The sequence below is a fragment of the Mercenaria mercenaria genome, chromosome 7 (assembly GCF_021730395.1).
Source record: "Mercenaria mercenaria strain notata chromosome 7, MADL_Memer_1, whole genome shotgun sequence".
Lineage (NCBI taxonomy): Eukaryota > Metazoa > Mollusca > Bivalvia > Venerida > Veneridae > Mercenaria > Mercenaria mercenaria.
The window spans coordinates 9,756,433-9,891,924 of NC_069367.1; the positions used below are offsets into that span (position 1 = coordinate 9,756,433).

At 35.8% G+C, this 135,492-nt stretch overlaps 5 protein-coding genes across 6 annotated transcripts; 3 read left to right on the forward strand and 2 right to left on the reverse strand.

Moving 5' to 3' along the window:
• The first annotated feature begins 10,229 nt into the window (after positions 1-10,229).
• On the forward strand, positions 10,230-44,250 carry LOC123555045 (histone deacetylase complex subunit SAP130-like). 2 transcript variants are annotated; one of them, XM_045345578.2, is made up of 20 exons: positions 10,230-10,385; positions 17,098-17,259; positions 17,610-17,718; positions 19,944-20,147; positions 20,649-20,859; positions 21,454-21,686; positions 22,008-22,118; positions 23,273-23,567; positions 24,258-24,379; positions 27,037-27,234; positions 27,835-28,084; positions 28,767-28,886; positions 30,163-30,213; positions 35,481-35,584; positions 37,121-37,175; positions 37,973-38,151; positions 38,559-38,693; positions 39,553-39,656; positions 40,339-40,461; positions 41,792-44,250. In XM_045345578.2, the coding sequence occupies exons 2-20, from the start codon at positions 17,098-17,100 to the stop codon at positions 41,939-41,941; spliced, it is 2,916 nt and encodes a 971-aa protein (XP_045201513.2). In that variant the 5' UTR covers positions 10,230-10,385; the 3' UTR covers positions 41,942-44,250. The 2 variants fall into 2 exon arrangements, with proteins under 2 accessions (XP_045201513.2, XP_045201514.2); XM_045345579.2 differs by lacking the exon at positions 30,163-30,213.
• A 10,291-nt stretch (positions 44,251-54,541) lies between these two features.
• On the forward strand, positions 54,542-76,334 carry LOC123555046 (coiled-coil domain-containing protein 39-like). The gene is made up of 20 exons (XM_045345580.2): positions 54,542-54,719; positions 57,018-57,137; positions 58,003-58,149; positions 58,494-58,745; positions 59,174-59,302; positions 60,167-60,358; positions 60,989-61,092; positions 61,727-61,964; positions 63,237-63,326; positions 64,436-64,600; positions 65,555-65,809; positions 66,214-66,353; positions 67,047-67,122; positions 68,913-69,072; positions 69,705-69,883; positions 70,559-70,627; positions 70,818-70,880; positions 71,686-71,802; positions 72,579-72,720; positions 74,371-76,334. Exons 1-20 carry the CDS (start codon positions 54,612-54,614, stop codon positions 74,463-74,465), a joined length of 2,841 nt encoding a protein of 946 aa, XP_045201515.1. The 5' UTR covers positions 54,542-54,611; the 3' UTR covers positions 74,466-76,334.
• A 3,562-nt stretch (positions 76,335-79,896) lies between these two features.
• On the forward strand, positions 79,897-91,177 carry LOC123555047 (tubulin beta chain-like). The gene is made up of 5 exons (XM_053547031.1): positions 79,897-79,933; positions 88,116-88,156; positions 88,738-89,190; positions 89,610-89,912; positions 90,884-91,177. The coding sequence occupies exons 1-5, from the start codon at positions 79,897-79,899 to the stop codon at positions 90,944-90,946; spliced, it is 897 nt and encodes a 298-aa protein (XP_053403006.1). The 3' UTR covers positions 90,947-91,177.
• Positions 91,178-106,619: 15,442 nt separating this feature from the next.
• On the reverse strand, positions 106,620-108,408 carry LOC123555050 (uncharacterized). The gene is made up of 2 exons (XM_045345583.2): positions 107,877-108,408; positions 106,620-107,171 (listed from the first exon to the last, which is right to left on the reverse strand). The coding sequence occupies exons 1-2, from the start codon at positions 108,355-108,357 to the stop codon at positions 106,663-106,665; spliced, it is 990 nt and encodes a 329-aa protein (XP_045201518.2). The 5' UTR covers positions 108,358-108,408; the 3' UTR covers positions 106,620-106,662.
• A 3,550-nt stretch (positions 108,409-111,958) lies between these two features.
• Positions 111,959-117,948, reverse strand: LOC123555049 (tubulin beta chain-like). The gene is made up of 4 exons (XM_045345582.2): positions 117,789-117,948; positions 114,559-114,667; positions 113,856-114,211; positions 111,959-113,120 (listed from the first exon to the last, which is right to left on the reverse strand). The coding sequence occupies exons 1-4, from the start codon at positions 117,843-117,845 to the stop codon at positions 112,302-112,304; spliced, it is 1,341 nt and encodes a 446-aa protein (XP_045201517.1). The 5' UTR covers positions 117,846-117,948; the 3' UTR covers positions 111,959-112,301.
• Positions 117,949-135,492: the final 17,544 nt, after the last annotated feature.

Below are 135,492 nucleotides of genomic sequence, written 5' to 3' on the forward strand. Positions count from 1 at the left end.
GTTGATAGCTCTACAACAGTCCGGCTTAAAAAAAATAATGTCTCATTTGTTGTTACCTTTTATATAACAGGTATGATGAGGGACCACTTTGAATCGTACTCTCCGGGAATGCTGCTGATATCAACAATGATTATGACTGGTGGACTGTGGATACTCGCGTTACCCTTGGCAGAGAAATATGAACGACGCAAGAACAGACAAAATATACTGGAGAAAGATATAGAAGAACCATAGCTCGTAAACAAGAATTAAACAAAGAATTATTAAACGGAATTATCTTGTCCTGGGATACATGATGTATAGTCAATTGTCGAAAACATATTTCAGAATTGCATTTGTAAAACATGGAATAAAAGTGAAACATAGAGTATCGAGTTGATATTCCGACTGGAAATGTATTGTATGTGTTCTTCGTTTTGTTTATATTTTGGAATTATATGAAGTAAACAAGATAATAGGTAATGGTAGATTTCCAGGAAGCACAGAGCACCCCAAACACAGCCACAGAGCCATGCATCGCAAAGTATGCCCACAAAAAAGAGAAGCCGTAACGGAAAAAATATTGTAGACGGGTTGCTTCTAAAACCCTGAACATTATTTAAGGGGACGCATATTGCTACATTCACAGTTCATACAGCAATGCGGAAGGGGTGCATATTCAAGAAATCGATGGTGGGAAAATAAAAAACATATTCCTAAACTGATATAATACTGATGGACACCTGTAATATTCAGTATTTTGTGGATAAGGATGTGGTACTATGAATGTAATAGGAAAACAGAGGTGTTTGTGAAAGTACATTCAACACAAAATATTAAGCTTTTGTATAAGGAAAAAACAGGTTTTTTACATAACAGTGTTCCAAATAATGTTGAAGGGATGAGATTTTCTTTCTAACACACCAGTGTGCTTAAACGTGTAAAAATTTAACGCCACGTCAGTTCATCTCGGATGGACGCCATATTTCTCATTGATAAAAAATGTAAACAAAAAAATCAGATGGGATTAGCATTGCAAGGCATAACACGACATTCTACACAATGAATACCTTAGAACAGATATCTAAGATGCTACACAGGTCAGGCAGGTTAAATGCATTATGTCGATCACTTGAAATTCATCTTGAAAAGGTGGTTAATTTTAGTTTGTTTACATGGTTTTTAATTTTCCACGACTTCTCGGCGATTCAATGCAAATGTATTACTGCGCCGGACGAAAGGTAACTCTAATAAACAACGGGAGACAACTTAGGTGTCAGCACGTGTATGATTTTTAAAAAAAACATGTCGATGATTATAATTTCTTATCAAATAATAATCCTATTCAGAAATTCGTCTTTAATATTAGAAAATTATTAATTTCTGTGGACATTTGTCAAAAATATTACTTACAGTGGACTACTTTGCGCATCAAACTGGTTTCCGCTTCAGTTGTGGGCACTTCCGTTATACTTTTGACAACAATAACAAAACACAAAATGAATCAAATAAGTCACTTATAAACCGACTGCTACTTAAATCAGTGTAAGTAAAGTTGTTGTTACAACATTATACATGTTCGTTACGTTATGAGATAAAGTTTATCTTGAACTGCATAATCCATTAACTACGTTTACATGATATTGCATTTACAATTTATTTGACCCCATTTTTTTACGTGAATGACAGCATTCTCGTGCAACTCGTGCAAACAGAGTTATGAAAAGTATGGTGGAGAATTCAAGGCCAAATTATAAATGACATTAAAGTGAGGATAACTGTATATTCGTCCAGTTTTGATTATTGACATTCCTGCTGTGTATTAGTAACTTTTGTGAACAAGATTAGAATGTTGCTTTTGCACAAATACACATTGATTGGACCTCTCAACCAAATTTCATAACTTATTTTAGGGATTTTTTAAGACAGTACATTTTCAAAAGTTTGTTGAATGTGTTTTGATATTTAAGTGCATTGCAGTTCATGAATACCAAGTTAAAATTAATAATGGCAACATTTCTAGGCCTTTATTGTAAGCCACTAGACTTCTGTAATGATAAATGTTTAATGTATTAAGGGGAATATACTCTTTTAGTTTTGTAATGTGGCATTCCTTGACCACCGTATCTTTTCTTATGCACTACTTTGTAAACAAACTAAATAATGTGTTTTAGCTCACATATGCCAAATGAAAAACAAGACAGTGAACTTATTTCACATTCTTTCTTTAAATTAGAATCTGTAGGACATTGATAAATGTTTGGACAAAGTGAAGCACTATTATTTTCGCACCAAAAAGTCATAATTGTTGACTTTGAATGTACACAAGAAGTCTTATGTAATTCAACAATTACTTTCTTGTTTCAGTTTTTCTCATTTTTATTTTAGTGAGCAATCCTTTGTGTACTTATAACAGTTGAAACAGTATTCATTTCAGTTACCAAAACCTTGTACTTTTTTGCAGGTAAATTTTATAATACCCCACCCACTTTTTTCTAATTTCAAAGTATGCGTCCCCTTAAACAGAATACTAGTAATCGTATTTTGAAGCATACCTTGGAATCAACTATAGAAATTAAAAGCTAAAATATTTAAGAATTAAAATGTTATTGAATAAATGTTAATTATATCCAACATCACTGTGCATCGTGTTGAATATCAGTGTTGAAATGTTTTGTATCTGTTCTTGGGTTCGGGGTCTGTCAGACATTTTATTATTCATTGCTGTGAATTTCTTTACACTCGCAGTTAGGCTTGCAAAATTTTTATGATGCAACTGGTATGACATGGATGCAAGGACTTTTAGCATGCTTACAATGAATTGAATAAAAACTTTGGGACCATGGAAGGTGACGCAAATTTTGCCTCCTCCATCAAGTCTATAAAATCATATTGCATTCCATTAGTAAAAACTGATTCAAATCCGAATTGACAAAAAATAAGCAAATTATCAGTGGTTTATGATTATTTGAATCCGTTTTGCAACTGGCCTTGTAAAAAGTTATTGCGTTCTCATGGTTCTACTGACATTTATATCTGCAATGAAGAGAAATGTAAAAAGAAATTTTGAAGAAATAAGTATGAAATTTCGCAGTTTGGGGATAGTCGTCCAACATTGAAGATAAAAAGCATAAACAGTTCAATCAATAGTTTGTGGTGCACAGGAGAAAGTATGATGTGCTCATGAGATATGGAAAGCATTTGCACAAGGCGCCTAACATGTCATATCTTATTGTCAGTGAGCACTCAGCCAAAAATATATTTGAACCGGGTAATTGAAGATACCTAGGCTTAATGTTATCTCTTTTCATAGGAACACCTGTTTACTGACATTAAAAGTTGATGCAGTTTCATAAGGCGAAAAGTATGGTCCATTTATTATGAGAGATTGTGTGTTTGTGTTTGAAGAGGATTATCCTCATCGTTTGTAAACCATATTGGCGGGCACGCTAGTTTATTTTATGAGAGTATTTGCTACTAGATGACCAACTCAGGATTAAAAAACAGGGACAGCCATTTTCCAGGAAGTAAGTCGAAAGTCAACATAATTTAACATGCAGCAGAATATTTCGGCCTGCTAACTTCCAATTTCTTTAGATTAGATGCGTACTTGTCCCCGACTATGAGACTTTTCACAGCAGTATCAGTGGTTCCCATCCTATACCCATAGCAAAATGCGCCTGTAACGTTAAATGCATATTTTAACGACATGTAGATAAGATCAATAATAAAGTCCTTTGGAAGCATATAGAACGCAACCACACAAAATAACAGCGAACTTGGTTTGGCGGAGTCTGTTTAAGTATGAGGTAATGAAATGTGCAACACACTGTAGCACCGGCTAAATGGACTCGAGCCAGAAAATACACTTATTGCGACTTCTAACGCCCCTTCATAGTATTAGCAATATCTCTCAAAATACTACAATAAATTTATGAAATTTCTCAGACATTTAGACAAATATCTTGATAAGAACATACAAAAATTTCAACAAAATCAAATACATGTAGTGCAAAGATAACACTTTGTTTATTTTAGGACATCTACATTTATTAAAAAGTCGCAGATAAAGATGAATGTTTTGTTTTCATCATCAGTCAACGAGCAAATATATTTTATAACGATACAGGGGTGTAGATATTGAATTTTCACTGATATATGTTCAAATATCCAACTAAATTTAGATTTGTTTCCTATATATGACATAAAAAATAAGTTATTGTGGTTTTATCATGATTTTCCTGCCTTATAATGAAATTCGCTCGTTTGTAAATCCCAGACATAAAAAAATATCGAGAGGACGTAAGAAATAGAAAAAGTGGAAAACCACAGGACATCCAACACGACATAAACGAAAATGTTGCAGGCTCGGTTTGGCTGAGTCTCTACTGTTCACGCCCTCTAGCCCCGGGTTGAACAGAACTCAACATTTACACATATTATAAATACATGTACCAGAATATAATTTAGAGACACCGGCAGATGTATTCATACGATGGTGCACATGGTACACAAAGGTTTCGGTAACAACACCGAGTCCAGATACAGAGAGACTCTACGGCCGCCACACCTTAAAGTCTGCTGTTGTGAGAACAATAAAATCTATAAGATCCTTTGGAAGCCTAGAACTCAACAAGTAAAATATTGGCAGATTCAGTTTGATCGCGTCTTTTCATGACAGGTAACGTTCCTGGCACAGGCTTATGCGGACTTATATATTCTATAAACACCCGTGGCAAAGTTGCTATGGTGACTTCGAATCACTAAGTAAGTAAGTAAGTAAGTAAGTAAGTTTATTTAGGTAACAAGTGACATAGCATGGCAATAACAAAATGCATAAATGTCAGCAAAAGTAATAGCTTATTATTATACACATGTTATAGACCATGACATGCACACCAATACCAAGGATAACACAAAAAAAAGTGAAAAGTGATTTTCAATTATTTCCATTGCGGTCCTTGTTATTGGTGGCAGTTCCATGGGAAAATCATGTATTAATTATAATAAATATATCATTCTACATAGAGGAATGTACTTAACACAGAGTGCATGTTATAATAAATTATTTGCATAGAGGAATGTAATTATCACAGAGAGCTTAGATTATTAATTCTAATATATGTAATACTGATAAAATTTGAGCATTATGCATGATTATATTTGGAAGAGAATCAGAGTTATTGCACAAACTTACACATTATAAAAAATTATTATTGATAAGAGTGAGGTTCTTACATACTCCTTGAGCACTGATAAAAGTATATAGAAAAGTAATAAAATTAAATAAACATGTTTTATGTACTTATCTATTGATAAAAATTTAATAAATAATTAATAGATTAAATAAACCAGCACTGTACTTAATAAAAATACAATGTAAATAGAAAAATAATAAATTAAATAAAAATTTTAAATACTTATCTATTGATAAAAGTTTAATAAATAATTATTAAATTAAATAAACCAGCACTGTACTTAGTAAAAATGAAAAGTAATTAGAATAGAAATGTTCCAATCAGTTAAAAATAAATCTGAAAGGACAACAAATGCTTCTTGACAGCAGCCTTGAATCTACTTTGGACAGGGATATCTCTAATAGACTGGGAGAGGTTGTTCCACAACTGAACTCCTTTTGAAGCAAAAGACCTTTCCCCAAAACCACGAACTCTAGGTTTGGAAAATCGCCCAGTATCCCTGAAAAGATAACTACCATCACAATCAACAAAGTAGGATTGTGCAACTACGCTTGACCTGGTATTGCGAGTATGCACAGTGCTTAATGGGACAAAATTTTCCCCAAGGTAGTCTGGAGCAGAACCATACCTGATTTTGTGAACATGACACAATATGATCTGATCAACCCTCTTAGAAACTGGTAACCAATCCAAGTAGACAAATTGTTCTGGCCTAATATGAGACCTGTTATCCAAGTTTAAAACAAACCTAAAAAGCTTGTCCATCATCGCTGTTAGTTCGGCAAATCGCTTGGGGTGTAGAATTCTTTCAGGTGAGGAAGCCAACCAACTGTTTTGTGGAAGGTCAGTGGTTTATCTCCGTGCCCACCTGTGCTTTAAATAATGGCTTCAAGCTTCTGCACCATGGAAAGGGGAAAAGTCGTCAGTTGTGTCAGTGCGACTTAAAATCACAGAAAACAAATATGAGTACTTTAAACGGCGCTTAAAAAATATAATCTGTGCAAAGATTCCTTGGAAGCACATATAGCGCAACAAAGCAACTTAATAGCAGGCTTGGTTTGATTTCGTCATGAGAGGAAATGAAATATGCATCCACGCCCCCTAGCAATTAACGGCTTAATTATGCCCCTCTCCCCTTCGAAGAAGGAGGGGTATATTGTTTTGCAGATGTCGGTCGGTCGGTATGTAAACCAATCCGTTTCCAGATGATAACTCAAGAACGCTTGGGCCTAGGATCATGAAAGTTGAAAGGAGGTTGGTCATCACCAGCAGATGACCCCTGGTGATTTTGAGATTTGTATGTCAAAGGTCACAGTGACCCTGAACAGTTAAACGGTTTCCGGATGATAACTCAAGAACGCTTGGGTCTAGGATCTTGAAAGTTGATAGGGAGGTTGGTCATGACCACCAGATGACCCCTATTAATTTTGAGGTCAGTATGTCAAAGTTCAAGGTCACAGTGACCTGGAACAGTTAAACGGTTTCCGGATGATAACTCAAAACTGCCTAGGATCGTGGAAGTTGATAGGGAGGTTGGTCATGACCAGCAAATGACCCCTATTGATTTTGAGATCAGTAGGTAAAAGGTCAAGGTCACAGTGACCAGGAACAGTAAAATGGTTTCCGGGCGATAACTCAAGAACGCTTGGGCCTAGGATCAGAAAAATTTATAGGGAGATTGATCATGACCAGTAGATGTCCCCTATAGACTTTGAGGTCATTTGGTCAAAGTTCAAGGTCAGATTGGGCAGGAACATTTAAACGGTTTCTGGATGATAACTTGAGAACGCTTGGGCCAAGGATCATGAAAGATGATAAAGAGGTTTATCATGACCAGCAGATGACCCCTGATCTTGATTTTAAGGTCAGTAGGTCAAAGGTCAAGGTTACAGTGACCCAGAACATTTAAACTGTTTCCAGACAATAACTTGAGAACGCTTGGGCCTAGGATCATGAAACTTGATAGAGAGGTTTGTCATGACCTGTAGATGACCCCTATAGATTTTGAGGTCTGTAGGCTAAAGGTTAAGGTTACATTGACCCGTAACAGTTAAACCCTTTCCTGACGATACCTTGAGAACGCTTGGGCCTAGGATCACTAAACATAATAGGGAGGTTGATCATGACCAGCAGATGACCCCTGTTGATTTTGATGTTAATATGTCAAAGGTCAATGTCACATGAATGAACCAGAACAGTATAACTTTTGTTTACAGTGAGCAAATAATTTCTGTAATGGGATTCTCTTGCATTAAAATTAAATGCACTCATAATCCCAAAGAACCAGAAAGTGTAATACCTCTGTGTCCAAGCATGGTCTTTCAATGTTTGCTCTCAAACAAGTTTCTGGTACCTTAACATGTCTATCCAAGAATCTGTCATTGTCCTCCGTCTCTTTCTAACCCATATCAAAGACCTTACAGAATGCATTCTCCACGTACCAGACTCCCGTCTCCTGCCAATTTTGAACTGTGGCTCGGAAGTAGACAGGTCCGTGAAATTCGGTGTAAGGTCTTGGCGATACCTCGAAAAATAAACATTATAATAAATGTCCCGTAAATTCTATAGTGTACTGAATTGAAATGCACCGATGCCGCTAAGTATTCTGAGGTGATGATGTCTGAAGATGTAAACAAATCACCCTGTATTATAAAACTTAACATCAAAGGCAAATTATTAGTCTCTGCTTCATACAAACAATATTTAAAGACTTATATCACCAACACTAATCTATATCCGTCTCCTACTAGAATATTGTTTAACTGTTTGGCATCTCTGGCAATGGAGTTTACCACAGACTTCAATGAAGTAATTGTATTTACCTAGTAAAATTGCAGTGGGCTGACACCTATGTCTATACAAGCAGTGTTTCTAACTCTAGACACATGCAGTTTCAATTCACTATCTGCATTAGTTTTAGAGATAGTAGCTAGCATTGCGCGGGTGCAGACGCTGATTTTTTGTTTCTGTACAATAGAAAATTTAATAAGGTCCTACCCATGTGTTTTATGCTATTTTTCTAAGTCCAAAAGGGGTCATAGTTCTTGCAAAAAGCAGGACGGAGTTATGTTTCTTGCTGCACATAGTCCAGCGCCGGTCACATGCATGGCCCGCGGGTATTGGACATGGGATGGAAAATTTGTGACCAGGCATATGAAAACACGCGTTTTCATTACAAATCAAGCCAAATCGATTTTTTTATTGAAATGAGAGCCTTTTTCAAATGACATGTAACTGGTTATGAAAAAATAGTGAAATGTGTGCCGTTGTCAAATGATATATAGATCTATACAGCTTCCCTTCCAAAGAGCATATGATTCTAAGCTTATATATATATATATGATATACCATATATCACTATGTATTTACATTTTAATTTGATTTGGGAAGTAAACTGTGTGTTCTAGACTTGCAAAGGATCTTCTTACAGATTTTATTTATATGACTTAAGGATGAACGAGCGGTTGCTTTTTATTCGGAATATCCGCAATTTTGAAAAATGTTTCTTCGAAATAGAACTAACAAAAGTTTTGCCAAAAATTAATGCTAAATAATAAAAATATGGCTAATAATGCACCATTTAACCAAATCAGGTTTGGTTTTGATATTTTCCTGACTGATACATATAATAATAAGCTAATAGGCCAATACCTCTCCTAGTATGCCAATATCGCCTTAAGGCACACCAGCCCAGTATGATAACCTCTAAATAATGACGTGGAACGCTTTCATATCGGACGTGGAATGTTTTCTTAACGTAATATAACTTAATTATTTGATAGTGGGTATGTAATAAAAAGGTTGTTAACTTTGTATGTGGATATATGCACTCGTTCTTTCCCGGATAATATTGCGCTCCTAATTAAGTCGCGCATTACCGCTGCAGAACTCTTGCATACTAGTATATCCAAATTCAAAATTACCAACCTATAAATATTATCTAGAAAATATAAATTAAAACTAAAAGAGCATGTTAAAAAAGCTGTTAAAAACTAGTGAATTTCAATATTTTTTGCAAAAAAATATCGAAATTCACCAGTTTTTAACAGCTTTTTCTTAATAAATCTCTTAGATGCACGGTGACCCCAGCTTGTTTTGCTTTCCATTATGAAGCATTTTTGTGTGTCATTAAAGCTGCAAAATATTTTGAAAATCTTAACGTTAGAATTTTTTTGTAGATCTAAATATTATAAGTTTTTTCCATTGAAAATAAAGTGGGTGGGGTAATAATGTCAACATGCAAAAATTAAAGAGATTTGTTAGTGACATTTATGCTTATATAATATTGACGTCACCTTGTATTCATATTAATCTGTAAGACCAGAAATCCCTTTAAAATTAAATGGTATATTACATGTTTTATAAAGTACCACCATTTTTTCAATTTTACAAAAAATTCAGAAATGTTTAAACAGTGGGTGAAGAAAATGCCCTATAAAATCAAAACGAGTTCGGTAACCTATGCTTTTTCTTCTCGCAGAAACTAATGTTCTCCAAGCTCACAGGGTGTGAAAAAAATCTGAACGTTGGAAAAAAAATAATTCGTTCTTAACACAATTTAAATTTCCCTGGTACCCGTTCCAGGACTTTCGCCCCAGCTTTAGTCATAAAATAGCACAGTGTATATAGACATTTCCATTTTGTTCACTGTTTACACTGCATCTTATAATTATATCAATCTTACTTTTAAGGGGCCCAACCAACAGCCTCTCCAGTTTATATTATAATCATTACTTATTGTTAGGCAGTACATATATCGATATGCGCTAGAAGTAGGAGGGGCATACGCGTGCTCCGCGGTCCGTTAGAAAAGGTCGGAGGTTAGCGAAGCAACGACTCAGTGTTTAAGATATTTTACTCCGCCAATCTTTATTTTTGTCAAATATGATAATAACATTTTGTACTGGATTAAGTTAATTCAATATTAGAGCTATTTCCCCCCAACATTATTTGCATTTTAGCTTGTTTACTGCACCTGACCTAATTAAGCCGAAACAGGTGCTGCGTGAAATTTTGAACTTGGCTGTTAACAAATATTTCACTACGAAGCGGAGAACCAGAAAACGGAAACAAGAAACCCATGTGACATAAGTTGTCCAATCAAAAAACATAATACATGACGTCGTATACCGAGAGCCAAATATCAATTTATCGGGGAATGCGAAAGGAAATGCATTTTTCTCATTAATAACCGCAAAAAAACAAGTAGTAAGTATGATATTATGTTAAAGGTCTTTATTACGTATCAAATGGCCATGATACGGAATACAAACATTATAAATGTTTGTAGCTGTCACATCAAAACAGCCGAAATTCTTACCAGACAAATTACTAAGGTGGTGGGGAAGAACCGTAAAGTGCTAAAATTCTCAAATGATGTTTTCATACAGTTGAAGGTCTAGTGTGGACGTATTTTTATGCTGCACCCCAAAATATTCAGATACTGAGAAACACATAATTGCCGCCATGTACTCGTTTTATTCGACAATTTCGTGTCACTCGATTTTGTATGGGGTCTGGCCCATATGCCCTTTTCTCGTTATTCCGAGCCCCTAAGCCGGTTTTTCAGTGCTGGTCAGTAGAAGATTTAAGTTTCAAAAGAGTTTTTGCTATAGTTTGGTACTCCAACATCTAAACTTATAAAATCCCCATGAAGAAAAATTCAAAGGATTTTTGTAAATGAATAATCTAGGCTTTCACATGATGACCCTAACCCTCTGAAACAGCCAAATTCTTTCTCGTTAAAACCGAGACTTGCAATCATTTGTACTAGCTCTGAAAAATTAAGGCTTTTTTTTGAAAAAGTTCTTTGTTAAAATTAAGAACAGATATATTATTGTGTTAGCGGACAAAAAAGTTTTAAAATAAGTGCTTTCTGTTTTCTGTAAGAAGGTTATATATTACCCCAATGATTTTAGATAAGCAAATTTTGTGCCAAAATTTTCTGTTGTGTATATTTCTATTTTAATGCAAGTAATTCTATTTTCTTTTTACTTTTGTTTATCTGTCATATGATTTTTTACAACATACATAAAATTTAGAAACAGGAAATAGCTGCAAGTGCAAATTTTCCAAAGGCTCGGATCAATGAGAAGGCTCGGAATTACGAGAAAGAGGCATAATTACAGAAATTGGGCTAATCCACAAATCTGGATTATTTTTACTCGTAAAGTATTGAAGTTAGGTTGATAAAACTTCGTATATGAATAGAGGGCTATTAGGGAATATCTAGAGTGGAATAGTAGGGCGCAGCTTCCTGCCTTTTTTCAGTGGCACACTTCTGCCTAGTCCTGGCTTCCAAAACTCTAAATGCCGCTTTTTTATATTTTGTTTTTTCATAGTTGCGGCTTTAGAGTTTTGGACCAGGCCTACTATGAAACCATACCAAAATAAAAGTTGTCCAATTTTTCATCGCAAAGGTAGTCAGCTGAAATTCTGAACGAAGACGTATGGGTATCTTGATAAAGTAATCACTTCTACATCAGTAAACACCATTTATCAAATTCTGCAAGCAAATCTTACAATAAAATCGCCGATTTTTACAAGTCACTGTTAGATCAGCATCATTTCGGCAGCCATTGTTGAATAGCTACAAAGAGATTCTCACATGACATAACCGCGCGAACCGCTTAAAATATACATGTAGAGCACCTTGTAAACAAAAGAAATAATTTATACATACAAGTTTTCTTAAGGATTTATCTATGAAAGTAATAATTCAAATCAATTTCAATAAAAAATAACCATTTTCCCAAGTTATTTTGCCACCGGGATGCTGATGCAACTTCAAATGCGAAGCGTCACATGTAAGTGCTCTCTTAGCGGTTCGCCCAGGTGAAAGGTCAGTCTCGTATTTCAAAGGAGCAAGATGGCGGTGTAGAGTAAACGTTTCAGACCAGTTCCAAATTGTCGGGTAGTTCTGCCTTCATTTGTGGGTTTTAAAGCGTAATATTTGGCACAATGGTAGATTTTACTATATATTAACTGATTAGAACGTGCTGCTGCCGATTTCTTTTAAAATGTACAAAAGCGAGCGTGTCAGATTTCTGGCACGATTATTGGTATGATTTCCCTACGGAGTACACTTCAGCGCTCCCGTCCAAATCCAGTATATAAACCGAGAGCGCTGAAGTATCTAAAGCTAACTTCTGCCCTAATCGCTACCCTTTTGTCTTCCCTCACAGCCGTTTTCCCTATTCAGCACTGCCCTTTTTGACTCTTCAGCAGTTAGGCAAAAAAAAAAGTCGGTTTCTGGTCTCCTTACCTACTCTCTTTTTTACCCCCTACATTTTACTTTTTATTGCCTTTCGATTTTTTAAAAAATATTGCATTTTATGGTTTTAACGTTTTAACGTTGTTTCGCTGAAATACATGATTCTGATTGGTTGGCAGTTATATGAAAGATGGCAGCGTCCATGTTGCTGGCTTCATCAGTTTTGTGGCTTTGCTTTTAAGCTTTTTTTACATTATAAAACGGCCAAAAACTTACTTACAATTGTTGCAGATCACAAGTTAGTTGATGACATCTTTCACCAGTTAATAATGATTTACCTGACAGCTCTACATCATCTGAGAATTTCAAGGCCTCAAAAAAAAAGATTCCTACCTACCTACCCTCTTTTTTTTTTTTTTTTTTTGACAGGGGACCGGAAAAAGACCTTGTTTTTTGGCCTTAATTAAATCTAACTAAACTGCCAATCACATGTGAAAAAAATAGATGTTCCAAATATCTTTCAGTCGATAAGCAGATATGACACTCGCCGACTAAACACTGTCAATAGTGTTTTTCCCAGGCCTTTCGAGCGCGGCGTAATAAAAGTGACAAAAAATCCCAAATAAATATGATAAATGACTCGGTTGTTTTTTTAATCAGTCGAAAGTGAGTTCTCAAAAGTGTTCATGACAGACTCTATAATTTGTTCGTTTTAGTCCACCATTTGAATCGCGATTTTTTTCTGACTTTGCAAATCATATTTTATATAAATGATTTATGGTATATTTCATTTCAAGGTCAGTAGAATTGGTACTATGAGCTTTTTAATGCAAAAATATTATCAATAACGATAGAATGATAATTGGTCAAAATTGTATTTTCCTTGTGCATGAAAAAAGTTCTTTTCAAAAATGTTGGTTTTTTTTACCAATGAAAGTTACTTCAGAGCTAACTACGAGCCTGCTAAGACATTCTGAAAGTTTAAATGATAATCAACAAAGCCAAATTTAAAATTTCGAAATATTTTTGGTGTCCAAAATGGATGAAATGTACACTGCAAAATGCTCTATCAAAAACTCAAACCATATCTCACAAGATACAAGGTCCTATTACCACTCTTGAGTTCTTTAGAAGGATGTAAAAAAATGAATGGTATTGTCGTATATTTAACCCTTATCATGCTGGACACGATTGATTCTGCCTTTGTTGCCAGTGCAGATTATGATCATCCATGCAGTCTGATCATGATCTGCACTGTTCGCCATTCAGTCAGTATCTTTTTGGTATGCTATCCTTTTAACAGTTAATGGTACTGTCCAAATTGAAAGATGGACAAGTTCATTATAGAAATTTAGCATGGTAAGTGCTGAAGAGTTATCAAGGAAATGTTACAGGAAAGGGATTCATCATTGCCAGGTCTTATATATTAGGACGGAGTGATTTAAGTGAGTGCCTGATTGTCAGATTCAACATCTGAGTGCTAAACAGTTGAAATTAGACTAAATTCTAATTGCTTTTAATTGATTAATAATTGTTACTGATAATTTAGTAAATGAAGTAACAAACATTTGACTGTTATGAAAGCTGAAATGATTGCGCTTTTCTATCGCAACAGCCTGCTGAAACGTGCCCCTTTTAGGTTCTGGAAAAAACACTAGTCAGTCTCACTAGGTCAAGTCTCATAAATCTGACATGTATTTTAGCCAAATTATGCCCGATTTTTGGACTTACAAAATCCTTGTTGAAAAAAATGACTGTCATCACTTGATTGGCATCAAGCATTAGCATTGCCCGAGTAACTTGTGTTTATTTAGGTCAGCTTTCTCCTAAACTACCAAAGTTATTGGTTTAAAACTTGCAACACTTGTTCACCATCATTAGCTGACCCAGCACAGCAAGAAACATAACACCAACCTGCTTTTTGCAAGAGTTATGGCCTCTTTTGAACTTACAAAATATCAGAATTCTTGATTAAGTTTTGCGTTTAGGTCATCTTTTCTCCTTGACGGTCAAAGCTATTGCTTTAAAACTTTTAGCAGTTATTCACCATTAAAAGTTGGCTCTGCACGGCAAGTACCGTAACTCTACATTGCTTTTTGCAAATTATGGCCTCTTTTGGACTTAGAAAATCAAATTTCTTGGTTAAGTTTTGTATTTAGGTCAGCTTTTCTTCTAAACTATCAAAGCTATTGCTTTAAAACTTGCAACACTTGTTCACCATCATTAGCTGACTCTGTACAGCAAGAAACATACCTCCATCATGCTTTTTGCAAGAACTATATCGCCTTTATTGCTTTAAAACTTTCAGCAGTTATTCCTCATAAAAAGCTGACTGCACAGCAAGTACCGTAACTCTATATTGCTTTTTGCAAGAATTATGGCCCCTTTTAGGCTTAGAAAATCAGATTTCTTGGTTAAGTTTTGTGTTTAGGTCAGCTTTTCTTCTAAACTAACAATAATCCAGTTCAAGTTTTATATGCAAGTTACTTACACAATCACAAACTATTAAATGCAGATATTTAATTAAGTTTCACATGTGTCTTTGGGGTTATGGTAGTATCAAGTCCCATAACTCTAACATGCATTTTGCCCAAATTATGCCTCCTTTAAAACTTAAAAAATCCTGGCCAAAGTTTTGCATGCAAGTTCATATACATGTAGCTGTTATTTAAAGGCATAAAAGCTTAGAAACATACTGTCTTCTTTTTCTAGGTCAACCTCACATGGTCAGGTCCCATAACTCATTCATGTATTTTGTGCAAATTATGCCCCCTTTTGGACTTAAAAAGTCCTGGTTAAAGTTTGACATGAAAGTTACTGTCACCAAAATTAATGCAGATATAGATTTGTGTCTTCGAGATTATGAAAGAAGGTCATAGCATCAAGTCCGATAACTCTGACATGCATTTTGCAAAACATTGTTACATTACAAGAGCAGTTCCTGGCACTAGATTTGCTTTTAGAGAGGTGGAAAAACTTGCTCCAGAAAAATTGTGTCGGTGTGACGATTACTTCAGCAACAACAAAAAAAGCATGGTCACAATCCATCCATTGATTCTGGTTTTAGTAGTGTCAATGCTTGTTTAAATGTAACTTGATGTGATGTTTATATATATCAAATGCTACACAGTAGATAAATTGGTTGCACATTTTAGCTCACCTGTCACATAGTGACAAGGTGAGCTTTTGTGATCACGCAGCGTCCGTCGTCTGTGCGTCCGTCCATAAACTTTTGCTTGTGGCCACTCTAGAGGTCACATTTTTTGTGGGAACTTTATGAAAGTTGGTCAGAATGTTCATCTTGATGATATCTAGGTCAAGTTCAAAACTGGTTCATGTGCCATCAAAAACTAGGTCAGTAGGTCTAAAAATAGAAAAACCTTGTGACCTCTCTAGAGGCTATATATTTCACAAGATCTTCATGAAAATTGGTCAGACTGTTCACCTTGATGATATCTAGGTCAAGTTCGAAACTGGGTCACGTGCTGTCAAAAACTAGGTCAGTAGGTCTAAAAATAGAAAAACCTTGTGGCCTCTCTAGAGGCCATATATTTCACAAGATCTTCATGAAAATTGGTCAGAACTTTCACCTTGATGATATCTAGGTCAAGTTCGAAACTGGGTCACGTGCCATCAAAAACTAGGTCAGTAGGTCAAATAATAGAAAAACCTTGTGACCTCTCAAGGCCATATTTGTCATGGGATCTGTATGAAAGTTGGTCTGAATGTTCATCTTGATGATATCTAGGTCAAGTTCGAAACTGGGTCACGTGCGGTCAAAAACTAGGTCAGTTGGTCTAAAAATAGAAAAACCTTGTGACCTCTCTAGAGGCCATGTATTTCATGAGATCTTCATGAAAATTGGTCAGAATGTTCACCTTGATGATAGCTAGGTCAAGTTCGAAAGTGGGTCACGTGCCGACAAAAACTAGGTCAGTAGGTCAAATAATAGAAAAACCTTGTGACCTCTCTAGAGGCTATATTTTTCATGGGATCTGTATGAAAGTTGGTCTGAATGTTCATCTTGATGATATCTAGGTCAAGTTCGAAAGTGGGTCTTGTGCCGTCAAAAACTAGGTCAGTAGGTCAAATAATAGAAAAACCTTGTGACCTCTCTAAAGGCCATATTTTTCATGGGATCTGTATGAAAGTTGGTCTGAATGTTCATCTTGATGATATCTAGATCAAGTTCGAAACAAGGTCATGTACGGTCAAAAACTAGGTCAGTAGGTCTAAAAATAGAAAAACCTTGTGACATCTCTAGAGGCCATATTTGTGAATGGATCTTCATGAAACTTGGTCAAAATGTTCATCTTGATGATATCTAGGTCAAGGTTGAAAGTGGGTCACGTGCCTTCAAAAAGTAGGTCAGTAGGTCAAATAATGAAAAAACGTTGTGACCTCTCTAGAGGCCATATTTTTCATGGGATGTGTATGAAAGTTGGTCTGAATGTTTTTCAGCTGGGTCATGTGGGAAGAGGTGAGCGATTCAGGACCATCATGGTCCTCTTGTTGCATATGGAGGCTAGTGTTTTATTCTTTCTTGCCTCACAGAACTGAATTTTTAGACTTTGTTTTGAACCTGAAATTGAATAAAATATGGTCCTTGATATGTTGAAACTTTCGCTGAGCAAAAGAAGGTTTTTTTTGCAATTATCTTATTTAAATTGCATTTTTATAAATTTCTGAAATTATTATTTTTTTTAGATGAGTGTTAACAATCCCAACTTTTCTGTGGGACAAGGGGACCGGCGAGTGGATGAAGCACAGAAACAGGAGCTGTTGGGACGAATCCAAAAAGCCCATATTGGGTCAACCGCTGCAAGCCCTCTGTCTTTGAATATGAGCCATGCAGTGTCTACATACCAGGTAAGGGTTGTTCAAAGTCATTCGTAAAATTATGTCGTATTTTAAAGCTACTCGCCCACAGTTTGGGTGCAGTTTTTCAGCATGTTCATTTCCAGCAAGTTTGGGATAGAATGTGGGATAGTGGGAAGAGGCTCTTAGATTTGTGTTCATTATCCTTCCAGATGAGACAAACTAAACTTTGGACTTGAAAAGCAAGTTTCTGCAGTAAATTTTAATGTAGCTCTTATATGAAAGATGTTGCCTGAATAACAGATTCAGTTTTGTTTTTGCCTGCATAACAGATTAAAGGTGATGAACCTTACTTGTCAATAATTAAAGGGTTTCACTAACGTTTAATTTTTGTTAAATAGGTAACAAAGACCTTGACACGCCAGATTGCCCCTGTTCCTGGGAACACCGTACTCGGCGGAATTGCAAAACATTCGATAACAAGCTTAAACCCTGCTATTCACAAAAAAGGTTTGTACCTTTCTATGTAAAAAGAATTTTAATGTATATATACATATACATGTAAATATTGTTACAAGAGTGTTCTTGCCCATCAAGGTCTTCTGGCTAAATCCCCACGACCCAGGTAATGATTTCTGATGTTTGTCTACCAGACTTTTTAGCTCACATGTCACAAAGTGACAAGGTGAGCTTTTGTGATCGTGCTGTGTCCGTCGTCGGTCCGTCCGTAAACTTTTGCTTGTGACCACTCTAGAGGTCACATTTTTCATGGGATCTTTATGAAAGTTGGTCAGAATGTTCATCTTGTTGATATCTAGGTCAAGTTCGAAACTAGGTCACGTGCCGTCAAAAACTAGGTCAGTAGGTCTAAAAATAGAAAAACCTTGTGACCTCTCTAGAGGCCATATATTTCACAAGATCTTCATGAAAATTGGTCAGAATGTTCACCTTGATGATATCTAGGTCAAGTTCGAAACTGGGTCACTTTCCATCAAAAACTAGGTCAGTAGGTCTAAAAATAGAAAAACCTTGTGACCTCTCTAGAGGCCATATATTTCACAAGATCTTCATGAAAATTGGTCAGAATGTTCACCTTGATGATATCTAGCTCAAGTTCGAAACTGGGTCACATGCCGTCAAAAACTAGGTCAGTAGGTCAAATAATAGAAAAACCTTGTGACCTCTCTAAAGGCCATATTTTCATGGGATCTGTATGAAAGTTGGTCTGAATGTTCATCTTGATGATATCTAGGTCAAGTTCGAAACTGGATCACGTGCGGTCAAAAACTAGGTCAGTAGGGCTAAAAATAGAAAAACGTTGTGACCTCTCTAGAGGCCATATTTTTCATGGGATCTGTATGAAAGTTGGTCAGAATGTTCATCTTGATGATATCTAGATCAAGTTCGAAACAGGGTCGTGTGCGTTCAAAAACTAGGTCAGTAGGTCTAAAAATAGAAAAACCTTGTGACCTCTCTAGAGGCCATACTTGTGAATGGATCTCCATGAAAATTGGTCAGAATGTTCACCTTGATGATATCTAGGTCAAGTTTGAAACTGGGTCATGTGCCCTTAAAACTAGGTCAGTAGGTCAAATAATAAAAAAACCTTGTGACCTCTCTAGAGGCCATACTTTTCATGGGATGTGTATGAAAGTTGGTCTGAATGTTCATCTTGATGATATCTAGGTCAAGTTTGAAACTGGGTCAACTGCTGTCAAAAACTAGGTCAGTAGGTCTAAAATTATTAAAATCTTTTGACCTCTCTAGAGGCCATATTTTTCAATGGATCATCATGAAAAATGGTCTGAATGTTCACCTTGATTGTATCTAGGTCAGTTTCAAAACTGGGTCACGTGCGGTCAAAAACTAGGCCAGTAGATATAAAAATAGAAAAACCTTGTGACCTCTCTAGAGGCCGTATTTTTCATGAGATCTTCATGAAAATTAGTGAGAATGTTCACCTTGATGATATCTATGTAAAGTTCAAAACAGGGTCACGTACCTTCGAAAACTAGGTCAATAGGTCAAATAATAGAAAAACCTTGTGACCTCTCTAGAGACCATATTTTTCAATGGATCTTCATGAAAATTGGTCAGAATTTTTATCTTGATAATATCTAGGTGAAGTTCAAAACTGGGTCACATGAGCTCAGAAACTAGGTCACTATGTCAAATAATAGAAAAAACGACGTCATACTCAAAACTGGGTCATGTGGGAAGAGGTGAGCGATTCAGGATCATCATGGTCCTCTTGTTTCATGTAACATGAACATGTATTGATCAGACTGAATGCTGACTACTGGGGTATCTTTTGTTTGGAAACATAAGTGTATTGTATTGTTCCTATATATATTGCTTTTATATATCTTTACTGTAGACATATGAAAAATGAAATTTTCAGGTGTTTGCATTTCGCAGTGAAACACTGCTAGTTCCAGCATGGACGCTTGACCACTACGGCTAACTCAATGTATGTGGTGCCAGGTCATTTTCCTTATATTTTATTAATTGGATTGCTCTAAACCACAGACATTTTGCTTATCCCCTATGGATTGCGTGTGATCAGCATATTATTGTAGCTTAAATTCAAATCATCTTTAAAAGATTACATTATTTTCTTACCAATGTACAATTTAGGCAAAGAAAGAAGTATGTATATGCTATGAGCGTAAGTTGTACTGTGATTGTGTTTGAGGTGTATTTTAGTTTCATTCTTGTATTTGATTGTGTTGCAGAGATTCAGAAAGCCCCATTGTCGCTGACTTCTACTGCTGCTATCACCACCATTGCTGGTACTGGTATCATACCTGTGCAGATCAGTGGGCCGAGCACCACCACAGCCACAAGCAGCACCTTGCATGTGCCAAATGTGAGCTCCATCGTGCGGGGATCTGTCCCAACATTACATCATCCAACGCAGTTTTCACATCTACCGAGAGGTTAGAAAGTTGACACATTTCTGTTTTGTGTTATGTTAAAGATTCAATGCTGAAAAAACACCTGATATTTAATATCTTTGAAATATTGAACAATCAAAGTACAGAAACATCATAAATAGAAGAAACCGCTTTAAAAAAGATGTTTATATATGTTCTGAGAACAAGGAGAGGTTAAAGTGTTCAAGTAGAAATTTCTCTGTTGATAAAGTCAGTATACAATTTCATGATTGTCATATTACTGTAAAAGCAGAAATTTACGCGAGGGTTTAAATTTCGTTATATTCGCGAGGCCCTACATATCGCTAAAATTATTCCTCGCGTCAATATTCACCATTAGTATAATTCAAATAGGATACCATATTTACGATGTCATGAATATTTAACCTTGGGAACGTACACAGAATCTCAACTTTTCGAAATTTTGACCCAAGCGAAAATGTTTGCTTTTACAGTATTTCTGTGCATTTGAAATTGTTAAATTTAACATTGTTAATATTGCAGGTGTTGTGGCTTCAGCGCAGGTGAGATCAGGCTCTGCAGTGAATATACAGAGACAGACCCTTCCTACATCAATGCAGGCCACAGCTTTAAGTTTACAGGGACAAATACGAAATGTCATTCCACATATGATTCGGCCAGGTACGCCACCTACTAACAGGTCGGCCTCACCAGCAATCAGTATAGGGTCAGCACAGACTTCAGATGCTCATAGGTATTTATCAGTGTTTCAAACTCTTGATGTTTTTGTTACAAAAAATCTGACATAGGTAAAATGTAGATCAGATACTAAACTTGTTTATTTTGATAAGTTCAGTGGAGTAAAGTGTACAAGACATTTCAGTACCTTTATGCCTGTCAATACTCATCAATGATTTTACTAGAGCACTCTAAAGGTCACAAAATTGCCCAATCTTGATGATAGTATGTCAGAATCTTTGCTTAACCCTTACCCTGCTAAATTTCTATATTGGACTGGTCTATCATTCAATTTGGGCAATACCATTTATTATTAGAAGGGGTGTTCACTTAAAATTTACTGACTGAATAGCGAACAGTGCAGACTATAATTAGCCTGCACAGATGTGCAGGCTAATCTTGGTCTGCACTGGTCGCAAAAGCAGAATAATTCGACCCCAGCAGGCTAAATGTTAAACTAACTTTTGGACAGTTTGAAACTTTGGCTTAACACTCATTTACAAAGTAATTTGACATTAGTATTAAAGCTTGACATTAAAATTGTTCCTTTGACATGGCAAAGAAAACGTTATTTATTTTCAAAAATAATTCATGTTATTTAATTTTTCAGAGCAAGTATATCCCTCCATAATGTAACAACAGTTGGCAACACGCCAAGTATTCAGATAACGTTACAAGCTTCTCGTACCCAGGCAGACTTGGCGGGTAAACCTGTCGGCAGTCTCCAGCCTGCTAAGATTAGTAATCAAGCACTGAACATGTCGTCGCAACCCAAGGTCGTGATGACTCCTCCATTGACACAGGTCTTGCAACACCCGACATTGGCTGCTAAAGGAAATAGAGGTAGGGAAACTGGTTTGCAGAATTGTGATAAAGTGTCAAGATTTCAAATGTCTTTCGATACAGATCTTGACATTGTCTTCAGAGGTTGGGAATTGAGTTTAGACATGTCAAGAATAAAATGCCATTTAGAAGATGTAAACAAATGGTTGATGACTATACAAATACCTGTATAAGATTTTTGAAATAGCTTAAGTAGTATTTTTCAAAAATATTCTTCTAAAACAGATCATTGAATTTTCTCACATAATAAAATAAAATGGGCATAATAAAACCAAAATTTGTTGTGTGTAGTTTTATAAACAAATTAATGCTTTTTTCCAGGTCAGCCAGTTGGAACAGCTCCATTGTCAACGGTAACAGTAGCTTTATCGACAACGACTGTTACCATACCAATCATCAGTTCTGGGCCTACGTCAACTACAATTCCTATAGGTAAGTAATCTTATTCTTGTTTTGAACAAGCCAGGTCTGTAACAAGAATTCTGAAATACCAAACCATCAGTTTCTGACAAGCCACCTTATGGAATTTTTAGGCATGGTTGGACTAAATAAGTAAGCTGAGTCGCAGGGCACTAGACAACTTTTTGGGGACAGGTACCCATACCCACAGGGAGGGGAATTTTTCGTCATTCTAAGATAAAAAGGGGAAGTTTTTGGCCATATATATGTTACTTCTTTTCACACTTAGTAATACTGTTTTCAATAATTCCATACTAACTATATTGCAGCAGTAACCTTCCATAGAGGCACTATAATATAACTTGAAATAGAGTTCATATCTAGTTGTTAGTGAGGAGAATTTTCTTCTGAGAAAGGGGGAAAAACACATTATTTTATGAGGGGAATGGGGACCATAGTGGGACCCAAAAATGTCCATACGAGTGCCCTGAGTCGCCATATGACCTTTATTTTTGTTTGTATGACTGTAAACCAAGCAAAAAAAAAAATGGTGGACAAGCTGAGCTTCTGATGTCTGAGGACACAATTGGGTCTCTGCTCAGTGTCGTAGGATTGTACCAAGGCAGGTTTTCCATGGAAGCAGAGGTGAAAATGTGAAATATAAGTCTAAAGCCTACAGTAGTTGGAGGTGAATTGATATAAATGATATAAACCTAGGTGAATGGACCACTAATAATAATCGGAAATTTTTGTTCTTCTACATATCATAGTATGTGCATTTTGGCATCTTTGGGCCATGGTAGAAACTTTTTTATAACAACCAGATGCTGAAATTATATGAGTCACGCCATGAGAAAACCAACATAGTGGTTTTGCGACCAGCATGGATCCAGACCAGCCTGCGCCTCAGCGCAGTCTGGTCAGGATCCATGCTGGTCGCTTTCAAAGCCTATTGGAATTAGAGAAACTGTTAGTGAACAGCATGGATCCTGTCCAGACTGCACGGATGCGCAGGCTGGTCTGGATCCATGCTGGTTGCAAAGCCACTATGTTGGTTTTCTCATGGCGCGGCTCATATATGGTGCGTAGGTAAACGATAGGAAATTCCTGTTGTCATTATGGATCCGCTACCTTCAGTTTATGCTTAACAAAAGTACAATGCGAACTCCTTTGTGTATTTTCTTCAGCAAAAGTTCCTCCCCAGAGACAGCATATCACTCAACAGCCTCCACAGAGCCATGCTGTACCTACCACAATAGCCGTCTCCAGTCTCGCAGAACATCGCTCAGAGTCCTCCAGCTTTCCACAACCCCAGCCAGCTCACGCCCACACTGCCCCAGCCACACAGAGTCACACAGCACAAGTTCACAGTACCCAGTCTCAACTGCCCGCACACAGCCAGGCTGCCAGTAGTCTGTTTATGTACAGGAGTTCACCTATAGTTACAACGTCGAATACACCACATACCGAGTCTAGAGAATCGTAAGTGTTAATTTTGCGTCCGATAAATTTATTAGGCCAAAATGTCTTTTTACCCTTTTAAAAGATTTTAGATTTATTTAGCACAAATATTTGCTACATTGAGACCACCTACAGGTCACAACTTACAGTCATGTCTGGTCAAGATTTTACACGTAGAACTTGAAATTTTGTATAGAACTCAAGATGGTATATAGAGCTGAAAGTTCAGATAGACATTATTTCATGTATGTTCAGTGTATTCTAAACCCCGTGAAGGATTTTCAGATAACTTGAATCAAATACTTGTCATTGTGAGACGACTTTCAGAATGCAATTTCCATTCATCCAGCCGTTTAAATGAAGCATTATGGAAGGATGTACCTTATTTGTTAAAAAGCAATTTTTAGTTAAAGCATGACTGATTTGTGTAAATACTAAGAGGACCCGTACAAGATTCATCTCACTAACATTGAGAACAGTGAGATCAGATTGTCTGAAGTATTGTGAAATCATTTATATTCGTGGGGGACTAATTTTCGTGGATTTCATGGTTGAGTCAATCCACGAAATTTAATCCCAACGAACAAGTAAAATTCCCATTTATTTTATGTTCAAAAGTTGAAATCCACGAATTCATATTCCCACGAAATTGCCGTTTTAACCAAAACCACGAAATTAAATGATTTTACAATATTGCATGTATATTTTCAGGTCCATACCTACTATGCCATTTTTCCCACCATACATGTTGTCTCCAGATAATCCCTACTATCAGCAGTTAATGAGATGTCAGGTAGCCGCAGTGGCACAGGCTCAAGCCCGACCTGGCTTATGTAAGTTTACTCCCATTATTCTTGTTCTTAAACTCTTTAATAAAAAATTACTTTGTCTTGTAATTAAAGGTATTCAATTTTCAGTAATATTCATAGTTTTCCACTGTTTTACAGCAGTCTTGTGTCAACTTTTCTCAATTTTTAGCTCACCTGTCACAAAGTGACAAGGTGAGCTTTTGTGATCGCGCGATGTCCGTCGTTCGTGCGTCCGTGCATGCGTCCGTAAACTTTTGCTTGTGACCACTCTAGAGGTCACATTTTTCATGGGATCTTTATGAAAGTTGGTCAGAATGTTCACCTTGATGATATCTAGGTCAAGTTCGAAACTGGGTCATGTGCCTTCAAAAACTAGGTCAGTAGGTCTAAAAATAGAAAAACCTTGTGACCTCTTTAGAGGCCATAATTTTCAATGGATCTTCATGAAAATTGGTCAAAATTTTCACCTTGATGATATCTAGGTCAAGTTCGAAACTGGGTCACGTGCCTTCAAAAACTAGGTCAGTAGGTCTAAAAATAGAAAAACCTTGTGACCTCTTTAGAGGCCATATATTTCACAAGATCTTCATGAAAGTTGGTCAGAACGTTCACCTTGATGATATCTAGGTCAAGTTTCAAACTGGGTCACGTACTGTCAAAAACTAGGTCAGTAGGTCAAATAATAGAAAAACCTTGTGACCTCTCTAAAGGCCATATTTTTCATGGGATCTGCATGAAAGTTGGTCTGAATGTTCATCTTGATGATATCTAGGTCAAGTTCGAAACTGGGTCACGTGCGGTCAAAAACTAGGTCAGTAGGTCTAAAAATAGAAAAACCTTGTGACCTTTCTAGAGGCTATATATTTCACAAGATCTTCATGAAAATTGGTCAGAACATTCACCTTGATGAAATTTAGGTCAAGTTCGAAACTGGGTCACGTGCCATTAAAAACTATGTCAGTAGGTCAGATAATAGAAAAACCTTGTGACCTCTCTAAAGGCCATATTTTTCATGGGATCTGTATGAAAATTGGTCTGAATGTTCATCTTGATGATATCTAGGTCAAGTTAGAAACTGGGTCACGTGTGGTCAAAAACTAGGTCAGTAGGTCTAAAAATAGAAAAACCTTGTGACCTCTCTAGAGGCCATATATTTCATGAAATCTTCATGAAAATTGGTCAGAATGTTCACCTTGATGATATCTAAGTCAAGTTCGAAAGTGGGTCACGTGCCATCAAAAACTACGTCAGTAGGTCAAATAATAGAAAAACCTGTTGACCTCTCTAGAGGCCATATTTTCCATGGGATCTGTATGAAAGTTGGTCTGAATGTTCATCATGATGATATCTAGACCAAGTTCGAAAGTGGGTCACGTGCCATCAAAAACTAGGTCAGTAGGTCAAATAATAGAAAAACCTTGTGACCTCTCTAAAGGCCATATTTTTCAATGGATCTTCATGAAAGTTGTTCTGAATGTTTATCTAGGCCATGTTCGAAAGTGGGTCACGTGCCATCAAAAAGTTGGTCAGTAGGTCAAATAATGAAAAAACGTTATGACCTCTCTAGAGGCCATATTTTTCATGGGATCTGTATGAAAGTTGGTCTGAATGTTTATCTTGATGATATCTAGGTCAAGTTTGAAACTGGGTCAACTGCGCTTAAAAACTAGGTCAGTAGGTCTTAAAATAGAAAAACCTTGTGACCTCTCTAGAGGCCATACCCTTGAATGGATCTTCATGAAAATTGGTCAGAATGTTCACCTTGATGATATCTAGGTCAAGTTTGAAACTGGGTCACGTGCCTTAATAAACTAGGTCAATAGGTCAAATAATAGAAAAACGTTGTGACCTCTCTAGAGACCATATTTTTCAATGGATCTTCATGAAAATTGGTCAGAATTTTTATCTTGATAATATCTAGGTGAAGTTCAAAACTGGGTCACATGAGCTCAAAAACTAGGTCAATAGGTCAAATAATAGAAAAAACGACGTCATACTCAAAACTGGATCATGTGGGAAGAGGTGAGCGATTCAGGACCATCATGGTCCTCTTGTTATCTGATTGCAGTCATAAGATAATATGTATTTTGAGTCTGCAAGACATACTTCATATAAGCACTGAAGAGCTTTTTAACTGACTGTATAGCAACTGGCTGGTACCAAGTAAAAAGGCTACAAATAAGAATGCATAAAATCTATGAGAAGCATGCTAATCTTGAGTAAAACTGCATAAAGGAAGAGACAGAAGAATTTCTCAAGTCTAATAAAACCAAGTGCTTACAAACTTTTAATTTCATTCAGTAGTATTGTGAGTATGAAGTGCTATTTATGGCTGTAAAATTACTTGATCAGCATTAACACATAATTTTTTCAGTCAAAAGTATATTTGAGCCACGCCATGAGAAAACCAACATAGTGGCTTTGCGACCAGCATGGATCCGGACCAGCCTGCACATCCGCGCAGTCTAGTCAGGATCCATGCTGTTCGCTTTCAAAGCCTATTGCAATTAGAGAAACCGTCAGCGAACAGCATCGATCCTGACCAGACTGCATGGATGCGCAGGCTGGTCTGGATCCATGCTGGTCGCAAAGCCACTATGTTGGTTTTCTTGTGGCGCAGCTCATTTGGTACAGTGGCCATGTCTTTCCGAATGATTGATATTTGTCATTACTTTATACAGTGCCCTCACAGACAACTGCTAACCTAGCAGCGTCATTGCAAGCAGTGAGTCAGGGGGTATCACAGGCAGCTACCGGTACAAACGTGCGCTTCAATCACCCGTTGATGGTGATGCAGGATTCATTACGGCAAGCTACGCCGCATACTGCCGCTCAAACAGCTGCTGCCGGGACACAGATACATCCTATTGCTACAGATGGTGAGTTTACGGTTAAAAGAAGAAATATTCCTAAGGGATTAATTTTTGCCTATATATGAAAAAGCCATACAGCTGACTTACTGAAAATAAGTGGTTCTACCTTAGAGACTGTCCATGATGAAATAATGCCCAGAGGGGCACCTGCAGTCTTCCTCTACCATCAAATCCTGGAAAGTCACCATATGAGCTATAATTGTGTCTGTGATATTAATCCGAACAAAAAAGCCCCCATTTTTTGCTTATTTAGCATTTTGTTATTTCTCGAGGTATTCTTCCTGAAAACTAAAGATATTAGTTACTGAATCACTATTTATGCCAAGACTTTTGATGGAACGAAGAAAACAGACTTCACATTGAGTTTCATGAATATTATTGTGTCATTTGGCGTCATGCTAGAAACATTACGTTTGATTATTTGGAAAAAATAAAATTAGTTGTCTGGTTTATGGGAAATAAGTTTTCGATGTTCCTGGAAAGCTTTTTAGAATTAATAATAGAACAACGCACTCATATCCATTCCTGTTATTTTTTCTTTCATCCATATGAATCATTTAATGTTTATAGAAAATTGAGAAAAGTTCAAATTTCTGCTTTACACAGGTGCATCAAAAGTTTCCACAGCGTTATCTAACAGCATGGTTACCATGGCAGCAGAGAAAACACCTCACCAGGCTGGAATGTCGGTCAGCGCCGTGGCGGCAGTCGCTAGCAGTCTGTTTACAGCAGCTACACAGAACTTACACGTTCCACAGATAGGGCAACCGGCGCCCAACGCAGCCAGTAACACACCCGTCAGCAACCCAAATGCTTCTCCACGTCCTAGCATACTCAGAAAGAGAACAAATGAAGGGTAAGTGACTAGCATTCAATGGAATATGCATATTATTAATGTAGAAAATGACTCAATATTTCATGTAACTGTAAATGCATAGTCCGGTCTTTTTACCTTGGCAATAAATGTTAAGTTTATAACCTTGGCTTTTGGCTGTGTTATCTAATCCATTTAGATGTCTGAGTAAATTGTTGAAAAATTTGGCAATTCAAAATAGCTTTATCGCAATTCATGTCATAGGAGTGATAAAAAGACCGGTATAACACTAGTGTTACAAAGCTTCGACTTTGGCATCGTTTTTAATATAGGAGACGTTGGATGAATTGACTTGATCTAAAATAGTTAAACGAAAGAGGAAATTTTTATATTTCAACAGGAAAAACTAACGTGATAAAAAGAACTTTACGTTTGTGTCTTTCATAAAATTGATAAAATGTCCTTGACTTAGTTAAAATACACATGAAGAGCATAAAAGTTTCTGTTGCAGTTATCTTAAAAGATATTTCATCTACAATCATGAAACCATGTACGGTGATAGGAAAGGGGAGCACCAGTGTAGTATGGACACATATTTAGTATAATTTTATTCAACTTGATAATAACATCAACTCATGTAATATCCTCTGTAATGTTTATTTTGACTTTTTCCAGTGATTTCATTGACATAAAGATGTAATGAAGAATATTTATTTGTATCCAGTGTATCAGCAGTAAAGAAACAGTTGGCAATGACTACAGAAGTTCACAGTCCAAGACCGGAGGCGCGGCCAGACAGTACTCCACAGTCCAATATGAGCTCACCAAAAACACCAGCCTCTGGGTAGGTTTTTGAACTGAATATCCCAAACAAAATGAGCTAAACGTATACACTTGGTTCAAATTTCCTAAAGGGTTCTAGTGTCAGATATCTTAAGTTTTCCCGTTTTGCTTCACGTTTTATCATATTTAACGGATACAGGGTTCACACAGACCTTGAAAAGTCCTTGGATTTGATGTTAGTCTTTGAAAACTCCTTGAAAATGACCTTTACTTAAACAATTCTTAAAATAACTTGTCTTGCAAAAAAAAAAAAAAAAAAAAAAAAAAACTACGAAGTTCATCAAAAACTCCTTGAAAAATGGTTTTATCAACAATTTGCCTTCTGGAAAGAATAAAGAAATTGAAAAAAACAACATATAAGAAAAATTTGAAGGAAGATGTATTTTGTCACTTGTTGAGCCAGGTATACATTGATAGCAGTCCATAACTTCATTTTTAGCTCGACTTTTCAAAGAAAAAATAGAGCTATTGCATTCACACCGGATTCGATGTTGGGTCAATTTTTGATAAAGTCAAATATCTCTGTTACTATCAAAGCTATTGACTTGAAACTAAAAATAGTTATTTACTATCGAAGTCTACACCAGGAGAAACAATCCCCTTAACTTTGATTGAATTTTGACAGAGTTATGCCCCTTTTTAACTTAGGATTTTTTGGTTCAAGTTTTATAAAGTTTTTACTGGCAAAGCTCTAATTCAGAGTCAAGCACTGAGAAAAGTCGAGCATATTTAGATTAGCTACATTAGGTTTTAGTGAATAAGTTACAAAATTACATGATGGTTTGGAAAAACACGAGTTTGTATGGTCACTGAAGAATAAATGGGAGACATTTGAATACTACAAACCTTGGCTAATGCTAACATAAACAAGTGGGGACTGTTTGTCATTTGATAAAGTTGTAAAAATATATTATCAGTGGGAGAAAGGTGTGCTGAAAAGCCATAGCTTAAGCAGAATCCTGCAATACTTGGTTGTTTGTACGCACTGCTCTGATAAACCTTTGAGTTATATCATTTGATAATAGTTTATAAAAGATTACATGATATTGTTTGCAAAAAAAAATAGTCCTTCAAAAGTACTTGAATTTTGTCTCGGCAAAATATATACAATCAAGAATTATAAATTCTGAAATTTTAATTGTAATAGAACCTGCAAAAAGATCAGGCCTTCAGGAAGATTCAGGCTTAATTTAACTGTTTGAATACCGGTAGTTTAAAATTTTATATGCTTAGAGGGTACTTTGAACTGCATTTTAAAATGAAAAACCTTGTTGTAGGTTGATCAAAACTGAACCACAAAGTTTAGGTCCGAGAGAATCTCCATTTTCGTAAGTAGTCCCTGTTAACCTGCAGTCTGTATTTCCCCACTACTTTATTTCAAAAGTAAGAAGTGCAGCCATTTGCTTTATAAAGCACTGACAAAAATTATTCCAATACCTGTTTGCTTTCTCCTTTATTAGCTTGCTTGTGATGTGTTTTTAGCTCACCTGTCACAAAGTGACAAGGTGAGCTTTTGTGATCGCGTGGCGTCCGTCGTCCGTCTGTGCGTGCGTGCGTATACTTTTGCTTGTGACCACTCTAGAGGTCACATTTTTCATGGGATCTTTATGAAAGTTGGTCAGAATGTTCATCTTGATGATATCTAGGTCAAGTTCGAAACTGGGTCACGTGCGGTAAAAAACTAGGTCAGTAGGTCTAAAAATAGAAAACTTTGTGACCTCTCTAGAGGCCATATTTCTCAATGGATCTTTATGAAAATTGGTCAGAATGTTCAACTTGATGATATCCAGGTCAAGTTCGAAACTGGGTCACGTGCGGTCAAAAACTAGGTCAGTAGGTCTAAAAATAGAAAAACCTTGTGACCTCTCTAGAGGCCATATTTCTCAAAGGATCTTCATGAAAATTAGTCAGAATGTTCATCTTGATGATATCTAGGTCAAGTTCGAAACTGGGTCACATGCGGTCAAAAACTAGGTCAGTAGGTCTGAAAATAGAAAAACTTTGTGACCTCTCTAGAGGCCATATTTTTCATGGGATCTTTATGAAAATTAGTCAGAATGTTCACCTTGATGATATCTAGATCAAGTTCGAAACTGGGTCACATGCGGTCAATAACTACGTCAGTAGACCTAAAAATAGAAAAACCTTGTGACCTCTCTAGAGGCCATATTTTTCAAGAGATTGTCATGAAAATTGATCGAAATGTTCATTTTGATGATATCTAGGTCAAGTTCGAAACTGGGACATGTGCGGTCAAAAACTAGGTCAGTAGATCTAAAAATAGAAAAACCTTGTGACGTCTCTAGAGGCCATATTTCTCAATGGATCTTCATGAAAATTGATGAGAGTGTTCAGCTTGATGATATCTAGGTCAATTTTGAAACTGGGTCACGTGCGGTCAAAAACTAGGTCAGTAGGTCTAAAAATAGAAAAGCCTTGTGACCTCTCTAGAGGCCATATTTTTCACGAGATCTTCATAAAAATTGGTCAGAATGTTTACCTTGATGATATCTAGGTCAAGTTCGAAACTGGTTCACGTGGGATCAAAAACTAGGTCAGTAAGTCTTAAAATAGAAAAACCTTGTGACCTCTCTAGAGGCCATATTTCTCAATGGATCTTCATGAAAATTGGTCAGAGTGTTCATCTTGATGATATCTAGGTCAAGTTCGAAAGTGGGTCACGTGGGGTCAAAAACTAGGTCAGTAGGTCTAAAAATAGAAAAGCCTTGTGACGTCTCTGGAGGCCATATTTCTCAATGGATCTTCATGAAAATTGGTGAGAGTGTTCAGCTTGATGATATCTAGGTCAGGTTCATAACTGGTTCATGTGCGGTCAAAAACTAGGTCAGTAGGTCGAAAAATAGAAAAACCTTGTGACCTCTCTAGAGGCCATATTTTTCATGAGATCTTCACGAAAATTGGTGAGAATGTTCACCTTGATGATATCTAGGTCAAATTCAAAAGTGGGTCACGTGCCTTCAGAAACTAGGTCATTAGGTCAAATAATAGAAAAACCTTGTGACCTCTCTATAGGTAATATTTTTCAATGGATCTTCATGAAAATTGGTCAGAATTTTTTATCTTGATGATATCTAGGTCACATGTGCTCAGAAACTAGGTCACTATGTCAAATAATAGAAATAACGACGTCATACTCAGTTCAACACTGGGTCATTTGGGGATAGGTGAGCGATTCAGGACCATCATGGTCCTCTTGTTAGTACTTGTGCACTTTCATTTTTAGCTCACCTGTCGTGTAGTGACAATGGGAGCTTTTGTGATCGTCTTTCGTACGTCATCTGTCATCCGTCCGTCCACAATTTCTTGTGAACAAGATAGAGACCACATTTTGCAATCGATTTTTATCATACTTGCACACAACTTGTATTGGCATAATATCTAAGTTTCTTTTTGAAAACTGGCCAGATCCTATCATGGGTTTCAGAGTTATGGCTCCTTAAAGGGCCAAAATTTGCTATTTTGCTTTTTGCAGCCATATAGAGACTTCTTATATGATTTCATTTGATACAGTCTTGCAAAATATCTTTAACAACAGTAGATCTTGGATTCCATGATGAAACCGTCAGATCAAATCATAGGTTCCGGAGTTACGGCCCCTTATTGAACCCTTAAAGAGCCAAAATTTGTTAATTTTTACCATGTGAACATGATAGAAGTGACATTTTACATTCAATTTTAACCACATTTACACATACCGTAAGTCACAATAACATCTCGGTTCCTTTCAAAAACCAGCTAGATTCCGTCATGGGTTCTAGAGATACTGCTCCTGAAAGGGACAAAATTTTCTATTTTGGCCCCTCAGCGATATAGAGGTTTCATTTATGCTTTGATTTGATACAATTTTGCACAGAATGTTTATCTTGATATGATATGATCTCTGTGCCAAGTTTGAAACTTGTGGGATCAAAAACTAGGTCACCAGGTCAATTCAAAGGAAAAGCTTGTAACCCTAGCGTGCACAGTTACGTCCCTATCTTCATGAAACTTGGTATGTTTTTCTTGATGATTCCTAGACCAATCTTGAATGTGGGTCATTTGGGGTCAAAAACTAGGTCACTCAGTCAAATTAAAGGAAAAGCTTGTAAACACTCTAAAGGCACCATTTATCACCCTATCTTCATGAAACTTGGCCAGAATGTTTATCTTGATGATTCCAAGGCTAAATTCGAAACTGGGTCATGTGGGGTCAAAAACAAGGTCACCAAGTCAAATTAAAGTACAAGCTTATAAACACTCAAGGCCACATTTATGACCCTATCTTCATGAAACTTGATCAGCATGTTTGTCTTGATAATTCCAAGACTAAGTTTAACAGGTGAGCTATATAGGGTCATCATAACCCTCTTGTATGTTAAGCTACCGTATTTATTCCTCTATATGACAAGCTTTTTTCCAAAAGATTAGACGTAATATGTTGCCTTGTCTAATTAGTGAGTATGTCCAAAGCGCTATAAAAATAAATAGATTGGCAACTTGAAAGGCACATAGAGCAAATCTCGCCAACCTCCCGTGACAAAAAAACGAGATCTCGTTTACCGAAAGTGGCGCTTTCTCCACGCGTCATTTTGTATGTGAAAGCAATTATTCATCGGTTAAATAATTATCACCGTATGACCACGCTTCTTTCGATGGCATAAAAACGTGTACTTCGTGTCTTAAGACCGTTTCAAATTAAACTAATTTTGTTTTAGAAGCTAACATGTATTTTAAATGTAGTTTTTAAGGTACAAATTGTAACTCCATGCTCGCCGATGTTTGTTTTTTTAGTAAGATAATGCCGAATCACGCTCTGACACGAGCTCACGCGAGATTACAGCCAGTTGCCATTCTGTGTATTTTATACTTCTTTGGTATGTCATTGACCTCAAGTATTTATATAAGAGTCTCAGTCTGTAATACTGCCAGTTTTTAACTAAATTTAAAGAACCCGTCTTTTAGAAGGATTGTCTTGTACATGGGAAAATATGGTAGTATAAGTAAATTATTATTGAGTTTTTATGTCTGGTCAGTCAGTGGCAGTATTAACGAAACATTGACCTTAAGATTACACAGATTAAAAAAGAATACTGTAAGATCAGGATTATTTGTAGGTGACTAATTTTCATGGATTTCATGATTGTGTTAGTACACAAAATAAAATCAAAGAAAAAATAACTTTTCCATTGATTTCATTTTTAGCTCATCTGATTTTTTGAAAAAAAATGATGAGTTATTGTCATCACTTGAGCGGTTGTCGGCGTCGGCGTCGGCGTCTGCGTCGGCGTTGCCTGGTTAAGTTTTATGTTTAGGTCAGCTTTTCTCCTAAACTATCAAAGCTATTGCTTTGAAACTTGGAATACTTGTTCACCATCATAAGCTGACCCTGTATAGCAAGAAACATAACTCCATCTTGCTTTTTGCAAGATTTATGGCCCCTTTTGTACTTAGAAAATATCAGATTTCTTGGTTAAGTTTTATGTTTAGGTCAACTTTTCTCCTAAACTATCAAAGCTATTGCTTTGAAACTTGGAATACTTGTTCACCATCATAAGCTGACCCAGTACATCAAGAAACATAACTCCATCTTGCTTTTTGCAGGATTTATTCCCCTTTTGGACTTAGAAAATCAGTTTTCTTGGTTAAGTTTTATGTTTAGGTCAGCTTTTATCCTAAACTATCAAAGCTATTGCTTTAAAACTTGCAACACTTGTTCACCATCATAAGTTGACCCTGTACAGCAAGAAACATAACTCCGTCCTGCTTTTTGCAAGATTTATGGCCCCTTTTGGACTTAGAAAATATCAGATTTCTTGGTTAAGTTTTATGTTTAGGTCAACTTTTTCTCTTAAACTATCAAAGCTATTGCTTTGAAACTTGCAACACTTGTTCACCATCATAAGCTGACCCTGTACAGCAAGCAACATAACTCCATCTTGCTTTTTGCAATAATTATTGCCCCTTTTGGACTTAGAAAATCATTTTCTTGGTTGAGTATTATGTTTAAGTCAACTTTTCTCATAAACTATCAAAGCTATTGCTTTAAAACTTGCAACAGTTTTTCACCATCATAAGTGGACACTGTACATCAAGAAACATAACTCTATCCTGCTTTTTGCAAGAATGATGGCCCTTTTTAGACTTAGAAAATCATGGGTAGGACAATATTTCTATTACACAAAAAAAAATCAGATGAGCGTCAGCACCCGCAAGGCGGTGCTCTTGTTAAAATTTGAAGTCCACAAATTCATGTCAAAACAAGAAAGGTGTCGGGGGGGGTGGGGGGGCAAAAAAAAAAAAACACAAACTTTTAAGAAAGGTATTTGTCCTCTTGTTTAACAATGACTTATCAAAGGGCTTTGCTCGGTGTTCGATGTAAAATGCTTTTGAAAGTGTTTATCATGAAAAGGGTGCTATATAAATCTTATATGATGTATGTAGGCAATTAGCTTCTCCATGGTGATTCTGAATTATGTTCCTTTTAATGCAATTTTATCTTTATTTTCAAGACTTATGCTATAAAAGTAAAAACACGTTCATTGCAACAAATAAAACCCGCACAGACTTGAAATAAAATGTCATTTTTGTGTTTCAGTGAGAGTCAATCATCGACAGACACTGCTCTCTCGAGCGAGGCGACCACACCGACACAACCTCATGATAAAGTTAAACAGGAAATACATGATCCACATGAAAATGGTAATTTCAGATTATTATTTTGTCATAAGAATTATTATGTCTCCCACCACACAGTGGTGTGGGAGACATATTGATTTACTCCAGTCTGTCTGTGTGTCCGTGTGTCTGTGTGTGTGTCTGTCACAAAGCTTGTCCGCACTCTAAGTCGAACATTTCTCATCCGATTTTCACCAAACTTGAACAAAATGTGTTTGACCATAAGACCTCGGCCAAGTTCGTTAACTAGCCAAATCTGTCCAGGCTTCTTGGAGTTATGGCCCTTGAATTACCAAAAATCGGTCTTTTTACTCTTGTCCGCACTCTAATTCGAATAATTCTCATCCAATCTTCACCAAACTTAAACAAAATGTGTTTGACCATGAGACCTCGGCCAGTTTAGATAACTAGCCAAATCGGTCTAGGCATTTTGGAGTTACGGCCCTTGAATTATCGAAAAATTGGCCTTTTTACTCATGTCCGCACTCTTAATCAATCATTTCTCATCCGATCTTCACCAAACTTGAACAAAATGTGTTTGACCATGAGACCTCGGCCAAGGTAGATAACTAGCCAAATCAGTCCAGGCATTTTGGAGTTATGGCCCTTGAATTATCGAAAAATTGGCCTATTTACTCATGTCCGCACTCTTAATCAAACATTTCTCATCCGATCTTCACCAAACTTGAACAAAATGTGTTTGACCATGAGACCTCGGCCAAGTTCGATAAGTAGCCAAATCGGTCCAGGCATTTTGGAGTTATGGCCCTTGAATTATCGAAAAATCGGCCTTTTTACTCTTGTCCGCACTCTAAGTCGAACATTTCTCATCCGATCTTCACCAAACTTGAACAAAATGTGTTTGACTATGAGACCTCGGCCAAGTTCGATAACTAGCCAAATCGGTCAAGGCATTTTAGAGTTACGGCCCTTGAATTACCAAAAAAATCCGTCTGTTTACTCTTGTCCGCTCTCTAAGTCGAACATTTCTCATCCGATCTTCACCAAACTTGAACAAAATGTGTTTGGCCATAAGACCTTACCCAAATTCGATAACTAGCCAAATCCGCCCAGGCACTTTTGATTTATGGCCCTTGAATTACTGATTGGATCCACTCATCCAGACCAACATTTTTCATAGGGGCAGTTGTGGGAGACATGCGCTTTTCTCAAAAGCATCTCTAGTTATTAATATGTTGAGGTACTATATTAGAAATATTTGTTTTACAGTCTTTGGTAGTGGAGAAAGACTCCAAGGTCCACCGCACCCACAACTTCATGGCATGATTTTGGGCATTGGTATGCACCTTGGTAGTACCACCAATAGTGGCCCCCATTTTCATCAAATATTTAAATGCTCGTAACTTCCTTATTTTAAAGCCAATTTTGAAAATTCTTTCACTTCTTTTAAAGTGATTCAAAAACAGACGGAATTAACGTTAGAACAACATTGTTTTTTCCCTTTAGCCATGAAGGCCCCGCTTTAAAAAAGCATTAAGATATTAATACTTGATGATACTGAATGATAATTTAGGGGATTATTTTTTTCTTAATTTTTAGGTTATGCCAACAATACACCCGAAGCATCACCAAGGAAAAGACGGAAACAGCTTTTGTAAGTTTACATATACTACACTTTAAAAGATCATGACAAAATAATAGCATGTAAAAAAAAAAATATGTTGGGGAATGTCAAGAAAAAAAAAAACCTAATTTGAAATTTGCTTTCAATTATTTGGCATAGAGGCTTTTATTGAAAGTGAAGTGGCAACAAAGTGTGGTTTAAAGTAGTTTACAGAGTCTTGTTTTTTCAGTATTTCTTGTTAATGGCCTGTAGGCTAGCCTATCTCTTGAAGAGATTCTTGATTTAAAAATCTATATTGGTTGGTTTTGAATGTATATATAAATGTGGCATAATAATTATTCTTAGCCTGCCCGCTTAGATCAATAGGGAGAGCGCAGATCTACGGATCTCGGTGTCGTGAGTGATCCCCGGGTGGGGCGTATGATCTCCATGACGATTTGATAAACGACATTGTGTCTGATATCATTTGTCCTCCGCCTCTGATTCAAGTGGGGAAGTTGGCAGTTACTTGCGGAGAACAGGTTTGTACTGTTACAGAATCCAGGAACACTGGTTAGGTTAACTGCCCGCTGTTACATAACTGAAATACTGTTGAAAAATGGCGTTAAACCCAAAATAATTACTCTGAATTATTACAGGTATATTTACAGGTACATTCATATTATCAGTATTCTGGTGTCTGAAAGCCATAGTAATGATTGAAAATATGGCAGAAAGACTTCAGGATTCACCATTTTTTTGAGATGGTAAATTGTTTTGTAAACCACTATCAAGAGTACTGGAAATTTTCAGATTTCCAAACTGAATCCTTAATTTGAAACTTTCAGACAAGCGACAGAAGAAATTAAAGACACACCAGTGAGTGTGTTTGACAAATTGGTGGAGGCATGTGTGAAGGAAGACCTGGAATGTAACAATTACAACATGGAAGACGAGGAAGAAGACTTGTTCGATGAAGATGATGATGATTTATTATCAGACGACAATAGAGGAGAAATTAGAGACGGTAAAAATTAGATTTCACTTTTTTCTGAATTGACAAGTTTTACAAACAGTAACTGAAATGTTCTCTCTCCGCAAGTAACTCTTCAGATGATTCAAAGGTGAACAAAGACTGACATTAGACATGGTATCCTCTGTCAAATCATCATATGCTGCAACTGGGGATCAAACTCGTAACCTCTTGATTACTTCGGACTACCTTGCTAAGGTTGTCGAAACCACAAATGATCAGCTTACTCAACAATAGAACAGTCTCTTGATCCTTATCATTCAGAAATTGTCACTAATGGGCAGTGGTTAAGTCGAGGACTGCAGTTCTGTTTGAAATAGCACTTAATCAAAAGGGGAAACAGAGAGTAGTTTACCTGTCTGTATGATTGTATAAAATTTAAAATGTTCTTTTTTTTACAGAATATGTAGATGAAGAAGGAATAAGATGGACGTTGGAGAAATGTCGACCAGGCGTAGCATTATTAAATTATTACAATATTTCATGGAAACCCAGAAATAATCATTTTAACAGATATACAGATGTTAAAGCTAAAGGTATGTTATTCAAGATACTCCTGTTTATTGTTATGTTATCTACTAGTGGTAGCCTTTTTATCAAGCTTGAAGAATACCACTGTTTGCTTGTCTGGGCATTATTTATTAGTATATATTTATTTAAGCTTGATCGTGGTAAAGGCTTGAATCTTTTTTTGATGCAGCTGGAAAAACTGGTAATGGTGTCATGAGAAGGCATGGTCTTCACCCGGTGGGGGTTGAACTATAACCCCATAGTTGAGCGGTCAAGACATTAAGCACTAGACCACCACTCCCAGGACATTATTTCAGGCTCTGTGTTTATTTTATAAGTGATGGTATTTGGAAACAGAGCATTGTTCCTGTTGAGATGTTTGGAAAAATAACAGATTGCTGGAATTGTATTTTCCATTGGGGGAGAGATATTGTTTTTGCCCTGTCTGTTTGTGCAACCCACCATTTCCGATCAGTAACTGGAGGACCATTTCACCTAGAACCTTCAAACTTCATAGGGTGATAGGACTTACGGAGTAGATGACCCCTATTGTTTTTGGGGGTCACTCCATTTAAGGTCAAGGTCACAGGGGCCTGAACATGGAAAATTGTTTCAAATCCATAACCTGAGAACCACTTGACCCAGAACATTGAAACTTCATGGGATGATTGGACATGCCGAGTAGGTGATCCCTATTGCATTTCAGTCACTAAGCCAACAGTCAGTGTCCCTTTGACTTTCGCACATGTCCCCCTATTGGCTTCTTGCCTATTACTACTATGCTTTGGGGGAGATGTGCTTTTCTACAAAACCATCTAGTTCGAAGCTAGAAATGTGACTATAAATGTGTTGACTTTATGAGTGAGATGTTGATTTATATTTTAGACGAGCGTCGTCCTACAGTGAATGAGCTTTCTAATCAAAAAGGGGTAATACAGAAAGCATCAGGTTGGAAGTTGTATCATATGGCAGCACAAATAGAAGATCTGGTAAGTTTGATTTATATACATGTACTTCTAAATGGATCTATAGATTAGGTTTTTCGAAGATAGCTTGATTTAATTTGAAAAAGGAAAAACAGAATGTATTCAAGAAATATAAATAATATATAATTTAAAAGTAAGGACAATATTGAATGTTGTACTGAACCTTGTAAAAAATCAAATGGCTTCTTACTTAACAAAGAGTTGAAGGAGCATGCACTTGTCAGTTGGGGAAAAACTGCTCGGCATTTGGGCCATGGCGAAAGTTGATTTAAGTCTATTTAGGGGAAAACTGCATTATTTGAGAGAAATTTCTTGATGAGAAGACGCCAGTTAATGGCCGCTGCTATAAAGAAAAAAATATTCCAGAGATCATATGATTGTAACCAGTGATGTTTAACATTGCAAGCCAGTTCTTTCTGTTTGCAAAGATGCACCAACTCTGATTATTTTCTTCAACAGCTTATTTGACTCTTTTTTTTTTGGCCTTTAAATGTTTGTCTGGAGTTAAATTGATGGATTTGAGTTTGAAAGACAAAGACATATTGAAATGGACTACTTCGACTTTTAGGAACAGTTTCTGATGAACATACTTCTTTCATTAAATAAATCATTTAATCTATATAATGAAATACTTGTTTCTATAGAAACATATGGAACTTCATAAAGCTATTTGACTGTGTTACAGTTTGAGTTAGAGAAAGAATTGAATAACCAGTTAACCAGTCTACAGGCAGCTATAGGACCAGAACCTCCACTGAAAACCAGTCTGCTGGAAGATGAGTCAGGAATGATACACGAACTCACTCAGGTATACAATTCATCTAGTTTTATTAATTATTCATTATTAATAATATATTGATTCTGCCTTAGCTACCACTGTAGATCAAGATCAGCCAGTACGGACGCAGAATAATAAGTGTACCTTTGAATAATAAGTGGTACTGCCCAAATTGAATGATGGACCAGTCCATTTTAGAAAAATAGCAAGGTAAAGGTTAATGATACATAAATAATAACTACATGTGATATGTTTGTTGCTTATCAAAGTTTTCTGCTGTGCTTTTTTCTCAAACTTCAATTGCATGATAAAATCGGCCGTAACATTTTAGCTGGTCTATTTGAAGATTAAAGAGGGCTGTTGTACTCAACTAGGCAGTGGTGTTGGTGTCAGCTTGACATTCAGTCTAACCCTTATCACGCTGGACACAATTGATTCTGCCTTTGTGACCAGTGTAGATCATGAACAGCCTGTACATCCATGCAGTCTGATCATGATCTGCACTGTTTGCCATTCAGTCAGTATCTTTTTGGTAAGCACCCCTTTTAACAGTTAATGGTACTGTCCAAATTGAAAGATGGACAAGTTTATTACAGAAATTTAGCAAGGTAAGGGCTAAGGTTGAATGGCAAGCTTCTCAGCTTTACTGTATGCCCAAGTTGTTATGAAATGTCATGTATGGATTGATCTTTGTAAGGGGCAGACTTCTTGCCCTTGAGTATTGATTTGCCCAAAAGGTAAAAGTCACTTAGATCATGTATGTCTTCTACTGCCCTGTTTAATTGTAAATTCTTGTATAAGGACTGGTCTTGTTAATATGCAGTTTTCAGATTAATTTGGTAGAAATATGTCTCGGATGACTCTACCATGATAATTGTTTTATGTTTCAGCTGTAAATCACTGCGGAGACAGATCTTGGGCCATTGTAACAAGGGGTTTTATTAATTATCCTGCGGGTCCTCCTAGTTTAACCTTTAGCCTGCTGGCGGCAAGTGATTCTGCCTTTGCGACCAGTGTAGACCAAGATCAGCCTGCACATCCGTGCAGGCTGATCATGGTCTGCACTGTTCGCTATTCAGTCAGTAAATTTTAAATGAACACACCTTTGAATAATAAGTGGTATGGCTCAAATTGAATGATGGAACAGTCCATTTTAGAAATTTAGCTGGCTCAGGGTTAAACTTCATTTTTTACAGGAAAAGAAGCTTAGGCTTCAGACCACTATAGCCGTGGGAAATCCCTGGCCCTTAATGAAACTCCTGCATGATCCTCTTGTGTTTAATTGGTAACACGATAGACTTCCTAAAATTCAGCCATTTTCTATTTATTTAATAAAACTGTGTTTACTCTTGATTTTCAGGGTAACATTCAGAGATGCAAGTTAATATCAGATCAGTTGAACGATGCAAAAGCTCAAATGTTGAAAGTGCTAGACCACAAACCTAAAATCTCAGAAATCATCACAAAGCATATAAGCAAAAGACCGATCAAAAAGAAAGAGAGGACGTGATACAGACAACATTTTTAATTCCATCTCATCGTGTAAATTATCCATCCAACATACCATTTCCATCAACGTGACAAGAAATCAAGACGTCTCCGTGTTTTGTGTGGTTATTTTTTTTTGTTCACAGAATGATTGGCCATAAGCGATGTGTGATAGTAAATTAAGTACAAAGAATTTACATTAATTAATAAGTCTATAAACTGGTTTATTTAGGAGATAAGTTAGTACCTGACTGGTGTCAAATATTGTATTTCTAGTAATAACACCAAATATTTTACCAGTTGCATTTAAAAAATTGCTTTTTTTTTTTTTTACTTTTCAAGGGAAGTTGCTCTTACTTCATTGTAAAAAAAAAAAAAATCCAAAAATTTTCTTTCCTACCTACCCTATTTTTTGGGGGCATGTTACAGGAAACAAACTTTTTATACCCCCACCAAACATGTTTGAGGGGGGTATATAGGAGTCAGTTTTGTCGCGTCCCGTCCCGTCCCGAAATCAATTATCTCAGTTATTACCAAATGGATTTGATTCAAACTTAAAATACATGTTCCACCTTATCACCCACATCATGTGACACAAGGTGCATAACTCTGACACCAAGTTTTCATGAATTATGTCCCCTTTTACTTAGAATTTAAGGTTAATTTTGTTGTATTTTCACTATATCTCAGTTATTACTAAATGGATTTGATTCAAACTTAAAAAAGATGTTCCACCTCATCACCCACATCATGGGACACAAGGTGCATAACTCTGACACCAATTTTTTATGAATTATGCCCCTTTTTACTTAGAATTTAAGGTTGATTTTGATGTATTTTCACTATATCTCAGCTACTACTGAATGGATTTGATTCAAACTTAAAATAGATGTTCCACCTCATCACCCACATCATGTGCCTACATCATGTGACACAAGGTGCATAACTCAGACACCAAGTTTTCATGAATTATGTCCCCTTTTACTTAGAATTTAAGTTTAATTTTGTTGTATTTTCACTATATCTCAGTTATTACTAAATGGATTTGATTCAGACTTAAAATAGTTGTTCCACCTCATCACCCAGATCATGTGACATAAGGTGCTTAACTCTGACTTAAATTTTTTATGAATTATGTCCCCTTTTACTTTAAATTTAAGGTTGATTTTGATGTATTTTCACTATATCTCAGTTATTACAAAATGTATTTGATTCAAACTTAGAATAGATGTTCCACCTCATCACCCACATCATGTGACACAAGGTGCGTAACTCTGACACCAATTTTTCATGAATTATGCCCCTTTTTACTTAGAATTTAAGGTTAATTTTGATGTATTTTCACTATATCTCAGTTACTACTGAATGGATTTGATTCAGACTTAAAATAGGTGTTCCACCTCATCATGTGACACAAGATGCATAACTCTGACACCAATTTTTCTTGAATTGTGTCCCCTTTTACCTAGAATTTAAGGTTAATTTTGATGTATTTCACTACCGGTATATCTCATTATGATTGGCTTAGAGCCAAAGGGAAGTAACCTTTTTTGAACTTTTGTACTGAGTTTCTTCCCTTTAAATTCCAGGAATTAGTCTATTTTTAGAAATCCTATATTTAGATTTTCAATATTTTAGGTATTTTTCTAACTTTTTTATTATAAGTCCTATGTAAAAAGTAAATACATTTTTCTGCGGTAGCATGGTCGGTAAGACACTTTTTTGTATTCACTTTTAGTGTATCTCTAATATTAGAGATTTTTTATATTTACTAGTATTACTTATATGTGGAAGCCCAGGATGAAGTACTCCAAAGACTAAGTATTTTTAAGATTTCTTATGGTTGCCATTCTTCTGTGACAAGACCTTATGGTGGGGGTATGAGTCACTCCTGTGACAGTTCTAGTTTTTTTAGGACTTATCGGTAATTATAATAGAATACTCTCATCAGATTCTAACCACCAGGATTGAAACTAAGTTAAGTGGTAGAAATTTCAGAAGAAAAACATCAAATACACTTTCAACAAGTTTGTTGACTGGTTATATTGAAAGTTATTGATATATTTAATTGCGGAAAAATATAGTATTTGAAATACAGTACCAGCTGTATTATTGCCACACGTTTGAACCAGTCGGGGATTCTTTGCCAAAATTATATGTATTTTATTCCATAAAGGAGAAATGATTTCTGTATTTTTCAGTGAAGCTTTAAGAATACTGGTTAAGTTTATTATTTGTGTTTGAAAGATATGTATATTTGTCTATAAATCTTAATTATTATGAATAAACTATGTAATATTTAAATGATAAAATGTTTTTAGATGATGAAAATTGTTTTTGTGTTCGAATGTTTTCTAGTATGACAGATAAGACTTTTGTCTGTACACCAGAGGTTGGTGGTTCTACATAGGGGCCCTACCTTGCTTAAAAAAATGCCCAGAGGGCATATGGGGTGTTGCTCCACTATCAAAAGGTAGAAAGTCGCCATATGACCTAAATTGTGTTGATGTGTCGAAGTCCAACAGAAAAAAACTGTTAATATGCATTCAGCATGTACATGTACAACTGTCCAGTAATCTACATATGGTATGCCAGTGCTGTGGGCCTAATCATGTATACTGACACAGTTCGCCCAAATATTATAGACCTTGTGTCAGCCAGGATAGCCATAACATTTACAGTTAGCTGTGCAAAAAAGTTCTACATAGTTGCACTAGATTATTTAGAGATGTGTGTTCAATGTGAGACATGTTTCAAATCACTCTGCATCCGGCCGTCCTTCTGTCCATTAACAATTTCTCGTTATCGCATCTCCTCAGAAACTACCAGGGGGATTTTGACCAAACTTTGTCAGAATGATATATTGATACCCTAGTTGTGTCCCCCCTGAAAATCAGAGTGGTTCAACAATTTTTGAGCGAGTTATGACCCTTTGTTTATTTTTATAATTTACATAGATTTATATAGGGAAAAACTTTAAAACTCTTCTTGTTCAAAACAACAGGACCTAGGGCTTTGATATTTGGTATGAAGCATCATCTAGTGGTCCTCTACCAAGATTGTTCAGATTATTTCCCTGGGGTCAAGTATGGCCCCGCACCAGGGGTCACATGGTTTATATAGACTTGTATAGGGAAAAACATTGAAAAACCTCTTGTCCAAAACCACAGGGCCTAGGGCTTTGATATTTTGTATGTGACATCATCTAGTGGTCTGCTAGGATTGTGCAATTTATCCCCCTAGGGTCAAATATGGCCCCGCCCCGGGGGTCACATGGTTTACATAGACTTATATAGGGGAAAACTTTGAAAATCTTCTTGTCCAAACCACAAAGCCTAGGGCTTTGATATTTGTAATGTAGCATCATCTAGTGGTTCTCTACCAAGTTTGTTCAAATTATCCCCCTAGGGTCAAATATGGCCCTGCCCTGGGGGTCACATTGTTCATATAGGCTTATATAGGGTAAAACCTTTTAAAATCTTCTTGTCAATAACCTACAACATTCAAATTTGAACCATATGTATGGTTTTGAGTGGCAAGATGAACCTTGACATGAGTTGACCTTGTGACCTACTTTCACATTTCTGTAGCTACAGCTTTCAAATTTGGACCACAGGCATAGTTCTGTGCACCGAAAAAAACTTTGACCTTGACATTGACCTAGTGACCTACTTTCACATTTTTGAAGGTACAGGCTTCAAATTAGGACCACATGCATAGTTTCGTGTTCCGAAATGAAATTTGACCTTGATTTTGACCTAGTGACCTTTCACATTTCTCAAGCTACAGCCTTCAAATTTGGACCACTTGCATAGTTTTGTGTACCGAAACAAACTTTGACATTGACCTAGTGACCTACTTTCACATTTTTGAAGGTACAGGCTTCAAATTTGGACCACATGCATAGTTCTGTGTTCCAAAATAAAATTTGACCTTGATTTTGACCTAGTGACCTACCTTCACATTTCTCAAGCTACAGCCTTCAAATTTGGACCACTTGCACAGTTTTGTGTACCGAAATGAACTTTGACCTTAAGATTGACCTAGTGACCTACTTTCACATTTCTGTAGCTACAGGCTTCAAATTTAAACCACATGCATAGGATTTGTGTACCGAAACAAACTTTGACCTTGACATTGACCTAGTGACCTACTTTCACGTTTTTGAAGGTACAGGCTTCAAATTTGGACCACATGCATAGATTAGTGTTCTGAAATTAAATTTGACCTTGATTTTGACCAAGTGACCTACTTTCACATTTCTCAAGCTACAGCCTTCAAATTTGGACCACTTGCATAGTTTTGTGTACCGAAATAAACTTTGACCTTAAGATTGACCTAGTGACCTACTTTCAAATTTCTCAAACTACAGCCTTCAAACTTGATGCACATGCATAGTTTTGTGTACAAAGAACTTTGTCTTTGAAATTGATCTAGTGATCTACTTTCACATTTCTCCAGCTACAGCTTTCAAATTTGGACCACGTGCACAGTGTTGTGTACGGAAATGAAATTTGACCTTGAGCTAGTCAGTAAGTCTTGAAATTTGGAACACTCAAAAATGGCACATTGGTGGGCGCCAAGATCACTCTGTGATCTCTTGTCTTACAGTCTGCAGTCTTGAGGAGAAAGACAAAAAAGAAGAGCTGAATAGGGGAAAATTGATGGTAGAAAACAAGTAGGCATCAAAGAAATCGTGGGTTTGAGCCCTTGCATGGCAAAAGTAACTTACTGAGTATCAAAATTGCCACAAATGAGCTGTATAAGTAGGCAGTACTATGGTATAAAGTTGTAACCCGTTACTGAAGTTCAAATAAATAGAAGTAATGGTAATTCTGAATAGGATGTTCAGTGAATTCTACATGTGAGTAGCGATAATACATGTGAGAAGTGAAGTTCATCTGTTGTTGAAAGAACAAGGTGAGTAAAGAGCTTTAGCTGGAGGAACTTAATTTTCCTACCCTTGCTTGGTTTATCCGTCAGGAGAATTGGACCACTGTGAGTTTCTCAAAATTGTTTTCGTGTACGATTTAGTTTGTTTCCTTGGAACTTTCCACCTGCCAGGGGTGATCTGATGGTCCATTTCAATATTCAGTAAGTTCATTTTGACAAAAAAAAATCGTAACAGGTTGGTCAGAAAATGGGGAACAACTGTTACAGGTTATAACACACTGAACAGTTGTTGTTCTTTATTCTATATAAAACTGACCTATTTCCAATGACCGCAGCACACATCAGGACCCATTTTAAATGTATGTAAGTTATATTTTCTTGAATATTGTCAGTGCTAACTAAAAATCAAAAGAAAAGTGGGGGTCATGTTTGATGCAAGAAAAATAATTTCAGTCAAACACACAAACTGCAAAATCAGCTAAAAAATGAGACCCCAAATTATACTGGTGGTGTATGATCTAAGTTTCCATGAAATGTTTTGTCGTGTTGTTATTTCATTATGAAAATGCTACCTACATGTCAAGCATAGATCTGTCATGTAATTTTAGCAAAAAAATTGCAAAGAAAATAAGGAAAATAGCTCTACAGACCAGTATGCGACTACCATTTTTTTCGCGCCATTTTTCTATTTAGTGTGTATGCCTACAGAGCATAGTGCCATTTGGCCGTCAAAACTATTTGACGACATGAGTAGTAAACCCGACAAGTACAGAGGCTAGGAATAGTACGGGATGGAAGTTCTGGGCTTGAGATGATTTCATTAATCCCTCCAACGTTTTTAATTTATTTCGTCTTACCGTTTCACGAATACATTGACCCCTATCAAATTTGACTACCTCCAATCCGTCAGAAGATGACTATCGCATGACCAACAAACTACATTTGTAAAATGGATTTTCAAAATATAAAAGCTTTTTTTTAGAATAAAAAGTTACTCAAAGGATAGAGGGAAATAATTTTCTGCCAATGTACAATATACGTGTTCCTAAAGGGACCAGACCCTTTAAAGGGTAAACAGGTACACGTCCGAGCATTAATGAGCAACCATATATACAGCGAGAGGCTAAAAAGGTAACGTTGAACTGATAAAATTGCACGAGTTGGATAAATTTAAAGCTGAAAAAAAAAAAAAAAAAAAGAAAACAAGAAAACAGACGAACTGAAAGATGTACGAAAATTACTTATGTAGCCAAAACATGACTATTAACACGAGTTCGGATGAAATCAGCCTTGGAAGAGAGTAGCGCTAAACAGTTTGAATATTTCCTTTTTTGAAAAATAAGTCACTTGCCGGTCTATTTTTATCAGTTATACCAAATTCCTTGATAAAAAGTTTGGCGTTTAAATGTGCATGCATGTTACTTCGTAAAAAAAATGAAAATAAGCAGTTAGAATTTGCATAAGAGTCGTCTAGTGTACTGCAAAATTTGAAGCTTGGACGAGAAGGGTATTTGACCCCCCCCCCCCCCCCCCCCCCCCCACTATTCTCCCTCCGCAATTTTGTGCACTGTTTTTAGAAAAGCATTCGACAATGTTGATCACACATAATTCAAGAGGAATATACAATATTTGGCAATGCTGGTATTTAAAAAGTGCTTGGCAGACATTAAAACTGATGAAAAAGACAATCAAAAAGCTATTTGAATACTATTCATGTATTCATCAGTGATATTAAAGAGACATGCGATGGAGATCATACACACTATATTAATTTAACATTTACCAATTTATCATTTGCCCTTTTCGCCACTAAGTTAATGCAGTAATAAATACTTGTATAGCCAACATTTTTCATGGCGCAGAGCCGGTATCAGCAGACGACCTTTGGACCAGATTCACCCAGGCAACATTTTACTGTGTCCGCTGATTGTGTTTCATTTATATTGATGTGCGTATGGCGTCTATCTCCCTAACTTCAGTATTTGTTTTATCACATAACTAAAATGATATATTATACAGTGACGTAACGAGTGTCGTATGGGTCAATGAAAGGTCGTATGGTCAGTTAAAGGTTGTAGCGTAACACAACACGAAACGAACACGACACGAGTCTATACATTTTTGATGTTTATTTACACAGTAGAATATTTCGTACATACTTTCATACTTTATTTCGTAACTTCTTAAGCCTTAACAAATGTCATATCTAAAGCCTAACTTAATATCCGCGAGACCCATTACTAGGTCTCGCCTGGTCTCTCTAGACCCTTTCTCTCCAAGACCCTTCTGCCTCGAGATATCTTAGACATTATTATATAGTCGTTGTGTAACATCATACATATGTACTGTCTGACAATTTGACGTATAAAACGTGCGGGTTTGGTATAATAAACAATTACAAACATGCATCATATATCAATTTGACAGGTGTGTAGCTGGTGTACTGTCTAACCCAACTGATTATTTTACACTCGTTACCCACCGAAAGAAAAAAATTGAATTGCAAATTTAAATTTTTCAGACTTGAAGTACTATCTCTCGCCTTACAGTATGACATGTAGAATGATATTTAATATGATCAAGAACATTAGAATACTATCTGAAGGAATGATATTAAAAAACAGTGTTAAAGAAAAAATCTTAAGTCATTTATGCAATTAATGTAAACAAGAACAAAGGAGAATAGAATTTTAAACTAAACAATTTTCACAATTCATAGAAAGTCTTTTTTTTATATTTTATATCGGCCTTTGTAGTGGCACTTCTCCTTTCTTCCTCCAAGACTTTTTCTTTAACCCGTGTAACATTCATATTTCACAAAACCAACATCTGTAAAATAAAGCAAAACACAGGTGAGTATCTTTTTAGAATATATGCTATATAAGAGTTAGGAAAAAGATAACAATTCGTTTAATAACATTGATAAATTGTCTGTAATTATTGTCGCGTGTATAGAAATTTATCATGATATTTAAATTTCACTTATTTATACAAAGATTTTATTCAGCATATTTATCTTACTTTCGAAATATTTTGATATTTGACTACAGATCTTAAATAAATAGTAAAATCGATATGTAATGACCAAAATGTATGAATTATGTATTGATAAGTAGAAAGAGAGAGAAGATAATTTTCCATTTTCTTCGCCAAACTTCACAGGCTCACAGCTTGCAGTCCACTTTCGCCATTGTCGCTTGGTTTCGCCATCTTTCTACACATTTGTCCTTTGGTTCCGACATTCTTATACAGCGTAACGCATCACCATCAGTCTCAGTAGCTAAAAATCTCCCGTCATAGGCCGTAACGTTGTACCGCACTATCCAAGTTTATGATGTTCATCCATCTAATTTCATTTGCTAACTTCTGAAATTATCTAGAGTTCTCCAAGTTATAATATTATTGTTTCATTAACGAAATGTTCAATATTTCAGATGCATTTTCTAGAGTTCTCCAAGTTATAATATTACTGTTTTATTAAAGTCATGTCCAATATTCCGATGACCTCCCAAAATACTTTGTTATTCATTGTTCCCATTTGTCATAAATGACAGTTTATGACAGATAAAATCAAGTCTGCATGTTTACAAATTGTCATAATACAAAATGCAAATGTCATCATTTTGCTTTGACAGGTACTTCTCGATATGTAACCGTTAGGTATAATTATACGACAATACGACAAGACTTATAATGTTGACTTGGAATACACTTTTTCCCATGTTAATTTGACAGTTTGTTGGTATTTTATTTCGGACAGTTCGTATTTTATTCAAGACAGTTCGTTCCTACTTTCTTTTCATTAGTGGTATCTGTACTTCGAATAAACCGTTATGTTACCGAAAACCTTACTTCTTTGTACTTCGTTTTGCAAGCTATGTCCTACGTTTTTCATTATTCAAAAAAAAAAAAAAAAAAAGATATCAGCCAAAATATGTTCCTTACAAAAAGCAAAATATGTTCTAAAATGAAAATTACTAATATATTATATTTAAGAATGCATAAGAAAGCTATAAAAAAAAATCTACAAAACAAAGCGCCTAGTAACACCTAAAAACAAACAGAAATACATATAAAACCAACACCAATATATAACAGAATAACTGATAATAATTTCTTCCATGATTATATTTACACAATGTAACCTTTCTAGATGATTCAACAGAAATATTATGTCGTCCGCGAGAAAAAATATAAATTTTCCGGCAAAATATCCTGCTTAAAAACCATGAAAGGTAACCTAAAAGTAACAGCACATTCGACTGTTTTTGCAACTCTTTGACAAAATACTACATCAGGTCTCATAAAACAAAAGCTATTGCGCTTAAAATATCCGGTACACACATGTACCTCATAATGCAATATATGCATCTATTTCACGCTATGATAGTAAGACTCCGATTAAATATTTCGGAAGACAGTATCTGTGTCTGTATAATAGTATACATCTTACAAAACAACTGGGATAACAACTTCCAGTCTCACAAACACAATATCAAGTAACACCTAGTATCTCACAATATATATAAATTCGACCTTACTGGAATCCACATGTTCCAGCGACAATATCAAGTCATTTTTACGTAATAAACATATTCTTGTGCCATATCAGGCTTCAAAATATTTCCAGCACAACAGACAAGACCAACCTTTATTTACTGAGACCTGAAGTAACCATATTTTAGTACAATAACCATGTACACATTTATTCAGCAATGACAATTTAACCCAACAATGCATTATCATGCATAAAACATCTTAAACACGAATTCCACGTATTTAACTAGTTTTCAGCCGTTCCTTGTATTTTCACATATATTCGTGATGAAATATTACCCATAACCTCAACAGAAACTATTTACAACTCATTTGGCGCATATCTATGACTATAACACAAGTTTCATAAGACAATCCATCTTCCTTCATTTAAACAATTTGTCAATGCGGGAATGCTCAAAACTGTTTAAATGTGGCCATAAGGGAAACAAATATCATACGGAACAAGTAAAATAAACATAATATGACAAGTAACATTTTCGAAAAACAAATATTTTCACATTTGTATTTCTTAATTCAGTCTCTTGAGTATTTTCCTCAATGCATTGTTTCTTATTGTTTTTACGTTGTTTTTTTCTATTATTTTACAATTTTTTTTTAGAATTTTGCATATAATGAGTTAGGTTTTATCATTTTATAAATTTACATTTCTTTTCGTGTCCAACAATTAATCTAAAAATGAATTTATCTTGAAATTTTGTTCAAAAATAGAAACAAAAATTTAATAAAAGAAAACTAGCTTGCAAAATTGCACTAGAAGATAGGAAAAATGGCAACTCACAGTTTCTCTTCTTTTGTCTTGGCAGCGTGTCGTCGTTGGCAGTAGTACTTCGCTTGGCAATGTCGCAACAACCCATCTTGAAATTCGACATCCTGTCTGCGGCTCCAAAAATTGAATAAAGTTGTGTAGCGTAACACAACACGAAACGAACACGACACGAGTCTATACATTTTTGATGTTTATTTACACAGTAGAATATTTCGTACATACTTTCATACTTTATTTCGTAACTTCTTAAGCCTTAACAAATGTCATATCTAAAGCCTAACTTAATATCCGCGAGACCCATTACTAGGTCTCGCCTGGTCTCTCTAGACCCTTTCTCTCCAAGACCCTTCTGCCTCGAGATATCTTAGACATTATTATATAGTCGTTGTGTAACATCATACATATGTACTGTCTGACAATTTGACGTATAAAACGTGTGGGTTTGATATAATAAACAATTACAAACATGCATCATATATCAATTTGACAGGTGTGTAGCTGGTGTACTGTCTAACCCAACTGATTATTTTACAAGGTCGTATGCATGTGTTCTCCAGTTCTGCAAGTGCATTTATACTAATCCAGTGAAATATTCTCTTCCCGCCTATTTTTCTATTCTCCGGACACTTTACTTCTTTATACCTTACAAGTAAGACGTACTTTGCAGTACTAACTAGGCCCCGTTACACAATTATTCTGGAAGGTGTAGTACATGTCCCCATTAAGGAACTAAGAACTAAAAAAATCTCCCATGGGTCAAAAGAGACAACCCTACTAAAAGATCAAAAAGCGCAACGGTCAAAATCAGTAAAGCAGGAAATTAAAAAATCATGAAACACGTACAGTCTAAAATTAAGAAATCATAAAAGGCATAGATCTCTTTGAAATAAAACATCATTGGCATTCAATACACAGGTATTACACGGACAAAAATTTGTTATGCGCTGCACGTTTGGTAAATCGCGCAGATTGGTTATTTGCGCTTAAGTGACACTGATTCAACTAGTTAACACAACAAAATACGAATGCCAGACAAGACAGCCAGGATACTTCATCACTAAAAGATCAGACAAACGGCACTCAAAATTCAGAAAATCTTGAAAAGCAAACATCCTGAATACTAGAAAACTATTTCAGTCTGTTTCTAAGGTGTTTTCCTCTTAACTGTCTCGACTGCTAGTATGAACAAACGATTTAATAAATCTAAAATATCCAGTGACGCTATACATAGAAAGAGGCATAAAAGATGTCCTGGAAGTACACCATTAAGACTGTAGGCACATATTGTCCTAAAGGAGCTCAAACAAAAGGACCTCCACCCGCGAGATCCTTGATCTAGTACCACTGCTATTCTTTTAAAGTCCCCAAACTCGTCTTCTCCCATCCGTCTGGACGAAGGCAAATCTCTTCCCCAATTCAAAAGGTGTTACTAGTGACCCAGCAAACTATAGGTCCGTATCATTACCATGTGTTCTTTGTAGACTCCTAGAGCACATTTATGCCTTTTGCCTGTCCACACATTTGTCAAAACATAACATACTCTATGAACTTCAGCACGGGTTTCAAGTTAGACGGGGCTGTGAGACCCGTTTCATTGAATTAGTAGAGGAATTATCAATAAACCTCCAAACAGGTAAGGCCTAAAAATTGTTTGTTTCCGGTATCCAGATCTACCCTAAATTTTTGGCCCGACCCTAAATGTTTTTACGGCCTTGGAGAAGTTTTTTTTCTCAACTTTTTAACAATACTGCACTTTTTATGCTTTAAACATGGTCAGTGATGTTAGAAATCAACTTACTGATGCTATAAAGGCAAAAACCCCTTATTTGTATTCATTTTTTACACAAAAATAATTTCCGAAAAATCCCACTTAATAAAAAAAATTCCATACTCCTCGTTATGAAAATCAGTTCACGACCTTTATCATAATACTGGCGTTTTCGTCATAATACTGGCGTTTTCGGTAGATTTGTTTCTACTTATAAAACCTTTTACGCGATTATAATTGGTGCGATTCTAAAGGTCTTACTATAACAGCTATCTGACATATTCCGATACAAGAACCCTACGGTGCCCTAACTTAGTTATTAACTCTCTTGGTGTACAACTCTCTCCATTGCATAGGTAGTACCAGTTTAGTACTGGCCCCTTAATTAATTCAGGGCAAGAGACACTCTTGAAAGAGGCTATCAGAAAATTCCAGAGCACTGACTGGGATTCAAACCCCGGATTTCTAGCTTTCAATCAAGCTTTTTACGTACCAAATATAGTACTGGACTACCCAGTGCATTTTTCAAAACAAGTTTTATGAAAGAGTAATAGTTGCGACAAAGAGCGAAACGCGAAAGGTTTCGGGGACGAACTGGCATATTACCTCCCCTTACTTCATACGGGTTCTTTGTATCCAGAGTAATACCAAAACAAATGTCTGTATTGTAAACAAACTTTAATTTTGTGTATTTTAACCGCCAAAATGAGTCGTGGAAGCAGAGATAATAACAGCATTTTAAGCGAGATAGATTGGGATGAAGGACTGAGTATGCCTGTCGCAAATGCCGAGAATAAGGCACTTGAAGATGAGGTACGAAAAGCAAAGAACAAATGAACGGGTGGGGTAATTTGTACACGATTACAGCTCGCATTTATGAGATATCAATTATTGATATGAAAACATTTTTGGGGGAAATGCCGTTTTCAAGGGCAGATAACTCTTTTTCAATACTGGTGACGTGTAGCGGTTCTCGTATCGGGTGGCCTCGGTAGCTCAATTGGTAGAGCGTTGGCACGGTAAGCCAAAGGTCCGAGGTTCGAGTCCTGGTCGAGGCTGCACATTTTTCCTGAGACTGTTATATTTGGGGGCTCGTCCGGGATGCTCACCCTTGGAGCCCATGCGGGGCGAAGCAGTTTGGCTGGGGTGTGCATCTGAATTCGGTTAACAGTCTGCGGCAGACATTGGCCAGGAGTGCCAGTGTCTCGCAATAAGAGGGAAGGTGTGTAGCGGTTCTCGTATCGGGTGGCCTCGGTAGCTCAATTGGTAGAGCGTTGGCACGGTAAGCCAAAGGTCCGAGGTTCGAGTCCTGGTCGAGGCTGCACATTTTTCCTGAGACTGTTACAGACGTATGACTTTTATTGCATTCTTTGTTGGAAGTGTCTAGGGGTACAGATTGGTACCTCTAGAATCTGATCCTAGAGGTACGGATCCGTACATCTAGACAAGCCTGTTAGAGGTTTTCTAGGGGTACGGACCTCCGTTTTTTAGAGATTAAGGGTCATTTACATTTCAAATTTTGTTGAAAATGAAATAACAAATAAGACTTCATCAGTATTCACTTAAAACTTGGATCTAAATGGTTAACAGATAACAGCGTTCATCCAATTTGTTTCATTTTCTTTTGGAACGTAAATAACTGAGGAACACCAAATAAATCACGAGGATTCGAACTGGCAGAAAAAGACATAAAGATCAAACAAAATAATGTTAAATATATTGGGAAAAATCTATTTTAATGATAATTAACCCTAAGTGTATTTATGTTTTTCACACATTACGAGATACAAGGGAAGTTTTCACAAACAGTTTCTTTTACTTAATGTCGCTTAATTGATTATTAAACAATCAGTTCCGTGCCGATTATCATTATACCGTGTTAAATAACAAAATAAAAAGGTGCATATTATTATGCCTATTTTTTTTCTTTTTTATTTATTATTTGTTGAATTTCAAACAGAATGCATTTAAGCGATAGATTCATTCATTCATCTAGCTGTTATCAACAGTTTTAATCGGCACGGAACAGTGTATTCATTTGGAGTTCCTCGTTTTTTTAGGGTTTGAAAGAGAAGGTAAACAATCGAGTGAATGCTGGTATCTTTAAACATTTTAGATCCAAGTTTTAAGTGAAGACTGGTTAAGTCTTGTTTTTTATTTCATTTTCAACAAAATTTAAGATATAAATAACCCTAAATCTTCAGAAAAAGGAGGTCCGTACCCCTAGAAAACCCCTAACAGGCTTGTCTAGAGGTACGGATCCGTACCCCTAGACACTTCCATCTTTGTTTCTTGGATGATTGTCCTTCAAAATCCAAAGTTTGAAGAAATTCTATTACTGTATTGGGAAAAATTTCTGCCATCTCATTAACAGAGACTCTAACGTACGCCTTTAAGTACCATAAAAACCAAATATACCTTCATATAATGATATACCTCATTACCTGAAGCAATTTTCTGTTATCCATTCACACCATTGTCGACTGAAGCAATCGCAGTAAAGTGCCATGCACAAGGACACACCACAATTGGACTGAACAGGATTGGAACTTTGGCCTACAGCTCTGTAGGAAAGCGTCTTAGCCCTCGTGACCACATGCATCCACATGTCAAATTCATCCAGCCATCGGCAAAATTAAAGCGTACAGAAGAAGTTATCGAAAGTGTTCTGTGAAGTGAATGTGTTCTGCGAAGTGAATGTTTTGACATATATTGACATTTTAATTATTACTTTTTCTGTGTTAACCTATTTGGTATCAGTTGGAGGAGTGTCATACACACAAGGAGTATTTGTACATGATCTTTTTATAAACAGCATCTATGAGTCATTACCTACATAAAAACTGTATAATCCGAATACACTATCAGCAGACCTTAACATGACATGCAACAGCATAAAGTTCAATATAAATAGCCTCTGCACATTTTTAGTAGCCAAAGTAACATGAAGCACTTTCTGTTGTGTTTAGAAATACAATGTAGGCATAAAAAAAAACTACATGGTATGCAAGTTTTGCTGCAGCATAGAGATGCAGTTTTTAGTTGTTTGATTAAATCATGTTTATTTGAATTTTGATTCTTAAAGAATAATTTCATTTTGTACATTCCTAGGTTCAGAGAAAGCAGAGGAACATTGTCCATGTTAGAAATGATTTGGAAGAGTTTGAGGACAGAATCCATGCCATGTCTGAACATCTCAAAAATGTTCGACAGGAACTCCAACACACACAGGTAATTTGATTTGTTACATTACGTCACAATGTCATGTCAAAATTAGCTGCAAACTATTTGAATCCTGTTTTCGAAATTGTTTAAAACTCTAAAAGAAAGTATTATTGAGAAACAAAAAATTAATTTAAACCTCAATTAGACAAAATTATTGTGTTTGAATATATGTTAGTTTTGAGTAATATAAACTAACTGGACAATTTAATACTGAAATATCTTTCACCATGTGAACAGCAGATGCAGTATTTTAACAAGTGGCATAGCATAGGTGAGAGGTATTTTGATCTTGCATGTATAAATACATGCTCATTTTATTGCATGTTGTTTAATATCCTTCTTCCATTTTATGCATTTTGTAGTTTCGTATCGGTGAAAATGCATATATCACTGTGAAATAACCAAACATATTCCTGTGTTCTGTTTTGATAATTTGTAAAAAAAAATGTATTGAAATATATAAATGTATGGTGATATTTGTTGATAACTGTCAGGCTTACGAAATGAATAGGAATAACTTTATGATAAATCAGATTTGTTGTTTCTATACTAAGGTGGATATAAGTATACCCCAAGAATAAAAATGATTTGAAATGTGCTAACACTTAATGACATAGGAAAGATAACTTTGCATAGTTTCAAGAGATGGTAAAACGCCACTCACGCAAGCTCCTAAGGGGATGATCAAGATGCTAGAGTTTTCTAGGTTGATCCAGACATAAAACTTATAAAGAAAATATGGCAAGAGACCATATTAATTGCTCAAGTTAGCCCGAGTGCTTAGGCGAGCCCGGTAGCCTGAGTGTGGGGTGTTACACTGTATGAAACAATGACAGTTGTTTTAATTTTATGTTTAATATTACATTTTCAGGGACTTGTTGGGGCCAGGAAGAAGGAAGTTGAGACAGAAAGTCACCTTCTTACTATTGCAGAAAGAGAAGAAGGTCGGCTCAAACAGGAGATACAGAAATTGGAGAAAGAAATAGAAGAGCTGAAAGAAAGAAAAAATGTCTTTGAGGTAATGAATATAAATTTTAGTAATTTTAAGTTTGGCAATCTCTTTTAAAACATAAATGTGGACATTTTGCAGTGTAGAAATGAAGTTTGAGACTTGCAGGCCTTTTGTTTAAAAGTCACATTCATCTATTCTTCTGATGAGCCAGTTAGTAGAAAATAACATTAAATAGTAGAAGTGCCAAGAATTAGTTTACTTTTTTAGCAGTAAATTTATGAAGAATGAAATAACTCTTCTGTTCAAAGATAAATAGATATTTTAGTTAAGTTTTAACTGTATGTAAATAACAAATGTTTTTGCATGTTAATGCATATACAAATAACCAATTCTTCATTTCGCCATTTCAGAACAACATTTTCAAGCAGACGCAGAAACTTGAAGAGATGAAGTCTCAAATGAACTGGGACCAACAGGCCCTCGAGGCGTGGCTTGAGGAGTCAGCAAGGAAAGACGAGGATTCCATGGCCATTCAGAAGTATTCCCGCCATGACGAGAGTAAAATCAAGGAGTTGTCCCTTCGAATGGAACGTCTGACTGATGAGTCGGCAAAGAAACGTAAACAGTTGGATCATGAGATGACATCTACACTCACTGCCCAGGTTTGGTGTTGATTCATATTCTAATATGACCCTTTCTGTTTTTTTTTTCTATTAAACTAAGAAGACTGAAACTGCGTGTTATTTAAGAAATGATATACATGTATTCCAAACAGTGATTTGTCATTGAATAAAATCATTGTTTGGAGTTAAGATACGAAGGAATTATATCACGAGGACGCAGCCCGAGTAATATAGTAATATGCTTCTAAATGACAATGATTGTATTCATGCACAAATCACTGCTTTAGATATATTACTTCGATTCTAACACATTAGTATATAATTTTTTTGTGAACAAATGTTTTTTCTTGTGCTGTAATATGGATGTCAGTTTTTAAAGTACATCTTTGTGATTGATGCAGCTAAGTGAAATATAAGTTGCTTAGGAAATGAATGTATTTGACTTACAAGAATGAACTATTCTTCAGATTGAGTTAGACAAAACAGCGGAAGATTTCCGCAAGGCTCATCAGGAACGTCAGGAATTGATCAAGCAGTGGGAGAACACAATTGAACAGATGCAACGCAGAGACAAAGAGATGGATCTTCTAGCTGCGGTATGGTCATGTCAGATATCAGATCTCATTTGTTTTTTTGTTTTATTAGTAGTGAGAAGCCTTCGGATATGAATCCAAGGGTCGCAAGTTTGATCCTCAGCAGAGTGTAAATTTGTTTTATGTGTTAGTGTGTTTTAAGGTTATTTTTAGTCAATGTCCTTTACCCATGTGTGTCACTCTTCCATAAGGCTGTTAGTAAGTTTAGTTGGTTGATAGTGTAAGATACAGAAGATGCTCCAGTTCCAAAAGCTTCCCTTGTTCTTTAGCTTGCCAGGTCTAAAGCATTCATATACGCATCTCTTTATCTGAATGTTTAATTTTAGTTGAAGGCGTTTGGAGTTTCAGCTTACAACCCCTGGTTTCACAGGTTAGACAGTGTTACTGGTTTCACAGGTCAGACAGTGTTACTGGTTTCACAGGTCAGACAGTGTTACTGGTTTCACAGGTCAGACAGTGTTACCACTGTGCTGCAGAATCTGCTTGCAGTTTGCTTTTTGTGACACTTTCACATAAGTCGTTGTGTCTGAAGAATTTGACAGAAGTCAGTCTGTCTGAAGTAATTTAACATAAGTTATTGTGTTTGAAGCTATTTGATGGAAGTTCTTATGTCTGAAGTAATTTGACAAGTCATGTCTGAAGTAATATGACATAAAGTTTGTTTGTAAAAAACCAGTTTGCACTAGTAAGAATGGAACACTGTTTTGTTAGCTGGCTGTCATTGATTAACAAAGAAACTGCCACTACTGGTGATAAATTTCCGAAAGTAAGCAAAACCACCCCAAAAGTTTCCTAACATTTCATTTTTATAGATGCTGCCAAAAACCTCTGATACTGCTTTAAATCATATAAATTCTTTGATTGCAGCAATTGGCAAGGGTAAAGGCTGAGGTTCGTAAACGAGAAGAGACAATCAAAGAGAAACAGCAGTTTCTCGACAACGAGATTGAGAACAACAGTGAGCAGGAGAAGAAAATCTCGATCGCCGAGAGGACGGCAGCTCGTATACGCTCCGATTACCAAGAGGCTGAAACTCAGAGAGTACAGTTCCAAGATGAGGTATATATAACTTCTATGGTACGAGATTCTGTAGGAATGGGGCCTGGTCTGGTCCTTGAATGGTCAAGGATGCTGACTTTGCTTCATTTACCCCTTCACCACTGTAGGTCTGAAACCTTGATTAGGGTACAGGATTCCTTCATGTGAGGAAGGTATTCAATGTGGGTGGCTCTACTCAAAAGCCAGCTCATACCTGGAATAACGCTTGGAGGAGCACCTGGGATCTTCCTCCACTACCAAGATCTGGACAGTTGCAGTATGACCTATAATTGTGTTGGCGCTGGTAACAGAGGTTTTTTGAAATCTTTTTTTTCGCCAATGTGTTCGTTATTATGGAACATAACTGATGCCAAAGTCGCATACAAACATGTGTTTGAGATGTTTGATTAAACTGAAATAAAACTGTATTTTTATTTTAAAATGCTTTTACCATATTATACAACCTCAGAAGTTTAGATATATCTTATTATGGTAGTGTTAATTAACGAGCTGACATATGTTTATATATTTTTTAGCAAAGCAAACCTGATAGTACCGGTAATACCGGTTAAATCATTTTTTTATTATGGCTATTAATGGTATTTGTAAGAAGACCTTCAGTATATAATCTTTTCATTCATCATATTACAGCTTGATGCCTTGAAGAGAACGGTTGATAGAACTGTGACTGACCTTGAATCTACAAGGTCACAGGTCACACAACTCAAGAAAGATGTAGTTGATAAGGAAAACAGGTAAACTCATACTTCAATGATGACACTTTTATATCAAAATCGGTCTTAATGTATTCATTATGTCGAAAGACGTTTGATATAAATGAATGGTAATTCCTTGAAGCATGTTTTTTATACAAAGGTGAAGATGCTCACGAAATAATTTTACTTCATAGGAATTTCATGGTCTGTGAGGATAAGAATTGGTGGATTTTAACTTTTACAGATTAACAGGATGGGAATTTTATCTGTTCATCGGATTTAATGTCATGGAATAAAAAAAAAAACACAAAGTCCCGCGGAAATAAATCCACGATGAAAATTGATTGATTTGAAAGTAATTTGCTAAATCTTGGTTACTGGTAGTCATAGAACATGAAACAAAATACTGTTGAAACTTGACATCTTAAAGTTGTTGAAACAAGTCCTAAAATCTTGAGACATGAAGATGCAAAAAATAAGAGTCAGCAAATTAATGATGCAACAATTTTGCCTTCTTTGTTAGTTTCAGGTGCCAGATTTTAGCTGTTCTCGGGCAAATTCTTATCACAGCTTTGATTTTATCTATGATTCAAGTTTTCAAGAAACACATTAGCCTAATGTTATACATATAGAAGTAATGAATGTCATGATTCTTTCATATTTTAATTTTCAGATTGAAACAAGCCAAAGATCTTAGAGAAACTCTTGTAGAGAAGTTGAAAATAGTAACAGAGTCAAACTTGAGTGCCGAAGAGCGTGCAGCACGCATGGACGAGCTTCTTGATGATGAAGAGGGACGTCAGAAAGAAATTGACCAGGACTTGAAATATCTGCGAGACCTTCAGTTTAAAAAGATGCAGGAACTTCATGAAAATCAGACGAAAGAGCGGAACTCTGAGGCAGAAATTCAGGTCAATATAACTGATATCTTAAAACTTGTTTGAATGCAAACTTCAGTTTAAGCCAGACAGTGCCTCCTATATAATTATAGGTGCTTATATTATGAAAAGTAAAATTTCTGTCAATTTTAAAATTTGTAAAATATTCCACTCAGCAATATTACACTAAATAGTAAGTCAATGATAATAATGATAATAAACATAATGAAAACAGGCGCAGTTGTTATACTAATAGCTATAGTAATAATAATGATTTTGATTTCTACATCACAGGATACTATTAAGGTAGCGGACCCATAATTACATCGGCAAATTACATATTCTCAGTATGCAAATCCCGCATTCTCCATTTTGTAATGGAATGCTGTGTAAGCATTGAGCTACATGTATATTTTTGTCAGAAGAATGTTGAATTGCCCAACAAGAGTACTGTGTTACTTAAAAGTAGGGATGTCAACGAATAGCAATTTTGGTATTCGAATATTCGGTCAACCTTCCGAACGAATACTCGAATATTCGGTCATCCAATGATCAACAAATCAACTCAAAATCTTATGAATTTATCGTACCCTTTAGCAGCGATCTGCATTAATTCTACTTTCGTTTACACCGGAAGCAATTCAGACATTGGCGAATTAAGATTGACTTATCGTTCTTTAACACTTTTCGGCATTTTTCTTTACTCAATTACATCTTAAATCGACTTTGATTTAAATCCGAGTCATTACTTCAAGTGCTTTCTGATGATTTTTAATTACACGCGGTTCGCAATTATCGAAAACAAAGCGATTTCTAACGGATTTACATCAATTGGGGACCAATAAAATTTCTAAAGGTAAGCAATTAGTGTTACTTACTACAGGGTACGATGTCATCACCATAGCGATGTGCAATCTCGGCACGCTAATATACAAAGTGACACGTCTGACAGCGACATAAGCCGTTTTCGCGCGAATATGAAAACGAATTTTTTAATTACATAGACGAACATACTGGTTCTTTCATTTGTTGTTTTTATTTATTTATTATGATCTTATATTTTTCCGAATATTCGAATAGTGAAACGGTATTCGAATATTCGTGTAATGACCGAATATTCGAATATTCGTTGCCATCCCTACTTAAAAGATCAACACCAATGCTATATTAACAATATTTTTTTTTTTTTTTTTTTCATGGGTGCGCTACCTTAAACAGGTCTTATTGGTAACAAAGTTTATATGAAAAAAAACAAAACTTCTTAGGGACCGTAATATTGACATGTATATTGTTTTTTTTTCACAGGGAAGTCATGCGGCCATCAGAAATTTAAATAGTAAAATTTCCAAGCTGGATACAGATTCCCTGAAACAGCAGGAGATCATTTATAATCAGGTGAGTAAGAGATTTATCCAAGGTTGCATCAGGTGTGACAACAATACAGGCATTGTTTATGACACCAAAAATTGACATAAGGACACTTGGCACCTAGATTTATGTACATGATATGGACTTAGAAGCCAGACCAAATATGATGAACTGACTGAAGCAGGACATTGTTTTATCAAACAAGTATATACATGTAGGCAATTAAGATACAGTATCTTTAATCATACTTTATTGCGAAATCATTTATTTTCATGGGCATGAATTTTCGTGGTTTTGGCCAAAACAGCTGTTTCCCAAGGATTTGAATTTGTGGATTTCATATTTTGAAAATCAAATGAATAGGAATTTTACTTCTTCATAGGGATTTATTTTTGGGTTTGACTTTACCATGAAATCTGCAGAATTAGCCCCCCACAAATAGAAATGATTTCACAGTTTTCCAATTGAATAGCGTCATACCAAAGACATGAAAAATGGTACCAGTGGCAGTAGCTGCTTTGCTTGGTGCTCAGTATTAAAAGGGAAAGTGGCTTCTCTTCTCTCATATCCTCTTGGTTATGGTTTTTATCAAGGATGAGGTGTCAGGAGTTATTAATATAAGTTGTAGAACTTGCTTCACAATTGACCTTGAATAAAGTAGTATAAAATATCAAAACAGCGTTATTTAAGTGCTCATGTAATAGATGCAATAGAAAATGCTCTGGTCAGTGTACTGTTTTTACAGACTCGGTGATGTCATATTGAAAGGAGAGAGTAATATGTAACTGAGGCGTGATATTTTAGGTTTAAACTGCAAACACCACCGTATGTAATGATTGGACCAAAAATGTGTTGTGCTGAATAAGCGGACCAGGGTTCACACATGAAGGTGTATTTATAGTAACATGCAAGTTAAGCAATAGAAAGTTTGAACCAGATGTTGGTAATTGTAATCAGTAAATGTAATCAGCTGTAATTAAATTTGTAATGCCGCTGTCTAAACTTTCAACTGAAACTTTAAACTGTAGTATTATAATTTGAGTCATTAATACTTAGTCTCAGATATTTGAACTTAAATTAATGAGCTGTAGAATGAAATTAAAAAGTTTATGAATGACCTTTCTTTTCTCTCACAGGATTTTTCTATTCAACAACTGGAGCGTCGTATCAACAGAATGCAGGGTGAAAGGTCAAACGAAGAGAAGATACACTTAGAGGCTAAAATAAAGGATCTAACAGATGAACTGGAACAGAAGAACAACACACATACACTTCTAACATTGCAATTAAAGAGATTACAGGTAAATGAAAATAAGAATTGCAGGTGACTGATGAATAGATATTGTGAAATTGCTGTTGCAGTGTATTTTCACTGGGGCTTTTTTTACCCTTTTAGGGACTGAAATGGACCCCATTCCCCTCTCCAAAAGTTCCCCCCCCCCCTATTTTTGATTGAAAGTTCCTTTTGCTCCCTTCCTCCCTCCTTACTTACTCCAGCCAAAACTCTCATTAAATCTACATAATTATGTAAACCATACTGTTTAAAACACAGACGGGAATGTGCTTTTTAAGTCATTTTCTTTAAGAGTGCAACATTCTTATGAAAAATATTGTTTTCATTACAATGTGATTTTTCACCTGTTTTAAGTCCTTACAGCAAGATTTCCCCTCCTTAAAGGCCCTACCACCATTCCCTAAAAACTTAAAAAAACAACAATCAGTTTAAATGAAGCTGTTTTTGTGAATTTAAGTATTTTGAATTTCTTGTGGGATCAGTTTGCTTTACCAAAAGGAGATGTTTTTATCACATAAGATACCAGATGATAAATCTAGAGGCATTTCTGAGTGGTAGATGATTGTAAACAGTTGAAAAGTGATCTGAAATATACTTGAAAAAAATATGTTGTGTTTCACATAATTTCAGCTTTAAGCCTCCTTAAGGTAAAACACTTAGATAAAAGTGTGGGTATTCCTTTTAAATTCAATAAATTCCCAGTATATCTCTAGAATTACCACTTTTTCAAGAAAACTCACAGTATTTCTCGCCATCCATGGAAAATACAAGTATTTCCCGCTTTAATGCGACCCTTAAACAAGTTATTGTTTTTATGCTAGATACAGATTTTTAAGTATTTCCCGCTTTAACGCGACCCTGTAACCAGTTATTGTTTTTATGCTAGGTACAGATTTTTAAGCTTATTGTTAAGTTTGATTGCAACAGTATAAAGATAAATATATTTTTATTCTATTTATAGGATGATATTAGACGTGTTAGCCGAGAGCTGGAGAAGAGCGGATCAGAGAAAAATGATCTCACTAGTAAGATTGAAGAGCTCTACCTTTACAATGACAGTTCTGAGAGAGAACTGAAGAAAATCATCACATCCAAACAAGATCTGATGGTCGACCAGAATATCTTGAAATTGGAGCTAAAGAGATTAAGAGATATGCTTAACGAGAGAGCTGACGAGGTGTTCTCACTGGAGAAGAGGAGGCTACAACTTGAAACCGTAAGTTATGTTCATGATTTCATTGTAGAAAAGAGGTTCTCATGGAGAGATATCTGTACAGTAATTGTGAAATATAATAAGGCTATTATAAGGGTAGCAGATCAAGGGTATAGAACTGAGATACTTGGATGAAAATTAGTTAAAAACCAATCTAAACTACCGGTAACATAAATGTGCTTGGATTAAATTTTGAACATTACTGTATTTGTAATTTTGTCTTGCATTGACTTTCTGTTGATATATCAGGATGAAATAAACTTAATTTGATGGTATGATTTAGAATAGCTAAAGCATTGATTTTCTGATGCATTATTAAGGATAATATTGAGGGTATACTTTTTTAATTTTGTGCACTTCACTATAAATCTTTGATGTTCTAAATTTGGGTCTGATGTCTTTTGTAGGCAATGAAAGAACGCCACCAGGAGATCAACATCCACAAGGAAATGTTGAGTGCCCAGGTCAGGGCTGTCAACGAGGAAAGACAGCAGATTAGTGCGGAATTACATGAGAGAATCTCCAAAATTGATAAACTCAGGAAAAGGTAAGCAAGGCCTTATTACCTCCCCTTAGCGCAACATTTAATTTAAAGAAATGGGGATAGTTTATATCATTCTATCATTCTGCCCCTTTTTAAAATCTATAAATAATGTAGTGTGTAATAACATCAGTTAAGTTTTTTTTTACTAGATTTTTAAGGTTTTATGGTTTTTAATAGTCACTTTTCATTTAAAGTTCTTTAACTAGGCCATCTTGACAAATAGATTGCTGGCCAAATAATTATTTTGCCTGATTTTGTTCAAACTTCTCAAAGGTCACACTGACATGTGCTTATTTCTTCTGATCCAGTTGAATTCTTCATGTCAGGAAGCCATCCAGCTGACTTACGGAAGGTCGGTGGTTCTACCCAGGTGCCCACTCATGATGAAATAATGCACGGAGGGGCAACTGGGGTCTTCCTCCACCATCAAAGCTGGAAAGTCGCCATATGACCTATAATTCTGTCGGTGCGACGTTAAACCCAACAAAATAAAAATAAATTCTTCTGATCCTCTGTTAAGCTGATGCTTTGAGCATGCAGAATGCAAGGTACAACAAAAAAAACTGAAAACAGGATCACTTCTTTGTTATATAATTATGGGTCTGTTAAAAATAACAGCTCACATTAAATGATACGTTAGTTAAACCTCACTAATTAACTATGATTTTGACAGTTTGTTGTCATGTTTTATTGCAGGTATGAGATATTGATGGTGTCTATGGCTCCACCAGAGGGGGAAGAGGAGAGGTCACAGGCTTATTATGTCATCAAGGTAAAGTTCACTCCTTCCATCAAAAATTAGAAATTCTGTTTTATTCCTGAAAATTGATACCAAATTCTTCCAATTTTCAGGGGTGCTTTTCATGACATCTAAAGTTTACTTCACCATCAAAGTTGTGAGTCAACAAAAAAAAAAACAAATAGGTACCAGATTTAATCTTTCCAGGAACAGAACAAGATGAGTTGTTTTTGATTTAATGCACCTTTTAATCTGTCATAATAACATACTTCAGGATTATGCTGGAAAACAGCTTTAGCTTATGTTTTCAGTTGCCTTTTTAAGGCATTCAAAACTTGAAAGGGATCAATGTAATTAATTCTTAAACTTCCGTGGTAATGAGTATAGGACAAACATGTATCAAACTCAGTTTATATGACAAGGCTTTAAAGTTGTTTTTTTTTAGCTCACCTGAGCATTGCGCAGGTGAGTTTTTGTGATTGCTCCATGTCCGGCATCTGTCAACATTTAGCTTGTGTATGCGGTAGAGGCTGTATTTTTCAACTGATCTTCATGAAATTTGGTCAGAATGATTATCTTGATGAAATCTAGGCCAGGTTAGAAACTGGGTCATCTGGGGTCAAAAACTAGGTCATTAGGTCAAATCAAAGAAAAACCTTGTGTATGCAATAGAGGCTGTATTTTTCAATTAATCTTCATGAAATTTGGTCAGAATGATTACCTTGATGAAATCTAGGCAAAGTTCGAAAATGGGTCATCTGGGGTCAAAAACTAGGTCACTAGGTCAGATCAAAGAAAAACCTTGTGTATGCGATAGAGGCTGTATTTTTCAATTGATCTTCATGAATTTTGGTCAGAATGATTACCTTGATAAAATCTAGGCAAAGTTCGAAAATGGGGTCATCTGGGGTCAAAAACTAGGTCACTAGGTCAAATCAAAGAAAAACATTGTGTATGTGATAGAGGCTGTATTTTTCAATTAATCTTCATGAATTTTGGTCAGAATGATTGCCTTGATGAAATCTAGGTCAGATTTGAATATGGGTCATCTTGAGTCAAAAACTAGGTCACTAGGTCAAATCAAAGGAAAAGCTTGTATATGCGATAGAGGCTGTATTTTTCAATTGATCTTCCTGAAATTAAGTCAAAATGATAACCTTAATGAAATCTAGGCCAGATTTGAAAATGGGTCATCTTGGGTCAAAAAGTAGGTCACTAGGTCAAATCAAAGAAAAACCTTGTGTATGCGATAGAGGCTGTATTTTTCAATTGATCTTCATGAAATTTGGTCAGAATGATAGCCTTGATGAAATCTAGGCCAATTTCGAATATGGGTCATCTTGAGTTAAAAACGAGGTCACTAGGTGAAATCAAAGAAAATATTTACTTATACTCAATATTTTTGCTCCAATTTTAATGGTAATTGGTCAGAATATTTTTTTCCATGAAATCACTAGGTCAAACATGTTTACTCTGTTTAATATGCTGTGTTGTGGTGTGTTTCTCAGGTGAGCGACCTAGGGCCATCTTGGCCCTCTTGTTTTGTTATACTGTGAAATCATTAATATTCATGGGGGACTAATTTTCATGGATTTCATGGTTGATTAAAGCCATGAAATTTAATCCCAACGAACAAGTAAAATTCCCATTCATTTTATGTTCAAAAGTTGAAAGCCACAAATTCATATCCCAACGAAATTGCCGTTTTGACCAAAACCACGAAATTTCATGCCCACAAAATTAAATGATTTTACAGTATGTGAATTCATTGTGAGTGAAGCCAAAGTTTAAATATACATTTACCAACAATGTGTAAATTACAGGCTGCCCAGGAGAAAGAAGAGTTACAGCGTGAAGGTGATGACCTAGATGCCAGGATCAGGAAGGCCGAGAAGGAAATCCGAGCTCTAGAAAATACACTCAAACTTATGAACAACAGGAATGAAACTTACAGGAAAAGCTTTAACAAAGTTACCGATGCTAGTAAGTATGCTTAACCCTTACCCTTCTAAATTTCTATAATGAACTTGTCCATCTTTCAATGTGGACAGTACCATTAACTGTTAAAAAGGGTGCTTACCAAAAAATACTGACTGAATGGTGGAAACAGGTGCAGAACATGATCAGACTGCACGGATGTGCAGGCTGATCATGATCTGCACCGGTCGCAAAGGCAGAATCAATTGTGTCCAGCATGATAAGGGTTAATATAGCATACTAAAGAAGTTAAAATGATTTCTTCAGATTTTCTCCCTTTTTGCTGGTCTTCATTTTTGAAGTCATTTGGAGTCTATAACATTCTGAGTGTAGAATTAAGACTTTAACTGGTTTTCTTAACTATTTAAGTTGCCATAATTATATTTGTACATACAGCACAGATTTCACTGAAACTTGGTTCTAGTTAAGCCCCTTTAATTTAAAAGTTCTTGGCAACTTTTTAGCATTATAGCTGAATTATAACCAACAACATAAGCCTTAGTAAGTCAAAATTTCAGAGACTTATGGGTCAAGAATTCCAAAGGAAATGCATGCTTTCCTGAAACATTTTCCGTATGAATAATAGCAATATTTGGAACACAAAATAAAATGCACTTTTGGACTTTAATGTTGTCTAGGTGATGAAATGGAGGAGAAACAACAGCTAGATGAACAGATGAGAGCTGTTATGGACAAGTACAAGTATAAGAGACGTCAGATTAGAGAGTTACAGGAAGATCTACAGACCATGAGTAACACGCTGGAGAATCTGAACAGAGATGAAGATGCCTATGTTGAGATGGTGGAAGAGAAGAAAGTGAGTGTGCATTGTTATATGCAATTTAAGAAGATTTAATGGTGAACTCTTCTTGGCTGTGGAGCTGGAAAAGGGAGTGTTGTATTCAGTACTGGAAAAGGGAGTGTTGTATTCAGTTCTGGAATGACTTAGCCTCTTTCTGAACAGGAGCTATATTCATTGAGAAGCCTCCATGGCCATGCGGTTTAGCAAGTTGTCTTGGAATCATTTGCCTATCACTTCTGTGGGTTCAAAACTGGCTTTGAGGTTTAGAAACATTTATGTGCAAGGGCCATTTAGCTGGCTAACAGGCAGTTGTTGTTTTGCCATTTTATTTTGAGTTACACCATATAGTATAATTTAAGAAAAGACGCAATGGTGGTTTCTACAGAATCAGGGTCGTAAGTTAGAGCCCCAGTTCCTCCAACTAAAGATTACTTATGTTAGGATAAAAGTACTGTGTACAGGTGCTTTTACACCTTGCACACTAAAGAATCAGGGATGCTTCTGGAATTGGAGCATCTTCTTTACCTTGCACTATCATACCACTAAATTATAAACAGTCTTCTGGGGTATTCACCCATATCGGCTTCTGATGGCGTCTATAAATAAGCTTGAATACACACACATAATGTAATGAACTGTTAAGAAATGCCTAGTATCCTCCCCTTTATATGTATGTTTCTGTACTTTCAGAACAAAATTTTACAGTTGAACAAAGAGCTAGATGACCAAAGAGCAAAATTAGAGAGAGTTACAAAACAGGTATGTATAAATGATAATCCATATTGTTTGAAATGACAATAAAAACACAATTTTCATAATTTCTTGTTACTGATATCTTTTTTCTTAATGCTCATTAAAATGAGGATGCAATTCTTAACAATAAGATTCAGATAATATCAAACTTGCAGTACAATTCATTGTTTTTCATGTTTTATGTTGTTTGTTACAGAATCTTCGCTATGCAAAAGAAGTGAGATCTGCGAAGAAGTCCAAAGGGGAAACTCCAGAAGAAGTAAGTCTGTTACAATACCGTATATTTTCGCTTATAAGATGTACTCGCTTACAAGATGCACCCCGAAATTGGACATGCAATCTGGGGTTTCTTTTTCTTTATATTTCCTTGTAGTACATGCTTATAAGATGCTCCCCACTCTTGAACTGGAAATATGACTCCTGATAATGCGTCTTATAAGCGAAAATATATACGGTATCAATTTCATTTACTCTTGAAAAAATATATATATTGGCACCAAAGTGTAAAGTTTTTGCAGTTCTGTTTCTTTGGCATGTATGACATTGTGATTAAAGAAGTGTTTGTGTGAAGGATGGCAGCACTATAGTAGAATGCATTTGTTTTGCGGAAAACTAATCTGCAACAAAATATCTCAAACTTGTTAATGAAATATTCTTTTATCTATTAGTTTTTTTACAAATGATGAAACATTAACTGATGATAGCTGGTTTAGAGAGTAAGTGATGCTGATGATTGTTGATTACAGTTTTCTGTCACGTTTTGTCTTACACGACTTGCATTAATTGCTATATATAAAGATATAGCAAACAGCCTACATATGAATCTTCGATAAAATATGATTGACATACATTTTATCCCCTAGTTACGATTGTAACATAAGAAATTCTACTTAGGTTCCATTACATAAGAATTATTCCATGGCCTAACAACATTTCAGAAACATAATTATGAGAAAGCTGTACTGACTTATATGCAGGGATGTAAAACACGTTTAAATCTCTAGGAGCGAATTAGTGTTTTATCTTTGATTACAGATTTTTATCTTGTTTTATCTGTTTCACAGAAAGATTTCACAGTTCGAGAGTTGAGAGAGTTTAACAAGAACGTGATGCAGCAGATAGGGGAGGCAACTCAGGTCCATCCTGACCTCGGAGAGGCAGTTGCTCTTTATTTCCAACAAGTAAAACTGTTTTACATTCGTTTTTAACTTTATAAAAAGTTACCTCTTGTTATAAAAGCAAGATTTTATCATTTATGTTGTTTTTAAAAATGTATGCCTTCATTTTTTAATTGCGCATAGCACCTGTATTTTTCACAGTCGGTATTCATCAACATTTAAAGTCTAAAACTAAACATTCTCTTCGTAGAACTGCAAATTTTAAAGACACCATAACTTTTTTTTAGCAAATTTATTCTGTTTCAATTTTGCTGAGCTCGCTATAACCTTAGAATGCATGTTTATTGCAAATTTTCATTACATTTTGTGCTAATTTAATGGTAAAAGAGCAAAATAAAAATTCAGCAGTTTAATATCCAAGTCTTAAACTTAAAATGTTGATTAATACAATCAACCAGTAAGAACAAAAGCAGTTTAGTAGTTCTTACATTTCACATGAGCTAAATTTACTGTAGTGTTGTATTTTGGCTGTGTGAAATTATTAATTATTTACACAGGTCAATGTCTTCAATGTTTCTCGTAAGAGATGAGGTGCAAACTGAATTGTTACATTATGACGATTGTTTGATTGTTTTATTGTATCAAATAATTCAGCAGTCATATTCATTTAAATACTGTTATTTCTTTTTTGCAAGTAATTTCTACCAAACAATGATAATTTTTTTGTTAGATAGATGTTATTCATTTTAACTGACTTGCAAATGAAAATCAACTAATTGATATGAATAATCTCTTGAATTTCACTAAGTAAACATTGCTTGTTCCCTGTTTCCTTTTAGGCTAACCTTCCATCATTGACACCGAGTCGGCAACCAGGCAGTGCTAGGAGCAGTCTGTCTTCTGTACGTAGCAGTGCTTCTAGCATCAAATCCCCAACAGGAAGTGCTATGGGTAGAGCCCAGATTGGAGCAGATTTTGGAGGTATGTACTGGGGCTTCTTCAAGCTCAAATGAACTGTGGGTTACTGTCAAATCTTTGTTTTTCATGGGGGACTAATTATGTCTCCCACACCACTGTGGTGGGAGACGTATTGATTTACTCCTGTCAGTGTGTGTATGTGTCTGTCACAAATCTTGTCCGTACTCTAAGTAGAACATTTCTCATCCAGTCTTCACCAAACTTGAATAAAATGTGTTTGACAATAAGTCCTCCGCCAAGTTCGATAACTAGCCAAATCGGCCCTTCGGAATTATATGGCCCTTGAATTATCGAAAATTACAGATGACAGTGATACAGGTCTTGGTGCATTGTTAACTCAGATACATATTGGAGAAGAAATGCCAGTCTAGATGATTTGGCAGTTGTGGGAGACATGCGCTTTTCTCAGAAGCAGCTCTAGTTTTCGTTGATTTCATGCTTGTCTTAGTCAACAAAATTAAATGCCATTGCACAAATAAATCTCCCTATTATTTTACGTCTGAAATATGAAATTCTGTACTATTTTCTCTGTATTCAGGTGTAAATTCTGTACTATTTTCTGTATTCAGTGGTAAATTCTGTACTATATTCTGTATTTAAGTATGCATTCTGTACTACTTTCTGTATTCAGGTGTACATTCTGTACTATTTTCTGTATTCAAGTGTTCATTCTGTACTGTATTCAGATGAACATTCTGTACTTTATTCTGTACTTAGGTATGCATTCTGTACTACTTTCTGTTTTCAGGTATACATTCTGTACTATTTTCTGTATTCAAGTGTTCATTCTGTACTATATTCTGTATTCAGGTGTACATTCTGTACTATTCTCTGTATTCAAGTACATTCTGTACTATTTTCTGTATTTAGGTATGCATTCTGTACTATTTTCTATATTCAGGTGTACATTCTGTACTATTTTCTATATTCAGGTGTACATTCTGTACTATTTTCTGTATTCAGGTGTACATTCTGTACTATTTTCTGTATTCAAGTGTTCATTCTGTACTGTATTCAGTGGTAAATTGCAAACTATATTCTGTATTTAGGTATGCATTCTGTACTACTTTCTGTATTCAGGTGTACATTCTGTACAGTATTCAGATGTACATTATCTGTATTTAAGTACATTCTGTACTATTTTCTGTATTTAGGTATGCATTCCGTACTATTTTCTGTATTCAAGTGTTCATTCTGTACTGTATTCAGATGTACATTCTGTACTATATTCTGTATTCAGGTGTACATTCTGTACTATTCTCTGTATTTAAGTACATTCTGCACTATATTCTGTATTTAGGTATGCATTCTGTACTATTTTCTGTATTCAAGTGTTCATTCTGTACTGTATTCAGATGTACATTCTGTACTATATTCTGTATTCAGGTGTACATTCTGTACTATAGGTGTACATTCTGTACTATTTTCGTATTTAGGTATGTATTCTGTACTATTTTCTATATTCAGGTGTACATTCTGTACTGTTTTCTATATTCAGGTGTACATTCTGTACTATTTTCTGTATTCAGATGTACATTCTGTACTATTTTCTATATGCAGGTGTACATTCTGTACTCTTTTCTGTATTCAGATGTACATTCTGTACTATTTTGTATATTCAGGTGTACATTCTGTACTATTTTCTGTATTCAGGTGTGCAGTCACCAGGAAGTTCACGTAGTTCAAGCTCTATGAGCAGTATACGAAGTGGAAGAAGTGGAAGAAGTCAGACAAGCGGACGAAGATAAAAATGTTGTCTATAAATTATTTATTATCTGTGTTATTTGATAGACAAATTGTGTGGATGCTGAGATGACACGTTATGGTGAAAAAACTGTTGAAACTGAGGAAAAAAAATTAATAAAAACTGAAAAAGATATCAAGAATATATTGAAATGATGAATGTTTTGATTGCATATTTGTTCAGAATGTTACCTTTTAGTGATACATTTTGTTTACATCTTTAAAGAATATCGGGAACCAAAATATTTTTACTGCATTTAATCTTGTGAATAAATTGCCTATCCTGTTAATCAAGACCGTTTTCACCTAAATGTTTTTGTTTTTTTTTGTAAGGCAAATTTAGAGACAAAAAACTACATCCAAAAACATGTTTTTTTAGCAAATGAAATGTCTGATTGCTGTGTCTGTGCTTTAGTACAGATGCTATTGAATTATGATAAGGCACAATTGTTTTACTATTAAAAATGACTTATTTTTTTCAATGACTGTGATACTGTTTTGCATTTTCATTTATATATTTGTAAATAAACTATATATACCAGCTGTCAGAGGGCTGTGTATAAAATTATTGTATCTCCTTTATTTAAAGTATATAATATGTTTATAAAATAGTTTGTTCTTTCATTCTTGAATTTTTATGATTAGGCTAAACAAAGTTTATGATTAGTTTCTTGTCATTATTGTTTTATTAAAAAGAACTTGTATTTTTTGGTGAAAATATATAAGACATTTTGTATCCCAGTTGTTCAAAATGGTTTAAGCTTAAGATAATAATTTTTACACTTGCATGAAAACAAAATGCTAAAAGCTACTAGAAAAGGAATTTACTTTTTGGTTTGCTTGCTGTACGAAAAGATCAGAAAAACTAAGCATGACCTTTGTTTGGCCTTTCAGATATGAAAATATACATGTTTCTTATCTGCAAGACCTGTATAGTCACACTGCCATTTGTAATGAAAACTGAGGTCATTCATCTTTAATTTTTGTTTAACGTGAACTTATAATTACACCTGATTCTGTCCCATATGTACTTAAGACGTTTACTGAACGTCTACAGTTAGATAACTACAGTCAAGCCTGTGGTTAAGACCACCTCGAAAATGAAGCCACTACTATAAAACCTGATTATAACAGCCACTGTTTTCTCTTCAAGCTTAACCTTAAATAGTTTAAGGTATCCAGTCCACAAATAGTGCAAATCATTTCAGCAATAATCAGTCCCTTTCATATTTTCCGGATTTTTCTTTCAGGAAGCTATTTATAGATCGGATACCTTAACTTTACTTGTGATGAGAGAGCACCTTTCAACAACAACCACTTTTTAAGTTTCTAAGGTTGGTCTCTAAAAACAGGTTTTACCATGATACATACTGTTATAATATATTGTATTCGTGCTTTATGCATGTCTTGACTTTTTATTGTTTGCGAAATGAATACAATTTCAAATCGTTACTAAATATACATTCCAATAACTTAACTGTTGACTTCTTTAAGGTAGTGCAGCAGTAATGACAATTACAAAATCGTAATTTCATAAATTAAATGAAAAATCTTTGAAGACATCAATCAGAAATGACAATCTGCAAATTATGCATTCTTTGTAAGCTATTTTGGCATTCCCCTAGTTTTAACAGAAAGTCCTGTACGTATTATTTATTACTGGGTTTGTATGTGACCCTTCACGGAAATATTGGAGGGTAAGTATGATAAATTGTGGAGGGGGATGAGGTGTATTAACGAGGATATTGCCGGGTGTCATCACAGCTCCACAGCCTTAATTAAGTCATTTGATTAAATTAAATTAAATCACTGACTATTTTATATGAAGAAGAAATGTTACGTTGATGTCACTGCAATTAAAAATGTCAACTTAATTACACAGTGTTGTTGTTTGTTTTCGAAATTGCTTATGGCGTCTCTGAATGCAAAGAAACACAATTACAGTCCAACGTTCCAATGAAAAAACACTTTGGCGTCTTTATAGACTGGTTTGACTGTACATTGTATTGAGAAATTTCGATCACTTAGAATAGCGTTCATAGGTGTAGCTATCTCCTTAAAGTTATTTGAATAATTCAAAATTAATGTGGTCAGTAGATAGGATCATTAGATCAAAGGTCAAGGTCACATTGAGGTAGAAACTGAATTTAGTTCCGATCAATAACTAAATAATCCATAGACTTTCTGCCTTCAGACCTCATAGGTTGATTGCCAGTGGTCAGTAGATGACCAGATGACTCGTACTGTTTTGATGATCAGTAGGCCAAATGTCCAGGTAATAATGACCTTGAGAATGAAAACGGTTTCGGTTCAAAAACTGATAAACGCTTTGCTCTACAGTTGTCAAACTTCTCCTCAATTGCGGGGACTACCCTTTAAATTCACGAACTATTGCATACAAAATAGCATGTGTAGGACTCAAAGATATAAAACAGCAAAGGAATCACGTGCACGATCATATCGTAGACTATTTTTAAAACAAATTTATACATTTTTTCAGAGGCAGTTATCCTATTTAGGCGAACAGATCCAAAGACACGCCGGCGTCCCAGAAAAATAAGGTCGTAACTGTTACTTACGACCTTATATGACCTATACATATTCGGAAACTGCATAAAAAGGGCTATAGCCTGAACAGAAAATCATTATTGTGTGGTCCTGTTTATTGAACCAAAAATGACATTTTATTAATAATACAAGGTCGTATCTGTTACTTACGACCCAGTTTTTTGGTCAGTTTTTGAAATATCTACTGAAGAATTAGGTCGTATCTGTCACTAACAACCCGTACGTAACAGATACGACATTTCATTATTGGTGACTGTATAATATATAACATACAATTTAAATAGCATCTTCTCGATAAATACATGGCCATTGGTACTGTATTAGCTATGAGGTTGAAAAACAGATATGAATAATTTGTGGTGAGAAGTCTATAAAACAAAATATTTAGTTTTTAGTTCGACTATACAAAGAATAGGGGAGCTATCCTACTCGCCCTGGCGTCGGCGTGAGCGTCACACAAATGTTAAAAGTTTGCGTACCACCCCAAATATTTTCAAATTTCATTGAGATATTGCTTTGATATTTTGCATACTTGTTTACCATCATGACCCCAGTCTGTAAAAAGGAGGAGGCAACTCTATCAAGCAATTTGACTGAATTATAGCCCCTTTTCGACTTAGAATATGCTTATTGTAATGTTAAAGTTTGCGTACCACCCCAAATATTTTCAAAGTCCATTGAGATATTGCTTTGATATTTTGCATACTTGTTTACCATCATGACCCCAGTCTGTAAAAAGGAGGAGGCAACTCTATCAAGCATTTTGACTGAATTATGGCCCCTTTTCGACTTAGAATATGCTTATTGTAATGTTAAAGTTTGCGTACCACCCCAAATATTTTCAAAGTCCATTGAGATATTGCTTTGATATTTTGCATACTTGTTTACCATCATGACCCCAGTCTGTAAAAAGGAGGAGGCAACTCTATCAAGCAATTTGACTGAATTATAGCCCCTTTTCGACTTAGAATATGCTTATTGTAATGTTAAAGTTTGCGTACCACCCCAAATATTTTCAAAGTCCATTGAGATATTGCTTTGATATTTTGCATACTTGTTTACCATCATGACCCCAGTCTGTAAAAAGGAGGAGGCAGCTCTATCAAGCATTTTGACTGAATTATGGCCCCATTTCGACTTAGAATATGCTTATTGTAATGTTAAAGTTTGCGTACCACCCCAGATATTTTCAAAGTCCATTGAGATATTGCTTTGATATTTTGCATACTTGTTTACCATCATGACCCCAGTCTGTAAAAAGGAGGAGGCAGCTCTATCAAGCATTTTGACTGAATTATGGCCCCATTTCGACTTAGAATATGCTTATTGTAATGTTAAAGTTTGCGTACCACCCCAGATATTTTCAAAGTCCATTGAGATATTGCTTTGATATTTTGCATACTTGTTTACAATCATGACCCCAGTCTGTAAAAAGGAGGAGGCAACTCTATCAAGCATTTTGACTGAATTATGGTCTCCTTTCGACGTAGAATATGCTTATTGTAATGTTTAAGTTTTACTCATAGCTTATATTATACTATCAAGCACTGAGAATAGTCGAGCGCGCTGTCCACTGACAGCTCTTGTTTGTCAGTTTTCTCAAAAGTAGGCTACTGTTTTTCACTTACGACTGTTTATTTCTGTGGCGTCGTCGTGTCAGTAGAACTGGTCGAAAAGAGTGGAATTCAACACGACAATAACGAAAATGATCCTGTTCGTGGGCGACAGTGGAAACACTTGCTACCGTGCACGCCCTCTAGTCCAGGGTCGAGCGAAACTCAACATTTTCACATGTTACAAGTACAAAGTTACGATATAACGACATCCGCAGGCCCCGTGTTCACAAAACAGTTTCAATCTCAGCTGTCGTTTATATCTAAATAGCATGTTTAAAACTAAATTTTAAGTTAATAACTATTTTCAGGAATAATGTATACATCTATTTATGTCCCTGCTATTTTTAAGTGGCTATTCAGTATTGATGGTCAGTCTCAGTTGGAATTTAACCATGAAGTTATAGTAAAATTGATATTAAAATTTCAAACTCAAACTCAGCTGAGACCGAAAATGTTTTGTGAACACGTGGCTAGATGTATAACGTTCTATCCCCGAGACTAAGCGTAGTCCGCCCGTATTCATCGAAGCCGAGTCTAACGAACTGGCAGCTTCGTCGGGAAAAAATGTATATTTTTATCGATTGTTAAAATAGTGGTTTTGATAACATAAAAAACCTACGTCCCAACATCATGTTTACAGAAATCTAGTCACAGTAGAGGCATCTACTAACAGATTTAGATTCTAGATAGTCTATACAAAATTATTTAGACTCTACCCATTACAAAAAAAAAATCGTAGGTCTAATTTAATAAATACAATAAAAATTCTTTAAGGATATCAAAATTTGGATATTAGAATATCAAAACGTTTGATTGTCATGGAGTGTTTTATGGTTGGGGGAAGAGAGGTGCCAAGTTTACACAGCTATCCAAGTGCGATTTTCTTTACATTCCCAAAAAGTGGCTTTCAATACATACACTTTTATAATATTTTTTTAAATTATCATATATTATGCTTACTTTTTGCTACAAAAAAATAAATATTTTGGGGCAGAAATTATATGGGCAGTGTGTCCCCATGTAGCTACGCCACTGTGAATCGCGGGACTTAGACTTACTTGAATTCCGCGGGATTGTTACGTAGAACTCATGTGACGGATGTTGATTGGATACATAACAACTGCTTTTAGCCAATCAAAATTCGTCTCGTCATCAGTAGCAATTCACGTGAGCTGAAACGAGAAGCGGTCAGTTCAACGGACATCCGCATCAGTGAGAGCAAGAAACTACAATCTACACAACAAAATTCAAAATGCGTGAAATTGTGCATATGCAAGCTGGACAATGCGGTAACCAGATAGGTGCCAAGGTATATGGAAACATGATGATATTACAATTTTGAAGTTTATTGATAAAAGCGTTCGTAGGACAGATCTGGCCGATGAAAAATAGGCTGGAGTAGAAAATTTAAATATCCCCAGCCCCAGTGCAAGCAGTTCTTTTTTTATCTAAAAAGAAAAAATAAAAACAATATACCCCTCCCGAAGACGTTTTATCCACTCCCCCCTCCACAGCCCGGTTACCTCAACATACCGCCCCCCCCCCCCCCCCCCCCCCCCCCCCCCCTCGCCATTGGCCCAATGATTGGGTCCCTCCAAATAACACCCGCCCCAATTCATCAGTAAAATACCCCCTCCCTGGCTTGAGAACTACCACACTACAAACAATATTCACCCCCTCCTTCCGTCAAGGCACCCCTGTTCCCGTTATCAGTAGTAAATAACACCCCCCCCCCCCCCACACCATCCAAAAAAACCCTGGCTTTCATGAGCAGGTGGCAGTAAGGTACCTAGGATAATGTGTGGGTCCATGAGCCATATACACTTGAATATTTTACAATTATAATGTTTTCTTACAAAAAAAATGCCAAAAAGTCATTTTGAAATTTTTTTTTGCACTGTGACAATGAGCCATTGGTGTTTATGAGCATTTTGATGGTATCAAGTCAACTCGTCCCCCAATTTGGTCATTTCGTCCCCCTCATGATAAAATTTGGTCAACTCGTCCCCATTTTGGTCAACTTTAAATAATTAGGTTTGATAAAATGATAAAAAAGGAATATACTGAAAATGTAAGACAATTAACTGAAATAATATATAAAAGAATAAATACAATGCCCTTAGTAATAAAAATATATATAATAGAAAATCTAATTAACTTTTTTAAAAATCATAGTAAAAAAAGATAGAGAGAGCAATAAGTCCTTATCCCTGGTCGTAATAAAAGAAAGTTATAATAAGAAATACCATAAAGAATAAATAAACAACTAATATCTGTCAAATATGTTTTACTAAGAATAACCAACATGCTTTATATTCATCTTTGTCATTAAAATAAAAAAAAAATACTTCAAAAGTAGGAAGACTGTGGTTTCTAAAAAAAGTAGAATGAGCCTATACCTGCATATGAAAGGTGTTAAAGGTTATTAATCACATTAAAAGGCGTTGATTGGGCTGATTGGAAGGTGTTAATGGTATTTAATTGAATGAGAAGTTGTTGATTGACCGAATGAAATGTGTCAAAATTTTCCTCTAGTAGAATTAATGTGTTAAAAAACCAAACAGAAAATCCTTGTTAAATCGATCATTTTTAAAGCAAAAAGTTGATAAATCAAACGAAAACTTATGTATATTTTTAGCATAAAATATACTTATTTGAAAGAAAAAACGTCTTAATTTATCATACTTCGATTTTTTTTCAAAAATACGTTTTAAAAAGGGGGACAAAATGACCAATTTGAAATTGCCGAGGGGGACGAAATGACCAAATCGGGGACGAGTTGACTGTAAATCCATTTTGACATGTGCATTGCTTCCAGGTCTGTATTTTTTTTCTTTATCAGTGATTGTCCGTCTTTTGTGCAAGTGAATACTCTTTCAGAAAAATCTTGCTTCAAAGCCCAGTTGCAAGGATTGAACCTTATTTTTAGTCTTATTAGTTTGCATTTAGCCTATTCTGACTGACTGTAATGCTATTTTTAACTGACAAGGTGTTCCCCATAATGACAAAGTTCACACTGAGGTTAACGGTTAACATGGTCTTTTTCTTGTCCAGGCTGAAATTTTTTAGCTCACCTTAGCACGAAGTGCTCAAGCTGAGCTTTTGTGATTGCTCTGTCCGTCGTCAACAGTTTGACTGTTAACACTCTAGAGGTCACAATTTTGGCCTAATCTTAATGAAACTTGGTCAGAATGTTGCCCTCATTAAAATCTTGGACGAGTTCGATATTGGGTCATCTGAGTTCAAAAACTAGGTCACCAGGTCAAATCAAAGGAAAAGCTTGTTAACACTCTAGAGGTCACAATTTTGGCCTAATCTTAATGAAACTTGGTCAGAATGTTACACTCATTAAAATCTTGGACGAGTTCGATATTGGGTCATCTGAGTTCAAAAACTAGGTCACCAGGTCAAATCAAAGGAAAAGCTTGTTAACACTCTTGAGGTCACAATTTTGCAGCATTCCCACTGACTTTTTGAAAAGTGGGTACATGTACCCACATACTTCAGAAAATGTGGGTACAACATTTTCTTCTATTTGTATGGAATGTACCCAACTTTTTTATCATGTCATGATAAAAAAGTTTGGTACAAATCATACAAATTGAAGAAAATGTTCCAACTGAAACAAAATAATAAAGAAGTATATGGGAAGTGACTTTTATTCAGCCTGTGTTAGTGACAGTGGTTTGTTTTACACATGCACCGCAGGGATACAACTTAGAAGTCACTTCTCCTTATAGAAAAGTGGAGAGACTTCTAGTTGAAAAATAGAAATTTATCATTTCTAACTCAATATAACTCCCCACCACACACACACCCACCCAGCAAGCTTGTGAAGCAATTTGAAAAGATGGCTATAATTTTCTGTTTATGGATAAAAACTATTGATGTGACCATTCATTTTCTTAGATACATCATTTTCCATGCAATGAGTTTTTCTTTATTCCATAATTCTGAAAAAAAAGCTGTTTTCAAAAATTAAAGCAGACGCTGGTAGGTATTACCCACCGAGATTTTATAACATTTTTTTTTGCTGCTATATGTAAACTCGGCGGGTAATACTTATTTAGTATGAACAGTATAGGACTCGAATAAAAATGAAAAGTAATTTGTAGAAAATTGCCCGATGAAAGTCAGTCTGCCGGTCATTTTGTAAATATTAATAAACAAGTCTCTTTTACAATGGAGACCAAATAATTGTGTAGTAGATGCCAGCTGACCACTTAATTATTCGACAACTTGTTGAAAAAACGTCCTAAAACATTGCACATGTTGACAATTACCGGAAAGTGTCAAAGATGTAAAAGCGTCATTGATTGGCTGAATACTATCGTGTCTAGTTTTACGAATAATTTGATTCGCTGTCACAGTTCTCGCGAAAATCTCACAAGTACCTGGAGTAGGCGGAGCTTAAATTCTGCTATCGGCATGTAAATTCAACTCGTCTTGACACATAGCAAATTGTCAACAGTGTGTAAAGCGGTAATTTGCGTGTGCGGATCAAAAATAATGTCTGGTTACTTGAATTTCGGCTCTTTATGGACGAACAATGTATTTTCTGTCAGATTATTTATGCGTGGCGTGCATTGTACCCATGGAATTTTAAAACTTGCATGCAAGTGACTTTTTATGCGTAAATTACGCGGATTTTCGCGTGAATGGGAATGCTGTTTTCAGGGTTCCCACGCTATCCGGTAAAACGGGAAAAGTCTGAGTTTCAAAAATTGACTCCCAGCCGTGAAAATACCGGGAATTTGGCGAAAGAACGGTAAAGGTACGGGAAAATACCGGGAATTATCCCATTTTGCTAAGGGAAGTAATTCATGATTCAAAATGGCGGACATGGATGTCATTTCAATTTCCTTTTTCGAAAATACCAATGTTTTTGCAGGGTTCGCACAGGCCTTGAAAAGTCCTTGAGTTCGATAGTAGTCCTTGAAAATGACAAAAAGCCTGGAAAAGTACTTGAATTTTGAAAAAAACTCCTTGAATTTGACTTTTCACTCCTTGAAAATATTCTTTCCGTAACTTTGCTTTGCAAAAAGAATTTAAGGCTTAAAATAAATCGGAGAAAATGAAAATAAATTCGTGAAATTGCAGGATCGGGTCACTCGTATGCTATTATAGTGGTCTACGGCCACACTTTATCGATATTTACAGAGTGCTATTTCTACTATATCACCGTTTGCATGTTTCTGTTTAAAAAAGTACGGGGAATAATAACTCGCAATTTTTAGCTATTTGCGAGTGTTTCCAGTGAATTAAAATGAGTAAGAAAAATAAACCTGTTTACTCAAGTAAGCGGGAGACAAAAGACGAATATAAACAGTGGCTTAAGCCCTATAGAGCAGACAGAACGAAGTGTATTTGTTCGTCGTGTGACAAAATTTTGAGGTATCATTAGTAGGAGTGCGCTTAAAATAACAAGAAAAGCGATAAACCTCAGCAAAATAGTGAATCACATCAATCTAATAATCGAATTACGTCATTTTCAAAAGTGATGGTTGTTTTATTTTTGCATTACATAATAAAAGTTGTTCAGATTAGGTCGTGGTTTTGAAAAAAAATAGTGCTTGAAAAATTGTAAAAAGTCCTTGAAAAGTACTTGAATTTTTGTCTGTGATATTCTGTATGAACCATGTTTTGTGGTTGATGAGCCTATATAGGTAGCTATGCTTGAATTTTTAAACAGTAATTTTAGGCTATCGGTCATTTTTGTGTCGATTTTTAAGAAGCCCTGTGAAATTCCGATTATTTTTTGAGAACAATATTGCAGTGTTCGAAATTCACGGTAGTCCGACAGCCCGTGGCTACCAAATTTCAGCTCGGGCTACCGACTTTCCACAGGTACAAGCCCGACTGGGCTACCGAATTTTCCTCATTTGTTTAAAAAAACATGCTAATTAAACGAGTACTGCATCGTGATTTTCCAGACTGAGAAACGCTTATGGAATTATTGGTTTTTGCACTCTTACGTGTTGACAATCAAACACAGTGTCAAAGACGTAACCGCAGTGCTAATTGGCTGAATACAATCACCTCTAGCGTAACGGATAATTTGATTAGCTTTCACACTTCTCGCGAAAATCTCACAAGTACCTGCAGTAGGCGGAGCTTAAATTATGCTGTGTAAATATGTATTCAGCACTCGGTATTACATCTTACAAATTATCATCAGTCCGAGTTGCAGTAATTGGTAGGGCTGTCATCGATAGAAACGATATCGATGTATCAACGATATTTTTTTGTCGATCGATTATCGATTCCCATTTTCAAAAATCGATATTTTACAGAGAGAAAAAACTATCCAGATAAACACTCAGACCCTCAAAAACAATTAAGCTTACAAAGTTGTAAATTTAGATAAATGCAAAAGAGAAGTGAAGGCAAAATAAAAATGAAAGATTTTATTAATTTTTATTTGTTTCTTTTATTTTCATAAATACAAATACAACACAATCAAACAGTAATATGAAAAGTAGGCAATAAAACTAAAAATAGCATTTACAGGAAGGTATATAGTATGCATATGAACAAATAGGTTGTTAATCTAACTTAATAATCGATATATCGATGTATCATCGATATTTGTCTTCTGATATATCGGTATCGTCGATATGCCTAAGACCAAATCAGTGACAGCCCTAGTAATTGGCGAGTGCGGATCCTAAAAAATCGGGCATAACACTTTAGATTTCGTTTTGGCAAGGAGTGTCATGTCCGATGCTTTTGGACTCTGACGATGCTGATCTGGACTGGAGTATTTCGAGTTAAAATTTTTCAAAAACATGGCAAACATGTACAGTATGTCTTTTTTATTACTTCAAACATGCATAGAGATGTCTGTAAAACAAAATGTTATATGGTGCAAAAATTATGTATTTTAAGGTGTTAAAGTTCGGGCTAGTGAAATTGGTGTCGGGCTTGGAAAATTTATAATCTGGTAGCCCGAACGGGCTATTGGATTCAATTCTGAATTTCGTACACTGATATTGTGAAAATCGTGATTAGTGACACGCTTGAATTCAGTGATCAAACATCAACTTGACTGAAAAAATTTAATTGCTAGAAGTGTATCTAATATTATATAAATAATGTAGGTGGCACCAGAGGTGTAGTTATTATGAAGGAGTTGATTAATTTTTCACAACATGCTAGACAAGTAAATGATTCATAGTTTCCTTGAGAAACAAAAGCTTGAGAACAGTAAGGAAACAAAAAGAAAAAAGAAAATTTGCAGAGCCTGTATTATTAAGTAGAAATTTTTAAGCAATATCGGGCCATCATGGCCCTCTTTTCTTATATTTTTACACTGAATCTAGAAAAACTGACGGGAACGTACAACCCGATATGTCGTACAGAGGTCCTTGAAAATCGCAAAAAGGTCCTGGAAAAGTCCTTAAATTTCATAGACTAAAAAGTGTAGGAACCCTGTGTTTTGGTCCAATCTTAATGAAACTTGGTAAGAATGTTACCCTTAATAAAATCTTGGACGAGTTTGATATTAGGGCATCTGGGTTCAAAAACTAGATCACCAGGTCAAATCAAAGGAAAAGCTTGTTAACACTAGACGTCACAATTTTGGCACAATCTTAATAAAACTTAGTCAGAATGTTGCACTCTATAAAATTATGGACAAGTTCGATATTGGGTCATCTGGGGTCAAAAACTAGGTCACCGGGTCAAATCAAAGGAAAAGCTTAACACTGTAGAGGCCACATTTGTGACTGTATCTTCATGAAACCTGGTCAGAAGTTAATCTTGATGATCTCAAGGTCCAGTTCGAATCTGGGTCATGTAGGGTCAGAAACTAGGTCACCAGGTCAAATCAAAGGAAAAGCTAGTTAACACTGTAGAACAATCTGACTGAAAGTACTTGATCTTCTAAGTGAAGATCTGAGAATGACCTATTCACATTTGTCTTCTGTATATTTTTGGATTTCCAATATTGCTATTTTTATTTTCGCAGATCTATTTTTATTTGAACCAATCAGACGACTTGTTCGAAAGTCAAAGAATAAGAAAAATTTGCAGTCAGTCCAGGGCTTGAACCCGGGACCCCTCGCTTACAGAGCATTGATGGTAAAAATACATTTTTTAAAAACACGCTGAAATGTTACAAAATGCGTTTTATGATCGTCACCTATGCTCAAAACATTGTGAAATGCTAAAAAAATTTTGGGAAAAACTAGCCAGGGGGGGGAAAAAGGGGGTGTGGAGGTCCAAACCCCCAAAGTGTCTGTGGCATCAATCCCAAACAAGAATAATTGATACAAAAACATTTGTAAACTGTGACCTTCCTCATCTCAGACTCACGCCTCAGTTTTTTTAACCTCTTTTTGACTTGGGTTGCTTTGTATCGCAAGGATCCCCGGGGGGCACAGCTTAAAAACAAGCTTTGTTTTGTTTAAATTTTGCGAAATCGTTGATTTCCCTTTCTTATTATATTGCCCTGCAATTTGTATCAACACTGGGTTTGTGAACTTGATAATCGGGGCAGATCGGATAAAAATTTTTGGGATTTGTCCTAGGCTTCGCGACATCTGCCGGGGCTGTCCTCATAAAATGATGATATGTTGAAGCTTTGAACTCTTGGCCCAGTTTACACTGCCTAGCTATAGTAGTACATATACTTGAAAAAAAAGTCCGTCAGTTGTATCGACGGTATAAACCTCTGTTGACTGAAAAAACCCCAATTTACACCAGCAATATGGCCTGAAAAACCTAAGGTGGGAAAAGTGTTACTTCTCATAAATTAATTTCTTTATTGGGGGTTTTTGGGGTTTTTTTTTAGTCCCCTTTTAAAAAAGTTTGGGAAGTTAAAAAAATTTTCACACTGTACATGGAAGGGTTTTTTAAATTTTTAAATGGGAATTTATTAATTTTTAGTTTTTTGGGGGTTATCTCAGATGAACACGGAAAAGATCCAAATAACTACCACGGAATTCAGACTTACGCTTTAAAGAATTAACGTTTTTACAAAAGCTCGGCGGGAAATAGTTCCACTGCATATTGGGGGACTTGAGCCTGGTACAAGGACTCTGTCAGATCTGCCCTTTGGACAGATTTCAGACCAGATAATTTGTGTTTGGGCAAATGGGGTGGGAAAAAATTTTGGGGAAAGGACATTACACAGAAGGGTGAAATTTGTGGACTCGTTTGGACGTTTTTACGAAAGGAGGCCCAGAGCGTGACTGTCTTCAGGATTCCAACTTCACATTCCCAGGGGGTGGAGGAACTGGTAAAAAGGAAAATTCCCACTAAATCCGTGAAAAACCCCCGACAAACTGAACACATTTTCGTTTGCCACACCTAAGGGAAAATTTAATCAAATTTCACGAACCTGCTAAGTCACAAGTACGTAACACTCCTTTCATTTTGACCAAAGCCTTTTTGTCTTTTCTAAAGCTGTACAGTTCTATTCACACTGTTAACAATAGAAAGATACCAAATGAATTGCCATACTGCAAGCAAGCGTAGTTAACACATTCTCAGTTGTGCCATCACTTAAGGTAAGTTTCGAATTTAGGCAATAGAATTATAAAATCACTATTGGACTAGTGAGTAAAAAAAATTATTGATGATCAGGTTGAAGCATCTCCAGTGAACGTAATTGTAGAGGTGAAGAAATTCTGTAACTGTTAGAGTATTTGTACTACAGTTTATATGTATATCTACCAGGTTATCATAATAATTATAAATGTTAAAATTCAGAAAGATTCAAGTCCAGAATATATTTATGTCTCCACATCACTGTAGTGGGAGACATTGATTTACTCCTGTCTGTGTGTCTGTCTGTCACAAATCTTGTCCGCGCTCTAAGTCTTACATTTCTCATCCGATCTTCACCAAACTTGAACAAAATGTGTTTGCCATTAAGTCCAATAACTGGAAACATCGGAATTATGGCCATTGAATTACCGAAAATACTGATGCCAATGATACAGGTTTTGGTGCATGATTACAATGAAGAATGTCAGTCTAGATGATTAGGCAGTTGTGGGAGACATGCGCTTTTCTCAAAAGCAGCTCTAGTTTCTATATATTTTTTATAAAAACAAACTGTTAATACACAAGTTTTTCTATATTTCAGGTATCCGACACGGTAGTTGAACCATACAATGCCACCCTGTCTGTCCACCAGCTTGTTGAGAACACAGATGAGACCTACTGTATTGACAACGAGGCCTTGTACGATATCTGCTTCAGAACCTTGAAATTGACCACTCCAACCTATGGTGACTTGAACCATCTTGTCTCTGCCACCATGTCTGGTGTAACTACATGTCTCCGATTCCCAGGTCAGCTGAATGCCGATCTCCGTAAATTGGCCGTCAACATGGTTCCCTTCCCACGTCTGCACTTCTTCATGCCAGGATTTGCACCTCTTACTTCTCGTGGTAGCCAGCAGTACAGAGCTCTCACTGTCCCAGAACTCACCCAGCAGATGTTTGATGCCAAGAACATGATGGCTGCCTGCGATCCACGTCACGGCCGATACCTCACAGTTGCAGCCATGTTCCGTGGTCGTATGTCCATGAAAGAGGTAATCATGGGTGTGGGGGATAAATATTTAACATATTTTCTGAATATTGATATCAATGACATTATAGAAAAAAGCTGTCAAACTCTCCAGTGAATTGGTTTACATGTACTTGGGTAGTAGAAATTGGGTAGAAAAGATCATTCACAAGTCATGTAATTAAAATTTGTGTAGCCATGGAGAACGTTTTTGAGAAAATCATATGAATTTTGACTTGATGAATGAATTGCATAAAAGAGCTTCTTTAATGACCATGTTTTGGCAAAGATTATAGTTGCAGATCATTTGGCACAAAATTTTACACTGAAAAAAAAATATGCAAGTTGGTGAAAACACAGTTCGAAATTTTGAAGTGAAATTCAATTGTATATTTTGGAAAAAGTGCTATCGCATGTTAAATAGAGTAAAAATTTTATGTTTAGGTAGATGAACAGATGCTGAATGTACAGAACAAGAACAGCAGCTACTTCGTTGAATGGATCCCAAACAACGTCAAGACAGCCGTTTGCGACATTCCACCCAGGGGTTTGAAGATGTCCGCAACATTTATAGGCAACAGCACTGCTATCCAGGAACTGTTCAAGCGTATCTCCGAACAGTTCACCGCTATGTTCCGTCGTAAGGCTTTCTTGCATTGGTACACTGGCGAGGGTATGGACGAGATGGAGTTCACTGAAGCAGAGTCCAACATGAACGACTTGGTGTCCGAGTACCAGCAGTATCAGGTATGTATTATACTATTATTATGATAGTTTACAGTTGAAAGTAGAATAATAAGTTAAATAACATGATAGGGGCTAAATGGTCCAGTTGCTAATTTTGAATTATCCCTTACTGCTGTGTGGGGCTGTAAAGGTCACTGAATTCAAATCACTTGCACCTCACCGATGTGGGTTCAAGCCTCAGGGTGTTTAATTCTTCATGTGAGGAAGTCGTCCAGCTGGCTTACAGAAAGTTTGTGGTTCTACCCAGGTGCCCGCCCGTGGTGAAATAATGCACGGAGGAGCACCTGGGGTCTTCCTCTACTATCAAAGCTGGATAATCTCTGTATGACCTGTAATTGTGTTGGTGCAATATTAAACCCAACAAAAACTCCAAATCTAGATTTTGGAACAGAATTTGTTCATGTGAGGAAGCCATTCGACTGTCTACACGAGATCATGGTTCTACTGGGATGACTGACCTTGCCTGAAATACTGCCTCGAAGGCACCTGGTGTCTTCCTCTACTGCCAAAAATAGGAAAGTCACCATGTCATAGAACGCTTGTGTGACTTCAGCGCAAAGCTTTAGGACGGCTTTCGAAAAATGTATTTATTGGCATTTCTTGATACAGTTCGATAAATAAAAACTACTAATTCTTTGAACTTTAATATAGCTTTTAATTTCTTTAGTTTTTTGCAGTCTTTTTAATTTTTGATTATTAAATTGATGCATCAACTGTTAAACAGTGTTTTGTGCAAATTTATGACAAATGTGCAGTAGTATATTTTTCATGTGCGTTTTTGAACAAGTCAAAATATATTTCAGCGAAGTAGCATGTTAGGTCAAAGGAAAAAACATTTAAGAAATGATTTAAAGCAGAATTGTTTCTTCAATTTATTTCAAAGTGGCCACACCATTGGAATAATTTTGTAAGGATATCGCAATGAAGTCTTAATTAAAATGTCATAATTGCATTGCTTTTTGATTTAATAGGATGCCACCGCTGAGGAGGAGGGAGAATTTGATGAAGAGGAGGAAGACGGAGAAATGGCCTAAATTAACATTCCATCATGAACATTTGTGAAACAAAAATCATTGAACTGTCATCATATTTATTGAATATTAGCTCAGTATTTTATCAGCATTAATCTTAGAAATCATATGGGACATTTTTGAATTCCAAGATGAAAGATTTTTCTACATGTGTATTTTTTGAATTTTTGAAAGATTTAAAAAATAAAGCAACCTAATTTTATTTCTCAGGAAAAAATAAAAGGCAGTATTATATATGAAATTGTTGGGCTCTTAAAAAACTTAGCTCACCTGAGCACTTCTGTGATTGCTTTGCGTCCGTCCACACTTTTCTTCAAACAACAGCTCTGAAACCGTTGGATGGAAGTTGATGAAACTTGGCCTGGATGTTCCTGGATGGTGGTCCTCTTTCAGTTATTCAAATAGTTCCGCTTGGTTGCACATATGGGCATCAAAGCTAAAACTAGAAAAATCTAACATCTCTTAAACCGCTGGTCCGATTTCAAAATAATTTCACACAAATGGTCCTTGTGTAACTCTGTCAAGATTGTTCATATTTTTATGATTCATCAAAAAACTGGTAGCCAGGGGGCATGATCACTTTTCCTTAAATGTATATAGTGGAAATTTTAAAAATCTTGTATGAAACTTTTGGTCCAATTTTGAAATAATTTCACACAAATGGTCCTTGTGTAACCCTGTGCCAAAATTGTTAAAATTATTATGATTTGTCAAAAAACCTGGCTGCCAGGGGGTGTGGTTTCTTTTTCCTATATTTATATAGTGAAAAGTGAAAAAATCTTTTATTACATAACTGTATTCTGTTTCTCTGATTGGCTGCTGAAAACGGTTCAAAAAGTAATGAGTACATATCATATCAACTTCTCTTGGGTTATAAATAGATCGAAGTAGGTGCTTGGAAAATCAATATCAACCTATTATGGTCAAAATTTATTTCTTATTTCTTTATTAAAGATACAATTGTAATAACAAGACTGACTTAAGAAATAATAAATCTGTTCCTATATTTTATCAGTTAATAAAATATGGGCAGGAGTTTGGATGCGTAATAATTAAATCACGAGTGCGTAGCACGAGTGATTTAATTATCTGCATCCAAACAACTGCCCATGTTTTATTAATTGATAAAATTATTGGAACATATTTATTATTTCGATTCTAACAACGCAAATTATTCGCATTTTACAGTACTACATTTTCAGCGTAATACGTCATTCGGGTCATATGCTGTTACAATTTACCCCCTATGGTTAGAAAAAGTTGCATAGCCAATGTAACGTATACATATTTGTTTCTTTTTATCAGAATTTTGAGAAGTATTTATAATTTTTAAATCTAACAGCTCCCAAACTAATTATGTCTCCCCCAGGAGACATATTGTTTTTGCCCAGTCTGTCCGTACGTCACACTTCATTTCCGAGCAATAACTGGAGAACCATTTGACCTAGAACCTTCAAACTTTATAGGATTGTAGGGCTGCTGGAGTAGACGACACCTATTGATTTTGGGGTCACTCCGTCAAAGGTCAAGGTCACAGGGGCCTGAACATTGAAAACCATTTCCGATCAATAACTAGAGAACCACTTGACCCAGAATGTTGAAACTTCATACGATGATTGGTCATGAAGAGTAGATGACCCCTATTGATTTTGGGGTCACTCCGTCAAAGGTCAAGGTCACGGGCCTGAACATGAAAAACCATTTCCGATCAATAACTAGAGAACCACTTGACCCAGAATGTTGAAACTTCATAGGATGATTGTACATGCAAAGTAGATGACCCCTATCGATTTTGGGGTCACTCCATCAAAGGTCAAGGTAACTTGAGAACCACTTGACCCAGAATGATGAAACTTCATAGGATGATTGGTCATGCAGAGTAGATGACCCCTAACGATTTTAGGGTCACTCTGTTAAAGGTCAAGGCCACAGGGGCCTGAACATGGAAAACCATTTCCAGTCAATAACTTGAGAACCTCCCGACCCAGAATGTTGAAACTTCATAGGATGATTGTTCATGCAGAGTAAATGACCCCTATTGTTTTTGGGGTCACTCCGTTAAAGCCCCAACTTTTACTGCCCTGGTAGTAAATTTTGTAGGAGGAGCCTATCAAATAGCAACGCTACACTGGGATGTCAATTAACTAAAAATAGTTTGCTTATCAATGATTCACCAACAGATGTAAACAATTGCCATGCTGTAGCAGACGAAATCAAAATATGAACTTACATTTAAAGGCCATATGTTCTGTTAATCCACATTACCCAGATTTCTTCTTTGAAATTATTGGTTTTTCTTTTTTTAATTGGTACACTGTATGTTCTTTCTGGATTTCTTTTGTAACTAATAATTTTTTCAGAAGTAGAACCTCTGTTTACATTCTCATTCCAGTCTAGCAATGCCAAATTAATCCTCATTTTATATGTACTTGATCCAAATGATATCCTTTTGTCCACATATTGTAACAGTGCATTATTGAATGATTCCACGTAATGTGTATCCATGCAAAATTTGTATTTTTCAGCATTTTTATAGACTTGCAGTCCTTTTAAGAAGTCTGTCAGGATTTTTTCAGCTGTTTCACTTTTGATCAAATATCTGGAACATTCATAATTTTGGTCAGTCTTACACCTCGATGTAAGAAGACAGTTTTCGTGATCGCCCTTATAGTGATCTATCAAATTCAAAAGATTTTTTCTTAAAATATCCGCATTATTTTGACAATTTTTCATTGAATGATACACATGAGTTCTAACAGAAGCACCTTTATCCGAGAGTTCTTCATGCCAAATTTTTCCGTGAGTTGCTTTTTGACCAGATGTTATTTTTTTGGCAGCTTTTGCAATTGACTTTGTCATGTGCCATGAATCAAGGGCATTTTCAGTTGGGCTCCTTTCCTCTTGAATGTACTTATTTATTTGATTATTGTTATCATGTGCGTGAATATTGACAGGGCAAGATTGTTCATCCAAATTTTGATAAATTCTTTTAACTCCAATAAGCTCGTGTCTTTGAGAGCATGGGTCATCATCCTTTTTTGACACAGTTTGTATGTCCAAAACTTTGCTTGTTGCCTGTCCTAGGCACACTATATCACTAAATGCTGCATTTTTACGCCAACAATGGCGTGCGTCAGTAAGTATATTTATTCCAGTAATATTTTCGTCATCTGGCAACATAGCAGCTGTTGATGCAATTTCTTGTTGTAATGCGTTTTCCTTAGATTTTTTGGTTTCTTGTGAAATAACTTCTTCATAAGATTTTTGAAATTCTTTCAGGTATTTTTCTCCCATGTCTCCAATATTTGATGCCTCGCAAAATTTGCCAAATTGATTTGGTAATATACCAGATGAAAAGTATCCATGAGCAATCCTGGCATTCACTAGGAATTTGCCATTTTTCATGTGTGGTGATGATGTCCATGAAATGAATGCTGAGAATCATCACATTCCATATCCATTGACATGATATGCCGAAGCATTGTAGTCCCTCTAACTTGTAAACTTTGAGGACACCTTGACGAGTGTGACTCAACTTGGGAGATTAGTGTCCGTAAAGAAGTCGTACTTCCAACATACAGCTGATCAGTTTTGGCATCTTCTTTCTGTATTTCTTGGTACATGTACATAGAACCCTCAACATCTGTAGGATTTTGATTTCTATCTCTTTCACTCGGAATGTTTTGGTTTATGAAATAATCAAACACTCTGTGTAATAATTCAAATGTAGACACAACATTTAACTTTCCTTCACCAAGAAATATTTTCAGTTTATCCATTTTGTTCAGTAATTCAATTTTGTCATTTTCCTCCTTGTAGTAATACTCTAGTCTTCCTCGAAGTCTGTTTTTGGCTAATTTCTGCTTTCTGTTAGATTCTTTTCTGGCTTCTTTTGAATGGGATGGAAAGTCCTGTCTTTCTTTTCTGAGGTCATCTCGTAGTCTTTTTAATGGTGGCTGCTCATTGATAATATCCATATTTTGTTCATCCATTTTATATCAGTTATGACAAAACTAGAAAAATTGCATTCCTCACAACTTATTAGATTAAAATGAGTGAAACCTAAAATCCAGCATACTCATTTGACATTTCTGACACTGCTGGCACTGGTCCATTAATTGAGATAATGTATCAATCGATGTAGAAATAATAAACTATTAAAGTCTGGAATGTAGAACAATAAGCACCCATTAACAAATGTTGCTGTGGCCAAAATTATCAGAGTTTGATAAAAGTAAACACTGCAAGTGTGCATGTTTGTGAGGAAAGGATGGATTCTAATTTTGTTGCAAATGAGAAAAAAAGATATACAATGGTCATGACAAATGAACAAATTGAAATCACAGAAGGATTTTTTAATTTTAATGGATGGGACATACTTATAGAACATGATGATACATACTCTCCTAGTGCTGTTAGAAGCCAGCATGTTGATGAATCTAATAATGCAGATCCAGAACAGATGTCTGTAAATGTATGCACAACTTCGACAGAAAATGACGGTAACTGTGTTTTGCAACAAGAATCAAACGTTTGCCAACCAGCAAATCAAGATAAATCTAACCAAGAGGATAGCCAAAGTGATCAACCCAGGGATGACATTCCATGTGTATTTTGCTTGAATTTTCCATGTGTGACTGCAAGTCCACAGTCATGGCTCGGGAATGGTCTAACAGCTCGTCCCGGGAATAATATCATCAGGAAAAGATTGTACAGAAAGTTTTGGACAATGCTAGATCGGAGAGGTTTATGGAGTAATACTGTTTATTTGGAAAGAAAAAATAGTGCTATGACAGAAGCTCATGTTGAACTGACACAAAGGGAGTTGATGCCAGATTGTGTATTAAACCAGGTTCGGACACTGTATCCAAATCCAAAAGGAGTACCTTACATGGGACATTATTGGTGAACCATTGTATGACAGTAAAACAGTATAATTTTACTCATAAAACTTACAACTGGATTTAAAACTTTAATGTAAATACACTGAGAAATAAAATATAATGATCTATTATGATATTTTATCAGTTAAATACCAGTTACTTTTCTTCAAAAATAAATAAAGCAAAGCTTTACATGTAACTGGTGTTGATTTCATTGATTAATGACCCTCTCTGCTGTTTCAGGATTGTTTATAAACATTACCACGTGGGAACTGTCTCTCCTGGGTTCATGACCCCATTAGCTCCTCCCGGCAAATTCAAATTTTTGGCAGTTGGTTTAAATTTTTTTTTTTGAAAGTATACTTCACAATTTTTTGTTTGTAAAAATAATTGCACCATTTGATAAAGCATGTTTCAATGTATGTTTATGCAATTTTTCATTTTAAAATTAACAGTAGTTCATTCAAAATTTTGAAAAAGGGCTCCCTGATGTGAAGCATGTATAATTTACATAGAAACCTGCCCCAGCGCCATCTTCTGGCTTTTATATGGCAGTTGGGGGTTTAAAGGTCAAGGTCACAGGGGCCTGAACATTGATAACCAGTTCCGATCAATAACTTGAGAACCACTTGACCCAGAATGTTGAAACTTCATAGGATGATTGAACATGCAGAGTAGATGACCCCTATTGATTTTGGGGTCAGTCAATTAAAGGTCAAGGTCACAGTGGCCTGTTCATGTAAAATCATTTTTTGGAAATAACTTGAGAACCACTTGACCTACAATGTTGAAACTTCATAGGATGATTGGACATGCAGAGTAGATGACCCCTATTTATTTTGAGGTCACTTGATCAAAGGTCAAGGTCACAGGAGCCTGAACAGTGACTTGAGAACCAGTAGGCCAAGAGTGTTGAAATTTAGCGGGATGACTGGACATGCCAAGTAGATGATCCCTATTGCAGCCAACCATCAGTGTCTCTGACTTTCGCTCCTGACCCCTATTGACTTCTTGCCTATAGGACTTTGCATTGGGGGAGACATGCGCTTTTTTACAAAAGCATTTTCTAGTTATGAAGAGAATCGTCAAATAAAGCGAGTTGACCCTGTGTTACAAGTTACAAGCTTAACTTTATATGACGTCACATCATTATGTCGTCATACTTCATGTCATACATTTATGACGTCACTGCTAAATCTTAATTAAGCTATTTGAATTAGCTTGTAAAGATCAAAACGTGTTTTACGGTCCTACACATAAGTCAATATGACATTTATCATATTTATGTTTTTGAGATGTTGTTTTCAACCGTTTTGCCTTGAAATAATTTGTATGTAATGGAACTGAATCTCTTATTTCACAATCATAGGGGGTGAAATGTAACAGCCAACCATATTTTATCGTAGATTCATGTATAGGCGATTTTGCTATATGTTTATATACCAATTGACCTTACGCCAGATAGCCTGTAGCCACGCCTACCAGTTTTCAGGGGGAACAATTCATGCTAGGCCCGACAAACAAAGGAATCAAATGGCGACGGCAGAAATATTTTGCCGGACATTCTAGTTGATTTCGGCGTACGCTACCTCAATTCACACGTATTTCTAAAGTGAAAAGACAAACAATCGTTAATAAGTGGATGTTCTGTAGCGAAACATAAATTCTACAAAAAAAACAACGATACGTTGTTGTTAAAAGCCGGGAACTGCACCCGAGTATGAGGAAAACTAAACAAGACAGGGGGCGAGCGGAAAAACACGTAAAAAAGACGGAAATCTCTGAAACCATTATAGTTGATTTTGTGGTTTTTTTTAATTGTCCGTGTCTTTTTCATTATAGAAACGTCAAATTTCGATCTCCGGAAATCATGTAGGGTATGACTATATTAAGCAGACTGGAACATTGATTTTTATTAATTAAGGTTGAAATCAGACTGTGGATTCTGAATCCTATTTCAAAATAATTAGATAAATTAAACAAGGTAATTTACATGTAAAAATTGTCACTTGTGTCATTTAAGAAACGTCGGATTTCGAAATACCGGAACTAATTTAAGATGCTCATATCATTGTTCAACATTATTCAGATACATAGCATTTAATGTCTAATACTTAGACATGATGTGTTTTAAGTATAAGTAAAGAAAGTTCTCTTATTAGAATTAAAACGTGTAAATGATAAATAAATAAGATATAGTCCAAGGCGATGATATAGTCCATACTCATATTTCAAGACATATACCGGTGGCGCATCGCAGCTTAAAACAATGTTTGAGCCTACCAAATTTCTTTATAAAGTATACAGAATGAATGTATAATTTTTTGTTTAAGAACATATCTTCTTTATACGAAATATGCTATTTTTTCTGGAATATTAGACGAAGTTTACGCTGTCTATTAAAATGAAATTTAGAACGAAAGCACACACCGAGTGCTAAGTCAAAACTTTTGAGCGCCTGGAAAATTGTTGATTAGACTCATTAAAAATAATCTTATATTAATCATAGTTTTTTTATCATGTTTATTATTTGTTGTATTATCACCCAGGTATGACTTAACATACACCAGTGGGAGATTGATGTAAACCTTAAAAAATGCATAAATCATGTTTCGGGTACATTAAGGCATAATATTTACACGTTACCATTCAAGTAATATAGAACATCAAATACTTGTGTTTTATCAGTACATACCAGTTACTCTGGTGACTGATGGAATATTTTTACTATTGAATAAAGAATACTAGGCACTTTTGTTAAATAAGAAAGTTAATTTTCATAGAATTTTACACTGATTTAAATGAAATAATTAAAACGTTATAACACAATGAGTGCTAAGTCGAATTGCTTTGCTTTTAAACACTCTTATAAGATTTTTAAAATCAACTATTCTTGAGGACGTCCACAGAGCCTGATACATCGTTGACAATATTCGAGATCTGAGAGTGGATTTGGAAAAGGGAAGCGCTCTAGTATTACACTCTCTTCCCTGTGTCTGATGTAAAGGTGTCGTAACGTCACCTTTTTACCATTTTGGACGATTTTTCGGTGGTATTTATATTCTTTGACTGGCGAGTCCGGCACTAAGTTTGACGGACAAAATGGCGGCTAACAACAAGGCTTATCAGTTCTGTTATCTGATTGGTCAGTTGGAACCTGTCAATCAACACTGGCGTAAGGTCAATTGCTGCAGATCGTGTTAGAATGTACATTTATTCATGTAATAAAACAATTACTGACTTTTTAGTTCACCTGAGCCAAAGGCTCATGGTGAGCTTTTGTGACCGCTCAATGTCCGTCGTGTGTCCGTCAACATTTTCTAAAAAAATCTTGAAAACCACTGGGCAGAATTACACCAAACTTCACAGGAATGATCCTTGGGTGGCCCCCTTTCAAAATTGTTCAAGAATTGAATTCCATGCAGAACTCTGGTTGCCATGGCAACCGAATGAAAAACTTTAAAAATCTTCTTGTCCAAAACCACAAGACTTAGGGCTTTGATATCTGGTGTGTAGCATCATTTAGTGGTCCTCTACCAAAATTGTTCAAATTATTCCCCTAGGGTCAAATATGGCCCGCCCCGGGGGTCACATGGTTTATATAGGGAAAACTTTGAAAATTTTCTTGTACAAAACCACAGGGCCTAGGGCTTTGATATCTGGTGTGTAGCATCATTTAGTGGTCCTCTACCAAAATTATGCAAATTTGGCCCCGCCCCAGAGGTCACATGGTTTATATAGACTTACATAGGGAAAACTTTGAAAATCTTCTTGTAGGCATAGGAAATGGAGATCAATATAATTGCATCTGTACTAATCCTACCAGGTGTTCTGTATTACAAAAGTGCTTCTATTGTGACATTTTGATACAAGCAAACTGTATTATCTGCACTATTAATTAATTACTGGTACTTTATTTTATTATTGGCTTGCTAAAAGTTAATTTTTTACCATATGTTAGTTGACAAGGGAAGTAAACTAATAGATATCTCTGCTTATAAGTACTAGCCCAAGGGAAGAGTTGTCATTCTTTGTGGATCACAACTTTAAATTAAAAATGAAAACTTCTGTTATTGATATTAACAAAACTATCATATACTTCACATTTGTGAATTCAAGGACTTGGAAATCAATTTCTAGACTTTATTTAATGTATTACTATCATTGAAAATTTTAGGGTCTATGTCTACTTCTTGTACAAAACCACAGGGCCTAGGGCTTTGATATCTGGTGTGTAGCATCATCTAGTGGTCCTCTACCAAACTGTTCAAATTATCCCCCTAGGGGCAAATTTGGCCCCGCCCCGGGGGTCACATGGTTTATATAGGAAAAACTTTGAAAATCTTGTACAAAACCACAGGGCCTAGGGCTTTAATATTTGGTATGTAGCATCATCTAGTGGTTCTTTACCAAAATTGGTCAAATATGGCCCCACCCAAGGGGTCGCATGGTTTATATAGGGAAAATCTTGTACAAAACCACACGGCCTATGGCTTTAATATTTGGTATGTAGCATCATCTAGTGGTCCTCTACCAAAATTGTTCAAATTACCCCCTAGGGTCAAATATGGCCCTGGCCCGGGGGTCTCAAGTTTTACATAGACTTGTATAGGAAAAAAAAGTTTAAAAATCTTCTCTGAAACCACAACACAGACCTTTTATATTTGGTTTGTAGCATTGTTTATGGTCCTCAACCAAAATTGTTCAAATTGTACCCCTGGGGTGAAAAGAGGCCCTGCCCTGGGGGTCCCAAGTTTTATAGACTTATATAGGAAAAAAACTTTAAAAATCTTCTTGTCTGAAACCATGCGACCTAGGCTTTTGATATTTGGTATGATGCATTGTCTAGTAGTCCTCTACCAAAATTGTTCAAATAATGCCCCTGGGGTTAAAAGAGACCCTGCCCTGGGGTCACTTAGTTATTACGTGAGTTATAGGAAAAAATACTTAAAAAATCATCTGATCCTATTTCCTAGACTGTCTAATTATAAATACCTGATGACCCCAATTGAAAATGATGTGACCATGACCTACTGACCTATATACCTGGTTTTTTTTTAAGATACAGCCTTGAAATTCTGATGACATACACAGTTTTGCACACTAATCGTAAAACTGAATTTCATTGACCATGAATTCACCTACTGACTTTCTTAATGTTTTATCATCAGTTTGATATTTAAAACATCGTTACATGTAGCTCATATTACTCAGGTGAGCGATCCAGGGTCATCATGACCCTCTTGTTCATAGGTTGATATCAGGATTTATCAACCCTCAAAAAGTTGTATTCACCTCGCCTTCGGCTCGGTGAATATAACTCGATAATTGTATAGTATGAAACTGCTGGTCCGATTTTGAAATAAATTCACAATAATGGTCTCGTTAACTAAAAAAAAACATGGCCGCCAGAGTGCATGGTCTATTTTCGTTGAAACTTAAAAAATCTTGTGTGAAACTGCTGCCTGATTTTGAAATAATTTCACACAAATGGCCCTTGATCAATTGCTAAGTATTGGATTATCGGGCACACGCGATTGTGATATATGCGGTTTTGAAAGTTTTCTGACTGAAGGGAGAGGTCAGAACGAAACAAAAACATAAATGTGCAAGCCAATGTTTTTAATTTTTATGATACTTCAGTAATTTTCAGCAGGCCCGACAGGGTAGCTTATTAGATGAACAGCTGGCCTGAGGTAAAATCAACTGGCCACGGGCTAGCAGGCCGGCGGTTAAATCGACCCCTGCTGTTTACACTAAATGCCAAAATTTCTTCTGTATTCTTATAAATCTATCAGAATATTTCTCAACAAAATCCAGGGAAAGTTTGAAGCTGTTTATCTATTAAAGGTGGTTAAACAGATTTTGATCAAGTAATGGATTTGTTTAACAAATAATCTAGGCTTTCGAGCGGTTTATCGTCTGATTTACCACGGTTCAGAGTTCAGATGCGTAGGAATTGAACCACGAGGGCGTTAGCCCGAATGGTTAAATACTGAAGCATCTGAACGTTGAACCGTGGTAAATTAGACGATAAATCACAAGAAGGCTTAGATTATTTTCATTCTGACATGCTCATTGATATATTTTAATAAATATTATGCTGGACTTCATTAAAGCGAGGAGTAATGTATCAGACGTCATGTGGCAATTTGACGTCATAATGCTCTCGCGCGTCAACCGTTGTTTATCGCAGAATATACAGAGCTTGATTTCCTTCTTTGTTTAACTGAAACCGAGTCATGTTAGAATTGTAAGTTTAGCAAATAATCAGTTACATTATTGTGTTCTCTGAGTGCTTAATACATGCAAGATTTTCACAGGAGGTATTCTTGAAATTTGAATTTATTACATGAGTACCTATAAATAGTAACAAATTTGTGCTGAAAATTCTCCCATTATCGCATTGCGTCATGCATTATCACAATAAGCCCCGGGGCCATTATCAATAATGGCCCTGGCGTTAGCGCGGAAAATTAACGTCCGTAAACAGAAATGACGTCATGGCGTTTCATGGAGGTAAAACAGCGAATATTTCCGTTTTATTTTATCATCTTGAGCGTAACATCGTGTATTCTTCGTAAAACAACGTATTTTACCCCTATCTTATGCAGTAAGCAAGAAGGTATTTGATTTTATACAGTAAATAGACTCATTATACAAATAACATAGAAACTGAAAAGATGCAAGTACCCATAAAAATGACACAAAAACCTTTTCTTACTATATTATAGGTAAACATGTAATAAACAGGTAAATACATGGGAGAGCGGTGCCTTTGAGTGATAATGGCCCTGGAAGAAGATAATAGCCCGAGGGCTGTTATCACCTTGCCAGGGCCATTATCACTCAAAGTCACCGCTCTCCCATTTATTAACCTATACTTCCTATCTAAGCATATGTATATATTACATAAGTGTCTTCATATTGAATTTATTAAACAAGTTGAATAAAATGCACGAGTTTAGTAAATTCAATGTGGAAAATCACAAATGCAATACTAGTATTCTTTTTATCACATGTTAGCTTTTCCTGTCTAAACATCAAAAATTCTACTTTCTTTAACTATTTTAAACAAGTCAATTTGACCTACATCTCCTATATTATAAAACGACGTCAGCTTATTACACTAGTGTATTATTATTTTTATACGCCCGGTGTCCGTCTGTTAGCAATTCCGTGTCCGCTCTGTAACTCAACCCCTTGAAGGATTTCAAAGAAACGTGACACAAATGTTCATCACATCGGGACTATGTGCAGAGCGCATGTTCTTGATGGCTTGCTTCAAGGTCGAGGTCACTGGGGACAAAGGTCATAGGAGTGTTTCGTGTCCGCTCTATAACTCTTTACCCACTTGAAGGATTTCAAAGAAACTAGACACAAATGTTCACCATATTGAGGAGACGTGCAGAGTGCATATTCTGGATGGCTTGCATCAAGGTCAAGGTCACACTTACGGGTCAATAGTCATATGAGTGTTTTGTGTCTGCTCTTGAAGGATTGTAAAGAAACTTGGCACAAATGTTCACCACATCGAGACAACATGCAGAGCACATGTTTTTGATGTGTCGCTTCAAGGTCGTCACATTTAGGGGTCAAAGATCATCGCTCTGAAACTCTTGAATCTCTTGAATGATTTCGAAGAAACTTGACACAAATGTTCCCCACACCCAGATGATGTTCTGGATGGCTAGCTACAAGGTCAAGGTCACACTCAGGGGTCAAAGGTCATACCTTCGGGCGTATATTGCTCTGCATTGTGGTGCTCTTGTTATGTATATTTAGCAAGACTCCATTAGAAATGCAAGTTTGTAAAAGTATTATTACCTCCCTTTACCTATTTTGGTTGCAGAATCAGGATTGATTAGTAATAAATGAATTCGGAAGCTACATTGTACAACTGTTTTAAAAGTTCAAAAATTAGGTCACAAGGTCAAATCATAGAAAGACCTTGTCATCTGGAATCAAAAAGTAGGTCACTAGGTCAAATCAGAAAAACCTTGTTAACACTACTACGAGGCCACATTTTCTAATTCTATCTTCATAAAACTTTGTAAGAATGCTTGTGTGTATAAAATTTCTAGAAGCTAAATTTTCTATTATCTTGTTATGAATCCTTGTCTTTGAAGTCTTGGTCAAGATTGAAACTGGGTTGTCCAAGGTTAAAAAAACCAGGTCATGTCATAGATTGGTGGTTACATTTTTAGGCCACCATTATCAGATGGTGGGCTATTCAAATCACTCTGCGTCCTTCGTCCGTCCTGTCCGTTAACAATTTCTCGTTATCGCATCTCCTCAGAAATTACTGGGGGGATTTTGACCAAACTTTGTCAGAATGATGTATTGGTACCCTAGTTGTGTCCCCCTGAAATCAGACTGCTTCAACAATGTTTGAGTGAGTAATGGCCCTTTTTTATTTTTATATTTTACATAGATTTATATAGGGAAAACTTTGAAAATCTTCTTGTTCAAAACCACAGGGCCTAGGGCTTTGATATTTGGTATGTAGCATCATCTAGTGGTCCTCTAATAAGATTTCCCATTTATTTCCCTAGGGTCAAATATGGCCCTGCCTGAGGGGTCACATGTTTTATATAGACTTGTATAGGGAAAAACTTTCAAAATCTTCTTGTCCAAAACCACAGGGCCTAGGGCTTTGATATTTTGTATGTGACATCATCTAGTGGTCCTCTACTAACATTGTTCAAATTATTCCCCTAGGGTCAAATGTGGCCCCGCCCTGGGGCTCGCGTGGTTTACATAGACTTATATAGGGAAAAACTTTGAAAATCTTCTTGTTCAAAACCACAAAGCCTAGGGCTTTGATATTTGTAATCAAGCATCATCTAGTTGTTCTTCCCCAAGTTTGTTCAAATTATCCCCCTAAGGTCAAATATGGCCCCGCCCCGGGGGTCACATGATTTATATAGACTTATTTAAGGAAAAACTTAAAAATCTTCTTGTCCATAACCTGCAACTTTCAAATTTTGACCACATGTTTAGTTTTGAGTGGCTAGATGAACCTTGACATGAGTTGATCTTGACCTAGTGACCTACTTTCACATTTCTGTAGCTACAGCCTGCAAAAAATATAAATCAGAATATCGATTTTCATCTATTACAAATATTTTTTTTAAGTTCATAACAAATATTCCAGTTTGTCCTAGGTAGATCCGGAAACGGTCTAGCCAAACTAGCATTCTAGGCAGATACGGAATCGGTCTAGAATTCTAGTTTGAAATCTAAGTGAAATCGGATTCTGTATTATCTGGTGTAAGAACTGAGTTAGGCGAGCAAAATAGGACCTTAATGACAGTCTTGTTTAAGGTGTCTTTTTTTGTAAATGAGCAATGTCTATATAGTCTATGGCACTTACGATAGTAGGTCCTTGATTTGTAAAGTAGCTCACCTTTTAGCTTGGATGTATGAAGAACTGTCCTACTCGCTCTTATTTCTACGCCCACGTCCATAGCTTAAAGTTTTGATACACTTTCACTCTATCTCTGTTTAGCTTCAGACCAAAAATAGTTGTTTCTCATTATCACTCGAACATGTTTTGACTCAATGGTCACTACTCTCGGACCAGTATTTCATGAACTATGCGTTTTACTCAGAATTTGATGCACTTTTACCCTGCTATTACTGAATGGGTGTTCTTCAGGATGCGTAAACAATATTTCATGAGTTATGCCCCTTTTTACTTAGAATTTCAGGTTAAAGTTTGATGTACTTTCGTTCTGTCTCTGTTTTCATTAAATGGTCTCGATTTAAACTTTAAAACAGATGTTTTAAAATATCATCGCTCAGTGTACGTCTGTCTGTCCTTTAGCAATTTCGCTCTGTTACTCTTGAACCCCTCGAAGGATTTCGAAGAAACTTGACACAAATGTTCACCACATCGAGACGACGCGCAGAGCGCATGTTTTGGAAGGCTCGCTTCAATGTCAATGTCACACTTAGGGGTCAAAGGTCATACCTTCGGGCGTATATTGCTCCGCATTGCGGTGCTCTTGTATTTAATTTGTCAGCTCGATATTCAACTTCCTGAAAGACCGAATTTCGATATTCGGGCTGGCTCGAAAAGCAGTGCTAGACTGTTTAAAACTGTTCAGCAGGCTTAAAATTAAATTCAGTGCAACAGATTTAAATATCGATTGCATTGGCGTAAGAGCGAATTCAAGATTTGGGGCGGGGGCAATGTGGGACCGGCCAGTTAAACCTATGGAATTTCCCATTTGGACAACCACAAAGAAAATCGTTCTTCCCCTTATTGACAATAGACATCACATCAGCAGGTCTTTATCAGTACATCTAAAGGCTCTCTCAGTTCGGTTTTTCCCCCTTTATCTACTGTTATTTCTGAGAAATATCAGTTTTTTTGGATCCTAAGTTGGGGAGGACCTTATGCTAGTCATCCCCCACTCTCAAAATTGGTTGAAGGGGGCGGGGTGCGCCCCTACCCCAACCCCGGTCTCTCCTGCTCCTACGCCTATATATTGTTTTGAAAATGCTAGCAAGCCGAAATATAATACTTTGAGCAATATATTCAGCTTTTTGAAAACTTGAAAGACACTGAGCTTTCCCCAGAAAGAACGGAACATTTTTTCCCGCAGAAATGACCAAAATCGACATACTGGTGGACATCGTCTTATTTCAATCTGATCACCTCGGCCATTATGCTACGCAATGTATTATACGGAAATACCCGATGTTTCACGATTGATACACGAGGTGTATTATACGGAGAATACGGAAATACCCGATGTTTCACGATCAAAACAACAAACGAGCAGTAACTTACAAATAAGTTCAGTTTATTTGAACATGCATAACATCTCAAGAAGTCCACAGAAGTATTCCTGAAAAAGTAGAATATTTGGAACTGGCTATTTCAGAGTTGGGAGCAGCTGTATAGACCCGTATCCATACCTGCTCACCCTTGTTACAATGTATAATGGCAGAATTAAATCCTTGGTCCAACGTCAAACTTCCGTCACATGTTCCCGCGGCGTACATCCGGAACAACATAACACCCTCTTTGACAACTTCCGCCTCAACTCTTTCATCGTAGCTGCTGTATAAAGCTGATTTGAACAAATAAACTCCGTTCACTGGGCAGACAAAAGTGTGTGTGCCCGTGTTAAACCCTTGACCTTCGTTAATTAAAACTTGATCAAATGGAATTGTTAAATCATAGTGTAAATTAACAACGTTTTTTGATAAGAAAACGGTGAACGCGACATGGTTACTTCCGGTCGGAACTTTGGTAGGAATAACAGTGGGTGTAGGCTTTAATGTAAAGGAACGTTGACCTCTTAGACGTGTCTTTGTGTCTTTACGAAAACCTAGAAATACAGAAATATAAATCTATGTATATCGCATTTTCATGGTATCTGACCAATCAAATGAAATCGGATGAAAATTGTTGATAGCAAATGGAAGTCAAAGGCACTCAAATTTGTATCCACTTAGTAATGTGATTTACACGGAACCTTGAGTATGGAGTCCATCCGATGGGTATGAGCGTTGTTACATGTTTCATTATCACTCATGAACAGATTCAGTCAATTCAAGTGTGTTGTTATTTTGCTTTGTTGCATTGATCATTTTATAGAATTTATTACAAAAAAAACATAACAAAATATACATTATGCAACTTATTGCCTGCATCAAGTTCGATATGAGGGTTTTATCGACCTGGGAAAATGATATCACTCCCACGTTGATATCTCTTCTTCCAGGTTGATAAATCCATATAACCACCAAACCTAAAGGGCAACAACTGTTTTATTAATAAATTAATTAGATTGAATGTTACTTGAGAAAAGAGTAATCAAAGCCGCTCACCACTGCCGGAGGTTAATATGTGTTTTTTTTGGCTCCTCTTACGTGTCAGAACGACTATAATCACATCATTAGAAAGGACTATTATTAATTTGGAGTAGATAATGAACTCTTATATTTGTTATTACATTTTGGAGCAACTGTCCATACCCAGTATGGCACACTTGATACATAGTTTTAGAATTCAAATCTTCTAAAAACGTTACCTTTATTTCTTGACTGCATAATTTCCTCTCCACTTCCATTTGCATAAACCGAGAAGATCTCTTGCTTAGCAAAATGTTTTTTAATCCATTGTTTAGATTCTTCATCGTTGTCAGACATGTAGAATGTAAGAACACCTTCTGCATTCGTTAGCCGTTCGTCTGTGTCGCTTAATTTACTTTCAGCTTCATTAAGTTTTACTTCATTCTGTTTTTCACGCGTGATCATGTCAGTTAACTTGTCGTCCACAGCAACAAGTTTCTTCTTTAAAATATTATCCCAATCTTCAACATCGCGGAGTTTGTTTCCAATTATATTCAAGTCTTGCACAAACGATGCGTCGCGTTCAATAAACTCAGCTTTCAAGCTTTCAATCTGAGACATTATGGAGTCTTTAATGTCGTTGTTAAATGCGCCAGTGGCTGCAACATCGCAGTCATTTAATACCTGAATGCAAAGAAAAATTAGGAAACCCAAATTCATTGTTCGGTGTTTGCCGAAGACACAGAACGCAATATATATGAAGTTTTTTGCACTAACCATTCCTGCAGATAAGGAAAATTAGAATATATGTAGTACTTTTAAGCACACGAAATAGATAAGGACTTAGAGGCCAAACAAAGGCCGTCTGCAGTGCAATGAGGAGTGTGCCTGCACACACGTTTAACCAATGCACACTGTTGTGACTGGACCAAACTCGTGATTGTAAGCTCATCTTACTTTGAAAAATGCAATTAGTCATTTTTTTACTGATTCTTTAGTAGAAAATACAAAAGTTAACACATCCAACAACAACGTATCACAATATATGGCACGGTAATGGCAAAGTGCAAAGGTCATATTGTCATGACGTTAACGTACCACGCCAAAGTAATGGCTCTTTGAAATTTTAGTATTATATATGGACCGTGCCATGGGAAAACCAACATAGTGGCTTTGCGACCAGCATGGATCCAGACCAGCGGATGCGCAGGCTGGTCTGGATCCATGCTGGTCGCAAAGCCACTATGTTGGTTTTCCCATGGCACGGCTCATATATTGCGTAATACTCACGAACAATCTCAACAGTTTTCAACGTTTCTTGCCAAGACACTGTTAACTTAACTTGCATATATTTTAGGACATTAATGTATCTTGTCTGGTTCAAGAGTTACAGCCCTTTGAATTTTTACAAAACACCGTTTATTGCGCAGTACTTATCAAATGCTTGCCCAGATATTCTTACAGTTTTCATGGTTTTTGACCCAAACTTACAGAAATATATCATTAGAAGTAAATTTGCGGATATTAGTACATAGTACGTATAAGTACCGTACCTGCATGGTTTAGGAGATACGATCCTCTGAACTTTTACACACAAAAAATAGTGCATATTGCTGTCGTATAGATCCTATAACCGTTTTCTAAGGACCCAGAACGCAAAGTACTTATTTTAAGTGAACTTTCATATGTTGTTAAGATATACGTGTAGTTTGTAAAGTTAATTAGTTACGGCCGTTAATTGTAATGGAATTGGAATTGTTTCAACATCCAAATGTCCACCCTTAATAATCATTTGAGCCGTGCCATGAGAAAACCAACATAGTGGGTTTGCGACCAGCATGGATCCAGACCAGCCTGCGCATCCGCGCAGTCTGGTCAGGCTCCATGCTGTTCGCTTTTAAAGCCTATTGGAATTGGAGAAACTGTTAGCGAACAGCATGGATCCTGACCAGACTGCGCGGATGCGCAGGCTGGTCTGGATCCACGCTGGTCGCAAACCCACTATGTTGGTTTTCTCATGGCACGGCTCATTTATTGTGTGGTTTCTCCAAGGATATTGTAGGTATTTACACTTGTGCAACAAAGGATACTTATGTACATTGATTGTGCCAGCAAGAAAAGGAACTTACTTGTGAACCATTGTCGAATTACTTCCCTTTACTTTTTTACATTTACTTTTACGACTACTGAATAAATTTTCAAAGAACTTGAGTTACCGAGGAAATGAAATGAGATAAAGAGCGAATGCTATAAAACCTAACTCAGTCTTAGATATCAATTGATTAATCTCCCCTTTATTAATTTATACTTCATTTTTTTTTACCTTTGTAAACACCGATCAGAATTTCACTTATCTTACTACAGCGTTTAAGAAACAACTCTATTTCGAATATTTATCCATTATACGTTCCCCTTTTCGCAATGTTTTTTTCTTTCTTTTTCTTAATCATAATGATATAATTTATGGTAAAAAAATTGTAATTAATTTACATACGGGGTAAAATCCTACATCGTCATTGATATTTTTTATCAAACAATTTTTGAATTGGGGTGGAAGAGATAAAAGTGTTTGAGAAAGAAGATGTACGAAACAAGAGCACCGCCTTGCGGGTGCTGACGCTCATCTGATTTTTTTTGTGTAATAGAAATATTGTCCTACCCATGATTTTCTAAGTCTAAAAAGGGCCATCATTCTTGCAAAAAGCAGGATAGAGTTATGTTTCTTGATGTACAGCGTCCACTTATGATGGTGAAAAACTGTTGCAAGTTTTAAAGCAATAGCTTTGATAGTTTATGAGAAAAGTTGACTTAAACATAATACTCAACCAAGAAAATGATTTTCTAAGTCCAAAAGGGGCAATAATTATTGCAAAAATCAGGATGGAGTTACGCTGCTTGCTGTACAGGGTCAGCTTATGATGGTGAACAAGTGTTGCAAGTTTCAAAGCAATAGCTTTGATAGTTTAAGAGAAAAAGTTGACCTAAACATAAAACTTAACCAAGAAATCTGATATTTTCTAAGTCCAAAAGGGGCCATAAATCTTGCAAAAAGCAGGATGGAGTTATGTTTCTTGCTGTACAGGGTCAACTTATGATGGTGAACAAGTGTTGCAAGTTTTAAAGCAATAGCCTTGATAGTTTAGGATAAAAGCTGACCTAAACATAAAACTTAACCAAGAAAACTGATTTTCTAAGTCCAAAAGGGGCAATAAATCTTGCAAAAAGCAAGATGGAGTTATGTTTCTTGCTGTACAGGGTCAGCTTATGATGGTAAACAAGTATTCCAAGTTTCAAAGCAATAGCTTTGACAGTTTGGGAGAAAAGTTGACCTAAACATAAAACTTAACCAAGAAATCTGATATTTTCTAAGTACAAAAGGGGCCATAAATCTTGCAAAAAGCAAGATGGAGTTATGTTTCTTGCTATACAGGGTCAGCTTATGATGGTGAACAAGTATTCCAAGTTTCAAAGCAATAGCTTTGATAGTTTAGGAGAAAAGCTGACCTAAACATAAAACTTAACCAGGCAACGCCGACGCCGACGCCGACGCCGACAACCGCTCAAGTGATGACAATAACTCATTTTTTTTCAAAAAATCAGATGAGCTAAAAATTGTCCAAAATCAAGACAGGAAGAAAGGAAGAATGTATGTATAAAAAGATATTCACCGTTTTTTGCATTATTTTACTGGTTTAAGAGATTTGAAGATAGAAATTGAATAAATCCTTTTGATACGTAATTGTTACTACCTAATAACATCCCCTCTTTATTCGTTCATGCCCTTTCGTACTCTTATTGAATGGCTAGTCGGTCAGTCATCAAAACTGCCCGAGGTCAGATGGGCCCATGCTTCATGCTTGACCGGCAAGCCATTCGATTTGTGTTTTATTACACGACGTCAGAAACAAATTTTCATACGCTTTACCTAGTTTTAACAAAAGCCCAGTAAATGTCAGTGTTGAATTATCGACCGGTTGATAACTAAAACTATGGACCGGTGATTTATATAAGGAGTCGGATAATAAAAATACACACTTCTTGTGTCTTAACATATATAAGGGGAGCATACCTTGCTGATAGTATGTTTTTTTATAATTGACAACTCAAGGTTAGGACATTTTTGGACGATCAAACTACAAGCCAAAATCCCGATTCCTTAAATAATTATTTCAAGCAAAGGCGGACTTTTGGGTTGGAATCATCAAAATCTGAAACCTGCCTAGATTTGAACCAACATAGATGGACAGCCGTAAACCGGCTCAACCATGTGCACCAGTAAGTAGCAGTTTTCAGTTAATGGCATAACATGAAACAACTTGCATAGTTTTTTATCTTTATTTTCTAAAGTTTAACAATTTAGTTTTTGATTTTTCAACTGCGGAATACTGTTTAATAACTATGGTTATTGCACTCCAACCATATATATGTGTGTGTTATCTTAAAACGATATTTAAAAATTCTAAATGAATAACTATATTTGTCAAATGGCAGAATATTGTAATATAATATCTCTTCCTTTTGTTTTAGTACTTTTACTGTGTTATATTTTATATTATTGGTCCCCATTGTTCGTACATGTACTTTATCACATTATTTTCGGTAGCAATATTAGTTATTATTGTATTGTGTTGTTCTGGATGTTACAAGTGTCAGTTTAAACAGGTTTAAGCTTCTTCTCCTTCACCTTCCTCCTCGTCGAACTCGCCCTCCTCCTCGGCGGTGGCGTCCTGGTACTGTTGGTATTCAGAGACCAAGTCGTTCATGTTGGATTCGGCTTCTGTGAATTCCATCTCGTCCATACCCTCGCCAGTGTACCAATGCAAGAAAGCCTTACGACGGAACATAGCGGTGAACTGTTCGGAGATACGCTTGAACAGTTCCTGGATGGCGGTGCTGTTGCCAATGAAGGTGGCGGACATCTTAAGACCACGTGGTGGGATATCACAGACGGCGGTTTTGACGTTGTTGGGGATCCATTCGACGAAGTAGCTGCTGTTCTTGTTCTGGACGTTCAACAGCTGTTCATCTACCTCTTTCATGGACATACGACCACGGAACATTGTTGCGACCGTCAGGTATCGTCCGTGACGTGGATCGCAGGCAGCCATCATGTTCTTGGCATCAAACATCTGCTGGGTGAGTTCTGGGACGGTCAGAGCTCTGTACTGCTGGCTACCACGAGAAGTAAGCGGTGCGAATCCTGGCATGAAGAAGTGGAGACGTGGGAAGGGAACCATGTTGACCGCCAATTTACGAAGATCGGCGTTCAGCTGACCTGGGAATCGCAGACAAGTGGTTACACCAGACATGGTGGCAGAGACAAGATGGTTCAAGTCACCGTAGGTTGGGGTGGTCAGTTTCAAGGTTCTGAAGCAGATATCGTACAAGGCCTCGTTATCAATACAGTAGGTCTCATCTGTGTTCTCAACAAGCTGGTGGACAGACAGGGTGGCATTGTATGGTTCAACTACTGTGTCGGATACCTGAAACATAAGATATGAAACCATAAGTTTGCGCAATGTTGGGGTCACCATTCAAGTCTTCTGAATATTCGTTAAATTCTAGGCACGTGATCACTCGTATGCTTTAAACAAGTGACATTCGGCATTTTTCGTAGTCTCGGGATTCTACGGTTGTTATGAAAGTCAAAGCCGAAGGATGTCGAAATAGTGTGTGAAGAATACGTAATTGCACGGAAATGGCCGAGTGTCATTACGGGTCCTAAACATTAACGGAAAATACGAGTAACAACTAGGCTTGCTTGCAGTATGGTAGCTCATTTTGGTTTTTTTGTTTTGTTTTGGTTTTAACGCCGTTTTTCAACAGTATTTCAGTCATGAAACGGCGGGCAGTTAACCTAACCAGTGTTCCTGGATTATGTACCAGTACAAACCTGTTCTCCGCAAGTAACTGCCAACTTCCCCACATGAATTATCAGAGGTAGAGGACTAATAATTTCAGACACAATGTCGTTTATCAAATAGTCACGGAGAACATACGCCCCGCCCGAGGATCGAACTCGCGACCCCGCAGACCAACGCTCTTACCTACTGAGCTAAGCGGGCGGGCGGCTCATTTTGGTATCTTTCTATTTTTAACAGTGTGAATCGAATGGTACAGCTTTTGGAAAAGACAAATAGTCTGTGCTCTCAATGAAAGGAGTGTTATTGATAACTTGTGACTTAATAGGTTTGGATGAAATGAAATTCATAATTTACCTTAGGCGATGGCACAACTGAGAATGTGTTCATGATTCTGTCTGGGTATTCTTCACGGATTTTACTGATCAGAAGTGTTCCCATACCAGATCCAGTACCACCACCAAGGGAATGTGTAAGTTGGAATCCCTGAAGACAGTCACAGCTCTCGGCCTCCTTTCGTACAACGTCCAACACGGAGTCCACTAATTCAGCACCTTCTGTGTAATGTCCCTTTGCCCAGTTGTTTCCAGCTCCGCTCTGTCCGAACACAAAGTTGTCTGGTCTGAACACCTGGCCGAAAGGTCCAGATCTGACAGAGTCCATGGTTCCTGGCTCCAAATCGACAAGTACGGCTCTGGGTACATATTTGCCACCTGTAAATTAGCCACAGTATTTTGAAAAAAAAAACAACAAAAAACCTAAACAAACTAAATTTATTTCATCAAGAATAATGAAAGCACAATGTCAATGAGACAAAAAATGTTAAAATCTTCCGCCATATCTCTTGCAAAACAGTCACTCTTCAATCTAGAGATACGAAATGGTACTATATTTCGTATAAGTAAAATGATCTTCATTCAGAGCTTTTCTTATTTATTTTTTTTCAATTCATTATTCTTGTTTGATTTTATTCTGTAGTCGTAAGAGGCATGCGTTTGTAAAGTGTTTTTCGTTAAAAAAATATTCTATTTGAAAACAGGATTTTTGAAGCTGTACTCACCAGTGGCTTCATTGTAGTAAACGTTGATTCTCTCAAGCTGGAGGTCTGAGTCCCCGTGGTAGGTACCGGTGGGGTCAATACCGTGCTCGTCTGAGATCACTTCCCAGAACTAAAATATAAAAAAATAATATAAGAATATAAAGAAAAAGTTAATAAAAGCCATTTAGTTATCTTTACAATGTTGGCTCCGGGTTGTTTAATCTTGCCGGTGGTAAAATGCATGACGTGAGATACCAGAATTGTCTATTTTTGTCAATATCGATTATAAAATGAACAACTGTTGTAAAAAAGGTTTATATATTTTATCTATGAGATCCACCTATTGCAAACACTTGAATAACCATTAAGACAACCTTCAAACTGTTTATTTAGTATGTTTCAAGTAGTTAATCAAGTATAAGAATAGGCTTAGCTATGACAAGAAGTACTCAAGTATGTTTACTTTGTATATATTTGAATAATAGCACATCTAATACTATTCAAAAATGCAAAACTAATCAAGGTTAGCCTCATATTCGTATATGACAAAAGATAATTCAGAATTCCTAAGGTTGCTTGTTTGATACTAATATTTTCGCAACTTCTTATCAAATATAAGTTTATTTACAACCAACCAACTATGTATTAACTGCTATGTAAGCAATTTCTTTTCATTTCGGATCATTAATTGGCAACTTTTGTCATTAATTAAGAAATCTTTGTCTTTCATCCAAATTAAAACTATGTCATACAATTCACACGACATTTACGATGACCCCACCTTGGTATCCCGCCAAATTAGATTGTTATCAGACGACAACAATTATTTCAAAAATCGATTTCGGCAAAGTTTTATTGAATCGCGCACGAATTCGATTACCACCGCGCTGTTTTTAAGTCAATGTGATGATTAACGGACTCGAACAATTGATTGATACATACATTACGTATCAAGTTTCCGATTTTGAGGTATGCTTTCCAGTCTGATGCGTGCCGTTGCATATTTTACAGCGAAAAGAAACATTGCTCTCAGGAGCTCGTTTCACAAACAATCCTGAGTAAAATCAACATAAAAGCAAACTTTATCCTTGGCTTACATAAAGCTAGTCAGAATCTGTATTAAATTGACATTAATATTTGACCAGATGGCATAGCATTTGAAAGAATTACCAAAAAAGTTCTGTCAATGTTTAACATGCAATTCGTGAAACATGCAAGTTCTGTAGTTGGACAAAATGGCCTCCTTGTAAGGCAGAGTCTAACTTATTTCTCAGTTTAGTTAATACGCGTGTCATCATGACCTTAAGAAGTAATTTAGCTTCCCCATAAGCGCTACAAATGCCAAACAGTTTCCTCGTTTTTCATAATACTAATGTCGGCCATTTGTTCTTTTTTACAGGAAAAATAAATCTAATTATGCATCAGAACTAATCCGCTTTGTCAATAATGATAAAGACGTAACATTTTATGTTTTGTTCTTTTTGTTGCAAATAACCTTGGCATATGACAGACAAAAGTCGGTCGTGTTTGTTATCTAATTTAATTGTATACGCAGACATGTACTTTGTGGATCCTTTGTATATATATATATATATATCTCGTGACAGAAATACTTATTTATATTTTTTGCAACAATCTTATTCAATATTTGAATGTCTCAATAGGTCATTTTCATTAAATCTGTTGCAGCAATGACGCATTTTAATCATTAATTTCTAAAAAGAACCGATCACTATATGGAAAATAGTTGAAATAATGCCGCGGTTTCCACTTTTCCCCATTTCGACTTTTCAAATATTTTTTTCGAACTGCCGCTATGCGGTAATGGCCCTAACGGGACACCATAGGGGAATGCCGAATTACCAGTTTTCGCGTCGCAGCTGACCAACTTCCAAACTCAACTCGAAAGTATAAGTCGTTTACCTATGTGCGTGAAAAATATGACCAAATTCTGACTCGGTTTCATTCCTGGACTGGGCAGGAAGCTTCAGACAGTGCAATGGTTATTCGTTCAAATTTAGGCTTTGTCAGAGCAGCGTACTTATAAAAAGTTCATATCAAAGAGTTATTTTGGAATATATGCGCTGGTGTTTACATGAAACAGTTGCTCATCGGACCTCCCTAGTTACCTCCTGGTCAGACATTCGGACTTGGGAGTGTCCATTCTTCAAAGGACATTTTTTTTCTCAGATTTTATAAGTATTTTCATTTTTTTTTTTGTAAAATGTATACAAGTAAGAAATTAAAGACTAGAATTCTTGGCTTGTAAACTGTGTAAAAAGCTATGTACTGCGTTATAGTTACGCAATTAAATATGGAAACTGAAGAAATTTAATTTTGTTTTAGAGATTATCACTTTTAAATGATACTAATTCATAATTTTCTTATATTTTACAGACGATCCCATCATTAAGCTGTGATGTACATCTTGATACACGCCCCTTTAATCAACTTCTTTTTAAAATCTTAAAGAGTTAGATCCTTCTTAAAGTTAAACAAATGCGGCAAATATTTCAAGTTTTGTGTCAGGACATGAAATAATTTCAGGTGTTAACTAAATGTGTTTTACCCCGAGATTAAACCTCAGCTATCGCAATCAAGTTACTGCGCTATCGCGTTTCTTTACAATATGAACAAAGCAAATTGATCGTAAATTTAAGATTACAAGTTTCTATAGAAATTTCTACTAAGTCAATAAATAAACCGATACTTTACTTTTATATTGTTGCAATACACAATTTTCACTTGTAAAATATTGAATCAGGTAACTTGAAATATAGTCAAATAAGGCAATACACAATTTTCACTGGTAAAATACTGAATCAGGTAACTTGAAAATATAGAATCTAGTCAAATTAGCAGATTAGTCATTAGATCTACTCATGTCGAATTAGTCATATCCTTTCTTACCAGGTGAAATATAATTTTAGATATGATTCTTTTAAAAGGTCACGTATACGCTCTATGTGTAACTAACCTGGTGAATAACCCGGTAACTAATGACACAGAATCTGTTATCTATTTGTATCACATTTTCTCTTTCACTTTCACGCAACAAAAACCTTACCATTCATTCTACCTACATGTAAATAAAATTTGAATGCTGACATTGCATAGTAACTATAACTAGACAAAACGACAAACAGGCAACTATGATTTACTTTCATGTTACATGTAGAAAAATATCGAATACAATGTACAATTATTATAGATTCTGTAACCGGATGTATATGGAAATGAAAACTACTCACTTTTGCTCCGATCTGGTTACCGCACTGTCCGGCTTGTATGTGTACGATTTCTCTCATTTTGTCTGTCTGTCTGTATTTTATTGAACACTGAAAATTGTAACGTCCTCACTCTTCAAGTTTTTTCTGCCTTGTAACCTTTAGTTACTGACGACAAGAATATATATACCCCGGCACATGGAGCCTCGTTTTCGATTTATCGACAATTTTCGTATATTTCCGCAACAAAGCGGATTTTTACGAAAAATGAAGGAGTGGCAGCTCATTGATCGGTCGCTGGAATTCGTTATGACTTCCGAAAATTACCGAATGGCATCAAAGTGGTTATCACAAATCATATTTATAATTAAACAGAGTCTCTAGCGAGACAATGACTATGTTTAATAGATAACAGCACGATTCATACAGTGTTTTGATGTAACTAAGATAGTTCATGAGATCAGTTTAATCAAAACACAAGGACAATATGATCATATATATTTCAATGCACCCTTGCCGCGTTTTTCGTCACGCCATATTTGATATCAGTTGAATTAAATTTAGAGATTACATTGTCTTGTTTATTAAAACTATTTAATAGTGTGGTTAGATAAGAGCTTACTTGAAGCAGGTTTTATAGCGATTTATATTCAAGATTGTTTTCACAAAATCCATGGATTTTGGAATTGTATATTGACCCTGTATTCGATATATTTTTCATAATCTGCTTTAATCAGTTGAACCAATACACGCTATTATCAAACTAAGCTGTGCAAATTCACCCTCGTTATTCATGCTAAAACTGCATTTTCTAAAGTTTGAACACTCTAGGTTTGAATGGGTAATACAAATAAATTTCATTGAACGATATTTCCTGCTATGTGACAAGTATGAGTTGACATGAAGTTCTATTTTAATGTTCCGTAAAATGACTTGAGCTGAATAAAACGTGCAAACAAATTTAGTTTAAGTTTAAGTTTAGTTTAATTATTTTTTATTGCTTATTACTATTTACATTTATAATAACAAATATCAAAAAATGTACATGTACAGCCAAGGAAATAAGCAAATGGGTCGGGCCACAAGTTCTTACAACATTAGTAAATAACATAAAGTAACTAGGCGGGGAAAACAAAATAAATATGAGAAGTTGTGTTATTATTACGTGCAAACAACATTAATGCATTAAATATTATAATAAGAGCACTGTATTTGTATCCTAAGCGATTTCACTTTGAAATTTTCGACAATTTCATAATTTTTGCAGCAAGTAAAACAGACGATAGAGAAAGAATAGGTTTTGTAGATTTAAAACTTTTATCATGATTGTAACTTTCACGGTTACGGGTAACACTATAGTTCGGTAACGCTGGTAACACAGCAAAATTGATGTAACACCGGCAGATAATACAGATGGCGGCGATACAACAATTTGGTTATTACAGATCCGTGTCCATTATGACTGTGACTTGTGTAGAATGTTATTCTTGCTATCAGGCTTACTAATATTACACGGTTTATACCTGTTTCCATTCGAATTACGATAGGCCTTTCCGCGCCCTCCAGCATCAATAATCCAGCGTCATAAAATTCGGCAATTTCCGTGCGATTACGTATTCTCCTAGCGCGTTTTCGGTATTCTCCGTCAGCTAATGCAGTTCATATCAGCAACCTGCCGGAAAATGCCGAAATCGCATTCGGAGGAAACGTAATCACACGGAAAGTGCCGAATGTCATAACGGGTGCACTACCACAGCGATGATTACGTCATTGTTACAAAGGTTACTGCTCCAAGGCTGTCCATTTCAGCAGCAGTTGCTAACAAGAATAACATGCCGACTTTACGGAAAATGGTGTATATTTGCATCGTTGAGACTGATTAGATCCTAAATGACAAGCAAAATTCCGTATTCTTTGTAAACGATTCCAGCAGTTTCCTGTATGAACATTATCGCCTGCAGAATGTGGAAACGCCGTACAATAAAACGTAATCATACGTAGGTTGCCAGTTACCATAGCGGGTCCACTACCTTAAAATGCGATATTTAAAGTTTTCAATTTCTGCTACACGATATCTTTGAAAATAATATCTTTGAAAAAAGTATTGGCATGTGCCACGGTATCGTATAAAGAATTAAGGAGGTTTTTTTATGGATTTATCAACACAGCTTGGACTTTTGTCACAGATGTAACACACAGTTTTTAAGCACATAAAACAATGTAAACCTCTTTGAAAAGGACACGTACGCAACTGGAAATCTTGATCAAGGTTATGAAAGGATCATAAATGACGCGGAAAAATGTGTAACAATAATTATTCACTACCATATCCGATACAAATCGATCATCAACAAGATAAAAACTGATCAGTTTAATCGACGATACTTAGTTTTAATTTACAAAGCAGATAACAAAATTGATTAATCTGGGATAAATTCGTCCTAGCTCGCAATATACTCTACTATTGTCGGAAATGTTTGAATCTCTCTCTCTCTCTCTCTCTCTCTCTCTCTCTCTCTCTCTCACGTGCTACTTCCATACACAACAGATGACTGACAACAAGAGTTCCATTTTTTCTGCCACTGAAGATATTCACCATCTCCGGGGATAGAACAATGTCAACTTCAAGACTGGTATTTTGCCCTTCCCGCCACGTTCACATGACGGTATGTGTTGCAGCATAAGATATATAAAGGCTTTATACAAGAGTAAATCTATTTGCATCATCATCGTCGTCGTCATCATCATCATCGTCATCGTCATCGTCATCATCATCACCATCATTGTCGTCGTCATCATCATCATCATCATCATCGTCGTCATCATCATCACCATCGTCGTCATCATCATCATCATCATCGCCGACTTCGTTATTATCATCATCATCGTCGTCGTCATTATTATCATCGTCGTCGTAGCCATCAGTATCATCATCATCATCGTCGTCATCATTATTATCATCGTCGTCGTAGCCATCAGTATCATCATCATCATCGTCGTCGTCATTATTATCATCGTCGTCGTAGCCATCAGTATCATCATCATCATCGTCGTCGTCATTATTATCATCGTCGTCGTAGCCATCAGTATCATCATCATCATCGTCGTCATCATCAGCATCTTAATCATCATCATCGTCGTCGTCATCATCATCATCATTGTCGTCGTCATCATCATCATCATCATCATTATCTTCATCATCATCATCACCGTCGTCGTCATCATCATCATCATCGTCGTCGTCGTCATCATTATCATCATCATCATCTCATATTCATCTTCTTTGATGTTAATTCCGTCATTTTGTTTCATCATCAGCAACTTCACCATCAACAGTGGTTGCAACCGCAAATGCGCCAACTGTTGGAAACAAATTACCCATTGTGTCTGCGGTACATCAAAGTGTTTCCTCGTATTTATATAGTAATGTAAACTGAAAAAAATATCGCAATCAAGAGTGTCATAAATCTTAACTGAACATCTCTTAGACAAAAGTTCAGTTCATGAATCAACGACAAATCTCTTTGACAAATGCCGACACATTTCCATATATAGCTACGATATCTGGGCTTAATTCCTTCAAGGCCTCTTCAAAACAACATAATGGATATTTTAGTCTACAGAATTGTCCGCTAAATGTCAAACGGCCGACAATTAAGCCATCTTGTCGAATTGATCTGAAACAATTTAGAACCCAAATACCAGTTTTCATTGGACGCTTAAGGGCTTCGTTGTTACGTTTCACTTTTCTTCTCAAATATGTCCATATGTACTTGCGCAATGTTTTAAGAAGGACTTATGCGGATAATTTTGCATGTGTAAATATAATAAAACATCATAACTATGTCATTGAGGACATGCATTTGTATCTAGTGAACTTTTTAAGACTTTTACACGGGTTATGCTTGCTTTATAGTGTGATAGGAGCTAAAATAGGTAAGTTTTCTATTATGTCTTTATGCTTTTTTTTCTTATAGGTGTATCATTTATGAAGCATGTATAACTTTTGAAGTTTAGCATACCCGTACTTATACCATACGAAAAAAAAAGGATTCAAGTAATTAATGTCTGTACAATTAAATAAATATCAAGTAATTGCGGCATTCGGGTGGTTTGTCGCCCGACTTACTACGTCCAGTGTTCAGATGCGCAGGAATTGAACCTTAACCAAGTGGTAAAATATAAGAATCTTTCTTTGATTGAAATGCGGATCTAGTGTGAATGTTTAGGTGGTAACGAGGCTCTGTCCAGTTACCAGAGGGCCAGATATTTCCATCCGCTCTGTCAACCAGTGACTGATTTTTTTTCTTGCATGCCGTATTCTTCAAATAATGCAAGAAAAATATAAATATAAAATCAATCTAATGTTTTTCTTTTAAAATTTTTAAGCATTATATTATAATAGTAACTACTGTAATAAACACTTGATATCGTTGTTTTAGGCAGATCAAAGTTATTAATATTTAGTCATGGGTTTTAGAGACTTGATGAAGAGTAACCTAAGACCGGGCGCTGTTTGGCAAAAGTTGAAACATCAATGTTTTCTAAAGAAATACATACATTAGATAGTTATTTATGTTTGTCACTATGTAGTTGTTATAACTGACTTAGAAAAATATCTTCGAGGTTGGCAGTGCGAAAATGGCAGAAATCAGCAACCAGACAAAAGTACGAAAATGTATATTTCAGCATATGCTGGCAAATAAAAAAATTCCAACTGTTTCTACTAAGACCTCTGATCTCCCCCTTCATGCTACGACAGCATAAATATAATAATAAAATATGGCGTTCGATATAAGCATTCAATTTTTACTGTTTTACTGTTTGATCCACCGTTTTTGAAACAATGTTTGTCCTTGATTTTCCTTAAATAGAAGACAAATTTACCATTGAGAATATGCATAACTCTAAAATAATTAAGAGGGTGGTCATGCATTTTTTTTATAATTAAAAAAAAATGGTGTGGTATCTTCCATTGTAAAATTCGGCCATTTTAGACTAAACAAATTTTAAAATTTAAAGTTTAGCTTTGTTTGTAGATGGATTATTATAAAACTTGCCAGGACATCTTAATAAGCATAAAAAAATGTTAAATTTCTAAAAAAAAAATGTTTTTCGACATTTGATTTTGACCGATTTTTACTAAAGGAAAAACAAGTATTTTGCCATAAAATTGACTTTCTTAAAGCTATTTTAAAAATTTACTGAAATAGATTCTACTACTACCCTCAGACACCTTTAGAATGAAGAGAAGATTATATTTCAAGATCTTGCAAAATAAAGCCGCAATGCGCGAAAAACGTGTAACGGATTTGTTGAGTAAAAAAGTAAAGCAAAAGTTAAAAACAAAAAAGCATGTAATACGAGTATACATAGTATAAAAATATGCTAACATGAAATATTTTAACTTAATGTAAAATGATTTGATTTCGTTGGCATAAAAATTTCGTGGTTTTGACAAATTTGCTATTTCATGGGTTTATAAATTTGAGAATTATGAACACTGAACATAAAAAGAATGCGGTCTTTACTTGTTCGTTTAGATTTAATTTTGCGGATAAATCTACCACGAAATCAAAAAAAAAAAAAGTTCGCCACGAAAATTAATGATTTCACAGTAGTGTCGTTTGCGTTTCTGACCGTGCACCTGTTGAACAGTAAAATTTGCAATTTTTCCTTGCGCTTGCAAGACTGGTTAGATTTGTTTTAGTTTATAAAATCTGTAAAAAGACCATTTCGATGCATAGAACTCAATGAAGTAAAGTAACAGCAGACTGCAACATGTAAGGCTTTAGTGTCGAATCGTCATGATCCAAATTGATCAGAAATTAAAAAAAAAAAAAAAAAAGAAAAAAACAACACCAAGTTCAAAACTCGACCAATCTGATTGTTTCTTACAGATTTGATTGAATTTTATCTACTGCGTACAACGTACAGTTGAAACTCGATATCTCGAGCTCGTTTTGTCTAGAAATTCTTTAAGACAATTTCAAGTCTAGTCCCCAAAACACGTGCAAAAATATCGTTCTAGGTCGAATTTCGGTAATCTCGAAGTAAAAAGCTCGACCTCTTGGACTTCGAAATACCAAATTTCATTTGAGCTGTGCCATGAGAAAACCAACATAGTGGGTTTGAGACCAGCATGGATCCAGACCAGCCTGCGCATCCGCGCAGTCTGGTCAGGATTCATGCTGTTCGCTTTTAAAGCCTACTGCAATTAGAGAAACTGTTAGCGAACAGCATGGATCCATGGATCCACTGGATCCATGCTGGTCTCAAACCCACTATGTTGGTTTTCTCATGGCGCGGCTCATTTAATATCGGAATGATAAAAAATGTCTTAAATATTTTTTATTGAATATTTACCGAAACGTAAAGCACTGTTGTTTATTTCCTCTTCAGATATCGAAGATTCACGAAGTAAAACGTTAACTACATATCCGAAAACTACATCACTCGATTCCAGACTGATGAGATCTCTTTTGTACGCGGAAAACAGAATGAAAGAGCTCGGTGAAATAATTGTTGTTTGTTCTGATGGTAACTCTTAACGCACATATGCTCGTTTTTTGCTTATCTTGCATATTTATTAAGTGTTATAGACAACATTTTTGTAGATATAAATACAGAAGAAAACAGCTAAGTATAACATCATTGTCTCCTTTGTTTTGACAATTCTTTATTGTTTTAAAAAGTTTATTAAAAAGTCCAAAAATAAAAATTCATAAAATAAAAAGAAATAATAATGATAAAAAAATCATAGTTTTTTTTTTACATTTGCATTTTACATTTAATTTCAGAAATGTATTACACGAGTTTTTCATTCCATCTCTGACCACCCTAACATTGTTTTATTTCTTTAAATTTCCAGCTTTATGCGAAATAAATCAGGATCGGAACAAAAGAAGCGCCGTATCAGACTCTCCAGTTGCTCAAAACAAACAAACAGACACTGCCGACAAAAGCAAACACACATCAAAATCCATAACACGCTATGCCTTTGGAAATCCTGCATTACCAGGTCCGTCAAAGAAAAGAAACGGCAAGACAAAATCTAAGAAACCAAAAGGATGAAATATGGAAAGACATTTTTGGCGTGTTTAAATATTGTTGAAATGTTTTGTCTCAAAAGACGAAAAACTTCAAGCCATGGGTTACAGTTGAAATTGTGTTATTTACTTGTGCATACGGTACCTATAAATTGTAAAGCATTATCGGGGACAATGACAGATCTTCAAAAAAAACAACAAAAAAAACAAAACAAAACAAAACAAAAAAAACAAAAAAAAAAACAAAAAAAAAAAAAAAAACAACAAACACATTACTTGTGTCAGTATAAAGTATAATGGGAGACTAATTTTACAAACATGTTGTGTGACAAAAATCTAATAGCTTCCCCTACTTATGCATAATTTCGTTACCAAAGTGGACAGATAACATTTCTAGTTATTTATTTGAGTCTGCTTTGTCTTTTCCGCACTAAGGTTTTTCTTGATTTCTCTTTAAAGAAAGTCAACACCGTTGATATTATACAACAGTCTAAAGGAATCTGAGGGTGATAAAACTATTTTTTTTCCAAAATATTTTTTATCTTGATAAGTTCTGAAGTTATGGGTAAAATTATTTTGACGGAATATTTTCAATTGATTTTCACCCATTTTTGACACTAAAATTGTTTCTGAAATTCAAATTTTGACTCCATTTGTGAATACTTTCAGGAGCATAAAAGCAGCACACATTTTGTAAAATTTCTTCCCTTTTATCTTGTTACCTTTCCAGAGGCCATATTTTCTACCTGTCTAACCTGGTCAGAGTATCGAACCGATCTTTTTGTAGGGGAGGGTGGAGGTGGGGGTGGGGGTTTTTGAACTGGATCACAAGGTCAGATGATATAGAGCCTTATTAACTTCTGAAGGCCACATATTTTTACTTAGCTTTTTTTTTCTTACTTTTCACAACTTTTCAGTAGATCAGTTAACATAAGTTGAAAATTGATATAAAGTAAATAAATTTAACACCTTTATCAGCAAATATTATCAGGACTGTGCTGATGTTATTTGTGTTAGTCATAATACCATTATTGACATTGCTTCGTCACCTGTTGTCATGTTGAGTCATACGTCATGTTATAATGAGCAACTGGTAAAAATAAACTATTATTATTTATTTAATATTTAATGTTTTTCTTATTTTGTCGTATGTTATGTTGCAATTTAAGATAAAATTAATAATATACCCAACGAAAAAAGGAATTGTTGTTTATTATTTAAAATGTATTCACAGTAGGTTTAAGGCGTTTACGGATTTACTGAGGCGAAAATTCGATTAATTTTCGTGTATAGACCTAAATTAAAGCAACAGATATTCATAATAATTAGACTCAATTTATCGATGGCTATTGTTGCTATTAATAGAAGTTTTCTCCCAACCAGTTTTCTGTTCATTGTTCAGTATAAAGTTTGTTTCTGCATACACATGTATTCATTAAACAAAATTGAGCCGTATCATGAGAAAACCAACTTAGTGCATTTGCGACGAACATAGATCAAGACAAGCCTGCGCACCTGCGCAGTTTGGTCAGGATCCATGCTGTTCGCTTTCAAATTCTATTGCAATTAGAGATACCATTAGTAAACAGTATGGATCCTGACCAGATTGCGCGGATGCGCAGGTTGGTCTGGATTCATGCTGGTCGCAAATGCACTATGTTGGTTTTCTCATGGTGCGGCTCAAATCATCTATAATAACGCCACTTAGCTTTTGTCAGCTGGCTGAAATGGCGTCTTAAGAGCGTTTCTGAAATTTTGTATACATTTAGAAAATTATATTGTGAATGGTATAAAGAATTTTCTGTACAATACACATAAGCCTTTTGTTATATATAATTTTACGACCACATCCCATTGTTCAAAAAACAGTTATAAAACATTTAAACGTTTATGAGTTTGGTCTGCGAGAATATATATTCAATGCAATGTTGTTGTTTTTTTCAATAGCGAATATTATTCCACTCATTTTCCTTATTCAAAGTCAGTTCGAATTATCAAAAAAAAAAAAAAAAAAAAAAAAAATAAAATAAAATAAAAAAAATAAAAAATAAATAAATAAATATAAATAAATAAAAATAAAACAAGAAGAAGATCGCAATCTTTATTTACATCGCATCATTGTACATATATGTAATATAAAACAATATAAAACAAGGCTAACAGTATAAAAGTACAATGCCACTCCAACATGGAGTTATAAGAGATATCCATGCAGTCTGATCATGATCTGCACTGTTTGCTATTCAGCCAGTACCTTTATTGTAAACACCCCTTTTAACAGTTAATGGTACGGTCCAAACTAGAAGATGGAGAAGTTCATTATAGAAATTTAGCAGGGTAAGGGTTAAAGAATCAGATGAAGAATGAGATTCGAACAATGACCAATATGTCTAGTGTATATATGTTATATGTTTTTTACGTGTACTGTCTTTCCTATTTCTTACATATGTGCACTTATATTACCACACACCGCCAAATTATAGCTCATTAACGTGTTTGAGGCTAAACAATCAGCTTAAAAATCAATCATATAGTTAAATGGCACAGTCAGTATACCACTAAGTATCCACTATGTATCAATGTAATATTTCTGTTATTGCACATGTGTCTATAGGTCATATTGCCGTATACAACTTATCTAATGTATGTAACTCTTCCGTATACGTCTCTTCAAGCAGTTATATACGTAGCTTCCAAAGCAGCTATGTCCGGTGGTATCTCTGTCTGATTACGGAAACAGTGGCCGTGTGTTCGAGCCCAAGCTCCTTCAAATAAAGTTACTTATACTTACGTTAGGATAAGATTCTCGTGCACGGGTGCTTTAGACTTGGTACGCTGAAAAATCAGGGAAGCTTCTGGAATTGGAGCGTCTTCTGTATCTTGCACAATCCTGATACTTACATTACCAATAGTCGTCTGGAGGAGTTGCCCATATGGTTACACACAAACAAACGAGCTATTTTCGCAGGCAGCCATACACGGAGTTACAACCTATTCAAATTAAAGAGTTTTTCATTGTACTACTATTGTTTATTGTCAATGTTAACAAATCATCTATCACTATTAGTTTGTCAAAATTCTGATCAAATTTATCACCATGAATGTCACCGACATTTCTTAAGGCCAAGGAAATTATATGTCTAGTTTTCTGTGCTTTTTGCATTATTTTGTTTAATTATCTCTTAGACTATCGTTTTTAACTTCAACAGCAAGTCCTCAGCTGATCATATGATCCATAGAGCAAGAACGTTTGTACTTAAATTTCATTCATTTAACTATAATCTTTTTATATAATACATATGTTTCTAAACGAATTTGTGAATAAGATCTCTGTTATGAGAATATTGGTTTTTTTTATAACTGTACGCAAAAAGCTATACGTATCCCAAGCATATTGGGGTTTGTTTAGCATACACAGTGTAGATGACAAAAGATAGAGAGAGAGAAAAAACACCTGTTGATGCTTATTAGTCAACGCTCTATCATATTATGAGCTCGTCATAATCATGTATATGATAACTCAGGCATATATCATTTGGCGGGGCCGTAAAATGCCCACAAAAATGACCATTAGCTGACAATAACTGTACAAAACCCTCAACCGTACTGTCAATTTGGTCAGCGTTAACTATACACCTTTCCAGACTGTCCTTATATGACAACTACTTTTGTCATTCGGAACCTCTCGCCTAATTACTTTTATGTAATTGACCATATCAATGTGAAATCACTTTTTTTTTTGTTTTTATTATTATTGATACATATTTCATAAAGTGATCGGACATATTACCGTGAGAATCAATATAGATTTTGCTTTTATCATGTTTAAAACATTCAGTACGGATTTTTAAGGAAATGACGTTATTTTACCTTTCTAACCTTCGTTAATTTCGGATATTGCTGCAAAAGCACAATGGTACCGCAATAGCTAAACGACAAGGAGAGAAACAGAAGTAGAAGCAGCAACAGCAACAGCAACAGCAGTAGCAGCAACAACACAACAGCATCCGGTTAGAAGCAGCAACTGCCTATTAACAACACCAGAAACATCACCACATATTATATCAACTTGTCACTTTAATTTAAAACTGTTTACTACTTTAAAATGGATATGTTCAATTACCCGCCGCCAAGGATCGGCTTCCGGCGGTCCAGTCTTTGGGATTTAAACCAGGTCAGTATGGTGTTACCAACTTTAGGGACTTTATGTAACTTTAAGAATGTTTTTTTTCGATGGTTTACAGGAAGTTTTTTTTTTTTGGTTTAGTTTAACGTCGCACTGCAAGCCAGCTGGATGGATTCCTCGCATGAAGAAGTCAATGCCCTGAGTGAGGCTCGAACCCACATCGGTTAGGGGCAAGTGATTGGAAGTCAGCAACCTTAACCACTCGGCCATGGAGGCCCCCGGTTTACAGAATGAGCTAATTTTTACATCATGTGCTCGTTTTACATGGTTACGTAGCGTATTTGACGGTAAATAATTTGTTTTTACAAGGAGGGGTTGGGGGTGACTATGAAATACTTTTGCTATATGTATTTAACAGAGAAGGAGAACAGTGTTGCCACTAGAAAAAATCGTTCAGTTAAAGTATCAATGTAATTTGGCTCTATTAAAAATACAATCTAGCTTTGTGGATTTTTTTCCGGAATCAATAATCTTAACCTATATCCCAGAAAACATTCGTTCTTATATACGAATTATTAAACAACATAATATTAAATGTTATTCAAATTGCTATTATTAAATTATTTGATAGAGTACAGACGACTTCCATTGTTCGTTTCTTTTGTTTGAAAAGTGATATGGTACCTTTTCTTCTTTCTCCATAATAACAGAATTTAAGAAAGTAGCATGAAAGTGGTTTATTTTACTCATTATTATTTGTAGAAGAATTATATTTGGATTCTATTGTACAGAAGGGGAACGGTATTATTTCTGGATTCTATTGTGCAGTTTCGAACAAAAGGCTATTCTACTGGACTTCAAGATATAAATAATTTAGCTGTCTTATCAACGTGACACATTAGATGTCTATAGACCACGTTTCTAGACTTCGCTTTACTTTTTCTTTAAATTTAATAAAAAGATAACACACGACTTTTGTTGTAAGTAATTCTTTTAGATGTTTATGACACGAATGCATTCAGATGAGCTTTGCAATTACTCGTTATACGTGCATACCTTACTACAAAAAAGACAAAAGTTTCTTTTATAACGCGCGCGCGTGTGTGTATGTGTTTGGGTTTAGCGGATTTTTAAACAATTTTTCATTCATATAAACTGCTTTTAGCAGTGAGCACAATGTCCATCTTTAAAGTACTGCCTCACTGGAATATTAAGCCATAGGCATGTGACATGATACCCCACCCAGTTACATTATACTGACACCGGGCTGGCCAGTCCTAATAACGAGTCTCTTATGGCTGAGAATGCCGAGCGATGAATCTACTTGTAACCATTTTTCACGAGTCTGTGGTATGACGTGACCAGGGACCGAACCTACGGCCTCCCGCACTCGAAGCGGATGCTCTACCTACCTTGCTAGACAAAAGGTCCTATAAACTTAATCATTGTATGCAACCGAAAGAACAGTTAAAGACTTTCACCAAATTCGTTTTAAACATGCCCAGTCTAAAACTACGGGAAATTTTATACCTTAAACACATGGCGCTTTTTCTAGTTTCTCAATGTCCACCTGTATAATATAATACAGGCATAAGATACAGACACCAGAAACCATGAAACACCACATTAACAATAATAATGCTTTCTTTATCGGCTTGTACAGCGCTCCCAGTTCATGTTTAGAAACAACGTCATTGATCAGGATATGCGTGAATGTTTTAAGAAACATGGCGCTATTTAAAATTCTAAATTTTATCAAAACCTAGGTGGTAAATTTGATTAATGTTAGTTTAGTTTACTGGTCCGCGTTTCATGGAGAGTCTTAAGTTAGTCCTAGGACCTAGGACCAAAATTAGGATGGAATAGGATTGCAGTTAAGACCGTTTCAATTGGACTTTAAAAGACCGTGTTTTTAGTTTTTATCCTTTACGTGAGAGTGACACGAAAGAATTATTGCGATGATTTAATGTTTTTGACCTTTAATGTAAGAAAACATTTACAGTAATTAGGCGCATTTATTTCTGAAGATATCTATCACCCAGAAATGCGGTCAAATATAATGATACATGTATAACATCCGTAAAAGATAAAAAAAGAAATTAATACAAATTTGTTATGGTTTAAGTAAATACACGAAGACATCACAGCAGACCAAACATGCCCATCTTTAAGACGCACAGAAAAGATCAATCATTTCGCCTCTCATCGATTTTTTTTTTGTAAATCATGAAAGATGTACAAATGTATATCGGTAGATCTCTGAGAACCATATATCAATATATCAGCACCTGTCGACTTTTCCTAGATATGGATATACAGTCAAACCTGTTTGAGCAGCCAATTAATGGAGCAATACGATCAGATTTCTTAAGGCAGTTGGCTGCTTAAGACAAGTTCGTCTCAGAAATGCTGCACAGTAGAATTGTTTTGGCTTCATCACTAGACACCATAGACACAAAGAAGGTTAAGGGAAAGACTGTTGTATTCTGGAATAAAGGTTTCACTAGGAGGCGTGTATATTCTTTATATAGGTTGAATTAACCACTTCTGTAACAAACTCATTTCAAACATGTTTATAAGAGAAAAGAAAGAACATATATTCTATAAACTTTAATGTAGTAATAAAACAATGCTAGACTAGTTTAAAGTGTTCTAAAAAACAAACAAAATTAGGATTTTCAACATGCATGCATTTACAAAAAAAGTTTATCTTATTTCCCTTTTTTATGGCCCCGAAGGCGGGCATATTAAAATCGCACTATGCGTCCGTGCGTGCGTCCGTGTAAATTCTCTTCCGGGCTGTAACACTGCCATCCATAAAGGGATTTTAAAAAATAACTTGGCATACATGTTCGCCATAATAAGGCAACATGTCATGTGCAAGACCCAGACCCCTAGCTCTAAGGTCAAGGTCAAACTTAGAGGTCAAAGATTAACATGGTCTGTTTCTTGTCTGGTCCATAACTCTGCCATTTATCAAGGGATTTGAAAATAATTTGACACAATTGTTAACCATATTGAGAAGATGTGTCACACTAATGACCAGGGTCTCATAGGTCAAGGTGAAGGTCACAAAATAATTGTAGCATTCTTGGGTACGCTTCGGGGGCATTTGTCACCAATAGTGACAGCTCTTGTTTTTAATTATTTTATTCAACTAGTTTAATAAATTCAATATGAAAAGACACTGATGTAATATCATCTATGTAAAACACAGATATGCAAGACTCATCTGCTGACAAATTGTAAAAGAAAAACGCACTATTCAGCTAGCGGTTGCGAATCGTTTTCAATATCAAGGCAACCGTGTGACGTTGAAATTCGAACCTTTAATGACCTGTATATGAAAATCACATTGATTCAATAATCATATCAATTCGGTTAACTATCAAGAAAATGTGGTCTATGGATCAATAGGCCCATGCTTTTTGTAGGGCAATATGAAACAAGATTTGATCGGAAATTTAGCCAATATGACCTCCCCCATTCAGTGCAAGTACAAAACAAATGTATAAACAATATACAGGTTATATAACAGTAAACTAATACAAAAATAGTGTGATTAATCACAAGACATCGTCTTGAATATTGCGCACCAGATATGAGTCTGTGTTTTTGGTCCGAGTAACAGTTACATTTTAAATGTATTAAAATTAACAAGGCATAAAATATTATTACATTTGGAATGTTCATGACTTAAGACGAGATCGATACCCCCAGAAAATAGAAATAACGCCGGACCAACTTTGCTAAATAAATAAATATGTACTCCTGTGAAGAAAATCAAGATTCTGCCTGAAAATGATATTCATCTTTTAAAAGATCTGTGCGAAACTTGCGACAGCGCCGCACTGCAAATTATGCCCGGTCGTAGGCTAATGCAACAAGTTCAAGTTTCCTTCCAATATTGCGGCTTCCAGTAAAATGACGCGTCTTTTTGCCCCGAGACTCAGCGTCTGTATTAGTAACAGTTTTATATTACAAAATACTTAGCTTTTTTGTACTTGTCTTAATATAAACTTCGGTGCTACTTAAAAGGCAGATCTCCTTGAAAAATCACCAGTGCCCCTTAAAATTCAAAGAAGTGGTGTTATTGCAATGGCTGCAAATATCTGTAATTACGGATCCGTACTAAGAAGTTTATGTTCTGTTATTACAATTATGATATTTGTATCGAAGCTTATCCATAATTTCTAAATGAAAATTACATTCATTTTGGAAGGAAGAATGGGACCAAATTTCGTTCATTTTGGAAGGAAGAATGGGACCAGATTTCGTTCATTTTGGAAGGAAGAATGGGACCAAATTTCGGTCAAGAAACACTGCTATTCTAGACCTCTGGTATGGGAGAATGACAATCAACCATTTACATGAACATTTTTGTTTTAAATTCAAAACAAAAACGTTTTTGAAAAGTAATTGATCAGAGTTGTAACAGAGAAAAACACTGAACACAGAAATTCTCGGAAACCCATGTTTAATTTACCAAACTGCTAACAGTCTAGGGCTTTTTAAAGGTTTATATTTTACTCTCTATAGAGTAGGAGTGGTAGTAGGAACCTTTTGAATGTTATTTCTCATTTGTATCTAACAATTTTTCCCAAGTGTAAAACACTGGTCAATGATTTCTAAGATTTATTGATACAGTACTAGTATATGTGAAAGAAGAGAGGAGCAATATGTGTTTTTCAAAAATTCCACGCCTGTTAATTTGGACCTTCATTTTTATAGTTGAAGTACATTGGAATCTGACATCAAAACTAAACCTTCTAAAGTTTTCGCACAAATGATTTTTGTGACAATATTTGCAAAAATCATGTTAAATTCATAAAAATAATAAAACTGGTGAAATTGAAGAAGTAAAATATTCCGGTGGGGCTCGAATGGAGTGTGTGTGTGTGTGTGTGTGTGGGGGGGGGGGGGGGGGGGGGTGCGGATGTTTGCACTGGCCGGTATGTCTTCGACAACCGTTCGAAAAAAGTCAGTTTGGGAAGTTAGCAGATTGGCAAGACAAGTTGCTGCTTAATACAGGTAACTGCTAATGGAGATACGCATGTATTGTACATGTATTGTAAATTAAAGGACACATGTAAAGAGAACCCTGCAGAGAAACAATAATTGAACACGCCACACCAAATCATGATAAAATACCAAAGCGCAGTAAAGTGCTTTGCAGTTCAAAGTAAACCGAACTTTGACAAAAAATCCTGAAATTTCAGACTGACAGTAAGGCAAAGATATCAACCACTACTGGTATTGTATACAGTCCACTTTATTATACAGATGTACATAATTAAATAAAAATACACCTAATATACCAAAGTTAGTATCTCTAAGCTACATGTAAACGGAATACATCATGGCCAACATAACCTCTTTTCTTGTATAAACACATTTAGAGACATGTGTTTTCTAGTAACTAATTAAATTCTTGTTCAAGATCTAATTTACGAGCTTAATATATCACTTCATGCCGTCATTCAAAATACTGCAAATGAATAAAAAACAACACTATTTTAATCAACCGTTCCTGGACGTAAAGTCTTTTCACAAAGTTCATTACGTGTTTTTGTATTAATTTATTTCTCCATACGTATACTAAGGTTTTATGTAAGTATAACACAGGTTTTAATTTAATTATTATTTTTTTTTTTTGCAGAAATGAGAAATACATATTTATTTTGACTGTGTGCTCAATTCTGTTGAATCTAATATCGTGCAAAATTAGACTTAAATAAAAAAAATATGAAAGAAATAAAATACCAGGCGGACAAATATTCTACAAGAGCGTCGCCACTCAAACCGCAATTAAAATTAAGCCAAAAAGAGCGTATTTTCTTACTGAATTGATTAAACCAGTTAAATAAGGTAAAAACGTTAGCTTTTTGTGGTCCGTTTATTACGCTATGTTCAACATAACTGAGACTGAAAGATCTGTGAAGTACATATACTGGTATACAATCGAGCAGTTACGCAGGGAGGAAACAACTTTCATTTATAAAGAGTCTCTTTGAGTTAATTCATTGCGGTAGCAGGTTCTCAGCTTGCCAATGTATTTGCAGTTGCTCGCACAGAAAGCCAGGTAAAAATAGACCTCAGTGGGATTCGAAAGCTTCGGTCTTTTTCGTTGTTTTTAACTAAAATCTTATCGCAGTACCGACCCGTCGAGACGGACAGGAATAATAAAATGCAAGGCTCTGTCCACTAGCACCAGACCAGAAAGAAAATGCCCTATCCCTAGGTAAACTATAAGAACCATGGTCATAAATTGTAAAATGCACTAACCCATTTCAGGGGTAGGGTATAGCATGTACAGTGTGGCATGTTCTTTCTGGTCTGGTGCCAGTGGCCCTGCCGAGTTCAATAATTCGATATAGAAAGGCACACATATTAATAATGTTTTTATCACATGCTATTTTGTTTTTCTGAAGCATCGAAATTTACCTATTTTAGACAAAGTCACTTTGACCAACCTATTCTATACTTAAACGTCAGCGTCAGATACCAAATTTATGTAATGACTTCATTTCACCCTACGAAACATGTGATAAAT

What these genes read in the sequence shown, in the direction of transcription:
- LOC123555046 (XM_045345580.2), top strand. Translation starts at nt 54,612, where the DNA reads ATGAGTCGTGGAAGCAGAGATAATAACAGCATTTTAAGCGAGATAGAT. An exon ending in AGGCTTATTATGTCATCAAG is followed by an intron (nt 67,123 to 68,912) that starts GTAAAGTTCACT and finishes TGTAAATTACAG; the next exon opens with GCTGCCCAGGAGAAAGAAGA. An exon ending in AAGGGGAAACTCCAGAAGAA is followed by an intron (nt 70,881 to 71,685) that starts GTAAGTCTGTTA and finishes TCTGTTTCACAG; the next exon opens with AAAGATTTCACAGTTCGAGA.
- LOC123555050 (XM_045345583.2), bottom strand. Translation starts at nt 108,357, where the DNA reads ATGAATTTGGGTTTCCTAATTTTTCTTTGCATTCAGGTATTAAATGAC. An exon ending in TATGCAGTCAAGAAATAAAG is followed by an intron (nt 107,172 to 107,876) that starts GTAACGTTTTTA and finishes CTGTATTTCTAG; the next exon opens with GTTTTCGTAAAGACACAAAG.
- LOC123555047 (XM_053547031.1), top strand. Translation starts at nt 79,897, where the DNA reads ATGCGTGAAATTGTGCATATGCAAGCTGGACAATGCG. An exon ending in GTCGTATGTCCATGAAAGAG is followed by an intron (nt 89,191 to 89,609) that starts GTAATCATGGGT and finishes TTTTATGTTTAG; the next exon opens with GTAGATGAACAGATGCTGAA. An exon ending in CCGAGTACCAGCAGTATCAG is followed by an intron (nt 89,913 to 90,883) that starts GTATGTATTATA and finishes TTGATTTAATAG; the next exon opens with GATGCCACCGCTGAGGAGGA.
- LOC123555049 (XM_045345582.2), bottom strand. Translation starts at nt 117,845, where the DNA reads ATGAGAGAAATCGTACACATACAAGCCGGACAGTGCGGTAACCAGATC. An exon ending in TTACTACAATGAAGCCACTG is followed by an intron (nt 114,212 to 114,558) that starts GTGAGTACAGCT and finishes GCTAATTTACAG; the next exon opens with GTGGCAAATATGTACCCAGA. An exon ending in CAGTTGTGCCATCGCCTAAG is followed by an intron (nt 113,121 to 113,855) that starts GTAAATTATGAA and finishes CTTATGTTTCAG; the next exon opens with GTATCCGACACAGTAGTTGA.
- LOC123555045 (XM_045345578.2), top strand. Translation starts at nt 17,098, where the DNA reads ATGAGTGTTAACAATCCCAACTTTTCTGTGGGACAAGGGGACCGGCGA. An exon ending in CCCTGCTATTCACAAAAAAG is followed by an intron (nt 17,719 to 19,943) that starts GTTTGTACCTTT and finishes ATTGTGTTGCAG; the next exon opens with AGATTCAGAAAGCCCCATTG. An exon ending in TCAAGCCCGACCTGGCTTAT is followed by an intron (nt 24,380 to 27,036) that starts GTAAGTTTACTC and finishes TACTTTATACAG; the next exon opens with TGCCCTCACAGACAACTGCT.